This window comes from Microtus pennsylvanicus, chromosome 9 (assembly GCF_037038515.1).
Source record: "Microtus pennsylvanicus isolate mMicPen1 chromosome 9, mMicPen1.hap1, whole genome shotgun sequence".
Lineage (NCBI taxonomy): Eukaryota > Metazoa > Chordata > Mammalia > Rodentia > Cricetidae > Microtus > Microtus pennsylvanicus.
The window spans coordinates 59278959-59420837 of NC_134587.1; the positions used below are offsets into that span (position 1 = coordinate 59278959).

General features: G+C 49.3%; 2 protein-coding genes across 9 annotated transcripts; both read left to right on the plus strand.

Annotated features, from left to right (window-relative positions):
- Window positions 1-2211: 2211 nt before the first annotated feature.
- Arhgef7 (Rho guanine nucleotide exchange factor 7) lies at window positions 2212-102118 on the plus strand. Of its 8 annotated transcripts, XM_075986163.1 has the most exons (22): window positions 2212-2744; window positions 23288-23374; window positions 46115-46199; window positions 47345-47475; window positions 50939-51140; window positions 56492-56580; window positions 64814-64908; window positions 65105-65200; window positions 70554-70676; window positions 74791-74929; window positions 75594-75653; window positions 76561-76707; window positions 78788-78874; window positions 80935-81013; window positions 81154-81293; window positions 84057-84281; window positions 86110-86203; window positions 88916-89005; window positions 91849-92025; window positions 98370-98469; window positions 98717-98771; window positions 99922-102118. In XM_075986163.1, the coding sequence occupies exons 1-22, from the start codon at window positions 2376-2378 to the stop codon at window positions 100042-100044; spliced, it is 2793 nt and encodes a 930-aa protein (XP_075842278.1). In that variant the 5' UTR covers window positions 2212-2375; the 3' UTR covers window positions 100045-102118. The 8 variants fall into 8 exon arrangements, with proteins under 8 accessions (XP_075842278.1, XP_075842276.1, XP_075842274.1 ...); XM_075986161.1 differs by lacking the exon at window positions 84057-84281 and having other exon boundaries at window positions 2292-2744; XM_075986159.1 differs by lacking the exon at window positions 23288-23374 and having other exon boundaries at window positions 2295-2744.
- An 8832-nt stretch (window positions 102119-110950) lies between these two features.
- On the plus strand, window positions 110951-117560 carry Tex29 (testis expressed 29). The gene is made up of 5 exons (XM_075984628.1): window positions 110951-111008; window positions 111211-111321; window positions 115531-115600; window positions 116543-116742; window positions 117520-117560. Exons 1-5 carry the CDS (start codon window positions 110951-110953, stop codon window positions 117558-117560), a joined length of 480 nt encoding a protein of 159 aa, XP_075840743.1.
- The last annotated feature ends 24319 nt before the right edge of the window (window positions 117561-141879 follow it).

The following is a 141879-nucleotide window of genomic DNA, read 5'->3' on the forward strand; positions in this document are numbered from 1 at the left end:
CCCAGTAGAGGCAGGACAGATCCTCCCACGCCTCTAGGAGGGACCAGTACTGCAGACACTCCACCTCAGACCTTATAAACCTCTCAAGTGTGAAAGAACACGTTTCTGCTGTTGTTTGGAGTTACTCCATTTCCTGAAGACCACAACAGTCTCAGGAAATGAACCCAAGCCCAGTAGGGTTACATCGATGCCCAGGGACCACCAGCTCACCACTCCTTTTGACTTGTTGTGACCAATCTCCAGCCTGCATTGAAGCCCTATAAAGCCGAACTGACACAGGTATTTCTGAGGGGACCCTGGAAAGCAGCCACACAGAAAGAAGCCCAAAGGCAGTCCAAAGAAAATGTGTTTCACCAGTCAGAGGCCAAACTGTATCATGTGCTGTGTTAGTGTTCTCCAAAGGAATGGAGCCACAGAATATTCAATAATAATATAGGGTCTTAATCTACCTGTACATCCCTAGATAGCCGTATGTATTATCTACACTTATCAATCCAGCGACTACGATCTATTATCTGTTGATCTCAGTCAACCACCTGCCTGTCTAAGGGGAGATCCATTATGGAGTACTGGCTCAGGCGAGTAGGGAGGCTGGCCAGTCCACTCTCCAGGTGACTGAGGTTGGAGTGACAGATGCTGACAGTCCAGCTGTTTCTTCACCCACACGAGAAGGACATCTCCTCTACTCAGTCTTGTAGCAGGGACTTATAAAATGTCAAAGAAATGTGACCAAGTGCTCACTGTGGATGCCAGAAGTGCTCTGTGAAGCAGCAGAAAACACTCAGTTGTGAGCGACGCTCTTAGTAGGACCTCCTCCAAATGATCGTTTGAAGTTAACACGTACTCAAGTTAAACAGAACGCAATGCAATCCGTAAGGTGAGCTTTTAGCAGCCCAGGGGCTTTTGCCAAAACGACAGGGTGTGTAGTTTATGGCCTGTGAGTCTCCTTTCTGACCAAGAGCTCCCCACTTCTGCAATCTCCTAGGTCTGCCTAGGCCTGGATTCCTTAGGATAGTTGATCTACATAACTATCTTTAGTATTACTGATAAGCCCAGATCTGGTCTAACAGGATTTAAAAATCGTAAGGAATGTGTTCTCCATTCGTTTTCAATTCAGCACTAAGGAAAGCAATTACTTCTGGCTTGAGCAGCGTGGTTGGTGGACTCCTGGGTGTCGGTGGTCACTGCATTGCCCCTTTCTGGACAGACACAGGGCAGCAGGATGGGGAACTGGCTGGGCTGCTGCCTCTCACAGGGAACCAGGAAAACGGGCAAAAAAAGAGGCTTGGGTTTGTTGGTGATAAAGACACCAGAATCGCAGCAGTGGCTGGTTAGTGCTCCTTCAAAGGCAGCTGCCATCACAGGGGAGCTCGCCCTCAACAGATTTCACACTATTCTAATGCTTTGTTTGTGTCTGGAACAGAAATGTAGCCACTTAGCCAGAAGATGCTATTAAATGCAATCGATGGTGGTGATGGAAGCTCCTGGGAGAACATAGGGGAGAGGGTAGAACCTCTAATCGTTTTCTGACAGCGTTGCAAGGCCTCTAGTCTTGAGCCGTTACAGTATGAATGTGCATGCCTGGTCCAGGGGAAGGTCTCCTGGGACACTGCAAGCTCTATTTTAAACTGTCGGGGAGTGCCAGCCAGCAGGGAAAGCATAGGGCCGGGGGCTGGAGTAAGTGGAAATCCAAGTCGGTTGATGGTGAGCACCACCCACCCCCAGGCTCCTGTCACGTCCTTCGCGCTAGAAGAGGACGCCCGAGGTCCGGGCCTGAGCGTGGTCAACACGCTCTCCGGCGGACGCTGTTCCCCCCTTTTCGCGCAAACCCACCCGAGGCTGCGCTGCACTCTTGACGGCTGGGCACGTCACCATCAATTTCACGCGGAGTCACGCAAGGTTTCTGGCTGCTGAGGTGTCCCGCGCCCCTCACCCCCACCCCGTCCCCGCCCCTCGCGGGTGGCCTTGAAGCCAGCCGCTCCGCCCGCGCGCCCGCGTCCCCGAGGCTCGCTTCTGCCAGAGTGAGACCCAGCTGGTCCCAGATTTAACGAGCATGTGCGTGCCGTCACCGCCGGCTGCCGGGGTGGCGAAGGGACGCCCGCGCCCCGCAGTCGGCGGGCAGGCTCGAGAGAGCATTCTGGGAAGCGCTTACTAATCGCGCGCCGCCCTCCCCACAAAGGCGCGCAGCCCCGGGGCGCGCGGGCGGCGCAGGTGAGCGGGGGGCGCGCCAGCTGTCGTGCGCCCGGGCTGGCGCGGGGCGCGCGCGGGCGGCCGCCGCGTCTTTCTTCTCCGGTGATGTCATCGGGCGACGGCGGCCGCGGCCGGGGGGCGGCGGCGGGGGCGGTGCCGGGCGCCCGCAGGTTCCTGCGCCGCTAATGAAAAGGCACTTGACAGCGGGCCAGGGCGCGCGCGAGCCCGCGGAGCCTAGCGGGACCTGCTGGGCCGGCCGGGCCAATCGCCGGCGCGCGGCCGCCCATGGGCGCGGAGGCGGCGGGGGCGCGGGTGGCCGCGGCCCGGGCCGCTCCGAGGTGATCGCGCGCGGCGCCCCCTCCGTGCGCGCAGCCCGAGTCGCCGCAGCGATGAATTCTGCCGAGCAGACCGTTACGTGGCTCATCACCCTGGGTGTGCTGGAGTCGCCCAAGAAAACCATTTCGGACCCCGAGGTCTTCTTGCAAGCCTCTCTCAAGGACGGGGTGGTCCTGTGCCGACTGCTCGAACGTCTGCTGCCCGGGACCATAGAGAAAGTAAGTGGCCCTGGCGCGGTCTCCGGGTGGGTCCCTGGCCCGGGCGGGAGGCGGGCGGCGGGGCGCGCGGGAGCACCTGGCGCGCGCCGGCTCGGGGCCCGCGCGCCCTCCTCCTTTGTGCGCGGACACGGCGGCGCGCCGGGCGCGGGGACCGGCGGCGGGAGTTCGGGGCGCCATTGTGTGCGGGGCGCCGGGCGCGGGGACCGGCGGTGGGAGTTCGGGGCGCCATTGTGTGCGGGGCGCCGGGAAGGGGACCCGCCCTGAAGGCAGGGGCAGCGGAGGGGGCCGCTTCGACGCGCGGGGCGGGGTCGGGGTCACGGGAAGGAGAGTTGAGTGTGCGGGCGCCTGCGGGGTTCTGCTCCACCCTAACGTGAAGTTGAGAGGTCGGCTTCGCCCCTCGCCGTGACCGATCAGAAAACCTCGTCTCAGCGCCGCGCAGCTTTCTGCAATGGCTTTGTCTGAGAGGTTTTCATCGCTGGCTTTGCAGTCTCACCCTGGCGTTGAATGGACCGGTGGCTGGGCATGTTTAACGAATGCAGCTATCAATGCGGAGGGAGGGCTGAGCTGTGAAATGACTTACTGCTTTCCCTACCGAGACACTCCTCACTCATCCAAGCCCACAGAACTGCGCGCACACACGGTCTAGAAGCCCCGGCATTTTGGGGATGGTTCCGAATTTTCATCTTCAGTGCATGCTGGATTCGGAGCAGTCTGCTTGCTGCTGCTGGCTGGTGGCTCCCCGGCGGCGCTGCAGTGTGAACCTTGACCGCAGCTGGGGGTGACCAAAGTTTGTTTTCATCCGCAAGCACACAGAGCAGTTTCAAGGGTTGAGTGCGCTTCTAAGGGCAGTCAGCTCTTATATGTTAAAAAAAATACCAAAGTCCTGTGTTCAAGATTTTGACCAATACACAGTTTACAAAAAAAACCTTAAGATCCTTAGTTACTTAAAAAGTGTTAAATGAGGCAATCAAACTGCCCCGTAATTAGGAAGAAGTAGCACTTCTTAATGGCGTGTACATGCACACACAGAGAGACACTCACACATGAACACATACACTTGTGTACACAGGGCTCCAGGCAGGACAATTTGTTACTCACAAAATGTTGATTAAATGATCAGAAAGCGCAAGCATTCTAATTTTATTCATAAGTTGACATGTTGCAGTGTTAGTCGGAAAACGGTTAACATGAATTCTGCAGGCATACCATAGGTTTTGGGCATTTTCCTGAACATTATTTACGAAAAACGACATGCATTTTAGAACGAACAGCTGGCTCCCTGGTGTGAAAAATGATGCTTATAAATGAGGCGGACCGATAAAGTTATGATTTAAGATGCTACGGACTGAAGAGCAGGGCCTGACTTTCAAGGCACTGAGAGAACTGGATTGTCATCTGGACCTCGGTGCGGAGAATATAAAAGACAGATGTCCCAATGAGACACGCTAAGTTTTCCAAAATAGGCTTTAAAGAAAACCCCTTGAAAAGCTTCCTCTGCTATTCCAGCAGGGACATCAATACCCATATCATGTGACATGTTTGCTGCATTAATATGGATAGGCAAACTTCAGTAACCATATTCTGCTTTAACTTCTCCAAAGATTTTCTTAAGAAACTGTGGCGGCCCTTTCTTCTCTGAAAGAACAAAGGGAGGAATGAATAAGATGTTTAGCTTCTGGCCGCCAGATTGGCCCTAAACATTCTGAAACTACACTCAGAAGAATGTACACTCAAGTCAGATGTCTTGGGTTGATGTTGTTTTGTCTCTCTGAGCCTGGACTGGTTTGTTTTAATCTGACTGTGAAGGCTGATGACACCATCCAGAGAGTTCCTGGCTCTTTGGGTCAAAGGTAGGTGTGGGGAGTAGACCTTCCGCCACTGTCTGAAATACTGAGCTCCACAGTTTGCGTCTGCCGGCATTGGGCAGTGCCGGCATGCCATCACACTTGTCTCAAAGCGCGTGTGTGGAGAAACTTTCGCCTAAGTGGGGTAGAGAAAGAGTGAGGCCGTTTCTCCTTAAAAAGGAAATGCTTGGAAATGGGGCTGAACATTTGTGTGGCACGGAAAGGCTCCGAGCTGGACACATTGCCACGTGGACGTGCTGACACTGGAGAATTGTGAGCAGCATGGGGCTTCCCTTCTGCAAGTTCATGGTTAAAATGAGGCTCAGGCCTGGGAAGGAGCACAGAGCGAAGGCTTCCCATGTGTCTTTTATTAAGAACACATCCTGCTCTGTTTCAAAATGGTGTTGGCTAGCAGGGCAGGGACATTCCTTGGGCTTCAGCTCAGGCAAAGAAAATGGCGGTCAGGGTCCCTCTCCTGGAGCCTCTGTATTTGGTCCTTACAGGTGAGAAGCAGGAGCTCCAGACTGGCATCGAGAGGTGCTACTCTCTGCTGCTGGCCATGGGCTTTCTGCTGCAGAGAAGATGGGAGTTGGGATTGGCAGTTTCCCCAGCTCTGGGAATGCAGGTCTTGCTCTTTGCTTGTCCTAGGGAGAGCCAGGCCCTGAGCTGGGCCCCTGTCCTGTGCCCGCCATCTTCTGATCCCAAACCTTCCATAGCCATCATGTCCCTGAGCCCTGAAGCACCATCTCTGGCAAATTCCCCCTTCAGACATCTCTAGGTTGTTTTGTTAAAGGAGGCACCCTCGGATGCAGCAATGTTAGAGGATAGGAAACTGCCAAGAATAACCTATGCTCAAATGCCGTTTTAATTTGCCTTGTGAATACATGGTACAAAGTTGTTAGTTACTGTGAAAACCTCCAGGAACTTTGTCCCTTCCGTGTGTCCCAGAATCGGATAGGGAAGCTGCTTGCAGTCCACATGGCATTCTATGTGGGAGATCTGGGACTGCCAGGGGTTGGGGGTGAGCAACTGAATCAAAGGTCCCCCCTAGGAGATGCATTTGTCTCATGGTCTGGAGGCCACAAGTTCACGATCAAGGTATGGTGCACACTTCCTGCATGTGCTTGTTCAGGCCTTTCTTCCTGAGTTTGGAAACACAGCCTATATGACGTTCTCACTGTGGCCTCCATTCTGCACAGATCCACTGTAGACGGCATCCCAGTCACATCCAAAGTGACCTCAAAACCAGGCAGAGCCACATCCTGTGGCCCTGGGGGCTGGGACCCCCATGTGTACATTTTGTGGAAGACAGTTTAGCCTGCAGCAGTTGAGCTAAATCAGCTTATTAAAAACTTTATTGCCTACTTGACACTGTGGTAGCTGACTTCTGGCATTTCTTTTTTGGGTTATATTTTTTATTATTTCAAACAATTTTTAAATTTAAATACATTTAGATCATATTCTGTGCTCCCCCCCCCCAAGTCATTCCAGGTCCTCTCCCCAGCCCAACTTTAAGTTTTTTCAAAAAAAAAAATACCAAAACCCCATTACAACAACCCCTCCCAAAACCAATAGAATAAAATAAAACAACATTCCTAAAGGAAGAAAAAAAAAACCCTCCCAAGCTGCAAATAAGTGAAGCCCCCACAGTGACACTGTGGACACCATTATATGCTGACCACTCTTCCCGAACACGAGGCCTGCCCCAGAGTGGAGGATACACCCCGTGTCACTTGGTTGGAGAAAACCAAAAAACTCATCTTCTCTCTCCCAGCAGGAATAAATGACAGTTTGTCATTAACCTGTACCGTAGTGGCTAGGCTTTCATTTATTCATTTATTTTTAAAAAATACAACAAAATAATATATTATAAGATAAAAACTAACACATCGAAGTTGGATAGAAGACAAACCCACAGAAGGAAACGAGCCCGAGAGAAGTCATGTGTCAGAGAGCCACCCATTCCTACATGCAGGAATCCCATACAAATGAAACGGAGGGATGCAGTGTGTACACAGAGGACCTGATGCAGACCTCTGCAGGCCCCATGCGTGTGGCTTCAGTCTCTGTCCGTCCATACGAGCTTTGCTCGTGTCGATTTCCAGGGTCGTGCTTTCTTGGTGTCCTCTATTCCCTCTGCTCTTAGACTTTTTCTGCCCCCTCTTCAGCAGGGGTCCCTTGTCTCCAGGGGAGGGATTGGATGGAGACATCCCATTTAGGGCTGAGTCAGTCAGTCTGTCTGTCTGTCTCTCTCTGCATGTCTGGCTGTGGGTCTCTACATTTGTCCCCACCCACCAGAAAAGGCAACTTCTCCGGTGATGGCTGAGTAAGGCACGGATGTACAAGTATGGCAGAATGCCATTAGGAGTTATTTCATCACTACATTTCCCCCTCTTTTCTGGACCAGTCTTATTTGATTTGACTCTAGGTCCCTGGGCTATGTAGTCTCAGGTTCTTGGTCACCCAAGCAGCGTCGGGTATGGGTTCCATCTGCTGGAGTGGGCCTTAAGTTAATCAAACACTGACTGACCACTCCCCCACGCTTTGTGCCACCATTGCATATCTCGTAGGCACTACACCGTTGCAGATCAAAGAGTTCGTTGCTGGCTTGGCACTTGCTTTCTCTTTGGTAGTATGCTGAAAACCTTCTTCTACCAAAGACGCTGGGATGTAGGGGCGAAGGCTCTACATAGGCACCAGCTTGACATCGTAAATAGCAGGTTCTTAGGGAGTTAGAACAAGAGGAAACCCAACTCTAAATGCCAGAACAGTGTGAGACAGAAAGACCCTGCAGATCTCGGGTGGGACGGAGAAGAGGTCCACCCAGCCTTTGAGGTGAGCCGTCGGGACTGACCTCCCTGACACATGACTCGTTCTGTGCTCATGTTTCTCTGCCATGGGGCACCCTCCAAAGGCCTGCTCTCTCAGTAGACGCAAGCCTCACGTTTGGTTCAGGTTGGGTAGCCGGTGTTGGGATGGGAACAGAAAAGGAGTCTCTATGGCACATGGCAGAAGATAGAAGTGCCCAGTTAAGAGTGGCATTTCCTCTGGTCCTGGGCACCTGGCTGCACACGCTTTGACCTGAATGATCACACAAAAACTGTATTAATTACAACACTGTTTGGCCAGTGGCTCAGGCATATTCCTAGCTAGTTCTTATATCTTAAGTTAACCCATTTCTATTATATTATATTTTACCACGAGGCTCAGGGTTTGTTACCTCACATCTTGCTTCTTGGGCAGCTACATGGCATCTGCCTGACTCCACCTTCTTTCTCCCAGCATTCAGTTTAGCTTTCCCACCTGGCAATATTCTGCCCTGCCACAGACCAAAGCAGCTTCTTTACTAACCAATGATAATAAAACATATTCACAGCATACAGAGGGGACTCCCACATCAGTGCTCAGTGTTGGCAGTGGTGACGGTATTGATGACATAGTCGCTTAGAGTGGGCTGTGTAGGAAGGGTGAGTGTAGTGGCTCTCAGGAAGACACAGCAGTTGAATGACAGTTCATTTGGAGAAAGCTAGAAGACAGGCTCTCTCCAGGCCATCGGTAAGCACAAGGCACACCCTGAGTAGGATCTGGAGTGTTCGTTTTGTTTCCTTTAGCAGCATGGGACTGCAGGGTACTACCTCCACTGGGACCCTGCCAAGTGCAGCAAGTGGTTTTGGGTTTCAGGCCTAAGAAGAGTGAACTGGATCTGCCCCGTTGGCTTGTTCCAAAAACTAAACAACACAGAACAGAACAAAACAAAACCAAAAACCACCTGAATTTAGTTTGATTCAGGAACCCTGAAGAGATTCCTGAGGGCCAGACTGAAAGCACATCTGGGTTTATGTTGGCATCACGCATGCACACATGCACATCTGGGTTTATGTTGGCATCACGCATGCACACATGCACATCTGGGTTTATGTTGGCATCACGCATGCACACATGCACATGTGGGTTTATGTTGGCATCACGCATGCACACATGCACATCTGGGTTTATGTTGGCATCACGCATGCACACATGCACATGTGGGTTTATGTTGGCATCACGCATGCACACATGCACATCTGGGTTTATGTTGGCATCACGCATGCACACATGCACTCCCACCCGCAGATGAACATGAAGCCACACACATACATGTACTCATGCACAAAGGTGTGTGTGCACTTGCTGATGTGCCTGTGTACATCCTCAGGTACACACGCAGATGTCCACATGCAGGTACATGCAGAAACATACAGATTACACGTTTATATGCATAAAGGTGCATGAATGCTGACTAGCATGCATGTAAACTCACATAAATGCATGCAGTAGACACATGTGCACACTCAGTGCACACAGCAGTACACATGCAGTATATATATAAAGGTGTGTACACGCTCACTGGATGTGTGTATGTTCATATAGATGCACACATATATGTGCACACACATGCACAGCCAAGCACACAGCAATATACACACTTGTGCTTATACATAAAGGTGTTGTATGTACATTTACTAGGTCATATACACTCATGTGTATACAATACACACACACACAGGTGCACACAGCCAGCGTGGGACAGGGGAGTAGGAGGCATAGTCACGAGTGTCCCCAGGGTAGCAGCGTGAGAGCTCTGAGCCTGAGCCCAGCATGTGCTGTGCTGGCAGGGTCCTTCCTTCGATCATTAGACATAACTGGCACCTCCCTACAGCCCAGCTTTAAATACACGCAAAGAAAGCTCCCGCCCAGAGTCAGAGTCTTGATTACTCCTCAGCACATCTCACAAGAGGCTCACTGTGTCCCACAGAACACTGGGGCGTGGCAGGCATCTTTCCCCAGGTCACCCAGATGTAGGGGACATGAGAGAGTCTCACCTGGGTCTGAGGGAAGATCAATAGTCACAGCCTTCAGGGACCGCCACCCAGACTGGAACGCTGGAGAGTGGTCTGGGTATGTCCTAAGGATTAGGTCATGTGGTACAGCCCCCATTCAGCTAGGGGTCAGGGAAGGGAAGGACACTGCGCAAGCACACAGAAGGCTATGGCGGCAGTGGCTAGCATACTGGCTTCTCCTGCAGTTTGCATGCTTGCAGCCCTAGCCTGGCTGTGGAAGTACCCTGTCTGAATGCTATCCTCTGGAGGCACCTTCTCCAAGGCTAGCCTGTGCCAGTCCTCCCAGGCTCCCCTTGCCATGGGCATCAGTGGGTGGACACTACCACGGGGCAGAAACCAATCTCTGTCTTGCCTCACTGTGGATCCCGGGACTTGCACACTGTGTTGGTGGCTCCAGAGTTTCTGTACCAAGAAATGTGGCGTGCACACGGATGTGAGTGACAGATCGGGTACTAGAGCAGTGTGAGAGTGGGCAGTTTATTCCTCTGACAACTGGCTCCTGTGCGGGGCCCGGCAGAACTGTGTGTCTTTATGGATGATGTTTTCAGCTTTCAAACTGGAATTCCATGTAAAATGGGGATCGCCCTGTGTCGGCCACTGTACCCGGAAGAACACTCATCTCTTCCTCTGTGTATGCAACTTGGCCATGAAAGCCAGATCTCGTTGCTTCCTGGAGATCTGTCTTCCAGGGTCAGGGACACTCGGCTTCATGGTGCAGGCCTTTGCTGGGTGATTTTGGGTCACCTGCCCACCTTCTCTGAGTCCCAGTTTATGCAGCCCTCACTGGCAGGAGTGGCCTTATGGGGCAGCAGGGTGTCCCCAGGGTTAGTGAGAAGACCTACTGAGCTGAGGAGCCACTGTTCTGACCCTGAAGCTAGAAGCTAGGGTGTGACCCCAGAACCGCCCAAAGCCAGAAACAATGTTTTACTCTTATGTGGGATAGACTCTGATAACCTTTCTTTTTTTTTGGCGGGGGGAGGGGTTGTTGCCTCCCTCCCTTACCCTGGACAGACCACTGTCATTTTGGGGCAGAGCATAAGGCTCAGCTCCAGGGCCCTGTACATCTGCTGGGTGCACAGCTGCAGGCTGTGTGAGGGCTGAGCTGCTGCCGCTCAGCCTTCCCTGGTCCAGTTTCCTGCAGGCTAAAGGCCAAAAGTCACAGATGGGAGGGGAGGCAGGCAGCTCCGACTGTTCTGCAGAGAGAGGCCTCCAGGCTGCTGTGGCCTCCTGCTGTCCAGGCCTTACTCTCTCCTCCCTCACTGTGGTCCGGTTAGGAGACACTGTTTCCAGCCATTGCCCTGAGGTTCTCTTGCTCTCAGCCAGGCCGATGCTGCTCATTCGCTTTGGTCCGGAGGCCAGAGCAGTGGGATGGCCACACAGAGCATGGACAAAGTCCCTCCCAAATGCGCTTCTTTAAATTAATCCAGGGGCTGGAGAAGTGGCTCAGTGGGCGACGTGCTTGCTGTGCTCACAGAATGACCTGAGTTCAGACCTGCAGCAATACAGTAAACACGGTAAAAACAAGGTGGCGCTTGTCTCTAGTCCCAAGGCTGAGTCAAGGTTGGAGACAGGAGGGTCTGTGGAGGGGTCTTAATTGAATCAGCGAGCTCCGAGGTCAGTAAGAGACCCTGTCACAAAAAAATAATGATTGAGGAAGACAGCCAGTGATGACCTCTAGCTGACCTCCCTCCACCACACACACGTTTGTGCATTCGGGATCACACTTCAGGGACAGCATAGTAGACCTGCTCCATTCTTTGGTGTAGAGTGTAGCCCCAATGTGAAGGGTACCGATGTCACCCAGCCCAGCTGTCTTCTTACAGTCAGGTTAACCAAGGGTCATCACAGAGGGTTGGGTATATTGTGAATTTCAGTCTCAGGAAAATTGCTCACACTGGAGTCTTGAGTAAATGGTGCCCACGGGACTATGCTGGGAGGGGCTTCCGTGTAAGAGAGAGGACAGCTTCTCAGGACACAAAGTAAGGACGGATGTGGTTGACTCAGGAAGCGACTTTAATTCCCCAGCCCTCTCTGCAACCACTGTTTACATCAGGATGACTTAGGCCCAGAGGCGGACTTGACTTCTTCATCTGAACCTGGTCTTGATGTGTGGCCAGCAGGATGGCGGTAACATCTGGTGCTGGCGCCGAGCCCGGGCATCAGTAGGTCTGTGCTCATCCACTCTTGTGGTCTCTGACCTACTGTGAAGACGAGTCACATGGAAAAGAACTTAGCAGTTCTCACCGAGGTCGCCCCATCCCTCTAGGGCCAGCGAGATAGATGGTCCATGCAGAGGAGACATCTGGGTGTGATAGAGGCTGTCAAGGCTACCTGTATGATGCAGCCTGGGGATGTGGCCCAGCTGCTAGTGTTTCTCTAGTGTGTCTGAAGCTCTGGGCTCCATCCTCAGCACCACATAAAACTGGGTGTGGTCCTGCACAAGGAATGTGGAGGTGGGATGGTTAGAAATTCAGGGTCATCCTCAGCTACATAGCACGTTTGATGCCAGCCTAAGCTACAAGAGACCCTGTCTTAAAAACACTAACTAAAACCAAACCCTTTGGTTAGGAGTTCAGATTTTCATAGAACATCAATTTCTTTTTGGACACTTGACAGAAGAGTGACCTTGCCAGTCACTTTGAGCAAGAGTGTCACGATAATCGTGACAGAAAAGGAGGAACTTGGGAAGGAGGTTTCAGGTTTTATGGCTTGTGCCGCAGGCTCACAGGAGGAGGGCAAGGCTCAGTCCCAGCTGCCCTGATTTTTCCTGAGCCATCTCCCTGCGGTGTTGAAGAGCTTGCTTTACTTAAGATCTGTGATGTATAATTAATCTCAAGAATGCCGGTGCTGGTCACAGGATTTTCCTGCACAGCACATGCTCTCATTTGAAGACAGGCTTTCTTCATAGCGTGTGGTCAAAGTGACACTTCCAGACTCTGCCACAGAGACCGCATGTTCCATGGACAGGAGAATGGATCAGTGTCTTCCAGGTGCCATCAACAGGTGACAAGTGGAAGGAAGGTGGGAGCTCCTCTTTGTTATGTCCACGGACACAGCCACGCTGGGTCAGCTCTCCATGGACTCGGCCACTCTGGGTCAGCTCTCCACAGACTCGGCCATGCTGGGTCAGCTCTCCAAGGATGGAGCAGAGTTTCCTCCTGGGCTCCTGATTGTGGGTGATGCTTGGGTGGACGCAGTGTGACCGAAAGCACAGGAGGGTCTCCAGGTGTCTGTGATGGAGCAGATGGAGCTTGAAGAGATAGAGTAAGTCTTGACTCACCCCAGAGGAGTGAGGAGGAGCAGAATGGGAATCCATGAAATATCAAAGCCCCACAGAAAACCAGGAAAGCCAGAAGCAGAGTTCACAGGTGGGGGGATATGTCAGCAATGAGCTGCCGGGAGGGGAGCCTCCTCAGTGGATTCTGTTTCCTTGCCAGTAAATTCTACAGCTCAGAGGACGTGGACATGTCCCTTGGGAAGCACAAACTTCCAAAGCTAACTCAAGAGGAAATCAATAACCTAAGTAGTCCTTTATCTAGTGTAGAAATTAGGTTTGGAGGGGAAAACACCTCCCTTAGAGAAAATCCCAGGCCAGGTCATTTCCCAAGAGCACTTGCTAAGTGTTCAGGGGGACAACAATGCCACTTCTGCATGATGTCTTCTAAAACTTAGAAATGAGGAATATTTCCCACGTTATTCCGGGCAGTCAACCTTATCCCGAGGACAAACTTGATGATGGCACTGTAAGGAGAGACATCATCAACCCATGGCCTTCATGAACTTAGGGGTAAAGCTTCAAAAATTAGTCTGTCGAGAACTGGAGAGATAGCTCAGTGGTTAAGAACATTGACTGCTCTTCCAGGGGGCCCCAGGTTTGATTCCCAGTACCTACATAGTAGCTCATAACTGGTTCTACCTGAAGTCCCAGGAGATCTGGTACTCTTCTAGCCTCTGCAGGCACAGTATGCACACAGTACACATACATGCAGACAAAACACCTAGGTGCACTTAAAGGAAAAATTAGTCTATCAGCATTACATGAAAATGGTACCATTCTAGCTGGAGAGATGGTTCAGTGGTTAAGAGCATTGACTGTTCTTCCAGAGGACCTGAATTCAATTCCCAGCAACCACATGGTGGCTCACAAACATCTGTAATGAGATCTGGCGCCCTCTTCTGGCATACATGGAGGCAGAATGTTGTATACATAATAAATAAATAAAATCTTTTAAAAAAAAGAAAGAAAGAAAGAAAATGGTACCATTCTTTACCAAGGGGGACCAGTCTCAAGAATCGTGTTGGTTTCTCAGTTGGAAACCTATCAATATAATCGATTATGTTGACAAACTACAAAAGAAAAACACAGGATTGTCCCAGGCGATGCAGGGAGTCATCAGGACCATGTAGCACCCATCCCCGAGACATCCTGTCACTGACTGAGGTGAGGAAGAAACGTCACCTGGCACGCTGAAGTGGCCGCTGTGGAATCCACAGCCATGGGTGTGCCCGGGAGTGAGATGGGACCTCCTCAAGATTGGGGGCCAGACTGGGATGCAGCTGTCCCCACCTCTGCTCAGCCTTGCCCTGGATGTCTAAGAGGCAAAGAAACTGAAGTGCCGTAAGAAGGTAGGATTTCCTTTCTACACAGCCCACAGCACACAGCTGTCCAGGTAGAGAAGCGAATACATGGCACTGCACGGCAAACGAACATGAGGCCTAAGCAGGATCTCCAGAAAACGCTTGCGTTCCTGTGTATCGGCAAAAAGACTTGAGGCTGAAATAAAAACTACCAGTTGCCACGGCAAAAGGGAAAAGAAAGGAAAACAAAAGAGCAAATGTTGCTGATCAATCTGAGAAAGGAAGATCCGTGTCCTCGCTGACGCTGCCCATGGATGCCTCGGCGAGCTGCACAGGACACTCCGTCTCCTGCTTCTCTGAGGGGAGCGGGACTTGAACTCACCACACTGGCCACTTCCTACTTTTGAGCCTCCCTGTGAATGTCTATGTGTGGAATTTTGAAGTCTGAGGATGACTGATGTACTGAATGTATTCATGGGAGGGGGAGTAACGGCAGAGAGCCTCTCTATTGGTTTGTTTGTTTCTCACCAAACCCTGTCTGAGTGTTTACTGTGTTCCGAGAACCGGGGAGGAGAATAATGTCGAAGAAACGATGTGAGTTGACTGAACTGCGAAGGAGCGACGTGCTCTGACGGCAGGAGACAGATTTCCAAATACGGGCAGCACCAGGACCTGACTGACCCTTGGCAGATGGGACCGAGAATGCTTAGGAAAGGCTATAGTGTCACAGTGATATTTGAGTTGAGCCCTGGCAAATGGCGGCTATATGGAGGAGGGGATGCATGGGCTGGATAGAGGTTCTGCTTGGCCTGGGGCAGGAGTAGTGACCTGGTTCCCTACACTTGTGCATGGATGGTTTAGGACTGAAGCGAAAGTCTCAGAGGGCTAGAATAGGAAGACAGCAGAGGACCTGGTGGGCCAGTTGTTCTCAAGGCTTTGGGCCACGACTGGTGTTTAGAAAACGCTACTTTGCTTAGAGGGTTGAAAACACGGGAGAGCTGTTAGAGCTGGCATGGGGGCTGCCAAGGAGAGGAAGCTGGAGTGGGGCAGAGAGGGTGCCAAGGGAGGATGGTGGCAGGTTCGATGCAGGATAGCTGGGAGCGGCCTTTGCCATCCCTCCTGTTCTCTGGAAGCTCAGCAGGAGAAAGGGTTTTGTCTCTGAGGAAGCCTGGGTGTGAGTCCTGGCTGGTCCGTGGAGGTCACGTGTATGGTATGGAGCATGGTGTAGAGGTGTCTGTGGAGCGCTGGAGGTCTGGGGGACAGTGACCAGCTATTATTGGAGAATCGCAGTTTAGAGAAGGCTTGCAGCTGTAGGCAGGTGACATTGAATTGGCAGTGTGGAGATGATGGTGACTAGACAATGCCTGGGAGACCAGGAGACAAGGGACGTGGCTTGCAAGGCACTTAGGCGAAGGTAGAATGACAGGAAGGTTGATGGAGCCCAGTGATGCTGGGATGTTGGGGTTCGCCACCTACAGACTCATCACCATGAGAGAAGGATCCCCCACTTGTGACCACCCAATGTCAGCAGGACTGGCTAGGGCCACCCAGGTTAAAGTTCCCCCTTATCTTGGTGACTTTAGGTGATAGTGGTAATAGTGGGCTGAAAGGGAGAGAGGAGCCTGCTGGGCTTGAAGAATGGAGGGGGAGTTGCAGAATATGACGGCCTCACTGAGCAGGAGTTCAAAGAGCTGGATGCCTGTGGAAAGGCTGGATGTGGGGTGCAGGAATTTACAGTAGTTTTGGGGGACCCAACTGGAGGTCCCGTCATTATAAACTTTATTGAGAATTTGGTACGAGTGGACCTTCAAGCATGGTTTTTCTTCACATAAGAGCTTTAGCAAACTGTACTCATTTAGGACGTGTTTCTTTGAAACCTCAGCATTTAAAGTCTGTTCTTTTCTTCACAGTGAAAGAATCCCTGGGTTAGGTCCAGCTGAGTTGTGTTGAGTGCCAACAGTTGCATCTTGGGAACACTCAGGATTGCCACCTCCAGCTCATAAGGACATCAACATTGGGTCTTAACTTACTAGGCAATGACATTGTGACTCTGCAGTGTGTGCCTTGTAGCTGATACTTTGAAGTCCAGATCTGGGAGTGGTCAGGCATTTCAGGGATGCCAGTGTAGCGTTTCCACCAAGTTCAGGTTCAAGTTGAGGGTCATTTATTATCATTTCGTCTCCCCATGGATTCTCAAGCATTGTCTCTTTTTCCATGGCACGTTACTGTAGGAGGAAGGCTGCTTGTTGGTTCCCAAAATAATCACATAGAAACTGTATTAATTAAATAACTGTGTGGCCCATTAGCTCTAGCTTCTTATTGGTCAACTCTTAGATATTAATTTAACCCATCTCCATTAATCTGTCTATTACCACATGGCAGTGGCTTACCGGCAAAGTTTCGGTGTCTGTCTCCGGAGGGGCTATGTGTCTTCTCTCTGACTCTGCCTCCTTTCTCCCATCTACCTGTTTAGCTTTCCCCACCTAGCTCTGTTTCCTTATAGCTCTGCTATAGGCCCAAAGCAGTTCTTTTATTAACCAAGGAATCCCACATCCCGTCATATATCATCATGACAGACAGGGAGGGAAATGAGCTGAGGGTTGTTTGTCGAACCAGCACTGCTGAATTCCATGCAATCAATGTAAGCAATTTTCTCAGGGATTATTCTTCCAATTGAAAGCATTAACACCAGTGCAGACTCAGCTCCATCTTCATGGCTGGGGAAACAAACACATTGAGTTTCCCTCCTCACCCCCTTTTCTTTGAGAGACCTCGAGGAGAGTTTTGGGGAGTCACAGTGACATGGAGACATGTCTTGTTACTGAGTTTGGGGCTGAAAATGTCTGGGTTGGTTGGCTCACCCTCTCCTCTCGATAGAGGCGGCACAGCATATTAAAATGCTAGCAGGGTCACCAGAATCAGTTTAGAAGGCACCGGGTTTAGATCCTCTTCAGTCATGATGGGGGTTTCTATTGTCTTTGCTTTTGGTTCAGGTGGTTTGTGGGTAAACGTCACCACGTGGGCTCATGAAATTTTAGACTTGGATTTCATTTACAGAGTTCCTGATATCAAAAGCTTGGGCCAGGCCTGGGAACCTGTGCCATAACAAGGCCAGAGGGAAAGCTGATGCTCTGGGGGCCCTGTTGAGAGCGATGGCCAGCCTACCAAGTGGATCACACGGCACCAGGACTAGATGTGCCTTGGGGATCCTTTGCAGGTGGCTAGGCAGCCTGCTCACCCTGGTGGGTCTCTTTATGCCTGGCGGTTCCTCACCAGTGTCTTCTGTTTAGACAGTGGAGTCTCAGTGTCTGCTTGGGTGGCTCCTGCAGCATTGGAATGGAGGCAGAAGGTGCGTTGGGTTAGAAGGGGTTTTGAACTTGTCCAAGAAGAGGGGTCCTTCTATGCCTGTGCATCAGAAAAAGTCCTCTAGAATGGGAGGTATAGCCTCTTCCAAGAGACTGCTCTCAGGATGCCTGTCCAGGGTCTATGACGTGGCCACTTAGCCTGTAGGAACAAGGGAACAAGAAAGACAGGGCCCTCTAGAAGCTCCCTGAAGAAGCAGCAGGAGCTGTGTAGGTAGATTCTCCTAATGGGGTTTTGGGGGCAGATGAACACACCCTGCGAAGGGTCTACCAGTCAGCTTTGCTCCCTGTGACAAGTTCCTGTTTGTGATGTGTCGCCAGGCTTCTTATCTGTCCTCCACCTCTAGGGACACAAGGCTGGTTGTCCTTGCTCTGGGCCGCCCTGGTGTTCTGCAGGTCCACCAAGCCCGAGACTCTCTGGAGATCACCCCATCTGCTCTGTTGGAAATCCATGAACAAAGACACTAGACAGTGCCTGTCCCATCGTCCCACAGGAGAACACCGTCATGCAGAGGATGATCAGGTGCCGTTTAGCCTTAGCTGTGGTCAGCGTGGACATTCTTTCGGGGGCCTTGTGAAGATCCTGTGGTCAGTTTTGGTCTACTGAGATGATTCTATAGAGCCATGTCTGGGGAATTCCAAGAGAGGCATCATGAGGAGCCTGGCTTTGAGAAACAACAGACGAGAAAGACCATCTCAGCAGAGAAGCCAGACTGCAGAATGAGGAACCAGTGGAGATTACAGATCTGAAGAAAGAAACACCGAAGCAAATCTCCCAGCATGGGCTCAGAGGTGGAGCCAAGGCGACTGAAGGCAGAATTGCCTAACGGAGGCCACATCTGCAGGTATCTCAGTGTGACAGAGAATGTGGCCTGAGGGGGAGATGAAAGAGTAGCCAGGCTGTCCCCTCCTAGAGATGCCATGAGCTGAGTGGGTACTGGGGAGCAGATGCCTAGGGCGGCGTGGGCAGATGTCCTGCCCGCCTCTCCCTCTCTGTCTGTGTCTGCCTCTGGTCCAGCCTGCCTCTGTGGCTCTTCACTGCTGCTGTCTAAATCCACATCTCTCTCCGGCTGTCTTGTATTATTTCTCGTCTCTGAAATGTCAGACTTGAAGTTTACATGGAGATCCCCACCTGGAACTCAGCCCACTGAGATATGCAGCCCTCAGGGGCAGCCACATACAGTGCCAGCGACAGGAGCTGGACCAGGCCAGGTGATGAGGCCAGCTGGCAGGGGACCCTGCGAGGAGCCAGCGATTTTCCGCAGTGATAGAGGGACGAGTGCTGAAACCAAAGCTCCCTTGGTGGCGCAGGCTGCAGCCATGCCTGGATGCACCTGCAGGAAATGGAGCCCCAGACCCAGTGCGGGCATGTATTGTGTGGCAGAACTTTTCCTGGGGAGACACAACATCCACGTGTACAGTCGAAGATAGGAAGCCCGCGACAGACCAGAGTAAGGATACTACCAACGTTTAAGTTGGTGGAACAGGGAGTTTATTGTGGCTACTTACAGGAGTAGAAACGACTCAAAGACAGCTACATCACCAAAGCCCACCCCACATGGGTTCATCCCCCAGTGTGTCACATCTCTGTCTTTTCTGAGTTAGGGTGGGACGGGAGGCTGTGTGTTTCTCTCTGCTATCACTTGCTTCAGTCTAGCCAGTTTTATACAATTGGAAAAGATTTAGTCTTCCTGATGGTGGAGGTAGCATTCCATCTGGGAACTGAGATTTGAAATATATTGAAACAAAAAGCAAAAGAAAAATTACATTATGAAAGCTCACACTTTTCCCAATAAACTTTCTTGCTATGGCACATACTTTTGGGAAGGACTTTATTGGTAGTTAGCCACCAAATCTCGGAGCTTTCCACTCACTGGCTTTGCAGTGGAATTGGGAGAATGGTCTGTAGACTGCCCGGAGCCCTACTCACACGCAGTTCACCCATGCCGTACCGGAGGGAAAGCAGAGAGTGATGGGAGGAGTGGGACCCTGATGCAGCCTAGCTGGGCTAACAGGGAAGCTGTAGGGATGGAGTAGTGAGCTGGAAAGTGTGAAACGGACTCCAGAGGTAAATGCAGGGTTCCCTTCTCAGTCTGGAGTGACAGATCTGCTCCACAAGAATCCTTCCCTGTGTGGGGTGGCTTTGTACTTGAAGGCAGTTTATGACAGGGAAGGCATGCTGACCTGAGGGGAAGGGTAGCAGGTTGGGGTTGTCATTGTCCATTCCCTAGTTTATTTAGTGATGCAAGTGCACAGTCAGAAGAAGGCTCTGCCTTGCACTCCTGGGGGCACTGCTGGGGGCACTGCCTGCAGGTAATGCATGTTTTCCTGGGCACTCACACACAACTCTATCAGAAAACTGAGTGCTGTCCACACTGTACGCTCTGTTTCTTGTTGGTTATATAAAGATGGCTAGGGTTGGGGGGAAAGGCCTTGCTCTGTACCCCAGTCTTACCTTAAACTCAGTCTCCTGCCCCTCCCTCCTGTGCTGCCACCACAGGCTTCAGAGTCACTGCACTGTCTCAGGTGCTGTGTGGTGGCCCATCTTACAGAAGCACCATAGTGTCTACTGATTTTGTTTTCTGGTTATCTGTTTCCAGCGGCCACCGTAAGCTCTTCAGGTTAGGGTCTTTGGAGAAAATGGGCAACACTAGACAAATAAGGCTGGAAGAGCTCGTTTGTGAAGTGAGTACCTAAGAGGCCATTACTCCCCTAGGCCTGTAGGGACAATGGGGAGCAGGGTTCTTGGAATGAGCATGAAATAAACTCCAGAGCTGGCCTTCAAAATATCTGGCATGTGGTGTGAATGCTTAGCAAGAGGCTCTCGGGGGTGGGGACCCTGCGTTATGTTTGTTGATTCCTGGGTACCAATGTGATGTTACCAAGTGCAGAACTTGGGTGAGATGCTCCCAGCTCTGTCACCTAGCACCAGTACATCATGGAGCCAGTGCCACCAGTGTCCATTTCCTGCCAGGACCTCCGCTGGCTGAGCCCCCTCACGGTCAGAGAGCAGGGCCTGAGAGACATATGCTGGCTGATGAAGCCTGCAGCAGAGAGCTTGAGGCAGGGCGTGTCACCTCTGAGTGAAAGAAGAGCTCCTTCCCTCTGCTGTTTTCTCCAGCTTTCCCTCAGGAAGGTTTCTGCACTCACTTCAACCCACACGATTAAGTTAAGTTATTGGGTGCACAGGTGCTCATCGGCTATTTACTGAGAGATGGCAGCGGCTTGGCATTAGGGCTGGATGTCTGGCGGAGCTGAGGTGCGCTCCAGCAGGTCCTGCCCTGTGGTGGAAGGCACAGAGAAACAGGGCTCAGAGAAGTGATCTTCCCCACTGGGTGCAAGATTATTGACGGAGCGGGACCTTTGCTCTGCAGTTGGGAGCTTTAGAGAGCCTCAGTGACTCTCCATGTCGGAGAAAACGGGACATTCCTTCTCTGGCAGCTTAATTCACTCTCTAGGTCCTGGTGTCCTGAGCACCTCGCAGGAACTTCAGGCCTCTGGCAGTTCTTATGGCCAAGTGTTCTGGGCATCAGAGTCAGGTAGGGGCTTTGTGCCGTGAGAACCCCTAGACCGGGAAAGCTGGGTAATGGGTTGTTGCTGTGGCAGCATGGGCAACTTTTTCCTTTGATCTCGGTTGCTCAGGCAGCAAGCCCCCTGGCTGCTCACAGCCCTGCTGACCTGCCTGTACTCCCTTCTCATACAGCTTGCTCACAAACGCCTCAAACACTGTCCAACTGTCTGTCTGAGGCAGCTGCCTTTGCTGGCACTTTGTTGAGACTATGGGGGAGGGGGCTGGCTGCCCCCAGCCAGAAGCAGCTGGTGAATTGTGGAGGAGACTCTGGACAGCTGCGGAGGTTCTGGACTCTGGTTTCAGCATTACTTGGTGGCCAGTTTTCATATCAGACACACTTGAACCAAATATTGAGCGTAAAAGCCATTTCTTTGGAAACCAGAGGTTTCGAGATGATTTCTGATTAGCTCCTGGTATAAAGCTTGCAAGTTATTATCGTGGAGAATCTGGATGTGACCAGGGCAGAGCAAGTGGTTAGGTCTCTTGTTCTGGAGTTCACGCAGAGCCCTTTGCTTGGTGGCCTTGCTTAAGAAACAAACGGCTGTGAACATTCTTACATGGGGCTTTTGGTGGATATGTTTTCTCCTGGGGAAACAACTTTCAGACTCAAAATGTTATCTAATTATTTTTATTGGTCATCATCTCAAGGATCCACATTTTGCTGCTTTTCCTTCTTCTCCACAGCTTCATCAGGCACATTCGATATTGGCTTAGCGCCTTCTGGAATAGCCTGGTCCAGCGACACATCTCTGCTTTCTGTTTGGACATTCTATATTGTTCACTCACAGACAACAGCACTGTAACTCACGCCCAATCTAACTTTTTCTTCTTCTGTAAAACACGTCACTATCCCCGTGACCTTCTGGACTCTGGTAGCACGTTAGCATGTTTGGAGGCATTAAAACAGTGAAGCTGCCAGCTAAAGTACGTAAGCAGACAAACATGGCACTAGACGTGAAAAAATGGCATCTGCTCACAATTTGAGAATTAAAGCAAGCAAGCATGGCTCTGCTCATTTGGAGCAGGGAATGCGCACAGAAAGCAACTTGTCGATGAGAATGTGCTGTGTTTTCCTGGGGTTAAATGTAAAAGTTAACAAATAAATCTGTTATGACTTTATGGATGGGTCTCCTGCAAAAGAAAGCAAACAAACGAAGACAATGTGGAGGGCCTTTTGTTCCTAAGAACATTTCGGCTGAGGGACTCATCACTTGGTATTTCTGAACACCCAAGCACTTTGCAGAGACCACTGTATTCCTGGGAGAAGTGGATGGAGGTTGTGACTTCTTATAAAAAAACCATCTTGAGTATTTTCAGTGCGAAAATTCTGGATGATGATTTAAACACCAACATTTGATTCTTCTAATCCGCTTCAAAAAATCTTACTTTCTAAATCCTGAGATTTAAAAACGTTAAGAATTAAAAACCATTTTGATGGATTTGAGTCTTCCTTCGATTGGTCATAGTCACGGGTTCTGCTCCTGTTTCCCTTGGTGCCAGGCACGGTAGGGTGCATAACGTAACACATGTGGCAAGGGTGGCAGGATGCCGGCCACTGCTCAGGGTGCAGGCTAGGAACACCAGCCTTCTCCGATGCCTCACCCACGCTAGCCTGTTATACCCACACTAGCCTGCTATTCTGGTTCATCATTCACAAATCACACGGCCTGTGCTTAGGAAGAGAAATCATGGCACTTTCGTGCCGACTTGCAGAATTCGTTGCTCGTTATTTTAAGCGATGGCTTTAGAATTAAAAGCACACCTTCCAGGAGCCTAGGTCGGACAGGGCGGACGTCCTCTCGAACCTCCTTGGGGCTGCTCGAGCAGCAGAGGCAGAGTTCTGTACATTGAGGACGAGGTCGGGAGGCGGCACGCAAGGGATGGGAGCCCACCGTGGGGGAGAGGAGGTGGCGCGAGTGGGGCCGGAGCGGGGATCTGGAGGAGGCAGGGCCGGAACAGGGCCAGGAGGTGGCGCGCGTGGTCGAGGAAGCCGGGCCAGGGAGTAGGGGGGCGCGCTTGAGGCGGAAGCCGGGCCTGGAGGGGCTGGAGGGCGCGGGAGGCGGGTGTGTGTGTGTATGTGTGGGGGGGAGTCGGGCGGGAAAGGAGGAGGGCGCGCGTGGGGGCCGGAGCAGGGCTAGGGAAAAAGTAGCGGCGGCGGCAGATTTCCGCACCCGTGGGGGCGCGGTTTGACGGCGTCACTTCCGGCACGGGCGCACTTCCGGGTGCGGGCAGGGGGCGGAGATTGGTGCAGCCCCAGGTAGGGAGCGGATGAGGCGTCCGGCCCGCTCAGCGACGCTGTGTGTTGCAGGTCTACCCGGAGCCGCGGAACGAGAGCGAGTGCCTGAGCAACATCCGCGAGTTCCTGCGCGCCTGCGGGGCGTCCCTGCGCCTGGAGGTGGGTGAGCGCGGGGCCTGGCCGGGCTGGGGTGGGGGAGGCCGGGGTCAGGGCGAGCCGGGGGTCGGGTCGGAGTCTCTGCGGCTGTCGCTGTCTGGGGCGACCGCTCCTCCCCGCCGGCTCCCTGCCCGTGGTCCCGGGAAGCAGCGTCTCGATGTCTCCTCGTGGCCGGCTGGTGGATCCCACCACACCTTGCGATGGTTTCCACGAGAACCAGTGGGTTCTCTGGCTCGTGTGCAGGTGGCACACGTTGGTCATCCCCGCTGGCCGGCGACACCTGTCCAGCCCTGAAAGCTTCCTTTCGGAATTACCCAGCGTCGTATCCAGGTCGGACTCGGCCCTCAGTAGGTAGTCAGGCCAGGTCCAGGCTCAGAGGACGAGGGCCAAACCCCCTCCTGATCTCACGCCCTCGTCTGCTGCTCTGCAGGCCCGAAATTAGGCGGTGTGCCTGGATTCTCGAACCGTAATGCTTACGTTAGAAAACTCATGAGGTTTGAGACTGGGGTTTGTAAAGCCTGCTTCTGGGGGTAACTCCTCGGGGTTGTCTTTTCCGTTCTGCTTGCTGCTTCGTACTGAACACTCTTTGTGGTCGTTGAGTGGCCGCTCTCCAGGGATGTCGCTCTTTCCTTATTTTTCTTCCTGGGCAGTGCGGTAGCTGTAGAAAACTGGCTTTGCTTTGCTTTAGAGCGCTTGCTAGGATCGCTCAGGTGGATGAACTTGCGGCCACGTCTGTGTTAAAATCTTGTTATCTCTGTTTGCAAGCTCACCGTGTGAAAGGGTGGTAATACCACATGGCACCCCGACCCGGTGATGACCCAGTATAGCGTTCCTCTCTTGGTAGGACAGTCTTCTTCTGTTTTTCCTGGGGGGAATTGCAGAAGTCATCCCAATTACTTTTGGGAAGTGTATTTAGTTGAAATTGGACATAACAGCGATTTATGGTGATTAAAGTGTCCTTGTTTTTATTAATTTATCTTTGATGTACTCGAGGAAATTGCTGCAGGTAATTGGGTAGTGGCTGGGATGATTTCAGAAAGCCTCATAGCTCTTTAAAGATGGGATATTGGCGTCCTTCGGGTACCACCCTTGTCATTTTAATGACTTAACTTCCTTATTGGACTGGAGAGTACTTTTTACTTCATCTTGACCTTTGTCACGGGGGAGTTCATTCCCGCCACGCTCCCGGGTACCAGTGTAAATTGTAAAAATTCGCTGTAAAGGAATCGAACGTCACACTCTTGTTTTCAGCTTTCCCAAGGTGGGTTGCTGTGAGGACTTTATGGTTCTGAGTTTGCCCAGAGATGCCTCACAGCCACACCTGGACCTGGCTCAGGCACCTAGAACATCACTTGAGACATAGCAGGTCCTTGCTAAGCCTTAGTTACGGTGGGGATGAGCCTGAAGTTGCACTTGGGATAGCCAGTGAGTTTCCCCTTGATGGGGCGGGGAGGACCAATTATGTCATTCTGTGCTGATTTTGAAGAGTAAATATTTTTTTCCAGTTACTCAATAGTATAGTAGAGGAAAATACAAGATTCTTTCAAGATCAGTTTATCACACTTCAAATTTATAATTACCCCAGGAGATAATAAAAACAAAACAACACATGCAAAAACCCTAATCTTTTTTTTTTTTTAAGGAAGTTTCTGGAGAAAAGAATGGCTTTAACTCAGCTATCTGTTTGTAACTCTGTGTGAGGGCAGAGGCCTCTACAGGTAAAGCCCTAGTGTCCTGCACACAGACACAGGGAGAGACCTAGTGTCCTGCTCACAGACACAGGGAGAGCCCTAGTGTCCTGCACACACACATAGGGAGAGCTCTAGTGTCCTGCACACACACACACATAGGGAGAGACCTAGTGTCCTGCACAAGGACACAGGGAGAGACCTAGTGTCCTGCACACAGACACAGGGAGAGATCCAGGATTGTGCCCTTGAGCAATTCTAGGACTTAAACATTTAATTTCCACCAAATTCTCAAAGAAGGGAGACAGAAAACATTTTAAAATTGCAAATGGTAAACAAAACAGCTTAAATTTCCAAGTTAGCTTTTGTTCTTAATACTAAATATCAAGGTTTTTTTTCTTTCTTTCCTCAAGAGGTTGTTTTAGGCTAAATCGTGTTGGTAAGAAAGACTGTCTAGCTCACTCCAGTTTAAGCTCCTAGTGGTTTCTTTAAGGAAAAGAAATTGAACATTTTGTTACCAGATTGGTTGTTTTTAAGCTTGTATTGCATATATTTATATCTGTGTATTTGCTTACGTCTTCTAGTGTGCCACGGTGCTTGTTTGGAGGTTAGAGGTCAGCTAGTGAGAGTTGGTTCTCTCCTTCCGTCATCTGAGTCCCAGGGATGGAATATCTCAGGCTTAGTGGTCATGCCCTTACCATCTTGTTGGCCTCTATTTTTTTTTTATAACTTCTTTTTCCACCAACCATATACTTTAAAAATTCTGGGGTAGCTGCCAGGGAGATGGTTTACTCAGCACAGCGCTCGGTGTTCAAGCACAAGGAGCCGGGAAAAAGCCAGGAGTGGGGGAGTGCTCGGCATCATAGAGGTACGGTTCTGAGGCAGTGAGATTCCCTGGGGATTTCTGGCTAGATAGTCAAGCCAGTTTGGCAAGCTCCAGGTTCAGGTAGAGACCTTGTCTCAAAAAATAAGGTTGAGACTGATTGACAGAAGATGGTCAGTGTTTATTTCTGGCCTCCACACATGTACATGTGTGTGTGTGAACTTGCATATGTTAACGTGCTCTGACATATGCACATACACACATACATTTTTTCTGATTTGTGCAGAAAACTGGTCACAGCTATGCCAGTTTCTTTCTATTTGTATCAAAAAAAAAGTGATGGTGATGCTGATGATACACTCGGTGTTGTGATAAGAAACATGGCAGTGAATTGGGAGACAAGTCATGACGTCATAGCGCATTTCCCTGCAGTTCCGCAGGAGAGGAAACAACTGCAGAGGTACAGAATTTGTCTCTCTCTCTGTTTTTTTTTTGTTCTGTTCTCAGATTGTGGTCCCAAATGTGCTAGATGTATTTGTTGATGGTCACAGTATATTAGCTGTCAAGATTTTCTTACCCAGTAACGTTACTTAATTAGGCACCCGAAATGTATTGAGACAGATAACCTGCAGCTGTTCAGAGCAGAGGCTGCCTTCCTCAGGAAGAGTGGCTTCCCCATCACCAGAGATGCCTCAGTGGTTAAGAGCACTGGCTGCTCTTCAGAGGATCCGGATTAAATTCCCAGCACCGACATGGTGGCTCACAACCATCTGTAACTCTAGTTCCAAGAAATCTGATGCCTCTTCTGGCCTCTGTAGGCACACATACATGGTGCACAGACATGCATGAAGGCAAAATACCCATGAACATGAAATAGTAACTTTAAAAACCCTAAAGTTAAGGCCATATGAATCCAGTTCTAATGGTATCTTATATAGCTTAGTCCATGTCATAAAGTTACAAAATGCAACAGTGAACTCAGATTTAGTTGTTCATCAGAGAACTAGCTAGTGTTCCCAGTGTTTAATGTGCATTGCTTTTTATTAGGAATTTTGAAAATTGGAATTTAGCACTATTATAAATAAGCATATTTAAGGTCATGTTCTAAAGTCCAAGTTGAAATTAGGAAGTGGGAGCTATGCTTGGCTGTGAGCTTCCCTGGCAGAGTCCTCTGCCCAGATGGCACTGGCCTTTCCAAGGCCAGAGAGAGCTGGGTACAAATGAGGAATTGACAGATAGGGAGAACTGGATTATAAAGAGGAATTGACAGATAGGCAGTGTGTCACCAGGGCGCTCCTGGAGAACTGACACTACCTCCAGTATAGCGCCTGCTCTGGAAAGGAAAATCAGGCTCAGATGCGATTTCTCCTGGTGGCCAAGGAGGATTTCAGGGAGCCTGTCCAGTGAGGCCTGCCACTGCACTTTTTTTCTCCAGCCAGTTTTGGCTCCGCTGTGTGGGACCTGGAAGGGATGATGACCCTGTTAACCTTCTTACTTTTTTCACACATCTGTGAATATAAGATTCCTTTCCTATAGACAGAAACATTCATTAAAATCTTAATGTATCAGTCATTGGAGTCCTACGAGATTCAGAACAGACATGGCTTCCCTCCTCACTCTTGGACATTTTGGTTAGTACTTTTGGTTTTTCAGATCAGTAGAGATTAAAATGTAGACTATCTATTGGCCTATAGTTTGCTTCACTGGCTAGTTCCTTTTGTTTTATTTTCTTTTTTGGGGGGGAGGAAGAAGTTCTGAGACAAGGTTTCTCTGTATAACAGTCCTGGCTGTCGGGGAACTCTCTCTTTAGACCAGGCTGGCCTTGAACTCTCGGAGATCTGCCTACCTCTGCTTCCCGAGTGCTGGGATTAAAGGTGTGCATCATCACCACCTGGCACAAGCTAGTTTCTTGTTACGTGTGTGTGTGTGTGTGTGTGTGGTATACCATGGTGCTTCAGATATGTGACTGTCACGGGGTGATTAAGTCAAACTAATCGCCATTTGTCAGCACCACAGATGTTTTTTGTGATGAGAACATTTTAAATTCTTTTATAGCACCTTCCCGTGTCTGCTGTCAGTAGTTGGTGCCATGCTGTGTAGTGCCCACCAAGACTCTCTGTCCTACTTAGACTTTGTCCCCTCTGACCAACATCCTCCCATTGCTCTGTCCTTCCTCCCGTCCCCTGGTGACTGCCATCTTGTTCTTTTATTAGTTCATATGAGTGAGGCCGTGCTTTGTTGGTCTTTGGTGACTGGCGTGGCTCTCCAGGTTCATGTGATGTGATTTCACTTCTCCTTTTTACACTAATAGTAATAGCAATGTCCCATTGCTCATATGTATCTTGTTTTCGTACATCTGTCCATCTCAGGTGGTTTCCATTTTGTGGCTGTTGTGAACACTTTTGAAGTATATAGGGAATACACATGTTTCTCTAACATTCTCTCAGTGTCTTTGGATATACATCTGGTACTGGGATTGCTGGGCCACAGGCTAACTTTTAGTTTTTCTGGAGGACGTCTCTTATCAATTTCTGTAATGCACTGACTAGCTTACATCCCACCAGCCAGTGTTCAAGGATTCCATCTTTTCACATTTTACCAGCAGTTAGCTTTTATGTTTTTGATAGACATTCTAAAGGTGAGAGGTGATAGTTTATTGTGGTTTTCCTTGGCATTTCTTTGCTGTTAGCGATGTTGAATGTTATAAAAAATAGCTATTGGTTATCCTTATGCTTTTTGAGAAATATCGATAGAAAAAATGTTCTAGGTGGCCGTTTTCACTTCCTGGTGTGTTGTGGACATCAGCTCCTTTCCAGATGCATGGCGTACTGCTCTCTCACTCTGTCCATTGGGAGGTGGGTTTGTTGATGCTAGCCTCTTGTGTGTGCTGCTAGAAACACAGGGGTTAACAGCCAGCACCGTGGAGAGTGCCAGGCAGGCCCGAAGAGCTGAGTAGGAACAGGGATGGTTACAACCACCAGCATTTTCTGTGCTTTAAACCTTGGTAGATATTGTGCTTTAAAATTGCTTAGCAGTCTGTGTGTGTTGCAGAAAGCTCAGGAAATAGAGAAATGCGGAAAAAAAATACATGATGCTGCCATCTAGAGATGGCTTAGTAATCTTTCATTAGTAATTTAGCTGCTTTAGTAATTTTTTCATTGCACACATGCAGATAGCTTTAGAGACCCCTGACACAGCAGTGTATATGTTCTGTAATATACTTTAGCATGATAAGGTGGCAGTGTGTCCATCTCCTCATGCCCCCCGCGTTTGTCTCTTGATTTCAGTGACTGCCTCTTGGAGGCCAGTAATCCTTGTTGAGTGTGGACATGCTTTTCAGTTGTCACTGCTGTGGACAGTGGCTCACGTGAAAAGCTGTTTTTTCCTCTATGCCAGTTCTATTAGCCTTGACTGTCATGGTAGGTGGGAATTCATGCAGGCTTTCAACAGCTGTCGCCACCCCTTCTCTGGTGACTCACAGCACTGACCTGTCAGCAGCCTGTGAGAGTGCCTTCAGGCTGCCCTGCAATTCCTCGTACCTGTTAGAGGCTCTTTCCCTCCAGAGAAGTGGGCCTCCATGGTACAGTGTGGTTTCTCTTGTATGTCTGGCTTGAATCTGGTAAACCGAGGCAAGAATGAGGCACCGTCGGTTCCTGTGGCTGACTTGAGACAGAGACCGTGGAAGAAGAGCAGCCCTGGGAAGTCCAGGTTGAAGCTGGAACTCTGCGGCGCTTTCTTCCAGCCTGGCATGCGTTACCAGTGGGGCACTGCACAGGCAGAGGTCCAGAGCCCCAGCTGAAAGCAGGCTTGCAGCTGCTTCAAGGGTGGAAGGCTGGGCTCCTTCAAGTGAGGTTTTTTTCCTGCCTTCGTGTTGAAAGAGTTCCAAAGGACTTCAGTCTCCAGTGCTGTAATGGGCCAGGCTGACTTAGGAAGTTAAAGTGAGGGTCTTAGAAGGGGATTACTCATCTCTGACTCCTCTTTCCTTAAGAGTGAGCTCATGAGTGGCCTGTGTAAGTCTGTAGATGCAAGGAACTTGCCACGCTGGTGAGTTTTAAGTAGTAGAGCTGACAGAGAGATAATGCTGTCACTTCACCTGTTCTTTGGGAGGGAGAGGGTGCTTGGGATGCTGGACAGAGCCGACAATAATTCTGTTTCTGTGAATTCCCAAAACTAGTTGTGGTGGTTTGTAGCATGAATTCTAATGGTTCTTAATAATAAAAACCCAGAGTCAGATATCAGAGAAGCGGAGCCCAGCCACTAGAGAGTTCTTACCTCTACTAATACTTGGACCATTGGTGACCCTGTCTCTGAATCCTCAGACTGCTGCTGTCTCTACAAAACCTCAGACTGAATCCTCAGACTACATCTGAGCTCCTGTCTCCTCCCTCCTTATAGTCCTCTCTCTGCCCAGCCATATCACTCCTGTCTCTACTTCCCTAGTGCTGGGATCACCTTTTTGTGAGCTCTGTTTCTGTTTTAGGTTGATTCAATTTCCTGTAGCCCAGGGTGACCTTGAATTTACAGAGATCCACCTGCCTCTTTCCTGAGTGCTGGGATTAAAGGTGTGTGCCACCATTGCCTGGCCTCTGTGACTAACTAGTGACTTAGCTCTGCAGCACTCTAGTCTTCAGGTAAGCTTTGTTAGATTATAAACAAAATATCACTACATTTGTTTGAATGAAACTATCACTCATAATCACCAAGCATATGTATGTTCATGGTCCCCAGTTGTTGAAACAGTTTGGAAGGCATTATGAGGCATGGCCTTATTGGAGGAAGTGTGTCACTGGGGGTGGGCTTTGCTGTTTCAAAGACTTGCCTGGTTGGTGGCTCATACCTTCAATCCCAGCACTTAGGTGTAGAGCTCTGAGTTCAAGGTCAGCCTGCTCTACAGAGAGTTCCAGAACTACACAGAGAAACCCTGTCTTGAAACAAACAAAAAACTAGCCCCAAATAAACAAAAACCTTGTATCGTTCCAAGTGTGTTCCCTTTCTCTCTCCTACTTGTGGATCAAGACATGAGGTCTCAGCTCTTCTGCTTCCATGGCTTAGCTCCGATATCATGGACTCTTAACGCTCTGACATTTTAAGTCCATTTGAATTCTGTCTTTTGTAAGTTAGGTTATGGTGTTTTGTTACAGCGATTTAAATGTAACCAAGACACTAATCATGCCTGCTAAGAAGTTTCAAAGTTAAATGCACAAAGTTCAAATATTTTCTTGAAAAGTAATTTTTAATTCTTATTTATCTTTTGATTCTTCCACCTAGTGAGCGGTATGACTGTTAAGTTTGGAATTCCTGGCTAATGGGAATCCACCCCCACTGATGTAATAAGCCAATCAAACTGAATTAATAAATACAGGTTTATTCTGAGCAAAGCATTCTTGGATGGCCCCAGGGGAAGTTGAAGAGACCACAAGGGGAACCCATGAGGTAGGGGCTTTTCATGCCCTCGGGGGTGGAGCCACCAAGGACAGGCTTTCTGGTAGGGGCAGAAAGACAGCTCCAGGGGAGGAGGCTTGGGGTGTAGCCCCCACCGAACAGTAACCTCAGCCAGCATCTGGTTCCCTGTGTCCGGCGGTGTAGGAGAGCTGAAGTAGCCTGGAGCAGTGACAGGCCCAGCACGTCTGCACTTCTGGTGGAATTTAAAGGCCTGTGTGTATTTCTAGAGTCCAGGCATTTCCCTCTTACCGTCTTTCTGTGTGAGCTTTGAATGTCACTAGATTGTGGCTGTGCAGAGTATTTGGGTCATCTGTGGCATGGTGGTTGGTTTGGTTTTAAATGTTAACTTGCCACAACCTAAAAACTCACCTGAGAAGAGCCAGTGAGGAATTATCTACATTAAGCTGACCTGGAATATGTCTGTGGGAATTATATTGATTATTAATTGGGAGAAGCATCCTGAATGAACCCTGGACTCACGACTGAAGAAAGCTAGCTGGGCATAACTAGGGAGTGCAGTTCCCTAGTTATTTTGAAATTTGAAAAATTGAAAATATTTCTCTTGGATTGTGAATGTGATGTGGCTAGCTGCTCGAGTTCCTGCCTTGACTTCCTCCTCAGGGATGACTGTAATTTGTAAGCCAAATAAACCCTTCCTCCTTGTCTTGGTCAGTGTTCTATTGCTGTGAAGAGACACCATAACCATGGCAACTCTTAGAAAAGCATTTAATTGGGGCTGGCCTACATTTCAGAGGTTTAGCTCATCATCGTCATGGAGGGGAGCACGGCAGCATGCGGGCAGACATGGTGCTGGGGAAGGAGCTGGGAGTTCCACATCTGCGTCTGTAGACAGCTGGAAGAGAGAGTCACAGGGCCTGGCTTGGGCTTTTGAAACCTGAAAGCCCACCCCAGTGAGACACTTCCTCCCACAAGGCCACACCTCCTAACAGTGCTGCTCCCTAGTTACCAAGCACTCCAATCTGAGAGCCTGTGGGCCCTTCTTACTCAAACTGCCACACCCCCTAAGTTGCTTTTGCCAGGATATTTTGTCCCAGCAGCAGAAATGAAACTATTATACATGGGCTGCTGTTGACCCCAGCTTCTCAGTTCATAAAATAGCAAGTGGAAAGGGGCTAGCGAATAGATGGCTGTGTTTAGAGCACTTGCCGCTCTTGCAGAGGACCCAGGTCTGTTTGTCAGCACCACATGGCAGCTCCCAGCCACCCCACCACTCCAGTTCCAGGGGATTTGATGTCCTCTTCTGCACTCCTGGGGCACTGTCCAGACACATACTCGGATCAGACTCTTTAAAATAAAGAGGTTGAGTGGAGAGCCACTGTAGAGGTCTGTACTTTGTCATCTGCTTGTTGTGAGTGCCCATTGTCCTGGCTTTACAGAGTCCACACTGATGGGGATATTCACAGTAAACACAGCAGCTCTTGTGTGACAGACTTGTCATGGAGCAATACAACATACACAGGTGTTTATTCACCTCAGATAAGGTTTTCATGTCAGTCAAAAGTCCAGTTTGGTGAACCAGTGAATTTATTGGGGTTACTTACAGGCATATGGGTGAGGAGTTACTTACAGGAGCAGAAATGACTCAAAGAAGAATGTTGTATCACCAAACCCCACTCCTGTATAGAAGTCTAGAGCACACTGTACAGCCTGCACATGGCTCTGCAAGTTGGAGAATATCCTTTCCAGGTAGTTTAGCTGGCCTGAGCCTTGTCCGCTTTGGGTCAGTTTTGCAGCTTGGCTTGTCTGAGAGTGACTCCACCTGCTTTCCTGCTAATATGCTAATATGGGAGGGAGGAGCCTAGTGGATGTGGTCAATTTCAGGGACTTCCTGAAGCTATTCTGAATTGTTTACTTCCTGTCTTAATTGAGCTTTGCTGCAGGATGGTGTGTTAGACCCCTCCTTGGAACATCCTGTTGATGGACCTCTTAGTAAACATTCTGTCCTAAAATACCTTGTTGTTTCACTGTCTCTGTCCCATGCCTTAACAAAATTTCCTCCAGAGAAAACTGCTACATTACATGAACCAATGGGGAGAATCCTGAGGATGGCCTGATTTAGGAGAAGACAGTGGGGATCAAGGGGTGACAGAGCATTCTGGGAGTGGAGAGGTTCCAGGTAAGGCCCAAGGATTGGAGCTTTCCATGATCCTTTGCCTCAGAAAACTCTGTGTGAAGGAAAGGGAGCACCCGCTGCAGGGTGGCTGGTGTAGATGGCCCAGTGGAACTGTTCTGTTGTCTGAAGCCGGCTCAGTGTTGAGTGAGTGTGTGAGTTTGGGAAGGCCTCCCTGCTCTGTTTGCATCCTTCCTGCTGCAGGTGCATTGATCTGGCCTCTCTAGACCTTTCCCTGGCTGTAGACCCCCCATTGCAGCCTTTAGCAGGGAGGGTGCTGTCCCTGTCTGTGGATGAACATGAGGCACACATGCCAAGGCTAGGTAGGGAGTCTGGCCTTGGGTTTGCTTTTCTTTAGGACTCATGCCTCTTCTCTAAGGGCCATGACAGGGGTGAGGTGTGGGTTTATTCTAACTGTGGAGAAACTGGGGTGCTGGAATGTAGTCCACGCTCCTGGCCCTTTAGAGTTGAGCTCCTAGTCTTCTGTGGCTTGCTGCAAGTGTCCGATGAGCTGCTGTAGTCCTGCCTTTGGCTTTGAGGTCTGCAGGACAGTGTCTGTCCCTGGAAAGGTCCGCGTAGTGTACAACCTCCCATTCAGTGGTCTCTTCCCCAGCTCGTCTCCCTGCCTTCTCTCTGTGCTGGCTGTTCTGCTGCTCTGACACCTGTGACTTGGGCCACTTTCCTGCCTGTGACCCAAGAAGTTGTGTCAGGCTGGGCCTATCCAAGAGCTGGCCTGAGTGGACTGGTCTCTGTAAAGACTATCACCTCTTGGCTTCTGTCCTCTTGGACCTTTGAGTTCTAATAGTGTCCTCCTGTTGGAGACATCCATGATGATCAGTGACTCGTGACCTGTGCTAGGAGTCATAGCTTCATAGTGTCAGCTCCTTGACACTCTTGAGAAGTGGCATTAGTGCCTAGAAACTGAGACACGGAGAGGTCAGGGACAGAGCTGTGGCCCCGGCCAGTGATTATTCTGACTTCTTGTACCTGTGCTTGGAGCAGCCTGTCTTCTGTGACGAGTGCAGACTGTCTCCAGTGCCGCTCCTCCCTTCTTTCTGGGTGCTTTAGGCTATCTGTTGTTTCGTGGCTCCTTGAACATGTGTCATTGCTCGTGGATCACTAAGTAGACATTTGTTGAACTGGCAAAAACTCCACAAAGTGTCCTTCCAGCAGTCTTGTGGAACTGTTAGGGACCATGGGGTGTCCAGCTAGGGGACTGGGATCCTTGGGCATTTCTCAGGAACCGTGGGGGCCATCCAGAGGCCTTAGGGTGCTGTCTGAGACAAATGGTGGGGGGCTCAGTTGCATGGTGTCTGTGTTACCTCAGTTTTCCTCCTCTTCCCTCCCCATGCACTCCTTTATTTTGTCCTTAGAACTACAGAAGTTTAGTTTCATTCTCAGAGCCTTGCTGCATAAACAATTGCAGATCAAGGGTGTCTGTCAGATGGTTTGTGTGAACTCTGACTTGTCTCCAGTGGGTGCTGTCAGCCTGGCATATGGGCATCAGTGTGAGAGGACAGATGGCTGGTAGATGGCTCTGTGCTACTTGCTGACTGGTACTGAGTCCTGGTTTTGGTGCTGGCTTCCTTGTGAAAGGATGCCCAGGTCCTAGCGACCTTGAGGTCCTGCAGATTGAGACGTGGTAGAAGTTTCAGAGTTGGAGGGCCCTGGGCATGGTTAGGAACTGTACCCGGCACATTGTGCAGTTCTGGGGAAGATGGACTGAGGAGGTCCCAGGCAGCAGCAGGATGGAGGACTACCCATTGTGCAGCCTTTTCCTTTGGCTGTTGCTTCTTCTCTGAGCTACTAAGGGAATGCCTACAGCCGTTTCAGGTCCTGTGCAGGGCAAGGTGCCCCTTCAGTCCTTACTGTCGGAGGCTTGGGGGAATTCTGGGAAGGTTGACATACAAAAGAGAGAAGTCCACAAAGAGTTCCGAACTGAACTGTCTCCATCTCATAGGGAGCTCAGCTGAGCTCAGTTTGGTGTCCAGTGAACAGGCATGTAGGCAGTTATTGGCACGGTGGTGGGTTGTACCTCTGAGCCTTCAGGTAGGAGTGCAGGTTTCAGGCCAGGCTGTGGCTGTCACAGGTAATGCTGCTGCTGTGCTGGTGGCTTGTCTGGACTGGCTCATTTGACCACGTGGGCCTGGGAACCTTCCTGGGAAAGCTTCTCAGTCTTGGACGGTGCCACTGCACCAGGGTAGGTAAGGACCAGGCATTCATATGTGAAGTATGTTTTATCCTGTATACATTAGATCACATGGGTGGACCAGGTGTTCATATGTGAAGTATGTTTTATCCTGTATATATTAGATCACATGGGTGGACCAGGCGTTTGTATGGGAAACATGCTTTATCCTGCTACATTAGGTCACTTGGGTGTTTTTCAGGGATGCTCAGGGTTGGCTAAACAGTAGGAAAATGCTTCACTGAGAATTGTGCTTTTTTCCTCCTCGGTCCTGTGGCAAATGAAACAGAGATAGCCATGACAGCTGGGTGGCTGTGGGATGAAGCTTTAGATGCACAGGCGTGGCTGAGAGCCCTGAAATAGGGTGACTGCTGTCTCGCTGGGAACCCTGCAGGTACTCACGGTGGCCTTTCACCTCGTCCCTCTGGTTACTTCCTGTCTCTTATCATATCTTATCACCACCCTCCCCCATTAAGGGGATGGAACGCAGAGCTGTGCACAAGCTGGGTAGCTGCTGCTGTCTCACAGAGTTCGATCCTCAGCCCCTCCCACCTTCCCTAAGTCTGGTCAGACGGGTTTCTTTTTGATTGTCCTTTAGTCCTCACGTTGCTGTTTGCCTTTGGAAACAAACCTAGGCGATTGTCTGGTTGGATGGGGAAACCCTCTCTCTCTTTGACAGCTCCTTGTCCTGCATCTTTTTGTCTCTGTGTGTCCTTTGTGCTCTGGGAACCAGCAGAGGACAGGTTCCCACTGAGTAAGTGAGACAAAAGCCAAACCCTCACACTGTGTTTGGATGTGAAATCTAGATGAGTATGTCTTAAAAATAACTACCCAGAACACACGTGTCTGCCCAAATTTTTATCAGTCTGTATTGATGTTTTCTCTTGTAGTTAGGGACCCTCATGGTGTGCCATTGATTCCTGTGGCCTGTACTATTCTCCCCCAGAGAATGGCAGGCTCACTCCTCTGTAGGGGCTTACAGGTGAGGGAGGCTCATAACCTGGTGGGCTTCAGTGTGTGGGGCTTTACAGAGGCCAAAGTCTTGGAAAGCGCTGATGTGTTTGGTGTTTAGAGCTCACCAACTTGTCTCTTAAACCTGAGTGTGCTGAGGGGCATAGATGGCACATGTGACCCAGCTAGGGAGGGACCCACTGACTTCACAGGAGTACCGAAGAGTGGCAAGGCTTGGTGGCCAAGAGCAGGAGTGAGGAACACGCTTCTCTCCAGCTGTGGCTCCACAGAACTGGGTCCACCTGGCTGCACAGCTTGAGTTGTAGGGGAGTGAGCTATGACTCTGCCATTCTGGGCGGGCAGGCTGCTGGACCTTCTGGGATGGCTCCCTGCCTAGGCCAGCGGGAGGATAGGTGCTTTCCTTTCTTACCTCGAGAGGTTAGATGTGGTGAGGGGATGCTAGACGCTTCCTGCCCTGTTCTCCATGGAGAGTTTCTTATGGCAGAAACTTGAGCAGCTGCTGGAACGCCTTGCCACGGCCCTGGGCCTTAGTGCCTGTCCAGTGCTGGTGCTCTGCTTCTTGTCTTCTCCCTGCGCGTTTCTACGTGCTGGTTCATTTTATCTTGCTAAGCTTTCACACTACATTACAGGCCCAGTGATGCTTCTGAGTGCTTGGTGCATGTGCTATACTATGGATGCGGCTTTCATCGTTTCCAGGCCACTTAGTGTGTTCAGATGTGCACCTTGTTCTCAAAGGGACATGCTGTGTTCCTGTTTCGAAGGGTCTGAGTAGAGGGCATGTATCATTTACCCTGTCATGCCTCTTCAGTTTCTTTTAACAAAGAACTGTTCCCTCACCTTTATCATTTATGACATGGAATCTTTGTTTTTTTTTATATGTTCTTTACAATTTTATGCATAAATATAGTATACTTTGACAGTGTTCCCCCATTGTCCTCTCTTATCTCTTTTTCCTCCCACTAAGCCCTTCTTCCCAGCAAGCCCCTTGTCCTCCTCTGATGTCTTTTTCCCTGTGTCTGACTGCATTTAACTAGGGTTGCTTGCATAAGTGTAGGTGGGGAGTTATGTGAGCAAGGGTGGCTTACACTGACCAAACCACAAGGAACTACAGCTCTTCCTCCCCTAGCAACTATTCTGCCTTTACCTCCTCCGGGAGGGCTGGGCCCTTGTGCCCCCTCCTTTCATCCACGACGGAATGCTGAAGTCCCAGTCTTGTACACATAGCTGCCTCTGTGACTTCACGGATGTAGACACTCACGCCATGTTTAGAAGACACTGTGTCAGAGCACTCCTCCCGTTCTCTGGCTCTTAATTCTTCCCTTCTCCTCTTCTGCAGTGTTCCCTGGGCCTTGGAGGTGATGGTATAGATGTTCCGTTTAGGGCTGAGCACTCAGTCGCCATGCATTCTTAGCACTTGACATGAGTCTCCGTATTCGTGGTCGCCTGCTGTAAATAGGCTGAGAACAGCACTAATCTATGGGTACAAACCCAGTATTTATAGGGCAGGTTTTTACCATGCTCATAAAGCAAGGCAGCAGAAGGAGGACCCATATTTCCCTCTCCCCATTTCACCCCTAGCTTTGGATGAGGTTTGCAGTACCAGGCACATATCCCCCTGTGGAAAAGGCCTAAACCTAGGCAGACAAGAGTTGGTTACTGCTCTGTCTGCAGATTGGTACTTTTCTCTGTTAGCTGACTGGAAAGCATCTTCTGTGTAAGCTAGCCAGGAGGAGACACACCTCTGCACAGTTCCACCTTGGTTTCTGTCACTTACTTTTATTTTTTTGACAAGAGTCTTACTGTGTAGCCCATTTTGGCCTTGACTTAAGATGCTTCTGCCTTATCTCTCCTTGCCCCTTGCAGGGGTTCAGATTACAGCTGTGTGTCATTATGTCTGGTTAGATGTGTACCTGGTGTCATTTGATTCTAGTTAAATAATTTTGGCAAGAATTCTGCATGAAGGTGTTCTAATTTCCCACAGCATTTGTGAGAGGACAAATGTCTCTGGGGTGCTGAGTTAGCACTCAGAGTTTTTGTGGTGCGGGAGCCTTTCCCTTGGTACTGGGCACGTCATCTTATTAGCACTCTACCTGTGTTGTTCCCAGGTGTCTGTCTGACCCCTCTGGCCACCAGTGCTTCTGTCGTCTTCCACTTTGGTAGTTGCTATTTGGAATCAGCTGCCCTTAGGATATTAAGTTCTAGTCTGCTCTTGTACAGTACATCAGACGTTGGTGAGTGGAGCTGGTGACATCAGGCTAGAAGGTTGTGTGGAAGAGGAGAAGACATTCCCTTGCTTCCAGAACCAGTTGTCTGTGTATACACTCATCACTTCTGATCTCTGTGTTACTTTTTCCTTTTATGCAGATTTTTTATTGAGCACATCAGTCTGACCTAGACTGGAGCTCTGAACTCATGTGGCCATAGGTATAAAAGGAGAACTGCTGATCCGCAGGAAGGGAAGACAAAGGGCAGGCATATGTTTCACATGGGAGGAGCATCCTGGCAGCTGAGGGCAGGGCACCGCTGCTTCCTCCTTGTGTCTCAGGACCAGGTCTGCTGCGGGACTTGTGTGGCGATGCCGCTACTCTGCCACGTGAGTGTGCTGAAGGGCAGAGATGTGATCTTGTGCCTGTGGATGGTGTATACCCAGCGGTACATTGACGTGTTAGTGCATTTCCAGAGCCGCTGTCTGGAGTTATCTGCTCCCACAGGAGCGGTGGGCATGCTCTCAGCAGCTGGCTTGTGAGGTTCAACTGTGTGCTTGTTTGAGGGAGAGACTCTCCTTCCCTGTACTGGAAGGAATGGTTGAATGTTTGGTTCACAGTTGGTGGAACCACTTGGAAAGAATTTGGTGGTGTGGCTTGTTGGAGGAGGTGTGTCACTGCGGGTGGACTTTGTGTTTCACCAGCTAGCCCATGCAATTCCCAGTTGTTCATGCCCTGTGTGTGTGTCTCCTGCTTGTGGATCAGATGTAAGCTCTCAGTTGCTGCTCCAGGCACGCACCTGCCTGCCTGCTGAAGATGTTGTTGGGCCTGGGAGTTGCTGCATGCTAAGGGTGGCTGCCCAGGCTCTTTGGTTGGCTTGCATAGGAGCAGGACTGCATCGGGTGGCCCCTTCCTGGTGCTTTGGTAATGGGTGTACTTCTGGACTGGTGGCTGCTGTACTTGTGTCATTTAAAGCATAAATGCCAGTGCAAGTGAGGGGGGTTCCAGTAGCCAGTTGGCCTCTATGCCTTCCGGGCCTTGTGCTGCTTTCTCTGGTGTGTCCTGGGCTTTCAGCTGCACTTAGGTGTGTCTTCTCCATCTCTGGTGTGTCCAGGGCTTTCAGCTGTACTTAGGTCATCTTCTCCATCTCTGGTGTGTCCAGGGCTTTCAGCTGTACTTAGGTCATCTTCTCCATCTCTGGTGTGTCCAGGGCTTTCAGCTGTACTTAGGTGTGTCTTCTCCATCTCTGGTGTGTCCAGGGCTTTCAGCTGCACTTAGGTGTGTCTTCTCCATCTTCTCTATTGTTTCTCATAGATGCACCTTGCTCATACTTTATTTTTCATGTGGTACTGGTGATTCGACCTATTGCCCTGGGTTTGACAGACAAGTACTCCACCACTGAGCCACATTCTTAGACCTCCGGTTCATCCTGTGACAGTAGCAAGCATGTATGAGCAGTTATGTGGGTGGGAGGGGCTTACTGTGGTAGTTTGCTGAGTAGCAGGCAGGGAGAGTCTGGAGCTCTCTGTAGAAGCAGTACCTTGGCAAGAGCCTCGTGCTTCTAGTCCTCCTGTGCAGCAGCATAGCTGAGCTCTGGGGGACTGCCCTTGGGGCCAGATTCCTGTCTCTTCCTCTCATGTCAGTGTCTGTCCTGTGAGTCCAGGGACATCTCAAGTTGGTCTGCTGTTTGGATCAGTGTAGAGCGCCTGCTTCTCCTCAGAGAGGGGTCAGGGTGCTGTTCAGCCTCTGTCCAAGGAAAAGGGTTGTGGGTGTAGTTGCTTGTGTCGCTTGGTGTCACGTGGCTTCATGGGGCTGTTCCCAACTCTGGATTTTCAGGGCCCATCTGCTTCCCTACAGCAGTCTTGTAAAATCTGTCCCGACTGCTCCCGGCCTCCGCCCCCACCTACTTCAGGCTTTTTCCTTCTCACTGCCGCCTGCTGTGGGAGGAAGGAGAGGGCTCTTTGCAGTGTCTGGAAACCCTAAGCCTGGGGTTTGTAATTGCTGTTAGTTTTGATGTTAGTGTGATGTTCTCATCGCCTTTTAGAGCTGCGATTGCTGTGACTTCCCTTAGGTTAGCCCAGTCAGGTATCCTGTTGAGGTTCTAGGGACAGGCAGGTAGTGTTTGCCAGGTAGGTAAGGGGCTGGGAGCAGACTGTCTGGGATGCCTGTGTAGAACTGCACCTACTCTCCTGGCTGGCAGTGTGCTGTGAAGGTCGTATTTCTGTCCTTGGAGGCTTCCTTTCCCTGTGTGGAAGGCACAGTTGGCACATGGTCTAAACTGGGAGGTCTGGGCTGTGCCCACATCAGTGTGACACTTATCCTCAGTGTGTTTATTTCCACTCTTCCTGACTGGAGCTCTGTCCACTGTCCCAGCTCTGCTCTCTGAATGTTTCTCCTAGACTAGGGAAGAACGTGTACAGCTGTGTAAATGCCTGTCTTCTGCCTTCCTGTCACTGAGTTCTCGACTGCCTCCCGTTCTCTGTAGGCCTCTTGGAAGTTACCGACAGTCCTTGATTACCTTCTATGGATATGTGTTCTCTGCCATGGTGTTTGCATGTTGTTGATAGAATAGATTCCTAAACCCAGTAAGATTTGAGTCTGATCTGAAAGGGAAGTAGCTTGTTAGGGGCATGTTAGGTGAAAGGACTGTTACTGCTGGAACCTGTTAGGAAACTCTGTTTTTACCCCTGGGAGCAGAAATTAGGTGGAATTGAGTTCAAAATCTGCAGAAGCCGAGAAGATGAGGAGCCAGGACTGGAGTTTACTGTCTCAACAGTATGGAGCATTTGCACTAAACTTAAATAGCACTACTTACTTAAGATTCATTGTCATTCTTGCTCTGAAATCACAGATTCCATTTGACAATATGATAAGACAAAAATATATTTTTAAACTTTGCAAGCAACACTCCAGAAATATCTGCCAAGAGTCCTGATTTTGTGCATGCTCATGTGTTTGTGAAATAAAGCTTCCTCATACACCCTTGGTAGTGGAGCTGGTGCCAGGGTGCTGGGGAGTTGAAGCCTGGGGTCAGTTTCCTGCAGCAGTTGTGGACACGAGATGGGGAAGAGAGACACCTTTCCCAGGTGCTTTCTGGGTGTAGCCACCTAGGGATGTCATGTACGTATGAGTCACTCTGCTTTGCTTTTAGGTCAGTAGGGCCATATCAGTTACTGTGGCCGATGATAGTTGTGTGTGTGGCCAGGCTGCTCTGATTCAGAGCAGACAGTTGGACATGGTGTGGGAGCAGTTGGTGGAGCTCGGATATCAGCAAGTGAAGTGTCTGGATGGGCTCTGTTTGTGTTTAGTGCTGGTGCTGAGTCTAAATTCTAAATTCATGATGTCTAATCATTGGCTCCTTGCATGGCTCACCTTCCCCTGGCGTGGCTTGTGTCTTGATGAAGGAGATGTACTCTCCTGCCTACATGACACACACAGCTTTCAAGAGGAGACCTTGATTCCTGAATCTGTAGACCCTGGCTTCCTTTTGTTTGCACTGGGGAGCTTTATTCTTGCAGTGAGAACACAATCATCCAGGTCTCCTTCCAGCAGCCTTGCAGCGGTGTGTTCTTGTTATCAGGATTTCTAGCCTATTGAGTCCTTTGGGCTGCTAAATGCCTGCAGCTCCAGCCAGCATCTTGATGGCTTTCCACCTGGAGATTGCACCGCATTCACGCAGCAGAGCTGCTTCTGGACGTAGACGAGAGCACTGCAGATGTTCGCAGTTCAGGCTGCTGGGTTTAGAGGATAGAAATGTGTGGTTGCTCAGGTGCCCAGAGACGACAGTGTAGTGGCGTGGTACAGCCAGCGTAAAAGAGTCCTCCTGGGGTGTGTCCTCTTGTGCCTTGGTGTGTCACCTACTGAGGGTCCAGTGGAACCCTCTGGGAAGGAATGTGCTCCCTTACAACCGATGTGCATACATTTCAGCATCTTTTTTCTCTTGAGGTTTTTGTGAAGCCTTAACTGCCAACAGTTTATAATTACTGTGTTTTGGATTTGAGGTGGAACGGGGTCCTTGTTTGCTAGGGAGTGTGGAAGGAAGTGCTTGCTTAGAGTTACCTTTATTCTGAGTCTCCATGTTCTGAGAGGAGGAGCTGCTGGGTTATCAGGATGGCCTGTGCTTCTGCAAGTCTTGTGTTGGAGGAGGAAGATGAGGCTCTTTGCTGAGGGACTTTGTTTTTGCATCACTCTCCCGCCCTTTGCCTCACAGCAGAGGCTTCTCTGGCCAGGCCTGCTAGCTGCAGGTAGCTGTCATCAACAGCGGCTCCTCTTGGGCTTGGCCCTTCCCATTTGAAGAACTGGGTCAGAGGCTTGTTGACACTCCACATGGCTCCTGGAACTTAAGCTCCATGTGATGGGCTACAGCCAGGCAGTAGGATGGCCAGTTTGATGTGCCCTGGATTGCAGGCTTCCCCAGAAAGTACAGTGAGGAAAGGCTATCTGCCATAAGCCTGGGTTAAAGAAACAAAGGAGGTCAGAAACTTGTCCTGATAGGAAAGTTATAAGTGGATCAGCCTCACCAGCTGTGCTCTGTAGGCTTCTGTTGTCCCGCTGTTCTTTTGATTGAGACAGTGTTACAGTTTGGTCAGGTGACCAGGCACGTTCATGCCTGCACAGAGGATCACCGTTTCGGTGTCAGCTTGCCAGGCAGGTACTGTGGACAGTGCACATTCTTCCTGTTTCAGGCATTCATACGAGAACCAAGCCTGACATTGCATTGGCTATTATAAAGAACCCTAAAATAGGGAATATGCACATATTAGAGGTGTGGAAGAGGTTATGGGGGGAAAGGGCATCGAGGCCAGAATGCTAAGTCTTTGAGGATCAGAATTAGCCCATCTGGGAATGTGGCCAGCAGGGTCACTGGCTTCTGTGCCTGGATAGAAGGAGCATCAGGGCGGGAGAGGGGCAGGCTCCCCTGAAGCACATGTATACTTCAGGTCTATGTGGTGGTGGCCTCCTTCTACTTCTGTGTGCTGTGAAGGCCAGCCTTCCTGCCAGCCTATGGTGGTGTCTTCTTGGTGAAGGCCAGTGAGTCCAGCCTGTGCGGTCTGTTTTAGACTCCTCATGGCTCTGGGGAACTGACCTTCCAGGGAAGGCTCCAGGCCTCTTCTCTGGTTCCTTTAGTGCGAATGGCCTCTGAATGAATGCCTTTTGGTTTTGCTTTTTGCTGTCTAGATTGCTGTTTGGGGAAGTTGTATATTCTGCTCCTTGGAAAAACACTCCTGACTGAACGCTCTGGGCCTTACTTAGAATGGGCCTCCTGGTTTGTCTCATCTCCTCCTTGGGTTTCCTGGGGAGGAAGGGAGGCGGCAGTAGGCTCACTGAGTTCTGACATCAGCCGAAGCCCATTGGCAGGCAGCTGCAGCCAGTCAGATGCTCCGTGGTATCCGTGTAGGAAAACTATATAGTCTGGGAATAACAGGAAGCTTTCCCATATTTCACATCCTGTTGTGCTGGGGTTTGTGACTCGCTGCCTTGCCATAATGAAGGTTAGTGGACATTTGTCTGTGTGTCTTGTGGGATTAGACCTTAGAGCTGAAGGACAGACCACCATTGCGACATTTTATAATTAAGGGGACTTCACATTTTGCCTGAGGAAACTAAGGCTTGGGCAGAACAATACCTTTTATTCTTTAAAAAGAAGCAACTTAACCTGTTGTGATCCTCAAAATCTCAGCAGGGGGGTGAGCCTAAAAGGAGCTCCTATTTGGGCTGACTTTCTGTAAGTTACAGGTGGTACAACCCGGGAATCAAATTGCACCCCATGAGAAAGTTCCGAGGGCCCTGCCGGAAGGGGTTGAGGAAGACTGGCTTTCTGAGACCAGTGGAGCTCCAGGCAGTCGTCTTTTGGCTTTTGGGGTTTTGTCCTTTGGTTTGGTTCTCATGAGCTTTCAGCGATGAACTGTTTAGAACCCCAGCCTCTTTCTTAAGGTACATCTGACTCTGGATGGGTGACCCACAAATCCACCGGACCCAAGTCTGAGTGGTGGAGATGGATAGTCATCCTCTTTAAACTCTATGCCCGAGGATTGAGTGCACACAGCGACACTGGTCCAAGTTTTTCATGGGATAAATGTACTTGGGATTTCTGGGAGCTCAGCAAGGCTCAGGCAGGGCTTCAGGAAGTAAGAGGAGTGAGACTCAGCAGGAAGGAGGTGGGGTGTGGGAAGGCAGGAAGGGGTGGAGGAGGGAGTTCCTGACCCTGGCCCGAGAGAGGCTGTAGAAGGAGGAGGAGGGCAGAGGTTCTAGTGGCCAGCCCTCAGGTGCTTATCCCAGGGCCTAGGATCAAGACTATATTAATTTGGTATGCATTTTGGTATTTAACTTTTGGCATTTAGCTTTTCTTTTTATAATTTGCACCTATTATATTTGTCTCACTTTTTCTAGAATAACAGTACTGGATGATTTGGTTATCAAAATTATTTGTAAAAGAGGTTATTTAGTGATCAAAAGTGACACACAGTCTTTAGAGAGTGTTTGGAAAGAGTTGTGCATGTTTTAGCGTATCTGTAAGAGGCATATGTGTGCATACATTCCTCCGAACAAAAGTCAGATGGGTTTAACCAGGCACCTGCCTGTTCTCTCCTAGAGTTAGCTGTGTGGACATCCACATACCACACAAATGCATACACACAGGTACACACACACATTTGGATTCCAGCTGTTTTAACCCAGGCTAGCTCATGTGCCTTCTCTCCTGGCTCAGTCTTGTGGTGTGACTGACTCAGCATCAGAGTAGTTAAGTGGCCCTGGATCAGACTGGATTGCCTACAGTTCAGGTTCTTCAGAGCTCTCTGCCCAGAGGCTGCTACCCTGCCTGTCTCTCTCCTGGGAGCTGCTTTGTCTTCCATCTGTTTCCTGTCGTCTTCTGCTTGTACCTTGTGTGCTGTTGTCTTGGATGGGATGCATTTAATTCACCTTCCTTATGTACTAGAAGAGATCTTTTTTGGCATGTCTTGTCCTGTAGACTGTACAATCTAAGGAGAGAGGACTACAACCCATCATGAGCCTTTACTGGCGGCCCCTGGCTCATACCTTGCTTTTGCCTGACCTGGGTGGAGAAAGGAGCAGAGCTGGTTTGGTCCTCCAAGGACTGGATGGCCTGTGTGGAAATGCCTCACAAGGACATTCCAATGAACTCCTTCCCCAGGGACCCGCTTGGAGATTGCTTTGCCTCTTGAGAGTTTCAGACCGAGGGTGCTGGCCATGTGCAACCACTTGTCATTGGGAGAGTCCATTTATCCTGTGCCTTGACATGGTACTAACTTTCTTGTTTCATTTTCTTCTTTCAGACTTTTGATGCAAATGATTTATATCAGGGGCAGAACTTTAACAAGGTCCTCAGCTCCTTGGTGACACTAAATAAAGTGACAGCAGGTAAGACTCTGCTTGGGTGTCCTCGGGGTGAGGGTGTAAAGGCTCATGTCTGGTTTCCACAGCAAGGCAAAGTGATCATTATGCCTTGAGAAAGAAGCTTCTTGGGCAATGAATATGTAGTTGTTCCTTCTGCTGCTGGTGGTTTGTGAGTCTGAATTGTGAGTGCTGGGGCAGCAATTTCTGGTGCTGGAGCCTTCAGCACAGTGGCTGTCTCCCAGCCACTCCCCAGCACATAGATTGTAGTTTGCAAACTGCCCGTTTCCTGAGCCCTGGGTCTACTAGCTGGAGCTATACAGTAAGAGTAGGGTCTGCTGGTTCAAAGCACTGGGATGTGCCATTGGGGTATGGGCTGTCTTCACTGGTACACGGTGAAGGTTTGAAGGATGTGATAGACTCATTGTTGGTACTCACACTCCTTCTTTAGTATGGCCTTGAGTCCCACAGTAATGATTGGTCAGTAGTGGCCTGCTGTGGTAGCATGTACTGTGTAGTCCAGCTGCACAGTAATAGGCTCTGCCGTTAGTTCTATGTGTTAGAGTGCACCTGACACATTTGTAGTGCAGTCTTCAGAAGTGCTAGCTTAGCATATGTGGCATAGGACTGTGCATCTCTGTCTCCTGGGTGGTGGCGTGGCATGTAGTCTCGGAGTTCCTCGCTGAGCAGTTACATTGTGTTTCTAGATGAAGGGAACATTTTACAAACACTTGTAAAATGGTTTATAAACTGTTGAGAATTGCACTAGAGAAGAACCGATAAGTTAGTCATCCCCAGATTGTTCCTGGAGAGGTAATTGGGGAATAAATAAAGAATCTGCTCTTTGTTACCCTGTAAATGGCCTGATTTGTTGTGGGACTTGGTGTCACTCCATGCTGGCCCAGTTTTAGAGCCAGTATGTGTGGAGGGTACATGGTGACAGGCGTCTTTAGCTCTCTCTCTCCCTCTCCCTCCCTCCCTCCCTCTCTCTCTCTCTCTCTCTCTCTCTCTCTCTCTCTCTCTCTCTCCCTCTCCCTCTCCCTCTCTCCCTCTCCCCCTCCCTCCCTCCCTCCCTCCCTCCCTCCCTCCCTCCCTCCCCCTCTCCCTCTCCCTCTCCTTCCCTCCCTCCCTCTCCCTCTCCCTCTCCCTCTCCCTCTCCCTCTCTCTTTCAGACATTGGACTAGGAAGTGACTCGGTGTGTGCTCGGCCCTCTTCACATCGGATAAAGTCTTTTGATTCCCTGGGATCCCAGTCTTCACATAGTAGAACTTCAAAATTGCTTCAGAGCCAGTACCGAAGCTTGGTAAGTAAGAAGTTTTATTTTGATTCAAAGCCATTTTGGGCATGAGAGTCTGCAGATCCCTTGGGAGATCCAAGTGCCCATGAATGTGGACCATCGTAACCTTCAGGCCTTCCCGGGTGGCTCCTGCAGTGTGTGGTAGCACTGCTCCTCACTGGATTCTCCCAGATACTGACTGAGTGCTTTCAGAAGCTTGTTTATTTGGGCTTCTGGTGAAGGCTGCAGCTGCTCATCTAGAGAGGCGAATGCTTTGACAGTCATCCCTAGGTAAGTGCTCATTGTGCACACGAGTGTGAGAATAAGCCTGGCTACACAGGGATGGTGCAGAAGCCTGCTGCCAGGAGTTGCAGAGTGGGACCCAAGTTGTGGAGCAGGCAGTGCTCAGAGGTGCTCGTGAGTGTGGTCAGCTGTACCCTCCATACCTTTCCGTTCTCTTGATGAAACACAACTCAATCCAGTCAACTCTTTTTTGAGACTCACCTTTAGCAAACCTGACAGTTTCCTTTTTGAATTAGAGCACATGGAAAACCGTGGTCCTGTTAAATCTTTGTAAGAACTTTTCAAGACTCACTGCAGGAGTACTGCCAATCTCACCTCTCCTCTTAGGGAATCGACTCGTCCCACCAGCTCAGCAGAGGGTGGGTGTAGTGTGGGCATGTGTCAGCAGGGTGCAGCTCTCTTAGAGCAGAAGATGGAAGGCAACTCTTCCTTTGCCTAAAGCCCGCCTTCCAAGCCTTCCTAAGTCAGGTTGTTCACAGAGCCGGAACCTTTGCTCTGGGGGGCTGGACCTGAGGATGGGAGCAGCCTTCCTCAGAGAAGAAGAGCCTGTGAATTAAGGCTGGAGTGGGGTAGTGAGAAGGAACAGGACAGCAGGAGAGAGTGACAATGGATGTCTGGGCAGTGCCCCTGCTGGTGGGGGTGGCAGTCCTGATTTCCCACGAGGAGATGTAAAACTCAGAAGAACCAAAATTTCTGGTGAAGAGGACAGCAGGTATTTCTTCATTAAGTGTAGATTTCTAACATACTCCTCTTACTTGTGTATTTATTTACTCATTCGTTTATTCATTCATTCATCCACTGATCCATCCATCCATCCATCCATCCATCCATCCATCCATCCATCCATCCATCATCCATTGTCTTCCGTCCACCCACCCATCCACCCACCTACCCATTCATCAATCCATCCATCCACCCACCCATCCATCCATCCATTCCTATTTTGAGACAGGGTTTCTCTGTGTAGACCTGGCTGTCGTAGAACTTGCTCTGTAAACCAGGATAGCCTCAAATTCACAGAGATCCTCCTGCCTCTGCTTACGGAGTGCTGGGATCAAAGGCGCACCACCACCGCCTGGCCCTCTTAGTTTTAAAAAGCTAATTTAAATACTGCTTTGTGAGGCGCCTCTCAGCAGAGGAGCAGCAGCAAGTTGAACCCCGAGTGTGGGGATGCGCATGTGCTGTGGGCTTTGGATTGGGGTTTTTCTCACGTGTGAGATGTGCTGTCACATTTCGTCATTGGAACTGTACCGATGCCTTTAGAATGTCTGGGTCTGATAGTAAGCATGGCTGTAGGCTCTCAGGGTTGGGCCTCTGTTAGTGTAAGCCTTGCTTCTGTCGTCCCCCTTCTCTGGGAGGAATGACTAGATTGATAGGGTATAGGGCATTTCCTCATTTCTTGGAGCCAGGGACCCCAGACTTCTCTGGTGCTCTCCTGACACTTCTTTGGCACCAGTCTCCGAATTCACAAACTGTGTGGTTGGGAATTTTGCCAGAGCTTACCCATGCAGATTGTATTAGTTCAATAGCTGTGGAGGATGCTTTGCTGCTTCAGTGCATTGTATGCCATCCTCCTGGGTCCATTTTCTAAACCACATGGGGCATCTGAGCGTGAGCTGTGCTTTCTCCCATGTTAGCTTCCTTTTGTCTCAGGTTGCATGCAATGATCACCCTTTTCTGTTAAGAAGTTCCTGATGGAAATAAAGTCTGCTGTGCAGTGGGGACATCTTCTGTTGTGTCTTTGACACTGTGGAGAGGAGTCAGCACTGCAGGGTCCTGCTGGGTCCTGTTGGGTCCTGCGGAGTCCTGTGCCAGACTTCTGTTTCTCTGATGGGTGGAGAGCTAGTATACACCAATATACCCAGGTGGGCCTCCCTGCTGCTGTCCTGTGGGGAGGTGGCCAGGACTGCTGCTGGTCTTTGTGGATGTTAATGGCATGGGCAGGGAAGTGGTGGTCTATGGCCCTGGGTCATTGTGTCAACCTTTGCTCACCCCAAGATGCAGGTGAAATGAGGGCACCCGCTGTGCAGATGGGTGTGTGCTATCTGGTCCCTAGAAACACAGGTGCAGATTTTGCAGATTGACCCTTTTTGCTCCTGTAGCCGTTAGGAGAGGCTTGTCTGTGGGTATTTCTGTTGTTAGGAAGAGGTATCTTGTCGGTAGATTTGTACTTGCCAGCCTCTCCACAGCCTCATCTAAGCTGAATGGAGAAGAGAAAATGCCCAGGTCTTTCCTGCTTCTCAGAGAACTGAAAGCGGGGTCTCTGAGCACCGAGCCTCCAGGATGTGAGGTTGTGTTTTCCCATTACTGTGGCTGCATACTTGTTAGCATCTTCGGAAAGTACAAGTTTGATGAAATCAGGTCTCTTAAATACTGATGGATGTGTTACTTTAGTGTAAATGTGTAGAGCTTTTTGGAAATCACTTTAAGCATATCTATTAAAGTTTAAATGTGTTACACATGTTCCAGGACAGTGAAATGGATGTGTGACTATTTCTAGTGGAGCCCTTGCAAAATAAGAGAAATACTGCATGCAGTACATAGACAAACATTGGGCGTAACCTAAAAATTAGTGGCACAAGTGTCCAGTGTGACATTATGTAGTCAGAAACATGTCCACAGTATAGAGATTAGTTTTTAAAGTAGAGACAGGCACACTGATTGCATCCAGGTGTGTGTGTGTGTGTGTGTCTGTGTGTCTGTGTGTGTCTGTGTGTGTCTGTGTGTGTGTGTGTGTGTGTGTGAGAGAGAGAGAGAGAGAGAGAGAGAGAGAGAGAGAGAGAGAGAGAGAGAGAGAGAGCATGAGAGGGAGCCTGTAGGAGTGGTAGCATAGAGTGTCTTCTTGGCCTGCAATCTGACAGTGGTCAAGGTGCACAGGGAGATGGGAAGCTTTACATTTCTGTATTTAAGACACTTTCCTGATTTTTGTTTATGTTTGAGACAGGGTTTTACTTTGTAGCATTGACTGGCCTGGAACTCACTGTGTAGACAAACAGATCCACCTGCCTCTCTGCCCTCTGCCGGGATTAAGGGTGTGTACCACCATGCCTGGTGCTGTCATGTTTGAATGTGTGGAACATTTATAATAATGTCTTGGCTTTCTTTGTGACAGTGAATTGTAACTGTTTTATAGGAAAGTAGACCGTGCTTCATGGGAATCTCCCCACCCCTCCCTCCTGTCTTCCAGGACATGACTGATAACAGCAGCAGCCAGCTAGTGGTCCGAGCCAAGTTTAACTTCCAGCAGACCAATGAAGATGAGCTCTCCTTCACGAAGGGCGATGTCATCCATGTCACACGAGTGGAGGAAGGTGGCTGGTGGGAGGGCACGCACAGTGGCAGGACCGGCTGGTTCCCCAGCAACTATGTGCGAGAGATCAAGCCAAGTGGTGAGTGGCTAAACTTTTCTGTGGGAGGACGAGGAGCCAAAAAGTGTGAATGTTCTAGAGTCCTGAGTGCCTGTTGTCAGAGAAAGATCCTGGTCTTGGATGGCATCTTCAGTTCAGCTGAATGGACTTTCATCCATTCCTGCACATTGGGGTGCTGGGTAAAGGCCCCATCATTGTAAACTGACTTTGCATTACATCATGACATTTTCCTGAGAAAAACTTCTTAGGTCTGTTAGTTATGATCGCTTGCTTTTGAGACAAAGTCTGTTGGACGTGTTGCCCAGGCGATCATGGAACCCCTGAGCTCAAGTGATCCTCCTGCCTCAACCTTCTGAGTAGCCAGGTCTCTGGGTATGTGTCCCTGTAGCCATTTGTTCATTTCATTGTGACTGCTGTGCTTTATGTTACAAAGCATAACGCTTTTTTATGGCCTATGCTAGGCTGTATTTTTTTTAACTACTGTGTACTTGTTTGTTTGTTTGCTTTCCAGTTAGGCACAGGCAGGTAATTTCTGTCATTGATTCTGGGGAAGTGTGTTGGTTTTCCTGTGGCTGACGCTTTGTTCAGGACCGACCTTTCCAACTCCTGGAAATGCACAGCAGCCTCAGCCCACTTGATGCTGCTTCGCTGTGATTGGTGTCTTGGAGTTGAAGATTCTCTGGGGCTAATGGTTTGATCCATGCAGGGCAAGGCTGTGAAGTCCTGTAGTCTAGCAACTTGGGGCCCAGCAGAGGCTCCTTGTTGATGAGACTTGATGCTGTCCTTCCTGACACAGGTTCTGCTTGGCTATGCTCCAGTAGTGTGTCGCTGCCATGTCACACGCTCGTTTTCAAGGGACTTAGAGTAGGTTGTGTGTGCGCGCCAGAGAGCATGTTTATTCTTGCTTTCCTGTTGAATTTGGTTAAGATGTTCTTGTGAAATATAAAAGAAGTAAAAATATGTTATAAGCAGGCTGTTGGGGGGGGGGCTCCCTCATGCTGTGCAAGGCCCCCTGGAGTAGAGACTGGCTCTGTGAAAGGTTGTTGTTAGGTCTGGTCTTTTTAAGTCATGTGACCATCTCTGTTCTACTTTGATGTGGTGGGGTGTCCCATGAAGCTTACTTCTCAGGTATTTTTCAGTTCACCTAGCTTAGGAAATGCCCCGAGGTGGCCATGACTTCTGGATAGACTTTCAACTACAAATGTTCTTAATGTTGTCTCTTGACAGCATGTGAGTAGAGTTGTACTTGGGCGTGGAGTGTGTTAGGAGAGGAAGCTCTAGGAAGGGCCAGTGCTATGTGTGTAAGTGCCAACTACCCCACTCCACCCTCAGTTTCTGTGTTTGCTCTTTATTTCTGCGTATGTGTCTCTGTGCCAGTTTAAGATTGTGTCCATGGGGCTCAGTGCGGGACCATGTGCCTGACACGCAGGCTCCTGGCTTTAGTCTGCAGCATACCCTCTTCAAGAGTATTCTTTGCTAGGAGGCAAGTTGAATTCATAGTTTTTGTGCCAGAATGAGACCTAGCTTGCTTTGGAAAATTTTCACACTTTTTTTTTTTTAAATAAGAAATACCACAGTTTGCTATTAGTCTTATCCTGAATGTCCTCTGTTTGGCAGTGAGACGGGAGTAGTCTCTTGGGAAAAGCGCCTGCCTACAGTATCCTCTTAATGTGAGCCGACTGTGAGAAGAGTTAAGCCAGTCTAATTCTAATGTTGGCAGCTGAAGCATAAAGGTGCGAAACGTTTAAAAAGAAATTCAGTCTCTTTGTAGCCAGCGTTCAGGATAAAATCCGAGGATGGCAGTATATTTTCTAGTGGTTTATGTGGTATTCTAATTGTGGGATGAGATTCTTCTTTGTAGTTTATAGCATAGTTGGTGCTTAGTTTCCTGAGGACAAAGCTGCCCGTTTGAAAGCACCTCTGAAATCCCTTGAGGGCCATGCCTCACTGAACAGACTCCGGAGTCCATCCCCTTGCCCGAATCTGTTTCTTTTGCATTCCATTTAGGTTTGATTTACAGCTTTTGTGCAAACAAAAAGCGACAGGCTGCTTCTGAAGGGGGCTTTCTCTCCTCCACCCGCTTTGAGTCTCCAGGAAAGGATAGTAGCCTTCGACTGCTTCCCTCTTGTGGTGGGACTTGGAAATGTTCTCACATTTGGTGTTGATGCTTTTGCCCTGTTTCATTGAAGACAAGCTCTATCCTGTTTCGCTTTCTATTACTGTGATGAAGATCAAGACCAAAAGCAACTCAGAGGTAAAGGACTATTGCGTTCACATGCCCTGCACAATCCATCATCCAGGAAACTCAGCAGGAGCTCAAGCAGGGCAGGGACCTGGCGGCAGGACTGAAGCAGAGGCAACTTACTAGGTGGAGGCACTTTTTTCTTTTTAATTCATCTATTTATTTTACATCCCAGTTGCAGCTTCCCCCACTCACGCTCCCCTCCCAGTCACTCTTCCCCATTCCCCTCTTCTGTCTCCATCCAGGAAAGGGCACATCTCTATGAGTATTAATAAAACATGGCATATCAAGTTGCAGTAAGGCTAAACACCTCCCCACGAATTAAGGCTGGGCAAGGTGACACAGTACGAAAAGTAGGGTCCCAAAGCTAGTAAAAGAGTCAGAGACAGCTCCTGTTCCCACTGCTAGGAGTCCCACAAGAGGACCAAGTTCCACAAGTATAACATGCAGAGTTCCTAGGTCATTCCCATGCAGACTCCCTGATTGTTGGTTTAGTCTCTGCGAGCCCCTATGATCCCAGGTTAGTTGATTGTATGGGTCTTCCTGCAGTGTCCTTGACCCTTCTGGCTCCTACACTCCTTTCTCCTACTCTTCAGTATTCCCGAACCCCACCTAACGATTGGCTGAGGATCTCTGCATCTGTGTTCATCAGTTGCTGGATGGCGCCTCTCTGATGACAATTGGGCCAGGCACCAATCTGGTCACAGGAGATGGCCAGTTCAGGCTATTTATCCACTGTTGCTGGGAATGTAAGCTGAGTTCTCCTCCTAAGAGATTCCTCTTCGCCCAGCTTCTGCCCATCCCTGAAATGCCCCCTCCAGCAGTCCCTCTCAGGACTCTTCTTCTCTGTGCCCCCACCTGATCACTCATGGTCCTAGCCCTACCTGCCCTCTGTCCACTCACGACATCTCTTCTATTTCCCCTTCCCAGGGAGATCTGGGTATTCCCCCATAAACCCTCCTTGTTACTGAGTCTCTCTGGGTCTGTGGATGGTAGTAGCATAGCTATCCTTTATTTTACAGCTAGTAGCCACTGATGAGTGTGTACATACCATGTTTGTCTTTATGGGTCTGGGTTAACTATCTTGGGATGATTTTTTTCTACTTCTGTCCTTGTTTTAACAGCTGGTTAATACTCCATTGTGTAAACTTAACCACATTTTCATTGTCCATTCCTCAGTAGAGGGGCATCTAGGTTGTTTCCAGGTTCTGGCTCTTACAAATAAAGCTGCTGTGAACATAGAAGAGCAAGTGTCCTTGTGCAGTGATTGAGCATCCTTTGGGTATATGCCCAAGAGCAGTATAATTGGGTCTGTATATATAGTATAATAGTAGCAGGTTGATTTTCAGTTTTCTTAAAAACCACCACACTGACTTCTAAAGTGGCTATACATGTTTGCACTCCCACCAGCAATGGAGGAGTGTTCTCTTGCTCCACATCTTCTTTATCATGAACTGTCTCTTGTAATTTTGATCTTAGCCATTCTGACAGGTGTAAGTTGGAACCTCAGAGTCGTTTTGATATGCATTTCCTTGATGGGTACGGATGTTGAACATCTCAAGTGTTTTTCAGCCATTGAGAATCTACTGTTGAGACTTCTCTGTTTAGATCTGCACTCTATTTTTTAATTGAATTTTTTGGTTTGTTGATACCTAGTTTCTTGAGCTCTTTATTTATGTTGGATGTTGTGTTGGCAAAGATCTTTCCCCATTCTGTAGGCTGCTGTTTTGTCCTGTTGATAGAGAGGTAGTTTCTTTAATGAGATTCCTTCTTCCAAGATGACCTTAGCTTGCTTCAAGTTGACAAAACAAGCAAACAAACATCAGCAGCAATAACAACAAAACCCAAACTGACTGGCACAGATACCTTCCAGGGGTCTTTGGAAGACTCTTTAATTGGCATAGCATTCTGTCTTTAGTTTCTGATGCGTACAGTGCTACAGAAGGTACAGAGTTGTTATGGAGCTTTTATTTCCTGTGTGCCATTTTGGATGTGTAATATGTACAGATTTTTACTGTGTTTTATCGTATTGATATGTGTGGTTTAACACACACAGGTGTCTAACTCCCTCAGTTCAAGGGATAAGGGAAGAGAGAAACAGGAAGTTCTAGCCTAGTGATGTTGGTATTCCTGTTATTGAATGAATGTGGAGGCCAAAGACGTGTGTGGTCATCATGACTGTGCTAGTGGCCGCAGATGACCATCACAGATGCTGACCTGGGCTACTGGAACACAAGTCTTGGCTCAAGTGCTTACAAGCCCAGTTTTGCTTGGAGTTGCATCCTTGCCAAGCTGCTTTGAGGTGATTGATTACCCACCCCCCCTGCTGTGTGTGCTCAGTCTCCTTGTCATTTCTGGGCTAGTGGAAGCATCAAGGTTGCTTTTCAGCATTGCTTGTCACTAAAAGGTCCTGCTTTTGTTATTGTGCTGAGCCAAGATGAGTCTGCCTCCCACCCCCCTCACAGCCCAGTGGAATCCTCCTACCACACACACCAATAAAAACTGTGGTAGGTAGACCCACCCACCCCCACAGGGGAAGTAACAGACACACCTGTGGAACCACTGCTAGACAGACGGACTGCCCAGAACCACTGCTGCTTACAGGACTTCCCCTTAGAGAGTAGGGATTTGTGGGTACTGTCAGATGTCAGCAGTGCCAGTTTAGATAATTCAGAGGTGTGCTGCAGGCCCAGGCAGAGGTCAGGCCATGAGGTTTATCTTAGCTTTGCTTAGCTCAGCTTTCCTTTCCTCCTTAGCTGTTTAATCTGTCACTAGTCACCATTTGAGCATGTGGAACTCCCTAGAATTGTGGGTATTGGTTCTTTGATGCCCCTATATACCAGCTAGCATTCCCTAATTTCTGCTTGAGTAACATTTTGTATTTATGACTCTGAGTCTGTATGTATGTGCAGTCAAACCCTAACTGTTACTTCTCAGGTGCTCGGGGAGAATGGGTTGGGTGGCGGGTATGCAGTAATGAAGCCCATGACCCTGTGACCTTGGACACCAGCTGAGAGAGAGGTCTGCACTGTTTTGGGCTGGTTTCCAGGTGAGGCTTTGGTGTGAGAAGGCTGTGCGTTCTGTCATCATAACTTTGATCAGTAAAGCTTCCTTCTGTTTTTTATTCCAGAGAAGCCTGTGTCACCCAAATCAGGAACCTTGAAGAGCCCCCCCAAAGGGTTCGACACAACTGCCATCAATAAGAGCTATTACAACGTGGTGAGTAACTGCAGGGCAGTTGTCACAGATGCCCAACTCCGGTTCTAGAGGGAGTAGTGTCTAGCCTGTTGGGATTGCTCCACTTCTTGTCCCTGTGTGATGCTCTGGTGGTAGTACGTCTAAAAGTGAGACCTTCAAAGGGGTGGTGTGCAACTGAAAATCTTCCATTCTTCAGGTGCCGATTGGACTGCTTGGAGTGGATTAGATGGCCTTCAGCTTTACAGCTTTTGGGTTATTTTGTCCCTCACTCTTGCCTTTGTTGAGACAGCTGTGTCTGTATTGACTTACATGGAGTTAGAGGCAGGGCCTAGACCTGTGGCTCTCCACCTTCCTAATGCTTTGACCTTTAATACAGTTCCTCATGTCATTGTGGGTACCCCAACCATAAGATCGATTTTGTTGGTACTTTGTAGCTGTGATTTTGCTACTGTTAGAATCGTACTGTAAATATCTTTGTTTTCTGATGGTCTCAGGGAACCCTTGTGAAAGGGCTCTTCAACTCCCAAAGGAATCATGACCTACAGGTTGAGAACCCCTGCCTTAGACTCTGAACAGGAAAGACAGGTATTATAGTGTAGTGCCCTTGACTCCCCTGCTCCATTTTTGCCAGGCTTCTGCTACCTGAGTGGACTGTGATAAGTGTGTCAGCAGGTCAGCTTCCTATGGAGACAATACAGTTTCTTATGTGATTATTTCGGGGCTAAGCAGCCAGGAGCAAACTAGCAGCCTCCTCCTACAGGGATGGGGATGTTAAGAGAGAAAGGGAGAGAGACAGACATTGACTGGAAATGGCCTGGGCGCTTGAAACCTCAAAGCCCACCCTTGGTGATACCTTCTCCAATGAGGCCACACCTCCTAATCCTTTCTCAACAGCTTCACCCACTGGGGCCTAAGTATCCACACATAAGCCAGTGAAGGACATTCTCATCCTGTGACCTTGGAAGTCTGACAGGTGAGCTTGGGGAGACCTCCAGTTGTTGGTGGAGGCTCCTTGTAGGTTCCCGGCTGCTCAGCCCCGAAATAAATCACATAGAAAGTATATTATTTAAACCACTGCTTGGCCCATTAGTTTTAGCTTCTTATTGGCTAACTCTTACATCTTAATTTAACCCATCTCCATTAATCTGTGCATCACCATGAGATGGTGGCCCACCAGCAAAGTTTCAGCATGTCTGTCTTTGGCAGCGGCTCCATGGCTTCTCCCTGACTACACCTCCTTTCTCCCAGCATTCAGTTTAGTTTTCTCTGCCTACCTAAGTTCTGCCTTATCAGTAGGCCAAGATAGTTTCTTTATTAACCAATGGTATTCACAGCATACAGAGGGGAATCCCACATTATCCAGTATGATTTTTCCCTGGCTTTCTGGGAGTGCCCTACTTCCTTTGCCCTATCTACAGTGTCTGTGGAAGTGGGCTACCTGCTAGCTCCTCAGATTTTCTCCTTGTTCTTACATAACTACTGTTTGATGTAGGCCAGGATGACACAGGTTGTAGTTTGTGGTGGCAGCAGAAGCTCAAGACAGTGAGGAACTAAGTGTCTGGTGGGCGAGTGAGTAGTGAGTTACCTAATCTGGGGATGCAAGACCTCCTGACTAAAAGTCCCTCAAAGATTGGCTCTGATGGTAGTCCTGGTGGTCTGGGTGCAGTGTTAGGTGGGTGGGCTGGCTGGCTGGGTGCAGTGTTAGGTGGGTGGGTTGACTGGGTACAGTGTTGGGTAGGCTGGTGGGCTGGGTGCAGTGTTAGGTGGGTGGGTTGACTGGGTACAGTGTTGGGTGGGCTGACGGGCTGTGCAGTGTTAGGTGGGTGGGCTGACAGGCTTGTGCAGTGTTAGGTGGGTGGGCTGGTGGGCTGGGTGCACTGTTAGGTGGTATGTAGCATTTCCTGCTTCCTAAGTTAGAATTGTCACAGCTCAAGAAGATTCCTTTTTATAAAAGAAGGAAGCAGAGTTGTCTAGTCCCAGACAGTAAGTAGCTGAGAAGGGTAGGTACAGGTGTGCATGAGTACAGAGGGGTGTAGGGTGTGAGTTCCTGCAGACTGATGTTTTGATGAGTGCAGAGGGGTGTAGGGTGTGAGTTCCTGCAGACTGATGTTTTGATGAGTGCAGAGGGGTGTAGGGTGTGAGTTCCTGCAGACTGATGTTTTGATGAGTGCAGAGGGGTGTAGGGTGTGAGTTCCTGCAGACTGATGTTTTGATGAGTGCAGAGGGGTGTAGGGTATGAGTTCCTGCAGACTGATGTTTTGATGAGTGCAGAGGGGTGTAGGGTGTGAGTTCCTGCAGACTGATGTTTTGATGAGTGCAGAGGGGTGTGGGGTGTGAGTTCCTGCAGACTGATGTTTTGGATTGTTTGGACCCACTTTCGTTTGGTGAACTTTTTAATGTTATTTTGCTTTTTAAAAATAATTTGTAGGTGAAGCTTTCCAGTGCCGGCTCTTCTTGAATAACTACTCAGACTTAATATTAATTGCAAATGCTTGGCTAATAGCTCAGGTTTGTTACTAGCTAACTCTTATATTTTCAATTAAGCCATATTTCTTATCTATGCTCTGCCATGTGGCTTGGTTCCTTTTCTCAGTACGGCATGCCCATCTTATATCTGCTTGAGACTCCTGACTCCGCCCTTCTTCCTCCCAGCAGTCTGTTTGGCTCTCCAACTACCTTTATCCTGTTCAACTGTTGACTAGTCAACTCGTTTATTAAACCAATCATAGCAGCATACATTCACACCAGTATAGGAATATTCCACAATGATTCATTTTTATTTTGTATACATTGGTGTTTTGCCTGCATATATGCTTGTGTGAGGGTGTTGGGTCCTCTGGAACCAGAACTTACAGACAATTTATGCCATGTAGGTGCTGGGAATTGAACACAGGTCTTCTGGAAGAGCAGCCAATGCTCTTACCTCTGAGCCATGTCTCCAGCCCCTTATCGGGTATATCTTGAACATCTGGAAGAAATGTTAAGCTTCCAAACCTAGTAGTCCTGAGTTAGGACTATACTGCAGTGAACTATTGGTTTTAAAAGGTATATTATATTATATTATATTATATTATATTATATTATATTATATTATATTATATTATATTATATCATATCACACTTGTCTGCCGGTTAAGTAGGTTCTAGATGTCGGGTTATTAAAGGCAAGCACAAATGAAGACACTGTCCTGGTTTGTGTTTCTGTGGTAACTTGAGGAAGGGTTTATTTTGGCTCTCAGTGTCTGGTCACAGTCCAGTGTGGTGGGGCAGTGAGAAGGCAGGGGCTAGAAACAGCTAGTCATGCGTCCTCACTCAGGACGAGAAGCAAGTGCCTGTGCTCAACTCATTTCCTTACACAGCCTAGCTCAGGGCATGGTGCCACTCACAAGGGCAGTCTTTGCACTTAACCAACCAAGCTCATCTCTCAGGATGGCGATTGAGATGAGCCGTCACACTATTGAATCAGTGACCCGGAGAGTGACTAGCCATAGGAGCTTTGCCCCTGCGTCCTTCACTACCGCCCTTGTGCTCACAGGGCACGCACACTGCTCACCAGGTGCTGTGGACGCAGGAGGGCACCCACGTTAGCAGCCAGGCGAGTGCCAGGGAGGAGGAGACAGGTGATCCCTAGAGTTCACCAAGTGAATCAGTAAAATCCAGGCTCTCCATCTCCAAAACCAAGATGGGAGTAGTTGAAAACTCCTCAGTGCTGACTTCTCACCTCCACATGCACACATGTACACACTTGCACACCTGTATATACATGCACACTTGGGCACACATGCATAGATACCCATACAAAGAAAAAGACTAGAGTCATGGTGCTGTCTGGCAGGTGTGGGTTGGCACTGTTTAATGTATGGTGTTTTATTCTTTTGACTTGGGGGGGGGGCACTCAGCTCCCAAATAAATCAGACAGGGAGGCTTATTCTTAGTTTTAAATGCCTGGCCTTAGCTTGCCTTGTTTCTAGCCAACTTTCCTTATGTTATCCCCACTACTTTTTGCCTCTGGGCTTTTCCTTATTTCTGCATATCTTACTTTCCCACTTAACTCTGAATCTGGCTGGGCCTGGCATCCTACTCTCCTTGTTCTCTTACTGCCCCTCTCTTTCCTTTGTTCTCCCTCTGTTTATACTCTGCCTGCAGCCCTGCCTATCCTCGCTCCTGCCTCGCTATTGGCCGCTCATCTCTTTATTAGACCATCAGGTGTTTTAGACAGGCACAGTAACACAGCTTCACAGAGTTAAACAAATGCAGCGTAAACAAAAGTCACACATCTGAAAATAATGTTCCCGAACAGTTAGGATAGTTATGCTATTTTCCATTCCCTGTTTGCATAAACTAGGGTTGTATTGCCGATATTTGGGGTTAGTTTATGGCGATCTTTGAAAAGGTGACGTAATTCTTCCTGCTTCCCCCGACCCCCTGACAGGGTTTCTCTGTGTTGCTCTGGCTGTTTTGGAACTCAGTCTAGACCAGGCTGACCTTGAACTCACAGAGATCTGTCTGCCTCTGCCTCCCTAGTGCTGAGATTAAAAGTGCACACCACCGCTGCCCGACAAAAGTGACCGAATATTTATGGCTTTTATATGTATGTCAGTTATTTTATATATACCTCTGAACTTTACAGTGCTAAGGATAGAGTCCCAGGCCCCACACGTGCTAGGCAGGCACTCTGCCAGAGTGCCGCTTCTAGCCCTGTAGATTAGTTGTTTTCAATGGATACACAGGGCATCTCAAGGCAGAGATGCCAAGGGCCAGTGTCTGCGTCTGCACAGTGTGGGAGTTGGTTTGTTTGAAGGCGGAAAGCCTTAGGAACATCTGTGTGGCTGCCGAGGGTGCCCGCCCTCCTGTGTGGCACTATTGTATGACTGGACAGTTCTATGTCTCGTGACTCAGAGCGAGCCATGCCGCCTGAGTGTTTTTTTTCTTCAGCCTCTTTAGTACTGTGGGTCACGAAGTCTGCGGCTCCCTGAACACTGCAATGTTCTGGGTTCCCAGTCATGGTGTGATGGAGCCGTGGCGGCTGGGGTGAGGTCCATGGGGTCCTGCAGCAGCCACCGTGTGCCTGAGGCACAAAGAGGAGGAGAGGTGAGGCTAATGACTGGCAGACTCAGGCCAGGTAGGCTGATGAGGCTGCCCAGGTCAAAAAGCACATAAGCCTCCTGAGTGAGGGGTTAGTGGCATTGGTGTAAGCGGGTGAGTGGGTGTGTGCCTGTGTATGCACTTCTGCAGACACCAGTGTGAGCGGGTGAGTAAATAAGTGACTGTCTGTGCTCCTGCAGACACCAGTGCATCTTGCTTGGTTTTCTGGAGAGAGCTACGGAATGGTCTGAAAGTAGTATGTGGTAGTAGGCAGTAGTTGGAGTAGAGCAGTAGAATGAGCTTTGCTTCTGTGGGGCCGCTTTGTGGCGTTCTCTGGGGAAGTCTTGACGTGTGTCTGTGCTCAGGGCTGTGGCTAAGGGAGGCTGGTGTGTCCTGGGTTCTCTGCACCATGACACTGGCTGTGCTTTCCCTTTCCCAGCACCTCAGGAATGTGCTGGGTTTCTGAGGGTGGATCCTGCTAGGGTCTCCAGCTGTCTCTTCTCCCTGTGCCGTGACAGTGACTTAGAGCTCCTCCTCTCACATGCCCTGGGAAGAGCCTTCTCTCTCTTTAGACCCAGGGGCAGTGGTGGCTGCCCTCCTCTTTCGTGGCTTTTTGAGAACCATGTCTGGTGTAAATGACTGTCTCTAGAGCAGTGTCTGGAGTCACAGTGTGCTGCTGCCTTTGACACTTGAGTTCACTGAGTGTTAGGAGGACATTGTCATTGTGGGTGCAGCATCCAGATTTCCCCACAAAGGAATGAACTCTCTGCCTGGTCCCTCCCCTTCCTGGCTGTCTCCCAGCTGTCCCCATGAATAAGTCCATTCATAATGAAGCTGGAGTTGGACATCAGCAGAGACAGAGCCCGTGGTGTTTCTTCTTGGGGTTGAGTGTGTAAGCTGCTCATGGCACTTCATCTCCTCTGAGCTCACAGAGCCAGTGCTGCCCTGAAGAGCAGTCAGATGGTGCCTGTGAAGGCTGAAGTGTTTAAACCTGAGTTGAGATTCCTCAGAGTGGTCAGAAAGACACAGTGCTGCTGTCTTGGCCACCTCGTGCAGTCTGTGTGTTGAGTTGGTAGGTGTGTGTGGGCATTGTGAGGCAGGTAGTACAGAGTATTCAGGAAGTGCTCCGAAGGCCTATACTGTGACCTAGTTCAAACTGCCCCTGCTGTCTAAAGGGCAGGATGGAAAAGGCTGGGGAGGGACCCTGAAGAGTTCCGATATCTCCCCTTTGGGTCTAGAGCTGCCCTGTGGGGCTGGTGACAGTTACTCTTTGGCTCTGCAGTTCACCAGGTGTCTAATATGGAAGGCACTAACAGCTCAGAAAAGGAAACCTCATATGTATGGATGGGGAGGTGGGGGGACTCCTACTCCTGGGTCTTGATCCCAGGTCTTGGGCTGCCAGAGACTAGGTCCCCAGTTCATCCTCTCTTCCTTTCCCTCTTGAATCATTTGGAAACAGTTTATCCGGTTTGCCCATGTTGTCCGGTTTGCCCATGTTGCTTGTGCTCTCCTTGAACTTGCCACATAGGCCAAGCAGATCTTGAATTTGTAATTGCCCTGTCTTGGCTTCCTGAGTAGCCGAGATGACAGGTCTTCATATCAGACTTAAACAAAGGATGTGTTTTTTCAGGGGTTAAAGACTGCTGTTTTCTGATTACTGCTAGGTGCAAGGACAGGTGGCAGTGTGTTGGAGTCAGTGCTTGTAGCCCTGGCCCTGGGGAAGTCCACACCTTCTCTTATGCTTGGTTGGCTGTGTGTGTGTGTGTGTGTGTGTGTGTGGTTTCTGGCGGGAAACATTTGTTTAAGCTCGTCTGTTTGGTACTTTGGTATTAGAAGCTCACTAGTTTTTGCTAAGTTTGGAAAGATTTTATTTTACCTTTAGTTTATAATTACTGCGCTATCTTTAAAAAAATGTCAATTTAAAGGTTCTTTACTTGGGTAGGCCTTTCATCTTCAGTACTGTTGTGTGTGGGTTGATCTGAGACATTGTATTTTCTGATGAAAGTTGCTGTTTCCCACAAGTTTATTTAGACTCACTCAGTCTGAAGCCGAGGTTCTCAACTTTCCTAACACCAAGACTCTTTAATACAGTTCCTCATGTTGTGGTAACATAAGTTAATCTCATTGCTACTTTCTAACTATAATCTTGTTACTGTTATTAATTGTGATGTAAAATATCTGATATGCAAGATATATGACATGCAACCCCTGTGAAAAGGTAGTTTGACCCCAGAGGGTTGCAACCCATTGGTTTAAAAAGTGATGTCCATGTATTTGAGATATGTCCTACAGACAGGTTGTGTCCATTGTCTTTATGCTTGGAACCAGAACTTTTGTCAGATTTTGGAGTCTGGGTTTGGGAATACTTGCATAGACTTTACTGGTTGAACATTCTTTGTTATGTATACAATAGCCTATCTGTGTGTATGCCTGCAGGCCAGAAGAGGGCACCAGACCTTATTACAGATGGTTGTGAGCCACCATGTGGTTGCTGGGAATTGAACTCAGGACCTTTGGAAGAGCAGGCAATGCTCTTAACCACTGACCCATCTCTCCAGCCCCCTGGTTGAACATTCTTAAATGCAAACTCTGCAGTTGTCCAAAGTGTAAAACTTAGAGCATCCTGATAGAACTCAAAAGCTCGAGATTCTTGATGACTTTGGATTTGGGCTGCTTTGCGTAGGGATGTTCAGCTGCATACAATAAAGAACAGATTTTTATCTAGTTCAGGGAGCGTCAGCAAGTGTGTTGATGTGTAACCCTGCACCCCCTGAAACCTGTTACTGTAGTTAGCTTCCTGCTTGTAGACCACATAGGTGGTTTTGTGTGCGATACTTGGTGGTGGCTTTTTTGAGACACGTCAGTTCATCAGTGCTCTGGGACTGTCACAGTTCTTTGTGATTTAAGCAGACCTTGCCTTCCTTGTCCAAGGACTGAATGTGATCTCACTCAACCTAGGCATACCTGTTGTCAGTATGGTGAAGTCAGACATCTGGCAATAATAATTCATTACATAGGGTTAGTAGTAAATGTAATAATTTACTCCACAGAGGAGTAAATGTATTAGTAACAAAATATGACTTGAACAATGGTGATGAACTTGCTAAAGGTTATAAATTATGGCAAATAACTCTTGCAGTGTGAATGATGGTGGTTATTATTGTTGCAGGTGCTACAGAATATCCTAGAAACAGAGCATGACTATTCTAAGGAGCTGCAGTCTATGCTTTCAACCTACCTGCGGCCCCTGCAGACCAGCGAGAAGTAAGTTGACTGCAGAGTGCTGAGTGCCAGCCAGTCCCTCAGTCTGTGCTGCTGTTTGCAGAGGAGGGAGGGGGATGTCACAGTGCCATCTTGCCTTGGACACAGCATTATGGTCACAGTAAGGCTTCATGGTTCAAAACCAGGATGCAAAGTTAGACCAATGACAGAATTCTGCTTTTGTTTTTCTTGGCCTTAGGTTGAGTTCAGCAAACACTTCATATTTAATGGGAAATCTAGAGGAAATATCTTCCTTCCAGCAAGTGCTTGTACAGTCCTTAGAAGAATGTACCAAGTAAGTGACCTGCCAAAAGCTTACAAGTCTGTATGGGCTTGGTTGGTATCAAAAGCATCAAATTTAACATAATTTTAGAATTAACATTTTTGAAGATAGAAGCTAGGTTATTTTTTTTATTTTATTTTGGGTAAAGTTTCAGAGGTTAAGAGCACTGCCTGCTCTTCCAAAGGTCCTGAGTTCAATTCCCAGCAACCACATGGTGGCTCACAACCATCTGTAATGAGATCTGGAGCCCTCTTGAGGAAGAGACCTGGTCAGTCATCCTTGTCAACTTAGATCACAAAACCCAAAATGGACAAGTTCAGCAGAACCGCTATGTACTGGCTACCCATGCATGCTTCAGCATTGCCAAGGCATATTTTTTTGTGTGTGTTAAAGCTGTGAGTTAGACTGGATGGTTTTCATGACAGACTGTTTAGATAGGGAAAGACTTCAGGGGAGGGATGATTTAAGCTGAACTGCTTATGTGCTATGTACTGGGAAGGGTGGCTTTTCCCCCTGTTGTCTTCTAGCTGTGTGTTGCTCTGTCCTGTAAGAGATGATAAAATGTAGATCGTCACATACGGGCAACATGTCATTAGAAATAGCCATGAAGGGTTACTTTTCATTATGCCTTTTGTTTATTAAGTTCCAACTTGTGCCAGGCACTATTCTGAGTATTGAGGTGTGTTAATTCATTAACTCCTTTACATGCCTTATTGAGGGATTAGGGTTTAAGACAACACTGGGACAACAGAGATGGAGTAGTGGACTTTAGTGCAAAACTTGTATCTATAGCAGGCTTTCTCAAACTGCCAGTCCCCAAATCATGGCACAGAGACTTCTTACTAGTTATGAATGCTCGGCCTTATCTTAGTCCATTCCACCAGCCCTTATAACTTAATTTAACCTGTTTCTCTTCCTCTGTTTTTTGCCTCAGGGCTTTTTACCTTTTATTCATTCTTTATGTCCTATTTTTCCTGCTTCTTCTGTGTCTGTCTGTCTGTCTGCTGCCTTGTTGGTCCCAGGAATCTTTCTCTTTTTCTCACTTGAGCCTAGATTCCTCCTCTTGGCCTGCCAGCCCTGCCTCCCCCTCTACTGCTAGCAATTGGCCATCAGCTTTTTATTAGACCAATCAGGTACATTAGGCAGATCATTAAGCAAATGCAGCATAAAGAAATGCAGCAGCTTCTACACAGCACGCATCCTCTCTGCATGATGAAATACTGGTTGGTTCTCAGATGTTCTCCCCACCCCTAGGGTCTCTGGGCTGCCTCCAACTCACGTTTGGTGTTGAGTACTCTTGAATGTGTTTGACATACGGTTTCAGGTGACAGTTTCTTAGATTGACTGTATTCCGACTGGATGGCATTTCTTTCACAGCACCTGTGATGGGAATGTAGGACATGGCTTACCAATTGCTTCTACAGAAAAATGAATTCTGGGGTCAGAGAGGTGGCTTAGTGGGTGCACAGACATACAGGCCAGCAAACACCCGTACACATACAGACATATAAGCCAGCAAAGCACCCATACACATAAAAAGGAAGTTCTTGATAAGGTACCAGGCTGGTGTTGAGTTCTGCTTGTGCTCCTTCTGCCTCAGTTTCTCTGGTGAGTAGCATCATAGATGTGTGGTAGCTTCTGGTTACTTAGCTCCTGGTAAAATAGCTGAAGTTTAGCATGTGTTCTGGTGACATGGACATGGGTTTTTTTAGTCCATCTGATTGAGAAATATTGGTGCCAACTACCTTAGGAAGGCAAGGCAGAGATTGGGGATAAGGTCACAAGACCAGTTTTGAGTTGCTTATGTCTTGAGGCGGGGTGTCAAGTGTACAGTTGGCTAGTCCTGCAGTCTGGCCCAAGGAAGGGTAAAACTAGAGATTGGGAGGTGTGGACTATACCATCTTTCTCAGCCTCTGGAAGTTAGAGTTTTAGGGTCACCATCCCCTGCCTGTTTGCAGCAGCCCTGGACCCTCTCAGACTCTGCAGGTGGCTATGGCTGTGGTTCATGCTCCTGCAGTTTCCTGGTCCTTGTCCCTCTTGTGAGGCCATAGCAAAATACAGCTGACTTTGGAGGGCCAATGAGCCTGCTGGCCTGTGAAGGAAGGTCTGCGCCCTGTGCTGGGGAAGTCCGCTCTGGCCTCTGCCTGCAGGTTTGTCCCCTGGTTCGCCTCTGCTCCTAGATGCCGTCTGCAGGAAACGAGCATTTCACTTGATTTTCCTTTCTCCTTGTCTTTCTCTTGTTGAACACAGTTGACAGGCAATTGTCTAGCCAGTGAGTCAGTTAGGCAGAGACTGAATTAGTGAATTTCTTGAGTGATGTAATAACTTGGGTGTGATACTCAGGTTATTGCTTTAGTGGTTTTGTTTGTTTTGTTTTGTTTTTCCCCATGTGACAGAGTTTCTTTGTGTAACAGTCCTGGCTATCTTGGAATTCACTTTGTTGGCCTTGAACTCACTGAGATCTGCCTGCCTCTGCCTCCCTAAGTGCTGATATTAAAGGCATGCACCACTACCGCCTGGTCCTTAGGTTTTTGTTTTATTTAAAACAATGTAGATTTATTTTTGTGTATGAGTGCTTTGCTTGCATGTATGTATGTAAGTATGTATGTATGTATACTAGGTGTGTACCTGGTATCAGTCGAGGTAAGAGAAGGACATTGGATCCCCTGGAACTGGAATTACAGAGGCTTGTGAGGCTCCATGTGGATGCTGGGAACCAGACCTTCTCAGGCTCATCCTCACAATGGTTGTGAGGTGCAGTGCAACCTCCTCCAAATAACAGATGAATGTCTGACGAAAGGAAGATAAAAACACACCTGTTGCTCTCGCTCTCCACCGTCCATAGTGCCACGGGTGGTCCGAGAGTAGAATGCTGCTTAAAAATACATGATCTCCCCATCCTGTTGTTTTATAGGAAAGATAATTAAGATATCCACACCAAGAAATAAAACCTGGGGCTGGAGAGACAGCTCAGCAGCTGAGAGCATTTTTTGTGCTCTAGGGTTTGGTTCATGAGGGAAAGTAGAGCAGAGATGACACCCTCACTGGTGCAGTCCCAGCCTCTTCCTCAGGTCCCAGGCCTCCTTTGTGGTGGCCCTCTTGTTGTTCTGTGTGGTTGATTCTCTTTCGAACGGGGTGTGTGCTCTGGGCGGGCAGTCAGCACAGACTTGGGTTGCAGTGGATATAGTTGAGCCCATCTTCGTGTTGCTGTGTTGAGTCTGTGTGGTGCTGAGGGACCCTTGAGCTACTCAGCCCTCTGTGAGGTTTGTTTCAGCTTCCAGTGGCTCTTGCTAGGATCTGACGTGAGATTCTGCGCTGCCTGTCTGGGTTAGTGCTTACCCTGGCACATGGGAAGGGGCCACTTCCTATATGTGTAGTAATAAGAGCGACGGGGCTGCGTCCCCAACACCCCAGCCGCCTGCTAGCTTATGCCCGAAATAACAACACACAAACTGTATTCATTTAAACACTGCTTGGCCCTTTAGCTCTAGCCTTTACTGGCTAATTCTGATATCCCTATCAACCCATCTCTAATAATCTGTGAGCACCGGTCTTAGTGAGCACCGGTCTTACCGGGAAGATTCTAGCCTATGTCCATCCTGGGTCGGAGCTTCATTGCGTGTGTCTGCCCAGGGGCCGGGAGCATGGCGTCTCTCTGAGGCATCTGCCCCCGAGAGGAGAGCTGTGGAGTCTCTGCTCACTGCCTCTTCCTCCTAGCGTTCTGTTCTGTTTACTCCTCCCACCTATCTTCTAACCAATGAGGACCAAGCAGTTTCTTTTTATTTAACCAATGACCTTCCTCCATCATATATGGGCACTGGCATCTTGCTCAGGCATTCTGCCCAGTTTCATGGTTATTTCTTTAATTTGCCTGCACTTGTCTCTTCCATTTTGGAACTCTAATGGTGCAGGGCAGCATTCCTCTGCTGTCTAAACTGTTTTCTAGTCTTGGTGGGGCGGGGGGTTAGAACTCTATTCTCTTACTATTTCATTTTTCTTGTCCTCGCTTTGTGCTGTTTCTTGTTTACGTTTATTTGCACTGCAGGGAATTGGTCTCGGAGCCTTACGTTTGTCTAATGCCTGCTCTGTCCATGGCCCATGTGTACCCCAACCCCGTGTCACAAATGTTCATGGAAGCTGTGGTCTTCAGTGTCTTCCTTTTGGCTCTTTCATCTTGTTAGGCAGAAGTTTTTGTCAGTCCTCTGCCTACTGTCTGAGTTAGGGTTTCCACTGCTGTGATGAAACATCGTGCCCAAAAACATCTTGGGGAGGAAAGATTTTGACTTATTTATCCTCTATCCCATGACTGAGGGAGGCCGAGGCAGGAGCTGATGCAGAGGCCGTGGAGGAATGCTGCTTGCTGGCTTGCTCAGCCTGCCTTCTTATAGTCCCAGGGTGGTACGAGCCACCGTGGTCAGCTCGTTAAGAAAACGCTCTGGAGGCTTGCCTGCAGATCTTAGAGGCAGTTACTCAGTAGAGGTTCTCCTCTGTTATTCATGTTTCTAGCCTATGTTCATTTGACATAAAACTGACCAGCACAGCTGCTTACACTTGAGACTAACATAAAAAATGCTTTTGCAGCACTGACTTGGGTCAAGACTTGTTGATTTGGCTTTGGTGAGGAGTTCTGGTATGAATAGCTTTGTTCCTATTTTCTCTGGGTCAGAGTCCCCAGAGAGCAGGAAGTCCTCTTTCCTACCGTGTACTGAGACCCTGGTGGATGTGGACTCCTGGGGGTATCCTCTCAGGCTCCCTGTTAGTAGCATGCTGTCCTGTCCTAGGCCTACAGTCTGGAGAGATGGGTAAAGAAAGCTCCTCAAGCTCCCAGTGACCCCTGAATGTAGCCTACTTGTGTCCTGCTGGTTGATGCCCCGTTCTCACTGCCATCTGCACTCCATTTCCACACGGGGTTCCAGTTGGCTGTTTCTTGTTCTTGACTTTAAACTTTAGAATGCTGTGACCTATTGCCATTGCCTAGAGGTAGGAAGAAGTGGCTCATCTCTAGCCCCTGTCACCTGTGGTGACAGGTGTCTTTAGTACTTGTGATACTTCGTTACTACCTGTGTAAACATCTTAGTTAGGCAGCCATGTGTAGTCACTTCTAACTTTGTATACAGTATTTGAGACTTCAGGATTTACATTTTCCTAACCACACAGAGAACATAGGTTTGGCTAGATTGGTCAGTCATGAGGCACGGCCGACTTGGCCTTCTGGACGCTGTCAAAGGTTGGTTAGTCCCTCAGCCTGTAGGGGAGTGGGCAGGGCCAGAAAGGTATGGAGTCTGGGCAGAGGGGAAGACCTTGGTTTCATTTGCCCCTTGCTGGTTTCTTCCTGTCTGATGGTGTTTCTATGTCACACCTCCAGGTCTCCTGAGGCCCAGCAGAGAGTTGGTGGCTGCTTCCTGAGCCTGATGCCACAGATGAGGACCCTGTACCTTGCTTACTGTGCCAATCACCCGTCTGCTGTGAGCGTCCTCACAGAACATAGGTTTGTTGGCTGGGATATCTGGGCCAGAAGGGAGGCGGGCAGCGCTGGACCCATGTAACAATGTTCAGACTAAACAAGGATAAGTTTATTTTGCCCTCAAAATAAGTGCTTGAACATCTGTTTAAAAATCCGAAAGGCTGGTCGGTGTGTTTGTGAAAGAAAAGGGTTCTAGGGCTGTGTCTTAGGTTTCTATTTCTATAAAGAGACGCCATGACCACAGCAACTCTTATAAAAGAAAATGTTTAATTGGGGCTGGCTTACAGTTCAGAGGATTAGTCTATGATCACCATGGCAGGAAACATGGTAGTGTGTGCAGGTAGACATGGTGCTGGAGAAGGAGCTGAGAATTCTGCATCTGGATTGGCAAACAACAGGAAGAGACTTGAACCACTTATCCTGGCTTAAGCTTCTGAGACTCAGCCCTACATACACACACACACTCTGTCTCTGTCTCTCTCTCTCCCTCTCCCTCCTCCAGCAAGGCCACCCCTACCCCAACAAGGATATACCTCCAATAATGCTGCTCCCTATGTGTCTATGGGGACCATTTTCATCCAGGCCACCACAGGCTGGACAGGTGGTTGGTTCATGGGCAACAGTGCTGCTATACAGCATGAGGGCTTGGGTGTAGACTTCAGCACCCATGTTAAAAATGCTCAACGTGTTTAACTCCTGGAGCCCCATTGCTGTGGGTGGCAGAAACAGGAGGATTGCTAGAGCTTGTTGACTGCCAGATTGGCTGTAGGTTAAATGAGAGACCTTGTGTCCCAGGATTATGGTGGAGGTAATAGAGCAGGGCAACCAGCATCCTTCCCTGGACTGTTGATGTGTGCCTGCCTGTGTGCTCATCTCCAGACACGTATGTACGCACACTCCAAACAACTAAACAGAAAAACAGAACAGAAGAGGGTCCTTCTGAAGTTTCCTTAGCATCGAGGGGAACTGGTAAGTGCTTAGGAAGTTGCTGCCGGCTGCCTAGAGGCTTCAGACATTAGCTTTCTCCTGGGTGGGTGGGAGTGTTGGAGACTGGATTAGGTTGGGCACTTGTGGGAGCAGTGGCTGCTGGAGGTGAGGACTGTCTGCGGGCAGAGCATTTGGTTGCAACCGTGTGCTTGAGCCTTCCAGTCTACACAAAGTTAACGTGTAGGGTTCCCCTCTTTACAGAGTCGGGAGGAAAGACTGCTGGGTATTTCAGGTGTTCTGAGCCGTCTCATGGTGAGTGCTGGTATCATGCCAGGAGACTGAGCAAATGTCTAGCATACTCAGGACTGGCTTCTAATGCTTGAAGAGGCTCTGCATTTCTATGTTATCACGGCAACTTTGTTATTATTGGAAGAAATGATGTGGTTTCTGTTGTGAACAGCAGTTCAGTGTGTTCAGAGCTGTTACTGGAAAGTGTGCATCAGCATCAAGATGTGTGCGCTTTTTATCCCAGCGGCTTTAGTGGTTCCCGTCTGGACTCTGCTTTAAAACTGGAGCACAGCAAGTAATAGCTTGGGTGGACTGACCTGGCCTCCTGGGAATGCAGCGGAGGCCAGCGTGGGTTCCCGACTGGATCTGCTTTAAAATAGTGGAGCACAAGCCACCCTTCGGGTGAACCAGCCTGGCCAGCCTCCTGGGAATGCAGCAGAGCCCTTGTTCGTGGAGTTGTGATAAGTAGTAGAGGACCACGCACGCCTTAGTCAGCCAGAGCACACACTGAGGCTTGTGATTTTGTTGTCTGAACTGGGTAAGAAGACTAAGTGGCCTGGATGTTTTCTGCTCACACACTGAGGCTTGTGATCTTGTGGTCTGAACTGGGTAAGAAGACTAAGTGGCCTGGATGTGTTCTGCTCATTGGTGTGCTCAGGTGTGCAAGGATCACAGTGTTGCTGACCCCATCTGTTTAACACCTGTAGTTCTGAGTGGAAGGGAAGGAGCTGGAGTGCTTCATAGTCAGAGGGAAAGTAGAAGCTTGCCCCATGTTCTCCTTCTTCCTCCCTGGGTGTTCTCTTTAGTGTGAAGCTTATATTCAGTTACTTGCTTCATTGACCCCTTAGAGCTTAGAAATGATAAAATTTTACAAAAGCAAAACCCAGGTATCAAGTTTGTGTCTGTAAATGTTCTGTAAGAATTAATGATGTAGTGAGACAGGAGATGTAGAGCTAGTGAGATGTTCTGTCCCCACCCCCCCACACAGGAGAGTGTCTGGTCTAACGTCCTTCTTGTGGGAGGGAGGTGGTTAAAGTAGCAGAGCTGAGGAGAAATGCAGTGGGCAGTGCTGTTCACCTCCACTCTGCTATTACCCCAGTGACTATTTGGGTCTCGTCTGAAAGGCAAACACAGTATCTCAAAATAGCAGGGGGAAGGACACAGATGAGGTGTTTGGCTGGGGAGTGTCCCAGCTGCTGTTCAACGTGGCATGCTGGCTGTGGAGTGGGGACCTTGGGGTCTGCTCTGAACAGCCTGGAACAACTGGGTGTGGGATCCTGAGCCATAAAGAGGAGAGTCCTTCTGAGCCAGCAGATATAGCAGGATGTGGTGTTTGTGTGCTCTTCTGAGGTACCTGAGCTGTGAGTGGTCCCCCTCAGCCTGCCACAGATCCCATCACCCTCCTGAGGCGTAAGTTGGTGCTTAGAGTCATGCACTCTCGTGTCTGATCACTTGTTTCTGCATCGTTCTCTCTACTGAGTTGCCGGGCCAGCTAGCTAGTCTTTGCTTCCCTGTAGCTCTTATGGCTGTTCAGCTGCCACACCATGGCCAGTAGGTTGTGTTTTGATGCCTGAGCTATCTGAAAGCTTTGCTTTTGTAAGCTGGGGTGTAGTTCACTGGTGGGAATGTGCAAACACTGGGTTTCAGTTCTGTGTTCTTAGCTTTTAGACTTGGCCCTCAGCAAGCAGTCTAGCCTATCCCTAGCCCTGTCTGTATATCTGATGTGTGTGCCCATGGGAACCTTTCCTTTGTTGATGGTAGACACAGGGTCCTAGGGTCCACGTGTTCTGAGGGAAGTTTTTAAGTTATTCTCTAAGAACACATTTTTCACTGGTTTGTTACCATCATTCTGTCAGAATTATATAGTGAATTATTTTCTTAATCATGATGTTAAGAAGCTACAAGGTGAAACTGCCTGGGAAGTTTTGTGTAGTTCTGTTTCCTTTCTTGGCTGTGGATGTCTTTCCTGGCAGCAGCAGAATGCTGTGTGCAGATCACATGGCGTGTTTAAAGTCTGCTTTGTTCTTAAGACTTCTGAGTTGTGTTATGACAACCTCACTAAACCCTGGACCACCTTACTGCCTGGGGCCTGTTTTCCCTTGGAGAAGGGCTCTGAATTTGATGGATTTATGGGCTGTACCTCATCAACTGCTTGTTTCAGAGAAAGCTGGTAAAATGGGCGTCTCTCCTACTCACCGTGGTGCTTTATGGAGAGCAGATAAGGGTGGAGATACTGTTCTTAGCAGGACTCTGAACCTAGAGCAAACCCAGCAGGTGGGCCATGAGAAAACTGACCCCAGTCGAGGCCCAGTGGAAACTGAGGACCCTAGACCCTGCTTGTCGCCAGGGACTCGTCATAGGAAACATTGCTGAGCAGTGAGAAGACTATCAAGGGGGGAGTGTTTAAGACTTGGTTTAATGCACTCTAAATTTTGGGAATGCTGTAAGTCCCCACCTGCTTTCTGCATACTCTGTGGGCGTGAGTTGGGGTGATGCTGTGGCAGTCTCCCCATGCCAGAGCCTTTGCCCGGCCCTGTGCTGTGCTCTGCATACCACTACTGCTCCTAGGGAATGAGGTCAGCTCACTAGGACTCGGGGCACACCTCACATCAGGGTGTGGCCCCCTCCCACAGGTCTCTGAGGCTCAGAGACAGCTTATGGAAGGATGCTGTTACCAGTTTGTACTCTGGACACCTCTGAGGACTGGTAAAAGCTCCATGAAGCCAGCATGCCCAGGGCCCTTTGTCAGTGGGATGGAGGTGAGAGTGCTGTCGGAGACTTTTCACATCGCATGGTAACTGGCGCATCCGTGGGTGTAAAGCTGCAGCCATCGCCATAGGACATTTCTGTCTGTGACACAAGCCCTGGCCCTGTGTCCCTAACTGGAGCCTCTTCTCTTTCCTTCTTTACCCCTGCTGCTCAGTGAGGACCTGGGTGAGTTCATGGAATCAAAAGGTGCCAGCAGTCCTGGGATCCTGGTGCTGACCACTGGCCTCAGCAAGCCCTTCATGCGCCTGGACAAGTACCCAACACTGCTGAAGGAGCTGGAGAGACACATGGAGGTGCTGCTGCTCCCTGACCTGAGACCCTGAACCTTGTCAGGCCTCATGTCCGTGAGGTTACCCCAGAGCTCGTCTAGAGTTTGTAACTGAGTGGTTTTCAGAGGGACTTTGTTAAGCGTGGAGGTTTTCTCCTCATCCAGCTCTAGAAGAAAGTATCGTCTTTTTCTTTCCTCCAACACCCTCATGTACCCATCTGCTCCCCAAGTGCTCCAGAAGCTGCAGAGTGTCATGTTCAAGTAGTGCTGGGTGTTGTGTCAGAGTTGAGCTACAAGCAGTAGGAGCCTGAGTTGCAGGGTGATAATGGGAACGTCTGTTGTTGTCTGGGATAGCAGCTCACAGAGCTGACAGGGACCCTGGGCCTGCTTATCGCTAGGCTTGGAACTGTTGAGCTCAGCTCTGCCCTTAGAGGACAGGGCGGTCAGAGATGGCTGTAAGCAGGCGTGGGCCATGCTCTCATGAGGCTTTATTTACAGAATAGCATTGCCTGCTGACCCCTCTTGGCAGTTTTGTTCCAAATTAATTTTCCTCAAGTCTGTTGGCGCCATGATCCCTTAAAAGATGAGCAGCCCCCAGCCACTGAGAAGCTAATAAGGGCAGAAGTTTTAGGATAGTCTCCAGGATGTTCCCAGTGTGACTGTTTGTCATGTCTGTCTTTTATCCACAGGATTATCATCCTGATAGACAAGATATTCAAAAGTCCATGACTGCCTTCAAAAACCTTTCAGTGAGTGATTTTGCTTATGTTGTAAGATTTTGATTTGTTTAGCCGATGACCTTTAGGGCAGAAAGCCCTAGGGTATGGTCTTGTCTGCCTGTGTGACCCTTAATAAGCTGAGTGGGAAGGGTCACACTCTTGTTTTCTTCCTCGGGTGGTTGGACCTCAGCCCCCCTGATTCACACAGCAGCTGGATCAAGGTGGCATCTACCCTATGTCAGTGAGTGTTTACCCCTTTCATGTAAGCAAATTCTTGAGATCCTTTAACAGACTCTCGTGGGTTCATGTAACATACTTGTTATATTTTCTCTCAGATACTATCACCACAAATGCATGTTGAATTAAAACCCACTGGAAAAGACACAGTAAACAAGTGACTTGTGAAGTGAACGCACTGTGTATTGGGATGAGGTAGAGGCCGTGTGTAGCAACACTCCATGACCAGTGAGCTCTCCTCCTTGAGTGTACTCTGAGACGAATGAAATTTAGAAAGGACATGGCGTAGTTGTTGCTGTAGATGGAGTCATTTAACTCCCTGCCTCCAAGTCCACCCAGGACACAGGTCCTCACTTGTCATACTGCCCAGCTGTGGTTTAGACACATGTTCCATGTATTATATTATAGCACATGCTACTTCCTCCTCTTGGTCTTGTCTGCTCGCAGACACTGATGAAGCCAGAAGGAAATGTTCTTCTAGTCCACTCTGAACATGGCTTCCTGAAACTGACAACTGCCTAGGGAGTGGAAGGTGCCGGAGCACGTGCATGCTTTTGTTGCCTTGATTCCACCAACTCCGTACAGTTAACCCTTCATTATTCGACTGAACAGAACAGTAATCGTAAAAGCACAAGCGGTGTGGTGAAAACAAGATTCTGAGAGTTTGTGTCTGTAAACAGTTGTGTGCTGTGTCCCACAGGCCCAGTGTCAAGAGGTTCGGAAAAGGAAAGAGCTGGAGCTGCAGATTCTGACGGAGCCGATCCGCAGCTGGGAGGGGGATGACATAAAGACGCTGGGTGCTGTCACGTACATGTCCCAAGTCACGATTCAGTGCGCAGGAAGCGAGGTACTGGGCCCCACTTCCCCACCTGTCCCACTCCTAGTTTTGTATTCAGGCCTAGAATAACGGCATGTACTGCGTCAGCGCACAAGAGTCTTACCTGTGTGGCCACTCTCTACCCTTGACAGATGTGGAGCGCTTACGGTGTGGGTGGAAAGCTGAGAGCAGACAGGCTTGTCAGTTCATACCCACCTAGGGTCAGCTTGGTCCAGAGCTCTGAACTGAGAGGGCGTCCACCCAAGACTGTGTCTCACCATATACAGGCGTCTTCTAGGGACACTTACCTGGCCGAGCTCAGGCTTCTCATCAGAGCACACTTTAGGGAGCCTAGTGTTTATGGCACTGGCGTGTATGTATTCTGGTGCCTACTTCTGGGAGTCTGGCTTTGTTGCTGGCTTGTTCAGTGACATCCTTCCACAGTGACAGTTGGCTGTTGATGGGTCATCATGGGAGTAGTCCATTTGATGGTGGAGCAAACTTGAGTCACCCTCCACACATACAGCCATTTGGAGAGAGAGGAAGCAGAACTTGTCTGAGTATCCCCACCACATTATAGTGTGGGTACTGTAAGAAATTGTCACTTTCTTCTTTGACTACACTGACCTGAAACACTCAATCTTTCGAAAATTTGTCACTTAATCAAATGATTTTATATGTGTGGGTATGTTGCCTCCACGCATGTTTTTGTATAATTTTTGCGTAGAATCCACAGAGGCCAGAAGAGGTTGATCCCTGGAAATGGAGTTACAGACAGTTGTGAGCTGTCATGTGAATGCTGGGAATCAAACCTGTCTTCTAGAAGAGCAGCCAATGTTCTTAAACTCAGAGCTCTCCCCAGCCCCTTACCCTTGTGATTTTTAAGTTTTGTTTTAGATAACTTTGCAACATTTCCCAAAGTGCTAAGTCTCCCTAACAGTGGTGGCTACTCCTCCAAAGAGAATCGGTGCTGTCCTGCCCTTGAGGGAAGAGGTCTTCTGCTGGCACTCCCCAGCCTGTGTGCCTCCAGGAGAAGTAGCAGGTTGTTTCTGCACCTTCTTCAGGACACACACTCCTCCCCATCCCTGCTGCCCTGTGGGTGGGTGTGACATTGTGAAGAACATTCTTGGGAAAGCTGTTTGCTGTACTTAGCCACTTCTGAAGGCAGTGCCTCAAATACTGGAGGACTCATGCCTGTTGCTTTGACTTTTGTCTTTTAGATGTGTGTGTTTTCCATGACTTTTGTTACCTTGAAGCAAATGGTATTTAATGTACAAGAAATAAGTTTTCCATATAAACCACAAAAGGTTAATCAGATAGATGATGATAGCAATATTTACTTAATTTTTGCCCTATTTTTCTTGTAGCTTGAAGAATTAACCTGTCCCCATCCCTTTCTAGTTTTTTCCCCTCCGGGCCATGAACAGAAAGTTACAAAATAGTATTCAAAGGTACTCCACACAGGGCTAGAGAGATGGCCCAGTGGTTAAGAACACTTAATGTTCTTCCCAAGGTTTGATTCCAAGCACACATGGCAACTCCCAGCCATCTATAACTCTAGGTCCAGGGGATCCAGCACCCTCTTTAGGCACTGTACTCATATGATACACAGAGACATTCATACATATAAACAGTATAAATAAATAAACCTGTAGTTTTTCTTAGACAGGGTCTCTCAGTTGTGTAGCTCTGACTATCCTAGGACTCAGTATAGGTACCTGGCTGGCTTGGAGCACAGAGATCTTCTTGTCTTTGCCTCAGGAGTGCTGGGATCAAAGGTGCCACCACACCTGGTTAAATAAACCTTAATAAAAGAAAAAAGTCTTACAGGAACTTGCAAGCTCAGGGCTCTTGAATCATTTCATTACTTTCTGCCTTGAAAAATCTAATAGTGTGTGGTTGTTTTCACTGGTTATAGTTCTCTGAGTGCTGAGGTCTGATGTAGACTCAGTGCTTGTGTCTAATGGAGACTTGGTTATACTTGGTCAGCATTCAATACTGCTAGCATAATTTGGTAGAAATGTCAGTTAGGAAACACAGTCTATGGTTTCATAGGGGCTTGTATGAAGATTTGTGTACACATTTGTGAACAGATTCTTTTTGCTATTAGGAAAAGAATGAGCGATACCTCCTGCTCTTCCCAAGTCTTCTGCTCATGTTGTCTGCCAGTCCCAGGATGAGTGGTTTCATCTATCAGGTAAACACAGTAACAATGACACTTTCTGGCTTATAGTGGATGTCAGAATTGCTTCCAGGATGCCTTTAAATTTATGTATTCATATTGGACATGCCTGTATATGCACAGTATGTGATACCATGATGTGATGACTCTGTTCTTACCTGTGACTTTGTTTTTTTATTGATTTTATTGAGCTGTATATTTTCTCCATTCTCCCCCTTCCTTCCCCTCCTCTTCTACCCTCTCCCATGGTCTCAACGCTCCCAATTTACTCAGGGAATCTTGTCGTTTTCTACTTCCCATGTAGATTAGATCCATGTGTGTCTCTCTTAGGTTTCTCTTTGTTGTCTAGGTTCTCTGCGATTGTGAACTGTATTCTAGTTTTTCTTTGTCTAAAAGCCACTTATGAGTGAGTACACATTTGTCTTTCGGGTCTGGGTTAGCTTACTCTGTGTGCTCACCTCTGTTGCACCTTTCAGTGTGCCTGGAGAGAAGTGTGCATTTGTGAGCAGTGCACGTCAGTCTCTCACTGGCTGCTTTGTCCCTGCAAAGCAGTGCTTCTCTGGGCTCTCATGTTCTGTCGTGCACAGCCTAGGCTCAGCGAGGTGTTGTGGGCTGTGATCTGTTTGTTGTAAGGCGTAGAACACCCCAAATAAATACCCTGGGGGTGTCACTGATCGTTTGACCTTTTGTAACCTATCATTTAATGTGTTACTTTTTAATCATTTCCCAGAGAAAGTTTGAGAGCTGACTGTGGGAGAAAGCTTGAGGGGCTCTTTTCTGTTGCCATAGGGACTAGTGGTGGAGACATTTAGGTAGGATCTAGGAGCCCTGGAGTCCAGCCTCCACACTGACCTAAGAGAGACACTCATTCATTTGTTCAATTCATTCATTCAATTCATTCATTCATTCAGTTGCTGTTCGCTTTCAAGCGGCTTTTCTCTGATGTGAGTGTTGTGTTTTATGTTGTTCTGACAAGGAGTGTAGAGTCCTGAGTGGAAGGATGTGGCTTGGTCTGCCCCTGGGAGGGCTTCTCACTGTTGTTCCGAAGGACCCTTTCTAGATGGCCGAGCAGATAGGCATGGCAAGACTCAGAAAAGACTCTCCTCTCCATTGGTGGGGCATCCTGAGGAGAGGCTGGGTATAGGAGGTGCCTATACCCCAGATCCTGAGCCTAGATTGTCCTTGTACTGGGATCATCTCTTGCTGTGGCATGTCCCTGGAGATGGCATCTCAGCGGCAGGATGCTGTCTTTGTACTCTAGATGGTTCCTGGATCAGCCCTGGTGATGGGCATCACATCCAGTCATCTCTGTGGGTGGAGCACTGACTGCTGCTACACACTACAGGACCACCTGCCCAAGGATAGTGCTTCCCATAGCGGGCTGGGCTCCTACATCCGTCAGTAATCAAGAAAACTGCCAAACTGGCTTGCCAGGGGCCACTGGCAGGTTGGCAGTTCTCCTAGGTTTTCCTCTTCCCAGGTGTCTGTAGCTGTGTCCAATTGACACAGGTGCTGTCCTGCCTGCTGATAAAGTCCTGCCTTCAGCTAACAGTTGTTTCCTGGGGCCCAAAGCCATAGACTATATAGACTTGGTCTTTGACCACTGGCTGTCGCTGTTTGTGTGGCCCGAAGGAAGCTGTTGGGTGCTGTTGGGTGTTGTGTTTAAATGAGCTTTATCCCCATCCACTTCTCAGCTGACATTTCCTTTTTCTTGTGAATCCTCCCATTTTTACAGACAGCATGTCTGCCACTGTGTGCACCCTGTGGCAGCTATCTGTCCTACTGTGTAATTCCCGTTTGACAGAGTATAGCGCAAAGCCTCTCAGTGTATGCTCTTGTCTCCCTGTCCATCACTTGGGCCTCTGGAAGGCAGTGTGCGCTCTCCCACGGAGCTGGATGAAAGTCCTGCTTTGCCTCATACTCTGCCATTGCCAATTTGGGTTCTTCATAATGGTTTGGTCATTATTTAAGACGGTAGTTCTTTGGAACGTGTGGTTCTGCAATGTGTAAACTCTTTTAATGTTTAATGGCACATTTATTAGAAAAGCATTAATTTTTGGGGGGCTCTCTTTTAGGGAAAGCTACCAACGACAGGAATGACAATCACAAAACTTGAGGACAGCGAGACCCATAGGAATGCGTTTGAGATATCAGGTAATGTGCCCCAGCTTGTGCAGCCTCTCTGTCACAGTGAGGAGCAGCCAATTTCAAAGGCTGTGTGAAGCTGGCCTCAGGCTCTGGGCGTCTGTGGTGCTCGTGTGCATTTACTTGTAATTCCACCTCCTCCTCTCCAGGAAGCATGATCGAGCGGATTCTGGTGTCTTGCAACAACCAGCAGGACCTGCATGAATGGGTGGACCATCTACAGAAGCAGACGAAGGTTACGTCTGTGAGCAACCCCACCATCAAGCCCCACTCTGTGCCATCACACACAGTAAGAGCCAGCCACATGCTTTTCTCGGCTCTCACCAGTGGGTGCAGGAGTTTTAAACCCTGCCTTGTAGCACGAGTTTTAATTGTGCAGTTGTCATCACAGAGCAAAGCACCTCGCAGACTTTCTGTACATGCGCGAGCTCAGTGATGCTCAGTGCTGCCTCAGTTCCCACTGCACCCAGGAGCCACGGGCCCTGTTGTAAGTGGCTTTTTCTGAGAAGTTAAAACTTCATATATGTTACTCACAAACAGACAAAGCAAAAGAGAAGTGATAGCTGTGTTAGTCAGGCATTGGGCACCACTTCTGACGTACTCTAGAGAGTGGCAGTGTTGGGCCTGGGCTCCCTTGTGGAGGTCTTCCTTAGTGCAAAGTTCAGTTCCTTGCATTATCTGGGTATGGTGGCACATGACTGTATTCCTAGCACTTGGGAGGTGGGGGCGGGAGGATCTGAAGTTCCTTGGCTGAATGTTAAGGCCAGCCTGGGCTACTTGAGACCCTGACTCCAAACAGAAATAAAATAAAACAATGAAAACAACAACCAAAAAAAAAAAAAAAAAACAAAACCATTTTATTTACTTAATAAAAAAACTCAGCAGTACTTTGTGGTTTTTTTAGAGATAAAAATTTCAAAACATGTTGACATTGGTGTTTAAACTTTGTTTTTCGCTTGAGAAGTTGGTGTTATTTTAAAACATAACCATTTTTACTGAACACCTGAGCAAACCTTTCAAAAATGACCTTGGCTAACACAATTTATGATGACAGTTTCTGCCAGGTAGCTCATTTTTACATCAGTGCCTTCACGTAGAGGTCACCATGGTTACCTGCTCAGCTCTACCACTCGTGGTCTCACATCAGGGTCCAGTTTTCTGAGCTTGCTTTGTTGTCTCAGAAGTTGGAGTGTTGGATGACTTGCTGTGGTAGCTAGCACCTCACTCTCCATGGCTGAACTCTACCGTAATTTCTCCTTACTTCAGAAAGGTCCTGGAGAGTCAGGCGGTGGTGGCGCACGCCTTTAATCCCAGCATTCAGGAGGCAGAGGCAGGCAGATCTTTTGTGAGTTCGAGGCCAACCTGGTTTACAGAGTGAGTTCCAGGACAGGCACCAAAGCTACACAGAGAAACCTTGTCTCAAAAAATATAAAAAATAAACAAAAAACTAAGAAGGTCCTCAAGAGAAGGCTGGGAATTGGGAGTGTAGCTCAGTGGTAGAACATTTCCCTGATGTTGCAAGGTGCCGGGATCATTTCCCCATGCCACCAACATAATAAAAAAAATTAAAACCACTTACTTTTTGTGGGTTATGTATATCTCAGGGATATAGGTTGTTTGAATGAGTATGTACAGAACAGCAAAGTGAAGCCAGGCTCCCCACACCTGACACATAGTCTTTGCTGTGTATGTGCCTGGCGCCTCAGCATTTGGTGACGTGTAGTGGAAGCCGTAAAATCCCCTGCTGTGGGCCGCTGTGCAGCCCTGGTGGGAAGAAGGTGCCGTGGCTGGTGTGCTGTGTATGGAGTACTGCGTTCCCCTGGGGTCCGGCACCACGTGATCTCTCATTTTAGCATCGGGCACCACTCCGCTTTTCCAAGTAGAGAGAAACAAGCCAGTGTTTCTGCTACAAGGGGCTGGGTGCAGCTTTCTCCTCTGTGGGCTGCTTGTTTGTAGTGGTACAGTGTTGATAAAGTGCCGTGAGCCAGCAACTGGTGGCTGACCTGGCGCTTAGGGTGCTGTTTTCCGCTCTGTGGTGCCACAGCCAGCACAGCTCCAGCATTCAGTTCAGAGCTTCGCAGCCGGCTCCTGTTAGCTATGCATTAACTACATCATCTGCGTGAGATCCAGGGGCTCATTTGAGTCACGCTTACCTTATTAACATTTTCATTTCATTGTTGGTGTGGTTGATTTGGGGTTTTATAAGAATATAAATCTTATTAATAACATACCCCACTGAAAAATCAGATTTCAAATTATTTTTATTCAAACAAGCTTGAGATTTTTAAGAGAAAAATAACCTTTATTATGGAAATTAACATCCTTTTTATGAAGGCCAAGTGGTCCATATTCCTGCCTTCACACAGCTCTGTGGCAACTGAGTGTGCCCAAACAGAAAAGCCCTAGATGGGAGGGGCCTGGCTGCTGTGCTCCAAGAGAATTGTGCCCTGCTTTCCCCTCTCTGCACAGGGAACAGGCTTTGGTTTTGCCCTGCTCCTGTGTTACCAGGTGATAGTGTATTTCTGGGGAGGATGTCCCACCATCAGCCACCATTTCTGTACAGGAATACTTGTTTGTTTCGAAGTCATGATGCTTACACTAGTTTCTCACATGCTGTGACATTGCAGCTGTAACCTATGTACAGTGTGGGTCTCTCAGCCCCTTGTCCTGCCCAGAATCCCTTGGGAGCGTCGTACAGCCAGGGGTTAAAGCCGTGTGGTTAGGGCATTCTCCCATGGTACAGCCAGGGGTTAAAGCCGTGTGGTTAGGGCATTCTCCCATGGTACAGCCAGGGGTTAAAGCCATGTGGTTAGGGCATTCTCCCATGGTACAGCCAGGGGTTAAAGCCATGTGGTTAGGGCATTCTCCCATGGTACAGCCAGGGGTTAAAGCCATGTGGTTAGGGCATTCTCCCGTGGTACAGCCAGGGGTTAAAGCCTTGTGGTTAGGGCATTCTCCCGTGGTACAGCCAGGGCTTAAGCCGTGTGGTTAGGATATTCTCCCGTGGCCTCACCCATCTCATGCTCTCTGCTCTTGCTTTTGTGCCTGGCAGCTTCCCTCCCATCCTATCACTCCATCCAGCAAGCACGCGGACAGCAAGCCTGTGGCACTGACGCCTGCATACCACACGCTCCCCCACCCCTCTCACCATGGCACCCCACACACCACCATCAGCTGGGGACCCCTGGAGCCTCCGAAGACCCCCAAGCCTTGGAGCCTGAGCTGCCTGCGGCCTGCACCTCCCCTCCGGCCCTCAGCTGCTCTCTGCTACAAGGAGGTGAGGTCCTGCAGCCACTCAGACTGCCAGCTGCAGTGAGCATGTCTTGACATCCGGGTGTGTGAGGGTCTGCACTTAGTTACATGTGTCATTTCGATGAGTTTAGAAACGAAAGTCTTATGGTTTTGTTTATGGCATAAAGGACCCCCAGTGAATCCTTAGAACTGAGAAGAGGGTCTGTCCTTACTCTCTGTCATCCCCTTCTGCTGCAAGGGCCAGGAGGCACCTTTAAACTTAATAGGACAGGCATGCAGCTCCTTCAGATCTGAATGTATTGTGTCATACCTGAGGGGATGGTGCCATGAGGCACCAAGCCTGGTGTGCTCATGAACGCTTGGCTGCTAGGGCCTCGCCCTATGGGTGCCATTCTGCTGTGCCCAAGGTCTGTCCCAGAGTACTGAGGCTGTTGGAGGTAAAGAGTAGGTTCCCCAGTGAAAATGATGCGGTCTTGAAGGCAGTGCCTTCTTGGCCTCCGAGGAGTTGCAGCAACCTTCCTCAATCCACTCCTGCTCTTGCCCGCATGCCAAGTGTAGCCCTAGTGCACTTGCGTCCTCACTAAGTGTCTGCAGTCTCATGTGCTCCACCTAACCTGCTTTCACCTGTGGAGGCTCAGCTTTGGCGAGCGTGAGAAAGAAGCCAGGTGGCGCATAGGTGCAAGCCTGGGCTTGGTGGTTTGTGTGATAAAGAGTGATTGGAGCATGCACAGGGCTTTCTGGTAGTTGCTCCTGTATTTCAGGGGTGCTCTGTTGAGTCCCCAGTATGGTTCTTTTGGAACTGATTTCTGCCTAAGGTCATTCTCTGTTACATAGGAAGTTTGAGGTCAGCATGGATCTCAGGAGAGAGGTTTCAAAAATGAAGTCAAGCAGGGTGTGATAGCACATGCCTTTAATTCTAGCACCCCAGATGCAGACAGGAGGGTCTGTGAGTTGGAGGCCAGCCTGATTATACAGTGAGCTTCAGGCCAGCTAAGGCTACATAGATCATCTCAAAAGAGCAGCAGCAGCAGCTCAGGAAAACAGAAGTATCTCTAAGAGCCTGCTGTGCCCCAGAAGTGCTTCACCACTCTGTAATGGCGGCAGCTGGGACAGATTGTATGCCTACTGTGCTCCTGGATGGGCCCTCTTCTAGCCTGCTGTGTGCACACTCCGTTTGTACCTTCAATAGAGGTGCTCAGGTGGTTGCTGGACACCGCCTCTACTTTGCTCAGAGAAGCCAGCAAGTCCTGTCCCCACTGGTCTGTGCTTAGCCATTGGTTCCCTGCCTACCCCCTTTGCTTTTATTTTTGGAATTTTGTGTATTTTCTCAAAAGTATCTTTACTTTCCAAAATTCTTTTTAAGTAACCTTATTTTAGCCGGGCGGTGGTGGTGCACGCCTTTAATCCCAGCACTTGGGAGACAGAGGCAGGCGGATCTCTGTGAGTTCGAGACCAGCCTGGTCTACAGAGCTAGTTCCAGGACAGGCTCCAAAGCCACAGAGAAACCCTGTCTTGAAAAACCAAAACAAACAAACAAACAAAAAAGTAACCTTATTTTCCTCTCATATCCCAGAATGGACAGCCCTGCCCTAGCTATGGGGAGTGTGCGTGTGGGCCACCTGTCCTTTCTCTTTCTCTTACTCTTTTGGAGTTTGTGGGGTCTGGTCCTGTTGGTGGGGTTTTCATCAGAGCTCAGGAGTGTTACAGAGGGAGGGATGGTGATGCTTGGTTTGGGTTCGTGTTGACTCTGGCAGAGACAAGTGGAAGAGCTGGGGTAGGGGTGGAGGTGCTTGTTGGTGGCCGGCTGGCTGCACACAGAATCTGTCAGCGTGTGTTGTCGATGGTGTTCCTAGGATCTTAGTAAGAGCCCCAAGACCATGAAGAAGCTGCTGCCGAAGCGGAAGCCTGAGCGGAAGCCTTCAGACGAAGAGTTCGCTGTGCGCAAGAGTAAGTGCCCACTTGTGTGAGCATGGCCACTCATGGGCCTAGTGCCGCATGTGGGAGAGGTCACCTTCACAGAGTGCTACATGTGTATATGGATGGAGTGCAGGGGAGAGCAGGTCTCACCAGCCCCCTGTCCTTTGTTAGACTTCTGTTCCCACCTTAGTTCTGCTCCTGCATCTCCTGGTCTTCAGCCCCACCCCTGACTCATAGAGTACCAGTCCACATCGGGATTCCGGTCACCTTTGCTTCACCAGGTCAGATCCACTCTCCCTTTCACTCATCCATGGCACGTCTGGGCTCAGGTCTGCCTGCTGACCCTTCCTGAACAAGTATTTGCCATGTATCTTTTGTGTGATTGGCACCACGGGGTGCTGGGACACGCATGTCGGTCAGATCTTGAGTCACTAGCACACGTTTAATGCTGCTTAGCATCCAGCTGTGAGACAAGCTGTGAAGACCAAGTCCACAGCACTGGTCCTCAGGTGGGTGGATTTGCCCCAGGAGACGTGGGTCGGTGCCTAAACAGCATTTTACTTGTCGCAATCAGATGCCTGTGTTATTGGTGTCTATTGATGGAGGCTGAGGATGCTGTGGAACATCCTTCATCCGGATGCCTGTGTTATATGTGTATATTGATGGAGGCCGAGGATTCTGCATCCTGCATCCGGATGCCTGTGTTATTTGTGTATATTGATAGAGGCCGAGGATTCTGCATCCTGCATCCGGATGCCTGTGTTATTGGTGTATATTGATGGAGGCTGAGGATTCTGCATCCTGCATCCGGATACCTGTGTTATTGGTGTATATTGATGGAGGCCGCGGATTCTGCATCCTGCATCCTGATGCCTCTGTTATTGGTGTATATTGATGGAGGCTGAGGATTCTGCATCCTGCATCCTGATGCCTGTGTTATTGGTGTATATTGATGGAGGCCGAGGATTCTGCATCCTGCATCCGGATGCCTGTGTTATTGGTGTATATTGATGGAGGCTAAGGATTCTGCATCCTGCTCAAGAGTTGACACAGATAGCAGCAGTGCCCAACTTGTAGGTGCAACACCCCTTGTGGGTAGGAGGTGGGGAGGCTGAGGGGGTCTCAGCTGTGTGACTGGTGCACAGGTACGAGTGCAGTTGGCAGGGTGGACTGTGTTAGGAGACACAGCTAGGAGGCAGGATACAGTGGATAGTAGGCCTGATGACAAGAAAGGTCTGGGCTAGCTAACTGAAAGTCGTCTGTGCTCAGAGCTCAGAGGAGAGGCAGAAGTCCCCACGTGTTAGGGATGACATGCCAGACCGAGGACAAGGGTTGAAGAAGTGTTATGTTAATGATCCCCGGGGCCTGACTGGTGTCCAGCAAACCTCAGTACTCTAAAGCTTCTGTAATTGGATATGCCATGTTAGCGTGGAGGACCAGGAGATTACAGTCTGAGAATCCACACTGAATGGCAGCAGAATATGGCTGCTGTGAGGGGAGCGACTGAATGGCTGAGGACATAGTGAGCCTGCCCTGTGCTCCTGACTTCAGGATGCTCTCTCTACCTTAGTCGGTGTACATGTTTTTGCCCAGTGTGAACAGAGCAGTGGTCACAGCAGCCAGACAGCACGCCTGACTGAAGGTGGCTTCTGCTGCCCAGACAGAGGGAACAAAGCTTTTATTGCAGCCTCCTGTGTTCTTAAGTATTTAGGCGTTTTCAAGGACTTTCAACTCTTAGGACTGCAATCAACTCTTAGGACTGCAACTCACTGTCTGGAAGTAAATGTTTGGTTTGCGTTATATACAATTTACACCCTTACAGTGTTGCTGAGACTGGACATGGTGGTGCATGCACACTTCTAATTCCAGTGCTCAGGAGACAGAGGCAGACACATCTCTGTAAGTTACATAGCAAGTTCTAGACCAGTCAAGGCTACATAGTGAGACCTTGTCTCAAATAAATACATACGTAAAAGTTACTGAGGCACAGTTATTTATAGCTATGAGAATATCAGCCTTCTATTTTGTGTTTTTATTAGAGTAGATGAACTTAAAAACAAACAAACAAAAGAAAACATAACTAAGGACCTTAGGGCAGAGCCTGAAGAAGAGAAAACCTAGCGAGAACAAACAGCTTTCTTCCGTGTGTCCCCCTCTCTGAGCACAGAGGTGATGCAGCTGTGGCTGCTCCCACTGCCTCCCTCCCATGTTCTTCTGGCCTCTGCCTGGAGAGGAAGCTGGCTCCAGAGCACATTGAAGGCAGAACTCTGAGGCACCTCTGTTCAGCATGGTGACTTTCCTACCATGTTAGTGTCTGCCTGGGAATTCCTGGGTCAGAAGGAATGTCCCTTTGAAGGCCTCTGAACTGGTGCCTTTCTAGAAGTTTCCTGTCTTCACTCCTCACAGCTTTCCTTCTGCCCACACTGTATCAAGGCCCAGTCTATGAAACTTGGGGTGTTTGGCTCTGAGTCTCACTTCCTGTCTTCACGAGATTTGATGTCTTTCCAGTCTCGTGCTGTTTCCAGAGTATGGGTGGGGACTGCTTTTCTGAGGGGTCTAGAGCTCTGCAGAGCTGTGATGCCAACCCTTTGCAGTGGGCTAGTTTCCAGACCGTCAAAGCTCTGTGTTGCACCTATTTGTAACTACTTGAAGAGTAGCCAGTGAGACAGTGAGGCTGGCATCTGCCCTGCCCAGCAGAGCTCTGGGGTGTGGAGTGGTGATGGCTCGCGTGTCTCTGAACAGGCACTGCTGCTCTGGAAGAAGATGCGCAGATCTTGAAAGTCATCGAAGCCTACTGCACCAGCGCGAAGACACGGCAGACCCTGAACTCAAGTGAGTGTCACTCTTCACCCTGGTGGGCACAGTCTACAGCAGCTGCTCCACAGACCTAGCTGCTCTTTGGAGGGAGGTTTCGGGGGCTTAGCAAGTGGCAGATCAGTATACCCAGGTGCTGTGTTTAGGTAGCATCCACTGTGGGCCTCCATCCTTTGTGAAGCTTTAATTAAACAGCTGCATGCAGAAGAAGTGAAGTTCCTTTGTTTCTTTTCTTTCCTTTTTTCTTTTCTTTTTTTGTTTGTTTGTTTTGATTTTAGAGACAGGGTTTCTCTATAGCGTTTGTAGCCTGTCTTGGAATTTGCTCTGTAGACCAGGCTGGCTTTGAACTCTCAGAGATCGGCCTGTCTCTGCCCCCTGAGTACTGAGATTGAAGGCCGTGTCCCACCACTGCCTGCCTGGCTATGTTTTTGCTTTTTGATGGTGTTGCTGGGCTTTTTTTTTTTTTAAAAAAAAGCTTTTAAAAATAATCTAAAATTCAAATCTAGAGCGATATTTCTATCATCTTTTAAATTTTTATTTTGTTCTTATTTTTTTATTTTTTTGATGTTTTTCAAGACAGGGTTTTTCTGTGTAGCTTTGGTGCCTGTCCTGGAACTAGCTCTTGTAAACCAGGATGGCCTCGAACTCAAAGAGATACACTTGCTTTTGCCGCCTGGGGGCTGGGATTAAAGGCATGTGCCACCACTGCCCAGCTGTGTTTAATTTCTTTAGCAGATTCCAGGTAGTTTCTCTTAACTCCCCACAGGTGGGATCTGCAGTGTGGCAGCATCCAGGGGCACTGCCGGACTTAGAGGCCACTGTCCTTTGAGGCAGGTGAAGCCTAGCAGTCACCTTTTCTCTTCGTCTTGGAACTGACTGCTTGGCATAGAAACCAGTGGCTGTGGATCTCCTGTCTTGCCCCTTCTCCATCTCAGGTTTTGGAGAGACCCCTTTCCAGCTCTCTGAAAACACCTGCAGGGTGGCTCAGATTCATATCTTGCCAGCCTTAAAAAGACAGAAGGTGGGGAAGGGACTTTTCAGGCACTTGAGTTTTTGTTGAGTAGCCTGCTGCTGTGCCAGCCCATGTGGCAGGCTGAGCATTCCAGGTGCCGCACTGCACTGTCCTCTGCAGCTTATGGCATTATGGTCTTGCTAAGGGTCAGTGAGGTCTTTTTTTGTCCCTGCCATCTCTGGGAAAGAACCTGTTGTAACTGATCAGTAGAGGAGAGCCATGGGAAGTTTGGGTACCCTAGCAAGCCGTGGGCTGTGTATTGGGATGGTTGAGTGGTAATTCACAAATAGAATTTTGTTGATTAAAGTGTTACATCTTCATAATTTGCAGTGATTGTGTTGTGATAGGCTAAAAACAAAGCCAGCAGTTTCATAGATTTCGGATTTGAGGTTTTACATTAGTCACCTCACTTTCAAATGCTTAAACTGAAATGGAAATTCCCAAGCTTATATGAACTTATGTATCCCAAGCTCAGATGTAAACGGCAGGTCTGTGAACTCCTGAATGTGACACAGGCCATATTCCCTCTGGGCAAAAGGCAGTGCCCTGAGATGAGCTGTGGCTTCCCGCCTCAGCTGCCTTAGTAGGGCAACCTGTAGTTTGTGCAGAGCCTTTCTTTCCTGCCTGGCCGACGCTCTGTACGTCCATTCTTTCCATGCAAGAAAAGCAGTAGTCACTGTGCTGAGTTTGCTTTCTTTGATGTGCTATGTCCCAGCCTGCATCCTGGAGCCTCAGAAGTTACCGTCACACATGGCTACCGCCTGGCATCTAAGACACAGGATAGGTGTACTGGTTGTGCTGGACAGGTGACGTGTTTGATGAGAGCATTGGAAATGGGTTCATAGTGAACACACTTCCACACTAAATGCCTAGCAAAACATATTGAGAAGGCTAATTAATATATTGTTACCTAAAGCTCTGATCTGTTCAGCACATGTTTGGATGCCAAGAGGATGTTGCAAACAAAACACAGTTGGCATTGTTTCCCGTCTCAAGGAATGGAAATGACCTTCACAGACTTGGGACGCAGCCTGCTTTGGCTGCTGAGGCTTACCTGTGCATTCTCCCCACAGGAGCCCCATATAGCCTTGCATGCCCACCTAGCTGCTGACTAGCTCATGCTCACATTGCTAACCATGCATGGAATTCTGCCCCGTTCTCTTGCTCCTGCCTCTTGTCACCTCCCTTTCCACATGGTGGCATTGCCAGTTTGTTTCATCTTCCTGATGGTAAAGAACCACATCAGGGCAGGTGACAGGGACCTACTCTGTCCCTCTCTGCACTCAGGCTTCAGTGCTGGGGCAGGTTGTAGACCGACACGGTAAGTTTAGGCTCCTGCTGCTAATGTATGTTGTCTCGGCAAAGACATAACAAAAGAAATGACTCAAAAATCTGACGAAAGTTATTTCTATTTAGTGTAACATTTTCAGAATAGGGAATAATGCTTAGTTAAGCATACAATTAGTATATTTTTATAAATTATGTCCTAAATAAGACTGTTGATAGAATTGGTTAATTGACAATTGTTACAGAATCACATTTAGGACATGAATGTACTGGAGTTTTTAGCCAAGATATATAGGTATCTTTAAATGAAGCCTTTGAAGGAGGACTATGATGGGGCTTACTGAAGTGAGTGGTTGGGTTTGTTCTGAGGGTTGTGCTAAGTTCATTGTAAAAATCCAGCAGTTAATAAGGAGAAACGAACATGTTGCCATTTTTTAACAATATTTTCTCTTTCCCTTCTCTTCCCATCACCTTTTGCTTTTGTTCCATGTTTGGTTGTGGCTCTTCCTGTCCGTCCTCCTCACCCCTCTGCCTGTCGCACCTGTCACTTCATCCGTCTTAGCATGGCAAGGCACTGACCTGATGCATAATCACGTCTTGGCTGATGACGACCAATCAAGTCTAGACTCCTTGGGTCGTCGCAGTAGCCTTTCTCGTTTGGAGCCCTCAGACCTCTCGGAAGACTCTGAGTATGACAGTATATGGACAGCCCATAGTTACAGAATGGGTTCTGCATCCCGTAAGAGCTGCTGCTCATATATCTCTCACCAGAACTAACGCACTGAGCCTTTCTTAACAATGCTTGTACCGCAGCCTGCTTTTCTTAGACGTTTCTTGCTGTTCCTTGTCTCTCTTATGTGATATTTTAACAACTCTGGAGAGTGTCTTGGTATTTCCCATTGTACCTAGTGGAGGCTCAACTGCTGCCTGTTGGAGGGAGGTGGTGGGTCCAATGAGTCTGTACCTGAGGGCCTTTTCCCATTAGGGAGTGTTTTATACAAGTCCCAGAAGTTTTGGTTTTTTAATTCTCCATGTAACAACTGTTTGGCTTCCTTTTGGATACAGCCGTATGGACACTTTCCTAGTTTATGCAGCCGCATAGGTTTGCGTCCAAGTGCCACAGCGGAGGAGTCTCTAGCCTTATACATAGGAGTCTAATTAGTTTTTTTGTATAATGCACTTGACCAAGTGGCTGTGGAGAGATTGAGAGGAGTGTCTGTAACCAAAGCACCGAGTCCGCTGATAGCTGCCTTGGTGATGGTGCAGAACGCTGCATGGACTCTGTGCCTGGCAGATGCACACCAGGGCTGGCACCATTGGGTGTTGAGAGCAGAGTCTGGGATCTGTCTCCACCCACTGCTCTGTGCCTTTCCTGTGTGCATGGCTGTGAGGTGAGAGCTCTCCTTGTAAAGGTGAGTTCACCACCACGGCTGAGACATCCGCTTACCATCACACACCACCATTCCCTCAACTGCAGTGGTTGCTAGTACGAGGCACTGTCCAGTCTGCACTCGGAGGCAGAAGCTGTCATCTCAGCCGGTGCAGCTCAGCTGCATTCAGAGGGTTCTTGGTTGAGTGCTTGGCTTGGCCACAGCCTGACTGCCCCACGTCCGGACTTGTGCTGTCTGTGAGAGCCATGAGCACCTTGTTACTCTGAACACCAGCTGCAGTGAAGCTCCGTTTCTAGCAGCCTCATAAGTCACCTTGTACTTGATTACAATGCAGTCTCGAGGACTGAGTAGGTCCCCCACACGCTGGCCTGGGAGGCACCCCATAGTCCCCTGGGGTTTGTTGTAAGGAGTTTTCACAGGCACTGAGAAAGACTGAATGACATCGCGTTCAGTTGTAGCAGCAGACCAAACCTGGCCATTGCTTAAGGGGCAGCACTGTCTTCACAGTGCTCCTTGACATCTGCTTCAAAAACAGCGCCCCATCTTCATGGGGTGGAGCTCTAGTGGTCATGACCTGATTCCCTAGCCCTCCTTGCCACATCCGTGTATACAGTATTGTGTGCCCTTTGCTCCCTTTCCTGGGAGCTGGGTCCTGCTGCTGCTAATGGAGGAGCATGTGCATGGCAGGAGGGGCAGCCTGGAGCTGCTGGGGCAGCACAGCTCCCCACACCAAGTCTGTCTGTTCAGTGGCCACAAAGCTGCTTATGCTCCGTGAGAGTTGGGACTTTTACAAGAAAGTCCAGGAGCGAGCTTTTTAAAACTTAAACCCAGTGTTAATTTCCAGTAGAAAGGAGGTTTGCATAGATCCAGATAGCAAATGGGATTTTTGAAAAACAAAATATGAAACGTCAGTATTTATTCGATTTCACACAGTGACAGAAACAGCTTTGCTGTCATAGCCACTCTGTGGCTGTCTTTGCTGATCTGCCTCAGGCTGCCTGCCCCTGCCTTACCTTAGCATGGTTTGCCTGTCATAAGGTGTGTGATACAACTGGGGGGCACAGCTGCACTTGAGGTTTTCTCTTGTCACCAAGTGAAGTGACACTGGCTGTCACTGTCGGGATTGATGAACAAAGTTCTCATGGTTTGCCCTCCATCTTTTCTTACCAGTCAGCCATTTGGGCGGGGTTGGTTTTTTGTTTTGTTTTTTGCTAGGCCAATGCTGTGGAACTACAGCCTGAACTATTCTTTGCATTTGTTTTTGAGTGTCTGACCCTGGTTTTGTGCCCTGGTTAGAAGTTTGTTAGTGCCACAGGCACACGAGATGGTCCTCATGTGGCAGAGGGACACAGCGTTGGAGGGGCCATCGTTTCCTCGTTTGTGGGACTGTAGTCATGCTGATAGTATTTAACGTTTCTGCAGCTCTGTAAAGCCGTGTACAGTGAGTGTGCTCACGGAAGAATGCAGACTGAGCGAGAAGGTAGGTCTAAGCCATCCCGGGCCTTCTGCAGGTGGCCCAGCAGTGTTCCTGTCTCACTGATCCTCGCCACAAGTCTTTACTAAACTACATCAATTCTGTGTTTGGCCTAACATTGCCGAAACACAATAATGTGTATATAGTGGTATAAGATTCTGGGGAAGTCCGTATGTTGTGCTCTTTACCTGTGAACGGGAAAAGCCATTTTAGTACAAGACTCCCATTTGAAAACTCACTTGGATGTATATCTGAATGTTACATTGTATTGTACAGTATGCTTATTGTCTGTGGTTGCTTATGGCAATGAAGTGTCTGTTTTATATTAAAAAAAGACATCTGTTCTGTACAGTTGAAATAAATTTTGCATTTGCTAGCCCTTGGCTTTTATATTTGTTACATGGGGGAGGGGAATAGTTTAGTTTGAAGCTGAGTGTGCAATGGCCCATTCTCCCAAGCTGGCATCTTCCATAGGCATGCCTTCTGTCTGCTGTGGTAGAGGACTGGAGCTTTCTTAGGTGGGATGTGTTCTCAATAGCACAAGGTAGGGTCTCTCTATGCAGCCCAGGCTGGCCAGGATCTCACACAGCTCCACCCACTTCTTCCTCCCTAGAAGGGAGGAGCCAAAGGGTACGCTTCCAGGCCCAGCTGTTTTCTTCCTGTGTCCCTGTTCTGGCAAAGCTTGTCCTCAGAAGCAGCATGCCCTTTTCACAGGAGAAACGCAGCTCAGCTTTGAAGTCCTTCATTTTGTGAAGTGCATGCCTAGTTCAGAAGAGAAAGTCATTCCTGGCGACAGCCCTTCCTTTCCTAGCATGGAAAAAGATAATCCAAATCTCAGACCCGTAGAGTGCAGCCCATGTGATTTAAATGCCACTGAAGAGACCTCTAAGAACAATGCTTTGTTTCATCCTCAGGGAGGGCCAGTTGAGTATAAATGATGCAGGAGCATGCCACAGTGTGTCAGGCACTGGCCAGATGGCTGATGCTCTTTGGAGACAGACAGACTTATTGCTTTGAGTGCAGGCAAACACACAGTGTGCGTGTCCACATACTTACCTCACACGGCATGAGTCACACAACTGTAGTTCCGCATGGTCCCTGGCATAAGGAGTGCCCTGGAGTGATCCTTGGCTATGCATCCTAGGCACCGTCTACTCTGAGTTGGATTCCTTGGTTAGATCTGTGTTTCTCAATCGAGGCCCATAGCATGGTGGTCTTCAGCAATGCACGGCGGGATTCAGAGACCACTAGCATTTGACTCCTGTGTTTCTTTTTGTTGCTGCGAGCATGTTCCCAGTCTTGAGTCACATCAGTGAGTGAGTGAGTGTTGCCATAGGGCCGAGAGCCTGCTGGCATCCCCAGCATGCCAGGGTCCTCAAAGAGTGACCTTGTAGAACCCTTCCTCAGAGGACTTGAGGTTTGTTCTGGAGGTTGGGGCTGACTGTAAGTTGTTCTCTGTTATCCGTGTGGTTTACTCCACTTGCACATGGAAAGCCTAACAGTAAGGGCAGAGTGGTAGTCCTTGCAGGGGCTTCTCACATTGTTAGCCATAAACCTCACAAAGGTCTGCCGCTTGGATGAGGCGCTTTGGGTGGCCTGACTGAGTGAATCCGGCCTCCCCCAAACCCGCAGTGTTCTAGAAGTGCACCGTGAGCCTCCTTTCAGGGAATGGTGATGGCAGATCCTGACTCCCATCTCCCCAGAGACCGCAGTTTACAAAACACAGCTCTCAGCTGTGCAGGGCCCTCAACGTGCACTGATGGCTTGACGTTCCTCTGATGGGATTTTAGGTGCTAGACTGTTCTCTGGTTCTGTGGTTACAGGATTTTCTGAGTTAGGTATTCGAGAAGAAGTATGCTGTGATGCCACTAAGAATGTTTCAGATATAATGTGTTAAGTAATGTATTTTAGGAAACTTAAAATTCTTAGAATAATCACTAACATATAAACGTGGCTGTGCTGTCTTCCTTGTTTTTGTTGAGAGGCCACGTGGTGGGCTGGCAGAGGTCTGTCTGACACAGGCAGATTAACAGCCCCCTGCCTGTGTCAAAGCTGGGGCGGCTGGTACCTCCTACCAGGAACACGGCAGCAGACTTAGACTTGGAGCGAATTCTTGGGTGCCTGTGCACAGCAGTTGTACATCCTAGACCTCAAGTCCATTGTTACGTAGTGGCACTCGGGGCTTGTACTTAGGACTTTGTGGGTAGGAGCTGCCTGTCAGACCTCGTGCCTTTAAGAGCAGCTCTGTAGAGAAGGCTGCCCTTCCGTGATCTGTTGTGGGTGTCATGGTTTCTCCTTGCTTTGTAGAGACATCTTTGTATCACTTAGGCAGTCTGGACGCTTTAACGCTAGAAACAGATTGTCCAGTGAGAAAAGACTAAAGAACTGAAGGCAGGTGTGTTCTAAAGCCTCAGTTCTCACCTGCTGTTCCTTTTCAGGCCTCTTGAATTTAATGTGACAGAGTAGTCACCAAGGCTTCTTAATTTGGTGCTAACTCAGTCACCGGCTATCAGCAAGTATACTTGGCCGCTGATACCAGAGGGGAACCTGCGGAGCTAACCCAAGTACTGCTCCTGGCTGCCACTCTTCACTAAGTACTCAAACACCTGAATTGTTGGGATCCTTGTTTTTCTTGGCACAGTGAGCATGATGTACTTGTCACCTGCCTTCCTGTGGTAGGCACAGGTGCACACATGCCTGGCGCCTTCTCTCATATTTCCCCAAGTGATCTATGGTTCTCTCTGCTCAACAGGAAAGGAGCCTGAGTGGGCTTCTGCTGTATCAAGGAGGCGTCCAGAAGGGACGTCTGCCCGTCAGTGGACCCCTCTAAGAGTGGGATGGCCATCTCTGGGGTAATCTTTTACACAGTGGCCTGTGAGTGTACTCAGAGCACACTAGGATGTTGACAGCCTTCCAGCTACTCACATGGGACCCCAGGCTGGGCTGCCTCACCATACTCTGGCCGCTTCTCTCCTGGAGAATTGTGCTGCGTGACAGAGCTGGCTGCATTGCCGCCCCTGAGCGCCCTGTCATCCTGCACTTGACCCAGCACCTTCCAGTGCAACAGACTTGGAGAAACACAGAAGATGGCCTTTCCCCGTAGTTGCCCTGGTGGATGGCTGGCTCGACTTGTAAATCGCAGCTTAGACAGCAGTGGTTCAACTTGATTTGTTGAGAGAAGCACAGGCTTGGGTTAAATTGCCCGCAAAGCTGCTCTTCACAGTGCGGCCTCTCAAACACTGTTCTAGGGTTTCCATGCGCAAGAGTGCTCCTTGAAATCTGATGTGCTTTCAGGAAGACACACAAAGGGCACCCCGGAAACACAAAAGCAAATTAACCCCATTTCCACAGTCAGCCATCTTGCCTCACGCCAAGCATGATCAGACAAGCCCAGCCGTGAGCAGGTGCACCTGTTGGACAGCAGAACCCATCCGTCCTCCAGTTGCATCTGGTGGTGTTGCTCCAAAGCCAATGATTATAACCACGTTGTGTAATCCTCCTTCCTGGTACCTACCCTTTGAAGGCCAGTGTCTGTTGCACAGTACGTGTCACATGAGGTAGCCACCGGTCAGCGTGTGTGCCAGGACCATGTGCCTCTGGTGCTGTGGGCAGTGCATTCCTTCGCACTCAAAGCTGTGTGTGTCTAAAGGGCTGATAGAACTCTCACTGTGACCAGACAATAAATGCCACTTTTTCTAAACTATGTATTACAGTGTTACAGTTTTATAAACATTACTGTTTATGTAGTCTTTTCTTGATGTTTGGGTTGTTAATTTTTAGCCCTTAACACTGAGCTACCTCTCCAGACCTTAAACTTTTTGTAATTTCTAGAGTTTTTTATTTATAAGCCAAGAATTACGCATTCTTTCCTGGTCTGGTCTTTCCCAGTGGTGCTGGAATGATAGCGAGGTTTAAATTTTGGTTGTGTATTGAGTGTGGTGTGGTCAGATCTTTAGTGTACTTGCTGTTAGAGATTTCCTTAGTTAAAAGAGTTTAATAAGTTGCAAAAGAGTATTTTTACATTTTTTTTTTTTTGGTTGCTGTTTTCTTTCCTCTGTAATGCTTTGGTTGGCCACACCCAACAGACAGCTGGAGAAAACCAGTAAAGATTTTAATGTGTAGCCACTGGCCTTGGGTGTCTAAGTGGTAGGGGTAAAGTAGATGCCCTTCCTTGGTCCTGCAACGGCACTCACATGGGGCTTTCCTTTTTAATGACAGGTTCACGTAAGGAATCTGCACCACAAGTGTTGCTTCCAGAAGAAGAAAAAATTATAGTCGAAGAAATCAAAAGCAACGGGCAGACCGTGATAGAGGAAAAGTAAGATGTTTTCCTTTCTGTATGACTGGCTCCCCCTGCTCCCCTTGGTGGTGCAGCCTCAACTCTGCTTCAGGCTGGCTGCGCTCTCACTGATGGGGGATGGCCGGGCGGGCTGTTCTGAGGTTAGGAATTAAGCTCTCTCAGTAGGCAGAGCTCGGCTCGCTGCTGCTCAGGGTAGCCCCTGGGGTCCTGCCATCCTGTGCAACCTTGACAGACCACTTTCCTGTGCTTACTCTATCCTGTCCAGGAGCCTTGTGGACACGGTGTATGCACTGAAGGACGAAGTCCAAGAGTTAAGACAGGTATGCCAACCAGGTTTTAGTTTTAGTCAGGTTTGTTTTTGTTTTGTTTTAATGGGAGAAAAAGGAAAATATTGTTTTAAAAATAAAGTCCATTGAAGAGTAAAAGGAAACAACAAAGCCACCAGCGTCACTTCAGAGTGGCAGGCAGGGGCTCGAGATGACTCGGGTTAAGAGCACTTATTCTTCCTGAGGCTCTCCAAGTTCAATTACCAGAATCCGCATGGCAGCTCAACCCTCGGTTAACTCCAGTCCTACGATATCTGATGCCTTCTTCTGGCCTCTTTGGGTATTGCATCCACACGATGCACAGACATACATTCAGGAAGAGACACCCATGCACATAGAGTAAAACAAATCTAAAAGCTGGAAGAATTCTCTAAGTCGTCATGTAAAAATGCAAGAGTGACAGGCCAGGGGATACTTGTTTCTGTGGTACTCTTTGGATGTGAGCCACCTCAGCGTGTGCTGGAGTAATCTATGGCATTGTCCATCACACTGCCCTGATGGTTGCCTCTGGCTACTTGGCTTCTAAAATCCAGGACAGCAGGACAGTAGTGCCTAGCCCGCTGTGTGTGCGACCCTATGGTGTTTGTTTTGTTTTTCTTTCAAGTTGTATTTTATTATTTATTGTGTGTGGGGAGGGGTGGGGCACATGCCGTGGCATATGTGTGGAGGTCAGAGAGCAGCTGTGTGGAGAGGGTTCTCTTCTTCCTCCTGTATAGAGGTTCTGGGGATCAGACTTAGATTGTCCATCTTGGATTGCAAGCGCTGACACCTGTTGAACCGTTGTGTGATGTATCTGAGCAGCTGGTGGGCAGGTTTGAAGGAGGGGGTGCAACACAGGCTCTTTAGAGGGACAGGGCAGGACTGTCCTGAGGGTGCTGGAGGTGGCACACTTTCCTTCCTTCCTGACTTGGTCCGTTGGGTGCCCTTGTTGCCCTTTGCAGTTGACTGGGTAAGGGACTTAGCACGTTTTACCAAGTTGTCTTGTTGAGGAGTGTAAGTGGAGACTGCCCAGCCTACCTTGGTGTACGTTCATGGCTCAGCTCTGTTGGCCCGTCCCTTCCAACCTGGCTACCTGGGGATGCAGCTTATGAAGGTACTTTCGGTGCCGAGGCAGTGAACCTGCTGTCGTCTGCTCACCTTGCAGGATAACAAGAAGATGAAGAAATCCTTAGAGGAGGAGCAGAGGGCCCGCAAGGACCTGGAGAAGCTGGTGAGGAAGGTTCTAAAGAACATGAACGACCCTGCTTGGGACGAGACCAATCTCTAGGCCGACCTCACTCTCACAGGCTGAAGACCAGCAGTTCCCAGACAAGGCTGGGGTCTTTGGCCCAAGCACAGTGACATTCAGGACTAAGGCAGGTGGTCTTCACCAGGCTTTGGCTGATGTGAGTTACAGACACTAAGGCCTGGGCTGAGCATATGTCTGCTGACTTCTCCATGCAGTGACTGACCAGAGTCCTCGGACTTTTAGACTTCAGTTGAATCTGTAATAGCATACCTGTGTACTTGTTGTAAATACTGATCTTTGAACGCATACCTGCGATGTGACCGGGCTAACCCTCTTGCTAGGATTTCCTTCTCAGCCTTTCTGGCAACAGGGATTTGAAGTTGTGTTCACGAAGTGTTGGGAGCAAGGTGAAGCAATAGATACCTGGGTGACTGACTTGTTCCACGCGGTGCAGGCTCCGTGGTGCCATCAGGAGCACCCCCTTGGGCACAGTGACTTTTGTCACCGTCCTCTTCTTAACTGCAGTATTCCAGTCTCAGGCATGTGTCTGTGCCCAAGGAGTCATGGATTCTAGGAAGGTGACGTTGCTATCTGCCTGTGACGCTCGTTCCTGCTGCCCTGTCCTAGCTGGGCTCTCAGTCACAGGAATGTGTCACAAGTGTGGAGAAGTGGCCCTCCACCGAGAGAACTAGACCATGTATATAGATGTGTTATTTATTCCATGTTCTCCAGCCGGTGCTGCCGGGCAGGTTTGACTGCAGGCTGTCGTCAGCCATGAGCTCTGCTTTGGCTGCAGTCGGCACTGTCCAGGCCACTGAAAGCCCCCCTTTCCCCTTGAATAAGAATAAAGCAATACATAGCCGCAGTTGAGCTGCACAGTGAAAGCCCCATAGGACTGTGCCCTGCTGTGCCCATGCCCTACTCTGCTGCCTCCCTGGGCCCAGGCAGGCCCTGGAAGGCAGGTGGTCTGGACTAGAAGCCCTATTTTCTGTGTGACCAGGGTTTGGCAATAGTGACAGTGATCTCTGGAGCTTAGCTGTCTGCTGCTTTCCTCCAAAGAGGTTGTTTGGAAGCCAGTGGAACTTTGCTGTAGAAAGGTGTTGGGTAGCAGTGTAGCTGCAGGTGCTTCAGCACCGTCTCCCCCCACTCCCATCCCGCGTGGACCCTGCCCCTCGCCCCTCCTGTGTGGCAGTTTCTGAGCAGGCGCTGAGAGGCCCTTTGTGTCTCTTCTCCCTCCACACTCTGACTGGGTCCACCCAGCCTCACTCAGACCATTTTATCGTCTAGGCTGAGTGAGAAAGCTGAGGTGCTCTCGTTCTTTTTGGTAAGCCCTGTTTCCCGAGCACTCTGCTGACGCAAAAGACACTGCAGCAAAAGACAGTGTTGCTGTCACAGGAGATCTTAACTCAGGAACCACGCTCCTTGCATCTCTCACTGCTGGGGACAGGTGTCCGGGGTTGCAGTGCAGCTCCTCCAACAAGAGTAAGCGAAGACCATATCTGCCACTGGCCTCACCACCACTGAGGTCGCCGTCCATGCCCCAGGACAGTTTCTTACAGACCTGCCTTAATGATGCGCTTGGAGTATTCCATGAGTATTCATGTCCCTAACATCCCTACCCCAGACAGGGTGGCTGCACGTTTTCTTTCTGTGGATCCAGCGTCTTCCAGGCTCTCCAGGGAGCGAGAATCTGTATCCAAGAGCAGTTCTTTTTAAAATCTGACCCTGTTGTAAACACCCATTTCTCTCTCCTCGAGTCTCTTCGGGTGGGACTTTGGTACCAGCAACCCAGGGCACCATTCACAACTGTTACTCCTCCGTGTCTCTAAGGGGTGCGGGGGATGAAGCCATTTTCTACCCTGTAGATGTGAAGCACTTTCCGTTCTGAACCATGTTGCAATGTAGCAGCCTCTGAAGCTCCACTGTTCCCTCCATCAGCTGTCCTCACCCGCCCGTGTGCTCCTCATGCCAATCCCCTACTTCCCTGGGGTGTCCAGGGCATCCAGACACTACAGGAAACCCGGTGTTGCAGACAGCTCCGGCGTTGACTGCTGCAGTGTGTGTGCTATCCCCTTGGAATTATTAAACTCATTATTTTTCTTATCTCATAAAACGTGTCACTTTATCTTCTTTGACATATTGTGTGTGTGTGTGTGCTCGCGCGTGTGCGCGCGTGTCTTGATTGTTCAGGTTTGAAAATCCTGACGTGTTTTGTTTGAAGCAGGAAAACAATATGTCCTTTTGAATTGATGCTGGGAACATTTGTGGATGGGAAGAGTAGGAAGAAGAGAGTTCTAGGAAAAGAAGTTGTAGTGTTAGCGCTCCCCCCCCATCCAGCATTGGAATAATAACTGGTGTTAGCACGTGGGCCGCTGGGTGGATCTGAACAGAAGGCAGTGGGGCCTCTATAAGAATTGCCATAGGACAGAAGGAAGTGACTGTCCCATTCTGTCAGAGCCTGCCTGACTCTTCAGACACCTCACCAGGAGGGTACCTGGTGAAGGTGCCCCTCTCTCTCTAGTCCAGGGGGTCGGAAGACACATTGAAGGCTCAGGGGGAGCTGCCAGATAGAATTAGAAAGCTGCATGGTCACTTTTCTTTCAGAAGCCTAGTTCTCTCCGGTGGGAGCTGAGCTCACCAGTGTGTCAGGTACATTTCTTTTGCTGGTGAAACATCAGAACCAAGGAAATTCACAGAGCAAAGTGCTTAACTGGGCAGAACGGAGCAGTGCTAATGGACCAGCTGAGAGCTCGTGTCTAACCGCAAGCTGAAGGCAGAGAGCTCCCTAGAAACTGCCCGCCTTTGGAAACTTTGGAAAGCAAACAGCCTCTTCCACCAAGACACACCGCCTCACCCTTCTAAAACAGTTTCACCAGCTGGGGGCCACATACTCAAACCTTTGAGCCTGTGGACCGTTCTCATTCAGACCCACATACCTGGTCATCCCTGGAACTCTGACCGAAGGAATTCCTGCAGACAGTGGGTACAGTTGTGGGCCAGACACCCACCCCATGAGACAGACCTCAGTCCCAGCCCAGTCATGAGCTGGGCTGCGGGGAAGGGGAATGCAAGTCCTCAAGTGAGGGTACCCTGATGGGACATGGTGATGACCTGTCTAGAAGGGTGCTATGTCATTGCAGGACCCAGATGGACAGTACTGTCTAAGGGAGCCTTGCAGAAATAGCTAGCCATCATTCAGATGAGAAAAATCCAGAGGAAGTCAGAAGCTAAAATCTCAAGGTTTCCATTACTTCAGGCAAAAATGACTGGAGTCTTGTGTTGTAATTGGCTGAGCGCTCTGGACACTTGGAGTTTGAATTGGTCCGGTTTGAAGTGGATTAAACCTTTGGTCTTTTTTGTGGTGGTTTTACATTCTAGAAATCCTACTTGTGGAGGAAGTATAAGCAGTGTGCCAGAACCCGAGTCACAAGTGCCTACTCCGGTCACTCTGGGCAAAGGCTGGGGTGTGCATTGGGCCATCTCTCCCCCTCCCAGATAAGATCCCACTGCCTTGATGGCTTGTGAACACCCCTGAGGGATGCCCTGTGGCTTTACAGGGTAAAGTATGCCAGGAAACGGCTTTGGTTCTTGGAGACGTGGAAGAGAAGGGTGCTGGAGCCAGTCACTCTCCTGCTTCCCAGTCTGACTCCTGCGCCCAGCATCTGCCCCTGTGGCGGCGATGTGGGGAGTCCCTGTTCCTGGGAAGTCCTTAACTGCCCAGCCAGTCCTCATTTCCTTCCCTCTCTTGCCTCTGCTCTCACCCCTCCTGACCTCTCCCCACCCCTGTTAGTTACAGTGGGACTGTGGGTGAGGGCAGGCCAGCTGGTCCATCATTCCCTTGCAAGAGCGTTTGCATTCCTAGCCTTGCTAGGACGCTATTGGAAGGTTTGTATTGACCCATTGAGGCTCCTGTTCTCTCTACCTTGTGGTTAACAACAGGCCAACCCAGGCTTCAAGATGCCTTTGCCAGAGTTCACCCCATTAACACACTCCTTAGATGGGCACAGGTCTGTCCTGTAAGTGACTTTCCAATGAAGCTGATGAAGACAGTTGTCCCCAAGACTCCCTCACTGCTGTTTCGGGAGTCCTGAGGGCAGGAGACTGTAAGGGAGGCCCCGTGATGGCCAGGCAAGCCCGTTCTGCTTAACGTCTCATGTTTGGTCTGGATGCTCCCCATCTTCCAGTAACTGTGTCAGGTCACAGGGTCTCCACCCCTGTCCCCAGGGTGGCAGTCCAGTGGTGACCATGGCTCAGGGCAGGGATGGGAAGAGAGAAATCAGGGTGAGTGCAATCTGGTTTTCCACAGGACTCGATAAAAGTACAGATCAGGACAGGAGCACAAGGCGCAGATGAAAAGACAAGGACCCTGTCAGATGAAGAGTGAGATCATGCAGTGCTCAAGGTGGCAAGCGTGGCCCCAGGGTCCCCTGCCTGTCTCTGTAGCAGCGAGCTTGCACTTAAAGGTGAAATAATGTGTTTCTAGAAGACAGTCTGAAAATAGAATACTCATCAAAGACGTTGACCTTGCCCTCTGAAGATGACCCCCACACACGTGGGCCTGGGTATGAGCGAGTGATTGATCATGCCGTCTGAAGATGCCCCCTCCTCCGTGTCTGCTCTTCCCGGGTATGAGTGAGGGCAAGGGTGACGTTCAAGACAAATCCAGAGGACAGGAAGGAGCCAGCACTGGGCACATTTTTGTTCCCACGCCAGTCTGACCTTGACGGTAACAGTGAAGAGCATGAATAAAAACAGATGTAGAAAATGCTAAAGGAAGTATTGGGTCGCTGTGTGCTAACCCAGCTGCATTTATTTCAAGGTCCAGCTCTGGCGTCAAAGTAAAACGGTTCTGCATGACATTTACAGAAGGCAAAGCCTTAACTCGCTGGACTGGGTTTCGAGAATGCCAGTGTTGGAAACTACTGCTCTGTGGTGTGGCAGAGATGGATGGAGCAAATGAGAACATGAACAAAATCAGCCAATGCACGTGTGTGTGCATGTGTGTGTGCATGTGTGTGTGTGTGTGTGTGTGCATGCGTGCGCACGTGTGTGTGTGGCTTCCAGGGATTTGGACTTACTATCAACACATACCACATTAGTGACACTGGATAGGCGAGCTTCTCTATGGGAAATAAAGGGAGCCACATTCATCTACTGTCCCAGTACCCACCTGGCAGGTGAAGGCTCAGGGATGCAGAGGTCATAGAAAACCCACCGAAACGCCCTCTGCTCTCGACACCGTTTGTGTAACAGAATGTGAAAGTGTCTACGTTACAAGTCATGCTGTGAGATACAAACCCATTTCCCATAGGCCGGGAACAAAATACTCTATTTTTATTAATAGTAATAACGGTATTAAGTAGAAATAGAGTGAAACATGAACACCTGGAAACCGAAGGCTGTGGAGGGAGTCGGCTGTGGAAGCAGACGCCCGTAGTGTTGGCGTACACGCGACTCTAAGGCTGCAGCTCTCCTGTACCTGCCTTGTTGATTTCATGCCAGGCCTTGAAAACCCTGCGTTTTTGTTATTGTTTCTGTTCTACGCCTCAAATGTTCTGCAGATTTTGAGGGAATGGAAATGACCAAGGATGGGTTCGAACCTTGTGAAATGGGGACATGAAGAGGACTGGTTCATCTTGGTATAGAGGACAGACATGGAGGAAGCACACAAACCTGGTCTCAGAGTGTGGAATGACTCAGAGTGCCCCATGGGCTCAGTTTCCCTGCTGTGCCCGTGGCATTGTGGACTGACAACATGCATATACCTTCCCTCTGAACACACCCAGCCAGGGGCATGAGCCCTGGGTTCTCTCGGGTCCCTACTACAGAGCTCAGATGCTTCTGGAACCCCAGCTCTGCCTGTGGCAGAGTTCTGCTCTTGGTCAATTTGAGAGACTGAAAGAAAAGGAGCCCTAGTTTCCCACCCTCCACACTCAAGACAGCCAGCCAGTTCCTGTGCACCTGGCTGCACTTCTTACTTAAGTGACAGCTGATCACCAACCTCACCCTGGGGAGCACTAGCTCCCAGGGTAATTAATTTCCCTCATATTGTGCAGCCACCGGCTTTTAATTTTGTAAAGTTGCCGTTTTTGCAAGAGCTACACATCCTCTCGGTTATTAAATGCCAACCACATTTGTTTACAAATAAAACCGAGTTAATTAAATACTGCATCTACGCTAGCAAGTAATGAGGGCAACATGGCCTCTGCAGGCAGAGCTGTGTTAGCCTCCAGTTCTGTGCTGCAGAGAAGGTCCTTGAAGAACATTGCAGTCGGCGGGGGGGGGGGGGGGGGGGCACGCTCAGCAACTCACTCCCTAGCCCTGACCCAGCCCTGACACAGTGTTGAAATTCATGCCACACCTGGAAAACACTGAAACATGGTCCTTTCCAGCAGGGAGGCTAAAGGAAGTTGTCCACTGTTGCAGCTCCTTCCAAGGACACACCTGGCTGGTGGCAAGCAGAAGGGACACTCTGGGGGTGCAGGCATAGAGTCACAGCACCTTGATCCCTCTCCTCCACAGACAGGTGGGATCTTGGTTTTGTTCACAGTACATCCTCATAGTGTCTGCAAAAGCAGGTGCTCCCAGGGGGATCACACGGCGAGATTGAGAAGTCTGATCCTGCAGCCAAGGTCAGGATGATGCACAGACAGCCCACGGGAAGGAGGAACTTGGCCTCTTCTGAGCAGGACCTCACGCCCGGCATCCTTCCCCATCCTGTTAGTGTGCATGGCTCGCTCTCTCCACACCCATGCCATAGAATGAAGGGCTGTGACACCTTGGTAACCTGAGCTTCCAGATGATGTCACAACAGGCAGGGACTGGTTTTCTTCTGTCTACCCCTCCCCCCCCCAGCTGGCTGTGTGCTGTGGACAGAGTGGAAGAGGTAGCCAGTTCCTGGTTCAACCCAAAACGTTGTTCCTACCTTGAGGGTCCTAGAGGGACAGTGTAGAGAATGCAGCTCTGGAAATGATGGACAGGTTGGTGGTCACACCTGCTTCCTTGGGGCCAGGAAGAGGCCTCAAAGCATGACACAACATGTCCAGCAGATGGCTACAGAACCACCCTGAGCTGAGGTGTCCTGTCCTGTCTTCAGGTGTGAACACTCCTAGGCCCCTGTGTGTTGAAGTGTCCTGTCTTTCAGGTGTGAACACTCCGAGGCCCCTGTGTGTTGAGGTGTCCTGTCCTGTCTTCAGGTGTGAACGCTCCGAGGCCCCTGTGTGCTGAGGTGTCCTGTCTTTTGGGCATAATTGATCCCCGCACCACTGTCAGCAGCTACCATGAAATACTCCCCAGAAATCAAGAAGTCCCCATCGCACCTCCTGAAGAAGTTTGCAGGTGAACATGGAAGAGGCTGCTGGGGCTGTTTATATGGAGGATTTATCTGACTAGCTTGTCTGGTCACGGGAGGCACAGATGTGTTTCTCAATGACCCAAGGAGCCACTGCCAATCTCTTAGGACTTCAGTTTCATTACAGCGCAACTCACCAGGGGTCTCTCACATTGGTTTAAGGAACAACGGAATTACAGGGTTCTCTGCCAGCCATACTCGTCAGTTACTTTAAAATTCTTGTTTCAGAAGCTGCTTTTTATTTACTCAAACGTATTTTTCAACAAGGAAGCGCACCTTGCCTCCCTATTAGGTCTGTAAGCTGGCATTAGACTCTTCACCCTTGGGGATGGAAGCCGCGCAAAAAAATGAGATTTTCTTGACGGCACACTGAATATACGTGGTAGAATTTCATTTGCTTTAAGTCAGGAGGAGGAGCTTCTAGAATTGCAGGCTTCCCAGAGGAACCTCAGACTGCTGGGGCCTGGTGAGATGAAACCGCTGCCTTTCTGGCCCGTCTCCACTCAGTTGTGCATGTGTGTACGCATTGCTGTTATGCTAAATGACGTGGGGTAGCAGAGAAGAAACGTGTCCATCTTTCGTTCGTCTCCCTTGGAAGGCAGGCTGGGCGCTTTCCTAGGGAATCCTTGCAGGGAAGCCAGCGTCTACCCAGGACTGAGCTCGCCCCATAGGCCTGGAGTTTTGGGGGAGGCTCAGCCACGGTGGGGTTGGGGAGGTACTCTGTCACGCTGGAGCCGGGCACCTCTGCAGGCAGAGGACTCCTAAGAGGACTATTCGTGATTTCTGACTCAGAACAAACAAGATAAGGTGATATAGGCAGACTGGGGCCACAGAAAGCAGAAACAGCTGGGCCAACTCTTGTATGCTCAGCTAGGATTGAGTGTCCTCCCTGCACATGTGCCCAGTCCGGTGGGAAAGGAGAGAACCTTGTCCTTAAGGTCCTCATGAGCAGCCCTGCTAATGGCCCTGAGACTCGGGGAGCTATCTGAATGGGGTGGGATCAGGACCCATCCACTTCTTCAAGGGTTTTCTGGAACCCTTGGGTATTTATCCTGAATACATAAGCTTGGGGCTGGGACGCCCCACTCCAGGTGTGTGGGGTCAGGTGAGAAGTGGTTTCAGGTACAGGGAAGCTGTGCTCTGGGGGAGCAGGCTGTCTTAGGGGTGCAGGCTGGTCTATCTACGAACTGTTGAGCTGCACCCTGGGCAGGGAATGATCCCACTTGGCGTCTTGCTTTCCTGCTGTTTCCAAGCTGTGGATCTAAGCAGTCCTTTACCAGATACCAGCTTTCCTGGGCCACCCGGCTGAGGTGGACACAGGTTCATTATACCCCTCGTGCCACACATCCCTCAGGAAATGATCGCTGTAGCTCTACATGTTATATACATGTGGATTGCCTCACAGATAGCAAGGGTTAAAGAGGCCATGGCAGAGTTTCCAGAAGGTTCTGGAGCAGCTGATAGAAATGTAAATAGGGTGTGTATGGCTAACAAACCCGAATCAGCTTCAGGAAGCCAGCCTGCCCTGGGTCACAAGCTCGAGAGCTTAGCAGTGGAGTTGTCTGGCTGCACAGGAGGAAGGGGAGGACCAGATTCCGGTGAGAGTCTGGGCACAGAAGACACCAAACCCACAGGACACCAACTGAGTCCACCACATCAACAGCAGGGAGAGAAGCTGGCAGGTGGGGTTTCTCTGCCTGTCAGTCCTCGACACACACACTGATGTCAGTTGACAGGTCAGTGGGCCACGGTCACTGTAGTGTCCTCTTCATCATGGGGTGCAGGAGACGAAGTTATACCCTTTCCTGGGTCTGGTGTGTCCTGTAAGCTCACAGGCCTAGTTCCCTTGATAAAATTTAGATACGTCTATTCCCTGCTGTCTCAAGTTCACCCCAGTGAGTTTTTGGAGTGACACTCTCTCTATTCTGAGTCCTTTATCAGTCTACACTGCGTGGGTGGAGCTAGACGGATTGGTGGTGTTCACGTCTCTACCCAGGGACAGAGCCATCTTTCACTCTCAGAATGGAGTCAAAGTTTCCTGTAAAATGGAGTCTCTCGGGGCAAGGTAGTCTGAGAAAACGGTTATACAATATGAAGTAACTTACAACAGACCACAGATTGCTCACCTCACCCTCAGCTCTGGGGGCTCTGTGTACCTTCCAGCTGCCCTTCTGGGTGTGAGTCCCCCCTCCCCTTCCCCAGGCACACAGGTGGGAGGCGGCCCACAGCCATCTTCTTGGCTATCCCAAGGCATCGTGAACCTTGTGGTTACTCAGTGCACTCCAGGCTCTCTGCATGCTTGGCAGCAGAGTACTGTCCTGTCCAGCAAGGTTCCATAGGTTTTGTGCATGGTTGTCCAAAGGGGTAGAATCAGAGAGTGGAGATCAGCTTTCCTGAGACAGGCCAGACTGAGGCTGCCTCCAGAGCTCCCAGTCACATGGGGCAGGGAAGGGGCATTGAGCCCTGGCCAGAGGCAAGGGTGCTGGATCAGGCTTAGCTTTTGTCTGCCTGTTAAGCCTGACCTCCTGTTGCCTGGGAGTTGATCTACATATTCAATTAGTGTTGCTTCCTTCCATGTTGCCATGACGATGAAATTGTTTCTGTAAATGGCAAAACACTGTGTCTGCACCATCTACGTTCCTTCTTGGAGGCCTGCAGCAAGTCTCGTGTACCCAAATGACATGTGCTGCCGCTTTCCAAGTGGCTGACCCAGGGACACCGTGTCCACAGAGAGAACAAGATGACCTTCCATGTCCCCAGTCCCCTGAGAGTTCAGCTCTGGGTACAGGAAGTGGACTCTGGCATCTGTGCCTGTAACTTCTAACCAAGGAGACACCATGGTGATAGCATTTTGCATGTGTTCATGTATGTACATGCAAACACATGTGTGCACAGACACTATGAGACAACCTGTGCTTGGGTCTCACCAGGTTAGCTGGACTAGCTGGCTAGTTAGCCCCAGGATCCTCCTGTCCTGTGTCCCCAGTGTGGGGCTAGTCCCTCCAGCCTTGGTTTGGTGATGTACTCCTGCCCTCTGTCTGGACAGAATCTTCTGTGTGGCTTGTTTTCCATTTGGTCCAGTCAGCTGCCTCCGCCACTGAAGCGCCACATTTCCCAAGTCAAAATAAGTTTGTGATGGAAAAGTCGCTCTGACTTCTTCCTTCAATCTCCTTACAGTACAGGGTCACTGTTTTCCCTTTCAGGGGGAAGGGGCCCAGAATTCTCACTCAGCTTTTGCTCTTTTATTGTTTTCTTTAAGGTTTAGTTTAATTCTGCTTGTGTGTTTGTGTCTGTGTGGTGTGAGCGCTGTGTCCCCAGAGGCCAGAGGTGTCAGATCCTCTGGAGCTGGACTTAGAGGTGGTATGAGCTGTCCCCGCCCTGAGTGCTGGGAACCTAACTTGAGGAGTGGGAACACCTTTAACATCTGAGGGACCCTCCTCCAGTCCCTAAATGTGTCCCTTTAGATTCATCTTCTAAATTCGGGCACAATCGTCAACCCACACTGCTAGGTAAGGCCATGCTGTGGCTCAGTGTGCATATGGAACATGGCAACCTGGCTCCCCCAGTGGTCTCGTGTTAGCCCGTGTGCCTGGCATGGCCCTGCTGAGATGTCTTATCGTCCTCATCACCAGAGGCCCCTGCACTGTGCTCGGTAATTAACTTTATATTATTTTGCCCAGAAATTTTAATTTGCATCCTCGTTTCAAAGAGAGATTTGCATGATGAACAACAGGAGTAAGGAAACATCAGTTAATCTGGCAGACTCTCCCCCACCTCCGCCGCTGCCCCCCCCCCCCCCCGTCCCCCTCCATCGTGTTTCCTGCCAAGTCAGCGCTGTTGTCTGTGCCTTGCAGTGTGTGACATCCCTCTCTATGACATCTGTGACTACAACATCAGCAGGGACCGGTGCAAAGAGCTCGGGTGCTGTTTCTACAAGGGTGTCTGCTACGAGAAAGCTGTTCCCGGTGAGTATGAGGGGACCACACACCTGACGCAATCCTAGCCACTGCCCATTGTCTGTGTCACGTCCCACCCATCACCGTCCAACTGACTGCTGGCTGCTCTGCTCCGTGCTGAGTGTGAGGGGGCCTCTCACACTCTCTTTCCTGGAAAAGAGTGGGCTTGGGAAGGCAGGGTACAGGACCGTATGTAACTTGGTTTTTATTTTGTAGGTGCTCATAGCGAAGAGATTGCCTTGAGTCCCAAATGAGCTGTGGACTGTAGACTTTAAGCTGTTACAGTTTTTAGATGGTGGGGCCTTTTGAAGTTGGGTTGTGTTTTGCTTTCTGAGATGAACCCCGAGACTTCGGGGAAAAGACGTGGAAGGTTATGATTTAAGTGCTGGGTGTGGGTATCGAGTTGACAAGTGGAATTGTGACAGTCTGTCTTAACTTTCAACTTGATGAGCCCTTGAGTCATCTGGGCATGCTTGTGGGGGTAGTCTCGACTATGTTAGTGAGGATGGAGAGACACGCACACTGTGGGCAGCACTGTTCCCTGGGGCGGGATGCGGGGCTGTGTAAAGAAACAAGGGTGAGCTGGGCGATGGTGGCGCACGCCTTTAATCCCAGCACTCGGGAGGCAGAGGCAGGCGGATCTCTGTGAGTTCGAGACCAGCCTGGTCTACAGAGCTAGTTCCAGAACAGGCTCCAAAGCCACAGAGAAACCCTGTCTCGAAAAAGCAAAAAAAAAAAAAAAAAAAAAAAAAAGAAAAGAAACAAGGGTGAGCTGAGCACAGCGTTCATCACCTTCTGCTTCCTGGTGTGGATGCAGCACAGCCAGCCTCTGCCTCCTGGACTTCCTGCCATGGCTGACCGAAGCCTAGAGCTGTGAGCTGGAAGAAATCCTTGCTCCCTTAAGTTGCCCTCGTCAGGGTGTTTGTCAGAGAGCAACAGGAAGGCGACTAAGAGCACTTCTGCAAATGAGCGTGTCTGGAAAGTTCTACGTTCAGAGCTCCTCAGAAGCCTGAGAAGCGAGCATCCACTTGACATTTAAGAAGTGTGTTCAGTTGTTTCCATGTGAGCATATGGGGCACACTCAATTTCTAGTCTGAGCCAAGAGCTGGAGTGGTGATCTCAGTTGCTGCAGACCCCAGTGAAATGGAAACTCAGCAGTGTGACATGGGGAGCGGATCCTTCAAGGCAGATCACTGCTTTATCTGCAGTATTCTCTGGACAGTTTCCCAGCAGATTTTTATGACGATACTGGCGCTTTTGTGAATATGACTGTGTGCCGTGTGTGCCACCCACACACTCCCTTAAACTGGAGCCAGCACCAGCCAGTCACGCGAGAACAAGCCGTGGTCCCTGGAGTATCTTAGTTGTGGGTCTCCTTTATGAACCCAGAAAACAGCACGGGCTCTCAGGGGCTTCTGTGGGTCAGAGCCACAACGTTGTCTCGTGGCAACAGATACGGACCCTCTGTCCATCTTTTCCATGATAGCAAGTGAGTGTGTGGGCTCTGCTTTTCCTCAGTTTCTGACTTCTTCCAAGTTGAGAGGTGGGGCCATCTGTAGGAAGATTCTGGGCAGTGAGCCCTACATTTGGGTTCTCACTGTGCCCTCAAATTATTTTTCATTTCTCTGACATCTTTCTCATTCAAGGCAGCACATGAACCTTTGTGCTATGTAAGTTGTGGGATTCAGTGACAGGGTATTATGAGTTCTTTGTGCGTATAATTCCCTGTTATGAAAACCTTTCACCAACTTCTTCAATAGGCTGGCTTGAAGTGCACATTGTGTTATGGCATAATCTGTATTATTAAGAATATGAACTTGGGGAATTAGCATTAGATCTTTCAAAACGAACAGGGAGCGAGAAGGGAAGACTTGCCTTCCTTCTTCAGTCTTGATTTAGGGCACATTATTTAATATGTCATTTATCCTAAGTATTTGACTTCCAGTTTCTTCATGGGACTTGCTGAGCTGATTTCAAAACTTTTGTTAAATGTACTTGGGAGACGTGACTAAGTTGTCCCCTCAGGAAAACAACCCTTTCTTCTGCTCTTGCTGTCTGGGGAGAGCTGTCACAATATATGGCTATGACAAGCCACCCATGTGGTGTCTGCTGTGCGGAGGGACTCACAGAGTCCTGCCTCTGGCTTTTGCTAGCTTGACAGCGGGGACAAGCGATTGCCACTGCACGTGGGAGGTGCTGGTACTGAAACACGAAAACATGTGCAATACTCACATGTGGTTTTGAATTTGTCACTCTCAAAGACGCTAGGATTCAAGAATTTGTGGGCATAACCAAGATCAAGATTTTACAGTTCGGTGTTTGGTATCTACCAAGAGCTTGCTGGTGATATTTTGGCACCAGAGGCTATGGGCAGCAGCCATACCTCCCCAGCTTTGCCATCTCCAGAACACACCATCTGCTGTGTGTGTTTAGGCTAGCTACACTCGTCAGTTGTTCTTGGTGGACTTCAGATGGTCCTGGGGTCTCCACTGCCAACTGAGGCACCTTCAGCAATGGCCTCTCTTGGCTTCTCTTCAGCGACTCTGACCCTGTCACTTGGTACCAGACCTCAGCTGTTTTCCATCGCTCCCTTAATCTTGCATCTTTCATGCCTTCAAAAAGTAACATGCAGGTAACTTTTCCACCCTGTCCAGTTCAGCTTCTAGCTTGAGATGTAGCCTTGGTCTTCTTAGATGTTAACTTCTAAGTGTCTATTCAGAGGAAATGCTTTCCATGGCCCCAAAGACAATGCCTCCGTGGTGCTGATCTCTTTTTATGAACCACAGCTGATTTTCCATCCTTAGCCTGACCAGCAACCACAGATGGTGCCTATAGAGTGTCTGAATCCTCACAAGCCAGGCCTCCAATGTCCGAGTTTCTCTCAGCCAGGCCTCTGTTGTTGCTGCTACACCCAGCATTATTTTCCAAGGCCCCACAACAACAGCTCTTTAATCTCTGAATACTCATTGGGTTTTGTAGCACAAAGTTCCAAAACCTTCCACAATCCTCTAACCAAATAGTCCAAAGGCATAAAAAGCCGCACGGTCAGGTCCATCACAGCAACATACCACTTACGGCCTGGTACCAGTTTCTGTTCTAATGTCTTTTCTATTAATGCGATAAAACACGTTTTCCAAAAGCAACTTAGAGAAGGAAAGGGTTCCTTTGACTTCCACTTCCAGGCCACAATCCATCATTTGGGGAAATTTAAGGCAGGAACCTAGAGGCTGGAACCGTGGAGGAATACTGCTTTGTTGGCTCATTCAGGCTTATACACAACTGTATTTACATAGCCCAAGACTGCTTTCCCAGTGACTAGAACCCACCACGGTTGCCTGGGCCCCTCGCAGACATGCCCACAGACCACCTTGATAAAGACGATTGCTAAGTTAAGGCTCCTGAGGTGTTTCTAGGCTGTGCCAAGTTGACAGCTGATGCTGACTAGGACAAGAGTCTTTGTAGATGTGATTAGTAAGAGGCTGTCACACTAGGGCAAGACGACCCCTAATTCAACAGGCCCGATGTCCTCAGAAGAGTGGGGGCAGACAAACACAGAGGGGCTGGAGATCACCAGAAACCATCAAAAGCCACAGTGAAGTGGACTGAGGACTCCCAGAGCCTTCAGTGAGGATCAGGCCTGGTGGTGCCTTTGTTTTCGCTTGTGACTCTAAACCTGTATAGAAACAAACACCCATTGGTCTAGGACCCCTGTTGCGGAAATGATTGTCTTTGAAGGATGCCACATCTAGCAGAGTTCTTTCTGGCTGGTTAGGGACACCTAAAACTCATTTACAAGGAGGCAAAGGTAGGGGCTTGAAGCAAGTCTTATCCCTTGCTTTGGGTGTGGCCAGCAGGACTGTTTCTTTCCCCTGATTTAATGGAAAACAGAATAGAGAAGAGAAGGACGTAATCACTAAAGTATCAACAATAGTGGGACCTCTGTGACACACGTGTGCTGAGAACTTTACTCTCTCGTGACCCCACAAAGGGGGTGTGTATGATTCAGGAGCAAGGGGGGGGCTCTTCCTGACTGAGACTTCATGGCTTTGGCAACCACTGTGGGGACAGGTCAGGCTGAAGAGCTCAGGGACTGTCATCTACCAGCTGCAGCACCCTGAGGCAATGGGCTAATGGGCTGGTGGGGTGACGGTGACCCTCCCTCCTCCCCTCCCTCGCCACCCTTCCCCTGCCGACTGCCTCACAGGGCTTGTCTCACAGTTTATGTGCAGATCTTCACCGCCCTGATCATGCTCATTGCAGTCATCTTCACCATCACCATCACCTACAGGTGCGTCCTCTCAGTTCTTCTGTGGGGGAGGAGTGGTCTGGGGCAGGCGTGTGATTCCTGATGCCACCCCCTCTCTCAGCCTGATTCCCTCCCCCACCTGCTGCTCTGGTACATCTCCTCTTAGTGAGAAAACTGACTCCCCAGCATTCAGGGGTGTTTGAGACCCCAGGAGCAGTACTGAGCTCACTGGCTTTGTCAGCCCCTGCAGCCAAAGACCCTGGGAACATCTCCTGCTGGAGTGTGCAGGGACAGCAAGCACCCAGGAGGTCCCAGGGCTCAGGCTAAGGGCTAACTGGGCTCGGCATTGTCCTTAAGCACTGTTGAGACCAAGCAGCTAACACTGTCAACCTAAAGGAGAAAGGGCTTGTCTGGGCTCACAGCTTGAGGGCCGGCGCTGCCAACAGGTGAGGTAGTTCTTACCTCCTTGATGAATCTAATCTTGAAGTTCTATCAGATATGCTCTGCCGCTTATCTTTTTAGTGATTCAAGATTCTGTCAAGTAGATAATATTAACCACTGTAAGTCCCTGCCGTGATGCTTTAAACCCTGGGCCGAGTAAGTCTGTGTACTGTGACAGTGTTTGGGTGTCGGAGGGACATCGTTTCTGTCATCGTCCCGGAGACTGTGACACCCTAAACCACACAGCTGGTCTCTGTCTGCAGGGCAGGGCCGGTGTTCAATTCAGCATGCACCTCTGGTGCGCCTGCTGCTATTGAGGCTCTGCCCTGTGATTGGCACAGAGCCGTGGAGAGGATGTGCATGCCTCACCCAGCAACTGCTCCAGCCTTTCCTGTGGCCGGCACAGCCTGCCTTGCAGCAAGCACAGTGTGTACTTCCTTCCCGGGCTTTGCTTTAGAGAGACTGAACGGAGACCATGGAGCAAAGCCTGCAGGCCTTGTCGTAGAGCCTCAGTCCTGGGTGGGTGGAGCTTTCTGTCTCTAGCTGCTTGACTGTGAGCAAGGCTTTCTTCTCCAGGATCATACATGAGAGTAGAACAAAGACAGGGGTCTTCGAGGAAATTCTACCATCAGTTAACATCTCCAGGAAGGAGTCTGAGCAGCTTTCTACTCAAGAACTGGCGCCGCTCAAACTTTCCCTTCCAAGTGGCTCCTCCAAGAAGGGCACTGAGAGCCAAATGGAAGGTATGCTCCTGCGGACTGAGTCTGTCTCTGTCCTTGTGGTCTTCCTTTTGCATGTGCTCAGTGTCTCTGATGGCCCCCAACAATAACAGCAAACACTGTTTTAGCCTGGGCAGGATTCCAACATACCCAACTGTAGAAGGCCAGGGTTCCTCTTCCCTCCCCCACTGCGGTTGGCAAGTATCAGGGCATGCCCTAAGGACAGTCCAGTAATACTTGCAGGTTTATCAAGGTCGCCCTCGGGGCCAGCGCAGGGTGAGCGTGGCCGCTGGTGGCGAGGCAGAGGCTGAAGCGGGATAGTAGTTTGCTGCCTGCTCTGGTTCACGGGAGGCAGAGTCATGGGCTTGCCAGAGACTCTCAGGAGGCTGTGCAGACCTTTTGCTGCTTTTCCCAGGTCAGGTTAGAGAAAAGGATGCCCCAAACATGGCATCTTTTGGCATGTGGGACAAAAAGGGCTGTCTCACCTGACCTTTAGCCTCATGGGTTTGGCTTCGTGGAAGTCCCCAGGGAAAGTGGGACCAGAGGACCTCGATGCTAGTCTGTGTACCCAAGACTGCCTGCAGGGCACAGGTTCATCTTTTCCTTGGTGCCTTCTGCGTTGAGACAGTGGATATGAAGACTTCTTACTGAGGCTTCAATCCCCATGATGTCTGGGGAACAAGGGCAGTACAGGCTGGGACAATGCCTGCCGTATGTTTACTCCAAGCCCTTTGATAAAATCTCCTAAGGGTGCTGAGAGCCCCATCAGAGAATCACTCCCATCTCCCCCTTGTCATCTAGCGGTGCTGACACTGACAGAACACGAGGAGACGGAGGAGTAAAGAACACAAGGAGGCAGTGTTGGGAGAATGTCGGCTCTATCCCCCAGTGGACACCTTTAGTGCGTGACCGAGTGACTGCCTGTAAGGAAAAGAATAAAGGTATTTTGAGCGTTGTTTCTTGCTCTCTGCTGCCACATTCCTAGCCATGCTTCCTCTTAGGAGAAAGAGCATGCCTTTGGGCACAGGCAGGACCTAGAGTTTGGTTTCCAACACCCTGCCTGTCACTAACATCGAGACTCCTAGACAAGGACACTGTGCTAGCACAGATGGGCCACATAGTCCCCTTTGCAGAAGACAGATTCAGGGCATCCATGATAGCCCAGTGAAGCTTTCTGAGGATCAGAGAAGTCTTCAGGGGAGGAGACAGTCTTGTCGCTGATGCTCCAGCTCAAAGTATCCTTTGAATGCTCTTGTGGGGTAGCTGGCTGGAAAGCCCTCCATCTTGGGCAGTGGGCTCTTCCCCTTGGAAATGAGCAGCATCTATGGAGCTAGGGATATGGGCTTTGAAGAGATGCACACAGGACAGACAGACAGACAGACCAGACCCAGGGTTCCTGGAGGGTCACTTTGCTGAAAAGTCAGGATGAAAGCCCCTGGAGGCCCTTAGGCGTCTCTTGACTGTGAGTGTGGAGGCTGCCTCCCTTTCCGTAGAGGCTTCTGAGGCAGAGGGGTTTCTGCTGGCCCTTAGTTCTCACTGTAGTACCTAGTTGGTCTTGTCCCTTGGGTGTCCAGCATACTTTTGGAAAGGGGCACATATTCTAGGCTTTGCTGATTGCAAGGTCTTTGTCATCCAAGACTCTGCTACAGCACAAGGATGAACGCAAACAAGTGCACCAAGGATATGTCACGATCCAGGGACTCTGTCGGGAATGCAGGCTATAGGTTGGACTTGGGAGCAAACCACAGGCCTTGCCTAGATATTAACGTGCATTTGAAGGCCTGTGATGTGGGAAGCTGAGGTCCCCTTTGATCAAGGAACAGTGTGGTCTGTAGGGTGTCACCTTCCCTGGTATAGTATTTGTTGGAAGAAGTTTCCAACTCTTTCTGTATTGTTGCCACAGAAGTGACACTTTGGCTTAGGATAAACCTACATAATATTTAGCAGCTGCTCCACCATTATGAGGGGCCAATCCCAAGTCCTCTTCGTGGTGACCCCTCTCTGCTAGAGCACCGCCTATGCCCAGATCACTTGTGTAGTTCTTAGTTGGAATCACGGACTTACACAGATGAGCAGGCAAAGATGTGCCTGTCAGTCAGCTGGGGCCACCTCACCTGGGAGGTGTCTCTGGTATGTGTTGAATGTTGAAAGGGTTTTCCCACTTTAGGTCCCAGAAGACCCACTGCCCCTTCCATAGCACACTGGGGACCAGTGTAGTGAGGATGGAGGGATGGGGTTGAGGGGCCAGGGACCCTGGGGGTGGGGGTGGGCCTAGTTTAGCTCCCATGGGAAGGTAGTCCGTGGGTGGCCCTGTGAAGAATGGCCTGCTGTGGTCTGATGAATGACGTGTGCTCTGCCAGTGGGAGGGGGTGGATTCCACCTTCTCCGGAGTGTCTGGATGGAGTGTGGTAAGTGCGGCCTCCACCCGAGGTAGATGGAGGAGGCCACAGTGAGCGTCAATTAGAACTTCTGAGATGGCTGAGGCCCTGGGCAGGAGTCAGGGTGCTGGTTCTCACCGCCAGCTAGCAGGGTGTGAAAGCTAATATTGTCAATCTGATGGGGTCTGGAATCCCTGAAGAGCTAAGGCTCGGGACACACCTGTGAAGAATTCTCTAGATGATGCCAACTAAGCAAGACCATCTACCCTGGATGGGGGAGCACCAGCATCCCACTGGCTGGGGACGGGTCTACTGAATAAGGAGGAGAAAGCTTCCTGACTGTGGATGCAGTGGAACCAGCTACCTCAAACCCCTGCCGCTGGGACCTCCCACCGTGATGGACAGCTCCCTCAAAACGTGAGCCAAAGTAAGCCCCTTTGTCTTTAGTCTGTCTTTCTAGGGTGTTTGGTCTTCGTGGCAAGGTAAGGAATCATACACATAGGATCTGTTTGACCACCTGAAGGGAGGACAGTGAGGAGGGATTTAAGTCTTTGCTATTTCGGGTGGGGTGAAGCAGATACGGGTGTTGGGTCCATTCTGTCAGCTAAAAGTCTGAGCAGACTGCAATACTGGGTTAGCACCCTGCTATGTCTGCACTGTGGCCTGGGACTTGGGTTTGACTGGACCTGAACAGGCTGTCCGGGGTATCAGACTGGAAGTCAACCTTTAGAACTCCCAGTCCCCATTTTACCACAGCTGACCTTGGGGATGTTTAGCCCCTATCACCGTGGCTCTGCAGATGGGATATACATTCTTGGTTTGAGGGCAGACCTCAAAGATGTCCAGTGTGACTTACCTTGTCCTGTGTGGGTGACTCATCAGACCTGCCGAAGGGGCTCCTGGGAACTGTGATGAGGGCAACTGCTGCCTCTACCGAGGGTGTACTAGGATGTTGGGTCCCACTGAGAGTTCCTGTGGTTCCTCCCACCAGTGTCCGTTATCAGGCTTCCTGGGCAGAGCCCATAAGCCCTAGCTGGGTGGGTCCGCTCAGGCAAGGAAACAGAGGGGCTCTGCCCAAAGGAGGGGCCCTGTATGAGTCTGCTACTCTGGCACCAGGCAAGAGAAGCTGGGTGCGGCATACTGGTGAACCTTCAAGGGTGACCTAGTGGCCACAGCCTAAGACAAACCACAGGGGAGTGTGATTGTCCTGTTCAACCCAGTGTATCTAACCATCAGCCGCTAACTGTGTGGTCAGCTCCACTGCTGATGTGCTATGCAGCTTCCTGGGATTGCAGTGTTCATTTTGCGGTGTGGAATTCCTCAGCTCAGACTGGCCACTCTCATCACCTGAAGAGCAGGTGTGCCCCTCCCTGCTCACAGTGCTTGGGCCAATGGTGTGACTTTCTCAGGTGGTCCATGGGTGGTGGTGGTGGTTGTTCATGGCCCTTCTCTGTGGGGAGCACACCTCACCCTTATTTCTCCTATCTGTGTGGAAAGGGTAATTTGAACTCAATTTTGTTGAAACGAAGCATCAACTGTCCACACCGGGTGGGATATGCTTGTTATAGATGCCACATGGTTTCTTAAGTATCTATTCCGTCAGAGAAATAGATTTGTGAATACAAAGACTTCAGAAAAGAGAATGATAAGTCATCTGTTCATATCCCTGTCATCCTAATGACCCGTGTCTGTGTTGTGTACCAGAAAAAGTAGAGATCAGTGATTTCTGAGGAAATTTATTTCTTCGGTTGTAGATAAGGCTCAGTGGTTGAGAGCACCGGCTTTTCTTCCAGAGGACCTGAGTTCACTGCCCAGAACCCACATGGTGGCTCCTAACCATCTGTAACTCCAGCTCCAGGGAGTCTGATGTCCTCTTCTGGCCTCTGCAGATACCAAGCATTCATGAGATGCACAAAGCACCCATAAACATGCAGTGAAATATTTATTTCTTGCAGTTCTGGGAGCTGAGACTTCCCGTGTCTGGTGAGGAGGTATCCAGAGGAGCACACGTGTCCTCATTACTTTTCCATTGCTGTGAGACCAAAAAGCAACTTGGAGTGGGGTATATTTGGCTTATACTGCCTACCCTGACCGTCCATCCTTAAGGGGCGGTCAGGGTAGGAACTGAAGCAGAAACCGTGGAGGAAGGCTGCTTGCTGGCTCGCTCGCTGACTTACAGGCTCATGCTCAGACCACCTACTTAGCAGTGCTGACACATGCAGTGAGCTGTTCTGTCTGACATCAACAGTCAATCAAGAAAGTCTCTCACAGACGTAGCTTCAGGCCGATCCGGTCTGGGCAGTCTCTCCATTGCGACTTTCTCAGATGACCGTAGGTTGTGCCAAATTGACTGCAAAAAGCTAATGATGACGGACACTTTTGTAGCAATCACCATGTGGGTCTGGCACTGACCCCTTGTGAAGGCCGGGTCCTACGACTTGATCAGTGTTCTCTCAATGGTGTGTTGATTTTGCACATGTGTGATATGTATTTCTGTGTGCATACATGTGGAGAACAGACATCTTTGATTGTATCCCACCTTATTTTTTGAGACAGGGACTCTCACTGACCCTGGGCTTTCTGATTCGGCTGGCCAGAGAGGTCCAGGGCTCCACCTGTGTCTGCCTCCCTAGTGAGGGATTACAAACACGTGCCAGCATGCCTGGGGATTGTATGTGGCCGCTGGGAAGCCACACTCAGGCCTTCATGCTTGCACACCAAGCTGTCTGCCTGCCAAGTCGTCTCCCCAGATCTTGGCCATGAGGTTTTGGGGGGACATGCCAACCCTTGCAACCACAGGTTGAATTTTTTTCCTCATGGTATTTAAGCCTGTCTGACAGTAGATACTTACGTTTTGCTGCAAAACAAAGAACTTGGCCTTAAAACAGATGCTAATGGGTGCAGCGTTTCTCTCTATGAAGTGCTTTGAAATCAGTGTTGACAGGCAGAGCAAGTTGAATGTAAGAACCCTGCGTAAGGATACTTTTATGCTGTGTGAATTGTAGTTGGATTTCCTTCATCCCCCAGAAAGAACATTACTCCAGGCCATAGGAAGACCTGGCCTCTGACCCAGCTCCTGGGAAGTGACCTCTAAATTCCCCAAAGTTTTCCCTATGACAGGAGTGTTTTCGGTGGCCCTGAACAATTGTGCTAACAAAGGACACTGACCAACCCAGAAGAGCACACATGGGACCTAAGTGTGGGAACGTGAAACCAGACAACGCTCTTGACCTCAGGGAGGGCAGACTGTGCCACAGCGCCATGGGTCCATCCGTGGAGCAAAGGCGGTGACGACCCAACAAGAGCGTGGTGATCCCTGTGGACAGTGCACTCGAGAGTCCTGGGAGGGTGGGCCTGAGGAGGACGGGATAACTGGGCTGATGGCAGAGGGCCAGGAACCCTGTCTACTCCGAAAGCAGCCCCCTGCTCCTGAGTGGGCAGCACAAGTGCCTGCAGAAAACCTCACACTGTGGTTCGGTTTTGTTCCATGCTGCAGTGTCTGCTGAGCCTTCACAATAGAGAAAGTTCTGGAAAACCCTCAGGGCAAGGAAACAATACTTCTGGCTACACAGTACCTGACAGATTATGTAATGAACCCATTGTCCTCACCTGTCTGGGAATGAAAACATTTATTCTGGTGGTAAGGTGGCGCACACTATAATCCCATCTTTTGATGAAGTGAAGAAAAGTTGGGTTATTTTTAGATAATGAACTTGCTTATCAGTCTGGATTTGGAGCAAGGATGTGGAGCCTGCCTCAGTATGGTGCAAAAAGCTCCAGATTCTTGGTCTAGGGCTATCAACATCTGAGGACCTATGCTTCCACGGATGGGTTTTCAGGATTGCAAACGGATGAATTACCAAGAGGAATCTCTGTCTCTGGCCTTTGGAGTGGTCTTAGAGTTATATGTGCACATTTGCATGAAGGTCACTATGCCTGATGGCTGTATAGGATGGAGGTCCTGTCAGTCTGCCAGGGAAGTTTCTGTGATTGGAGGGAGGTCTAAGTGAGTGGGCAAAGTGTGGAACTGTGCTACATGGTCCAGGCATGTACAGTACACATCAGCGTGATGGAAGGAACTGGTACTTTGGGTGCCATGGACAAGGTCATGTGGCCTCCTGGGGTCTGGATGTGGGAACAGAGACTTGCTCTGGCCTGGTCATCAAGGGGAGTTTGGGGCAGCACCTGGTCAGCCCTTTTGGATGAAGGAAGGAAACCAGTGTTTCCAGTGTCAGCTACATGCGAGGTAGCCTATGAAGTCTAGGCTGGAAACACAATGTCGACGGATGGTGGGAAGGTCAGACCAGAATGCCAACAGAGATGTGGCAGTAGACACTGTACACACGAGGTTTCAGATGGACTAGGACAGGGGCATTTGTGTTGCCTTCTGGTAAAGAATTTGATTTGTCTATGTTTTGCCTATGTCCTTAAAACTGAGAGAGGCTGTGTTGAAAAGGAAGGAATTACAGACCATCAGAGCATCAGGCTGTGGTATGGGCATCACTGGTTGCATTTAACCAGGTTTGCAGTGAGAATCGGGAGCTCAAAGCAAAGCAGGAAAATGTGCAAACTGGCTGGTAATGGAGAACGTTTAAGTTCATGGGCAGAAAGACCAGCGCCGTTAACAAGAAGCTGAGCAATGTACTCAAGGAAAGTGGGAAAGGAATTGGAAAGACTCCGCCTCCCTCAGGCTCTAGGGCATAAAACTGGATTTATCTGAAAGGTTTTCCTTCAAAAAGAAAAACTCCAGAGCTCCTTGTTCACACGAGGCCACATAAGGAAGTATTTCTCTGGATTTAGTCATCCAGGTATCTAAAGGCCACTGCATCTGTGCTCCAAGGTCTCAGCCACTGCTGGGTGCTGCCCAAGCACTACATGGTGCTGACTTTTGTAGTCATGGAGAATGAAAAAAATTACAGGGCTGGGATAGTGTCCATGCAATTATCATGAAGGACATGTGAATTAAAACTTGGTGAAACACGTCATAACCAATGGTGTAGCCACACTGAATAATAGTAGCAAATGTTGGCAAAAACGTGGAAGATCAAGGTAAATGGACATTTTTCTTCCACCTGCCAATTTCCAAATAAGCACTCTGGATCTTATATAATTATAAATGCTTGACCAATAGCTCAGACTTATTACTAGCTAACTCTTACACTTAAATTAACCCATATTTCTATCTATGCTTTGCCATGTGACTTGGTACCTTTTTCCAGTACAGCACACCCCTTTTACTGTCTCTGCATCTGGCTGGCGACTCCTGACTCCACCCTTCTACTTCCCATCATTCTTAGTTTGGTTGCCCCACCTATACCTCCTGCCTAGCTACTGGCCTGTCAGTGTTTTATTAAACTGATTTGAGTGACAAATCTTTACAGTGTACATAAATAGTAGAGTTGCTTTGAAAAATCATTTGACAGTCTTTAGAATGTTAACCACAGTTCATGTGTCTTAGTCTGCCCAACTGGCTACAAGAATGGTGGCCTCTAAACAGAGGAAATGTATTCTCATGGTTTTGGAGTCTGAAGTTCATGATCATGACACCAGTGAATTTAGTGTTGGTGGGATTCTGATTCCCAGTTCACAGACTGTTCTCAACCTCCTAATCATAAGGGGTGGGGAACCCTGAAAAGCCTGGATCTCACCACTACACCCCACCTTTGTGACCTAGCCACTTCTCAGCTCCTGAATCTCAGCACACTGAGATTCGGGTTTCAGTATACATATTACAAGGATAATAGACATGATGGATGCTACTGAATGACAGCATTTCCACTGCTCAGCACTGAGCAGTGTTGGAAATACACAGCATGCAAAGCCTAGGTGTATCGCTCTGGCTGATATTCACCCCAGAGGCAGATGTGAGAGTGGGGAGCCATCAGGTGACCTGGCTGTCAAGTGGGCAAGCTGAGTGTGGGAAATGGGTATGAGGCGTGTACCTGGAGCTCTGAGATGGCAAGTTTAGAAGCAGAATTAATATCCTGGTTGTATTATCAACAACTACTGAAAACCGATATCTGTTCTCAGCCTTTCAAGCTAACCTTGATCATACCATCCTTGTCCACGGCACTGCTTGCTTTTCCTCTAGCTGCTTTACTACTTTATTTCCAGAGTTGGCTCTGGCTCATGTCACCAGTATCCTTCTGTCCCTTCCTGCCTCTCTCCTTTCTTCCCTCCTTCCCTCCATTTCTTCCTTTGTTTCTTTCCTTCTTTCTTTATCCTTTTCTTCCTCATCATGTTCTCACTTGTCATCCTCATCACCATCATCATCAGTCATTGTCACATTATCATCATCATCATCATCCTCACATCACCATCACATCATCATTGTCATCATCATCATCATCCTCACATCACCATCACATCATCATTGTCATCATCATCACCATCATCATCAGTCATTGTCACATTATCATCATCATCATCCTCACATCACCATCACCATCACCATCACCATCACATCATCATTGTCATCATCATCATCATCCTCACATCACCATCACCATCACATCATCATCATCATCATCATCATCATCCTCACATCACCATCACCATCACATCATCATTGTCATCATCATCATCATCATCATCACCATCCTCACATCACCATCACATCATCATTGTCATTATAACATCATCATCATCATCATCATCATCATCATCATCATCATCATCATCATCATCATCATCATCATCCTCACATCACCATCACCATCACATCATCATTGTCATCATCATCATCATCATCATCACCATCCTCACATCACCATCACATCATCATTGTCATTATAACATCATCATCGTCATTGTCATCATGACATCATCATTGCATCATCACATCATCATCATCATCCTCATCACATCACCATCATCACACCATCATTGTATCACCATTACATCATCATCATATCACTATCATCACATCATTATCACGTTATCATTACATCATCATCATATCACTATCATCACATCATTATCACATTATCATTACATCATCATCATATTGCTATCATCACATCATTATCACATTATCATTACATCATCATCATATCACTATCATCATTACATCATCACATCATCTTCACATCATCATCACATTATTGTGAACACTCATGCCATGGCGACCATGTGTCACAGGAGGGCTATGTGGCGCTGGTGCTATCTCTCTATGGGTTCTAGACATTGCACTCATATCGCCAGGTTTGCGTGGCAAGCACCTTTATTCATGCAGCCATCTTGCCAACTGCCCTACTCCTGTCGTTCTTAGGTTGGAGCCTGGCTTCAGCAGTCTGGGAATGTAGAGGATGTCCCCTCCTTACTCCTCGGCACTGGTACTGTTGTCATGGTTTGCCATAACTGTGCTGACCAGCCTGCTGCCCCTGAGGAAGGCCCCTGCCCATTGCCGCAGCCCTGCTCTTCAGCTCTGAGGGTCTTCCCCGCCCTCCGCCGTTGGCTTTCTAAATCAGTCATTTATCTCTCCTGTTTCAAATGAATCCCCAATGTTGCTTTATCAAGCTGTGTGCTGCTTGCTTTGATGGCAGATGTGCACTGCTTCTAGCCTGGCCTTCTTAAAGGGCCAATCACCATGGTAACCACATTACCGAGAATTGCTTTGTCTCCCTCAAATACCCTTCAGAGAAAGGTCATTCTGTATTAACGTCTTCAGCAAAGTCAGCCGAGCTCTCAGCTCCGGGCCTCTCATCCCTGTGTGCTGTTCTGGGCCTGTGTTTTCTGTCATGTCATTTCAGGGAACTCGAAACAGGGTGGAATATTGCAAACGGAAAGATCTGATGCTCAAAGGGGCACATGAGCAGCCGGGTGAAAAGGAAAGGCCTCTTTGGCTGTGATCCTTACAGGGAAAGCTTTTTTGGCTCCTAGTTCTGCTGGCTGTTGCCCTGTCCCCCGTGTGAAGTGAGACGGGAACACCCAGCTGTCATCGAGGTCAGAGGCTGACCTCAAAGGGCAAGGAGGTCGCAGAGGCCCCAGCTCACAGCACTGCTCCAAGTATGACTGACCGTGGGTATCGGGACCTCTGGCCCTGTGGGGTCAACAGTGGGGTGTTACTTTGTTTCCTTTGAACCTCTATGGCTCTGATGGAGCCTTTCCTTGGCCACGGGGTTCTGTCCTTCAGAATGAGAAACACTGGGCTGCTTGGCCCTTTGCTTCTTTCTCTGGCAGGAAAGAGGCAGAGGCCTTCAGGCTTGGCAGATTTTTCTAACTATGTGAGCCCAGGAGCCTCCTGTCCTGTCCAGAACTGCCCTGTTACCCCTGCCCTCTGCCCTCTGTGAGAGCACAGTGGGACAGCACACAGTCCCATCCCCACCCTGCCCTCTGCCCTCTGTGTGAGCACAGTGGGACAGCACACAGTCCCATCCCCACCCCTGCCCTCTGCCCTCTGCCCTCTGTGAGAGCACAGTGGGACAGCACACAGTCCATCCCCACCCTGCCCTCTGCCCTCTGTGAGAGCACAGTGGGACAGCACACAGTCCATCCCCACCCTGCCCTCTGCCCTCTGTGTGAGCACAGTGGGACAGCACACAGTCCCATCCCCACCCTGCCCTCTGCTCTCTGTGTGAGCACAGTGGGACAGCACATAGTCCCATCCCCACCCTGCCCTCTGCTCTCTGTGTGAGCACAGTGGGACAGCACACAGTCCCACCCCCACCCTGCCCTCTGCCCTCTGTGAGAGCACAGTAGGACAGCACATAGTCCATCCCCACCCTGCCCTCTGTCCTCTGTGAGAGCACAGTGGGACAGCACACAGTCCATCCCCACCCTGCCCTTTGCCCTCTGTGTGAGCACAGTGGGACAGCACACAGTCCCATCCCCACCCCTGCTCTCTGCCCTCTGCCCTCTGTGTGAGCACAGTAGGACAGCACATAGTCCATCCCCACCCTGCCCTCTGCCCTCTGTGTGTTCACAGTGGGACAGCACACAGTCCCATCCCCACCCCTGCCCTCTGCCCTCTGCCCTCTGCCCTCTGCCCTCTGTGTGAGCACAGTGGGACAGCACACAGTCCCATCCCCACCCCTGCCCTCTGCCCTCTGCCCTTTGTGTGAGCACAGTGGGACAGCACACAGTCCCATCCCCACCCCTGCCCCCTGTCCTTTGTGTAGGCACAGTGTGACCACAGGCAATCCTGTTCCCCACCTCTGCTTCTGACCCTTCCACAGGAGATGAGTGTGACCACATGCATTTTCTATAGTTCTCTGTCACAGTCCAGGCCTGTCCCACCCTGTCCCCAACCTGTCCATCACCTGGGAGTTAGCTCCTCACTCCTGAGCTGTCCTCAAGTAGCCACTTAGTGCCTGTTGTCCCCAAATGTCTTCCTCATATGCTATTCCGTGTGGGACTAGTTGAAGGCCACGTGTTGCATTCTGTATGACGTGTCTCTCTATTTCCTGTGATCCAATAGGGTGCCTCAGCAGCATGGGGCTCCCTAGGTCTGGACTGTGTCACTTGCTCTGGCTGTTAGATTTGGGTTGAGGGTCCTGTAGGATGCCTCGTGGGTGGAGTCCTGCGCCTCTGTCTCACTGTGATGAGGACATGGGACCACTTCCTAAATGTGATCATTCAGGTGGACGGGTGCCAGAGTTCTGCTGGAAAAATTCTTTGTTTCCTTTTGAAGTAACAAGGGTTCTATGGGCTGCTGGGGTGAGCCATGTAAACAGCCCGACCAGAGATTTCAACCCCAGCCTTCGAGTCTACAGAATAGAGCTGTTCTTTTCCTCTGGCCGTTTCTATAAAGAACGACATTTCCACTGGGCGTAGTGGCACAGATCCACAATCCCAGCACTTGGGAGGCTGAGGCAGGGGGATGATGGGCTTGAGGCCAGCTTGGGGCATACAGCAAGTTCCTCATCAGACTAAGGTCATAAGGTCATAGCTAAGGTCCTCTCACACAAAAAGAAAAGAGAAAGGAAGAACACCCACCACCACCAGACTGAAAACAAAGCAAAACAAAAGGGTTCATTACGGATTCAAGGGCTTCCCACCCAGTGCTCATGCCCCACTTCCCACATTGTTCTTTCTGATGATGGAATTGTCTCGAGTGCCCACAGAGCCTCTTCAATCAGCATGCCAAGTGCGATGCCCTCAGTCCTAGATGAAGCTCCCCTTTCTCTTAGGAAGCCCATTTAAGCTGCTCCGTCGGCCCCACAGACACCAGGAAGGAGCCGACTTGCTAAGCAGCCTTGAAGCCTTTAGTGGAAATGTGCTTACAAGAAGCCAGGACCCTGGGGTGCTGGTTTCTGCTGGGGGATGCTGCTTCTGTGGATGGAGTGTCAGAACAGGAAGTGTTGTGTCCTTACTGACTGTGCCCTGGAGGCCCAGCCCCATCCACTTACGGCCCCTTTTCTTCTTTACTGTTGGTGTCTGGTGTTAGTGAATTTCACCTGTTCTCAGCACAGGCGGATTCTGGGAATCGAACCCAGCTCCTCTGTAAAAGTAGCACGTGTTCTCTGCTGACCCCTCTCTCTACTTTCTAAAGTATGTGCATTTCTTACTTAACTCTGTTTGTACGGAAGGGCACTAACATGTGGATATATAAAAATATATTTAAATTTGTATTTTGCTTTAACGTAAAAATGCATTCTGGAATTACTGTTGACTCAATATCGTCTTATGGACGTATTCCCTTGTTATGACTGCAGTCCCCTGTCTATGGCCAGTCTGTTGTTTTATCAGGCTGACTAAGGGTACTATCTACCTACATCTGTGGAGATGTTTTTCAGGACTGTGTCTTAGAAGCTGGTCCCTGGGCCAAAGGGAATGTTACTTCTCTAGAGTTTTCAGTCTATGGGGGCCTTTGGTGACAGATAGGAACCAGGGGCCAGGCTAAAAGTTTTCAAAGCTGCTGGCCGTGACGGCTGAGCCCCACTGCTTAGAGGCTCAGGGCCTCCAACATGAACCCCTGAGCCCACGGGAGGCATTTCCCATCTGAACAGGTTTAGTACATATATTCCTTGGCAACTATGAAAACCTTTCGTGAGATATTAAATCATCATTTCCCTCCTCATCCATAACAACATACGAGGCTTTGACCAGGGGGCTTGCCCGCAGATCTGTGGTCAGATTTTTCATTTTTTTCCCCCAAGCTGGTGAGGGAGATGTGCATGCTATGTATCTATGAGAGACGCTAAACATCTTTTTCACACAGCAGGTCCCTTTTCTATGCCGATTCATGAGCCCTGTCTGTGTGTGCCTGTTTCCTGTTGGCACTTCTGTTTTAAACAGTAGTTTGTATGTTAACTTTCATATGTGAGAGACAACGCAGGTGTTTTCTGCCCATCTCCCTTCTTGTCTGACTTGTTGACAGTGTTTTTCTGAAATTAGAGGTATCTTAAGTTCCCCCTCCAGGACGGTAGAGTCGAGGAATCGTGGGACCGGTGTAGGAGCTAGCCCAAGGGCGAGGTGGCTACTCCCTCCTGAAAGTGAGCACTCTGATCTTAGCATTGTCCTGTCTCTGCTGTGGCCACCTGGCGTGCAGGGCTGGTTTCCTGTTTCCGTGTGTTTTCTCTCTGTGTTAGTTGGTGTCTTTATGTTGGGATTCATCTAGTCTCCAATACTTGTTTATTCACTTACGAATCGATGTCAGTATGGACTCTTAGATATGTACTGTATTGTATTGACGGTTGTGCCAGTGTTATCGGCACAGGCATTCTGGTTGCTCAGCTCTGGAGTTCTTTCCTGAGGGTTCTCGGGAGCATCCTGCATCTTCGTCTGCCTCCTCCTATCTGTGTCCTTCCTTCTGGTTCTACAAGATGTCCATATTCTTCATTCTTGATCATAATATGGAAACTGCTGTGTCTTAAGGAACCCTTGTTTTGGAGGGTAGTGTTAAAATCCATCTGGTCTTGGTGTGCCCATGGGGGCTGCGGTGACCTCTAAACCCCCAGAACCTCCAAAGTTGCCTCCTTTCCTTCAGGGCATAGTTTTTTTTTCTTACTTCCCCTTTCCCATTACGTATGCATTAAGACAGCCTGTAGTGGAAGACTCCAGGAATTTAGAAAGAAACAGACATCAATCTACACCACATATCAGTGAATCATTATAATCATAACTTATACTTATATAATCAATCAATCTATCTATCTATATCTATCTATCTATCCATCTATCCTATCAATAATCCCTTGTTCGTCTTGCTTTCCTCCCTCAAGCAATGCTGAACAAAAGGCATCAACAGAGAAACTGGAAGTCTCTGGGCTTGGAAGTCTACTGTATTCTGGTCTTCTCAGTAGCATGGTGAACAGGATGAGGATGGCAAGGTCGTCCTCTGAAGAAACTCTCTGGGGACTTCCACCATTGAGGACAGTTGCTCATCTTTCCTCACCCCATCCGACCATGCTTCTTGATTGACAGATGGAGAGAACTGTGTCCTCATGGCCGTCTATCTCCTTGAACTCAGGAAATGATCAGTCTAAAGCCAAAGGAAGCTGGTCTGACAAAGTGATGTGCAGAGGCTGAGGGTAACGAGGATGCGCGCTGGAGTTACCGATGCATTCAGGTTTTGTACCTGTCAGTTCCGGGAGGACACACATCTTATTTGAACTCTGGCTGGCCTGGGCCAATTTCTGTTCCTCTGAGAATGCTGGATCCTGGTCACCAAGAGAGATGACTCTTCCTAGAGAAGGTTCTTCAGTGCCCCCTCTGTTTTCTCCTTGCTTCCCTAGGAAGTCTTTGCTCATGGCCAAGGTCAGCTTCTGGCTTGGCCACAAAAATCAGGAAGCCATGTGGTACCCAGGGTCCTAGCTTAGGGTACAGGGTGGCCTGCTGCAAATGGAGCTGTACTTGGTTTGGGATGGGAGGTCAGGGCAGGGTGCTCAGGGGGAGAGGCAGTACCTTCTCAAAATGGATGGCAAACTTCTTAGGTTTGTTCCACGATACTCTCTATGGTTTTCTATCTTTGTTACTCATTTTCCTGGTGACTTTGATCATCGCTAGCCTCCTCATGGAATGTATTTTTTCCCCACACTTTCTTTTTCTGTTTTCCCAATGTGAGCCAAAGTTCCCAGAAGTCACACCCTCTGTTGCAGATTCTACAGGGCTGATGGATCAGAACCTCATGATCACAGAGAGCTGGGCTGCTTCAGGTTTAGAGACAGATCGTCTCACGCCATTGTTAGTCCTCTTCATAATCACCCATTCCCTGTCGTAATCCACCTTCAGAGCGACTTCTGCTGCCTCCTAGCCACTACAGCTTTGTACATTCCAGGGTAGGGGGTGTGTGGATTAGGAGCATTAGGTAGGAGGAACGGAGATATGAAAGGAACACAGAGACACAGATTGTACCAGGAGGGCGACTCAGTGAATTCTGAGTACTGAATTCGCTGGAGTTTAATTTGTAATGCTTTTATACCCCAATACAAAAGGGAGGAAGAAGCCAAAAGACTGCTTTAACATGACACAAAGGACAACCAGAACAGTTACTTGCTTTAATACTGAGACATCAAGTCATTATTTCCTGAGTAAAGCGTTTGATATCTTGGGCAGGAATGTGCAGTGAACACACCCTAGACCAAGTATCCTGTGTCAAACCTCTGATTTTAAATGAAGGAGCAGGAGTAGGCTTGACTTCTCTGACCTTTGGTCAGAGTGGAGCGGATCTACCCCCGTGGGCCTTCTTAAAGTCCAAAACACCAAGTAACCACACCCCTAGGTCAGGGTGTGTAGCCACACCCCTAGGTCAGGATCTCCTGCTTGTAGCCACACCTGCTGTCAACAACTTTGAAAGAGCAAAAATAAGCTCAAATTCTCTGGCGTCCAGTCAAGGTGGAGCAGGCTCACAGTTGTGGGCCCTCACAATTGCTCACCTCTGGGACTGACCTAGCATCCATGTGGCTCTCAGCGAAAACCTTTGTAATGCATTCTTAGCTTGGAATAGACCCCATCACATCTACCAACCCAAAAGCTGAGAATGTCCTCATGGCATCTGAGTCCCCTAGCAGAGATGTCCCTGCCTACTGTAGCCCACACACGACGTCCCCACCAGTGGCAAATATTTGGATTTGTGATTGCCTTTTGTTTTATGTCTGTAATTGATTCTGTGATGGAACATATCCCAAGATGCAAAGCTTGCTGTTGGTTCTTCCTCCTCAACTGCAATTCCTCGGTGCAGAGGGAACATGACAAGCACCACCCCCGTCTTGGGACCAGGCAAAAGCTGCTTGTGCACTGCCACCCTTGGCCCCTGCTCACATTTATGTCCCATGGGCATCCTTGCCTTGTCCCTTCAGCTTGGATCCCAGAGGGGTCATCAGCTGACACAAATCTCCCTTTCTGGGACATTTATTTGTTTCTCTCCCAGGGGAAGCAAATTGAATCCACGAACTCATTTTCCAAAGCGAGGGTGCTCATGGGTCTGTGTGCACACTTGTCAACTGGCACAAGGGAGGTGCTGTAGAGGAGACCTGGGGGAGCGTGGTGGGGAAACGCTGGGCAGCCAGGCCCTGCCGTGGGTGCCAACTCACCGCGACGGGTGCCTGCCACTGATAGCAGGCCATGTGATGACATCCTGACACTGTCTCTCAAAGAGGAGAGGGTGGCGCGGAGGAGCAGAGGATGCTCATTTAATTGGGAAGCCAGCTGAGATCCGAGGCGCCAGGCTTGGGAGCTGCGCTTCCAGGCACAATGGCACTGGCTGAAGGTTGTATATAAGGTGGCCTTATTAAAGTGACAAGGCAATTTAATTCCTTTGTGTGCAATGATTCTACTTCATTGATTTACAATAGGAAGGGTATAATTTTGCTAGTGTTGGCAAAAAGCTCAAATGTCAGCCTTTTCAAATTGCCACACTCGCCTTGTTCAGGATGAATAATGAGTGAGCCACCTTTTGTCTACAGTTAAATATTCTTGAATAAATACAAAGAACATAAAAGACATAAATGATTGCCTGATTTATATTTAAAATAAAGATCAACATTGTGATAAATGGTTGAAAACGCTGTGTGTGCAGTAATATACCTCTCCTGGTAGTTACGTTATCAATTAGGGGGCAGCCGGGTGGAGACGACAGTGGGGCATACACCCGCTCCCTTGGTACCCATGGCTCTGAGGCAGGCTTAGGGACTCTGGAGAAAGGAGCTGGGGCCAGGGCAGCATCCTGCTTGCCTCAACCCTCCATAGCCCACAGACTCTGACTGGGTTCCTTAAAGAGACAGGAGCTGAGGCATACTCGCAATGGCTGTCACAGAGGGGTGGGTTCTGTTGGGCAGGGGACCACCATCTGCCTCTCTTTTTCAGAAGGGAAATGATAAGAAACACAAAGACAGGACAGAGGGTTCTCCATCAGGACAAAAAAACCAAATAGCAAACCCCCTCATCACTGGAGAAGTAACTTGGGGAAGAAAGGATGGTAGGTGAAGAGCAGGCAGTGGCTCCCATGCCACCTCCCAGCATGAGGCTGCTTATAGCTCAGAGTGATGACACCTTTTAAAATAAGGATGTGTAGTGTGTCTTAGATAGTGTTCGTCAGTGACCTGGAATATATGCAGAAAGACATAGGAGAGAAACACACACACACACACACACACACACACACACACACACACACACACACACAGAGAGAGAGACAGACAGACAGACAGACACACAGACATGGAGACAGAGAGATAGAGATAGAGAGAGAACAGGCAAGAGAGAGGGAGCCAAGGGTATTGTGTTGTGGTCTCTATACTGTATGTGATTGGAAGCAAATTTGTTCTTCCTCAGGAGAGTGAGCTTGAAGGCCTTCAGTTGCCTGTCTGTGGCCCACCCAGGTCACAGGGCATCACCCCTGTATCAGAAGTTAACTGATGTCATGTGGGCCTCATCTAAAAATGTGTTCACAGCAATATTCAGACTGGGCACCCAGCTGTTGTCACGTGGATACAGAGAAAACTGTCACGTCCATGGCGTCTGTTATGGTTCTTGTTTACCCATGGGCGGCAGGCACCCGCTCCTGCATCCTGAGGGTATCTAAAGCCATGGGCAGCACCAATCCTTACTGTTGTATATATTTCCTTGTGCGTGACACACGTATTGCAGTTTCATTTGTGAGTCAGACAAAGTCAGAGATCAGCAACAATAGTAATAAACACTAAACCATGGACTGGGATAAAAGTTGGCGACAATGGTCTCTGAAAATATCTCATGTGACCGGCTGTATTTTCGAACCACGATGAACTGGAGCCAAGGGGACAGCTCTGTGCTGGGGTCACTTCGTGAAAGACTGAGAATGCGCACCAGATACTTGCTGACGTCACAGCCATGTCTCTGTTTGCATGTTCTCATCGGGTTTGCTTTTTCATGTTTATGTTAAACATGTAGTCTGTGTTGAAGGATTCAGTGAAGAGCCCTGCCACTCCAAGTGTGTCCCAGGGTGATGTCATCATGGGTCGTCTTGGAAGGGTGAAATCTATGTTCTCAGCAAGGCGATTGGGTGGGCGACCTCCCTGGGCAGGACACTTGCTTCTCCGGTGCCCTTAACTTCATATATCAATGTGCCTGAGTCCTATCAGCAGCTCTTAGAATCTGGGGGTGCTTATCTGAGCCCCAGTACCCACGCTGGACTTTACACACACATCTAGAAATACTAATTTATTTTTGTCACAGTGGGGATGGAACCCAGGGCCTCACACACGCTAGGCAAGTTCTTGCCAAGTGGGCTGCACCCTCAGTCCTAAGCCTTCCAGGGTTCAGTGATTACAAAAGATTGAACTGCTGTATCGTGTACATTTTGGTATTTTAAAATAAAAGTTATATTTCTCTTTTAAAGCTGTCCATATTGATAGTAACATCAAAGTAGTTTGTTACCAGTAGCTGCCCTTTTAAGAACATAAGCTAGGTGTGGTGGCATATCTGCAATCCTGCACTTGAAAAGCTGAGGCAGGAGGATTGTGAGTTAGAGGCCAGCCTGGGCTACATAGTGAGACCCTCCCTCAACCCCTCTTCAAGTAAAACAAAGAAACCTTCTCCAAACCCAAATGAAACCCAAAACATCTAACTAAGCAAGCACTTTCTTAGGAGACTGTGACAATGTCCCTTCTGCTCTCCTTGGAGTTTGTTCTCCATGAAACAGTTCCTCTAGGCTTCAAACTGGTTATTGTCACATACGGACACTAATAAGATTAGCTAATTATTATCCTTAGGGTCTTAGCATCCTAGTGTACTGGTCTGCCACTGGCCCAGATGTTGCTCAATGTAAGAGTATAATGCTCTTAGAAATGGACTTGGAGTCAGTGAGGGGGTGATGTTGGTAACCATGGTGACCCAACTAAGAGTCCATCAGAGGTACCAGGATTTGAGCTTCTCCTCTGGAGTCTTGCCTGCCTCTTGAAAGCTAGCGAGGGGCAAGTGAGAGAAAAGAGATTGTGACTTGGGAGGAAACAGAAAGGAAGTTGGAGAGGCTGTGAGCCACCCTGAGTGATCATTCTCAGGCAGGTCAGTTTTGGGAAAAAGTAAATATCTAAATTAGATTCTTTTCCAAAAGTTTTCTGTGCTTGTGTGTCCCTGCTGCTCTCCCAAGAGCATCCAGACAGCACCATGCTGGGCTGGGGTGAAAGAAATGAGCCCTGAGCCCCGAGTAGTCTGTGGGAGGTATACATGCATTGAGGCCTGGGAGGAGGATCCCAGCCATGCCTCAGTGTGGAGAAGATGGAGCTACCGAGATGGCAAAAAATGCCAGTGTCACCTGGTTTGGGAGATGGCCGGTGGGATGAGCAGGTGGAACATGAAGGTTTTTCAGTCAGTGAAAAAATTCCATGTAGGGGTGCAGTGGTGACCGAGGAACATTTGTCAGACACACGAGAGTGCAGCTCTGAGCAGCCTTGGTGAGCTGTGGCTCTGGTATCACAGTGTACCAGGCATGGTCACAGACACCTCTCCGTTGGAGGAGGCATGCATGTGGGGTGGGAAGATGAGGGTGTCCCCGACTTTTTCTTGCTTTGGTTGCGAACCTACAGCTAGGCTTCTCTCAAGCTTTGCTGGGCTTGAGCTCACGCCCAGAGTCGCTGCCTCATGAGCTGTCAGTGACAGCTGTCACTCACACCCCAGTTGCTCTGCTCATGTGCCCCTCAGCCATTTCTAAATGGTTCTTGGGTCATTGCCTTCCCATGCCCCGAACTCCTGCTCCTCTCAGTAGTGAGCATTTGTCATGTAAACTTTGGGTCATGGTCCATGAAGTCTTCTGTAAAAAAATTGGGGACTTGTAGGATGGTTGCTAACGGTAAAAAACATATGGGAACATACAGAATGACCAGAACTGCTTAAAAACCAATCACCTGATGAAGCCCAGGTGTCTCTGGCAACATTCGCCTGTGTTGTACAGTGCAACTTCACTGCAGCCTTGGTTCTGAGCACATGCGTCCACTTTGCACGGGAACAACTCTTTGCTGGAGCTCAGACTCAGGAGGACTGTGAGCTACACATACGACGTTCCCTGCTCTTACACAAACACAGTGGCTAAATTACAGTAAACAAGGACCTTTAACATTCCCCATCCTCATTGCTCGGTGTGTGGAAATCAAACCTCTGTGACTTGGAGCTGGGCCGTGTTAGGCAGACAACACTTCATTTCATCAGTGTGCAAGCCTGCTTTCTGCTTAATAAATGGCTGGATTATATTTACATCAAGGAGCTATTTTAAAACAAAATTTATTTATGGTTTATTAAACAAATGTTTAATTTATAGATCTATTTTATATACCCAAGGTCGTATGGAAAATTTCTTGAAAAAGGGTCAAGAGTTTATGAAGTCGTGGCCGGATGAGTCTGTAGGAAATGCAGGGGTGAGGCCATGCTTGTGACTTTCCTCCATGTTTTGTCTCAACTCTGATTCACCAGTTTTGCTCAGTGGGTCTGTGGTAGATGGGTCACTTCCCCCAGGTATTTCACATGAGATCAACCCCAAAAAGAAACTCGAGTCCTTGGGTGTGACTCTCAGGACCTCAGAATGCTCAGAGGGCAGAAAGGTAAGTAAGATATAAGGTACAGGGCTGGCGAGCTTGCTTGGCTGCCAAGAGAGCTTGCTGAATGAGCCTGATTGAGTTTGAACCCGGGGAGCCTCTGTTTAAAACACAAGCCAACCAAACAAAGCTGGATGCTGTGCATGTGTCTGTGATCGTAGACTCTTATGGAGGGATGGGAGTGGAGGCCGGAGAAGCACCTGAAAACTCATTCAGGAATCTAGACTAGAGTACACAGCATGACAGAGGCTACAAGAGAGAGCCTATCCAGTTCTCTAACCTCTAAAGGTCACACGCATGCCTATGCTCATACACATACACATCATACATATCACACACATCATACACACTTTGCACATAACATACATACATAACATACACAATACACACAGTTAACACAACATAAACACATCACCACAGACACACACACACACACACACACACACACCCTGAATTGCGGAATGACGACTCCCAAACTTCTGGGCTCACCCAACACCTCTTCCCAGCCAAATGTGAGGCTCCTCCCTGGGGTCCTCCTGTCCCTTGGAGATCTGAACAAGATCCTCAACAGAATTTGTACGGAGTGTATATCAGACATGACAAGAGATTTTGGAGTTTGTGAATGGCTGAAGCAGCTCTTTCTGTGCAAGAGGGGCTTCACGTGGCTCTGAATGCAACTGTACTGTAGTGATAAGTGTAGATGGCACAGGATACCATGGAGAGGGAGCATTTAGCCTCTGTCCTGGCATTATCTCTCTCCCTGGGCCAGCACCGAACCAAACCTGAGCCATAGGAGGAGATCATAGAGGAAAGGCTGCACTCTGGCTGGGTGCCCTGCTGGGACGTGAGAGTATGGTCATTGCTTCCACAGCTCTCACCCACCCTAGAACAGAAATGAGGCCCAAGCCCACCAAGGACCTGAAACACCTTCTGATTTTGCGACACCTTTCATTCCCAAACATCCAGCTGCTTGGTCCGCCATGGCAGGCAGGGGTTTGGCAGTGTTTTTCTTCCACAGATGACAATTTGGAACATAAAGTTGCAAGGATGCGTTTAGTTCATCTCCATCCAAGGAGACAGGGGAGTGTCCAGAGTTCATCGACAGCACCACCAGCAGCCCCCTGGGAGACACTGAGCAGAGCAGGATGAGCTCTGGGAGATGCAGAGATGAGATCCAGGAGAAAGTGGTAGGGTGTGCTGCATGAGCTCCAGTGGAGGCTCAGTACTGTGATGGTGAGTCCAAGCTTGGACTGCTCTTCCCCCATGCAGGCACCTTCCTGTTGACAAGCGTGCATTCTCGACTGCCACCCGCTGATTCTGGTCAGAACCATAGCGCAACTGCACCCAGTCCCACACCTGCTGCAGATGTGAAGAGGGGTGATGCAGGAGGACAGATGATCTCAAGGCCTTTGGGAAACCTTGGATCATCCTACTGTTGATTCACTGTAACCTCACAAATGGTAGGGCACTGGACAAGATGTCTCCACAAGTCCTTTGGACTCTAGGACCGGGGTGAACTTTTGGAACTCTAGGATTAGTCAGTAAACCTAGATTTTAGCCATATGATCAGGACTGCTGCGGACTCTCCTTAGGAAAAACCCAAGCTCAAGCCCCAGGTCCCGACTGTCTCTCCTCAGTCAGAAGATGAAAGCCAGATGCAACTCTGCTTCCCCAGGTTGAGCTTGTGATGGGCAACCCCAAATAACTGTACCTTGAACCTGATGAAAGCTTATCTCAGGTCAGAGTCCCTTCTGGGAGGCCCCACAGCCCCAGCAGCAATCTGGGCTGGTTTCATGCACTAGGAACCCCTTAATGCCATGCTGACATGGCCAGCTCATGGAGGATTTTCATTGTCATCACCGTATTGAAGAAATTTGAATGAGTGGGTGTGTCTCAGGGTTGCTCTCCTAAGCAGCCTGCTAGTGTCTGGGATCACAGCCCAGAGGCAGTCCAGGGCAGTGACTTAGGACAGAGGGTTGCATGTAGACTGAGCCTGACTCCTAATCAGGCTCTCCCTAAGCCGGGCTGCGTTTTGGTTTCCAGGCAACACTTGCTGCAAGAGCCTTCTCTTTCCAAATCTAAACTATTGGGAAGTAGGAAGGCCTTCAAAGAAAGCCTGGCCCCTGCCCTTTTCCTGGTCCCACAGGAGGGGAGGTCTCACAAAGGCCCTGGTGTCTCTGCACAGCATCTGGACAGATGCAGAATGGCCTTGGCTCCTGCTCGGACCCATCTGGACTCAGTAGTGAAAGTTGGGTCTGTATCTCCAGTGTCTTCCTCACTCACCATGGGGTGGTTTCTGGGCAGTGGGTGGCGTGGCTGTTGTGGCTGTCTTCCTCACTGGTCCTAGCGTGGAGTTAAAGGTGCAGCAGTGTTGGAGTGTCCAAACGCCTGGCCTGATGCATAGCCACCTCCTGGAGCCACCAATTTCACAGTCTTCTGCTGCCACACCACCTGGGACCACAGGATTAGCTGCTACAGGGGTGGAAGCTAGCACATCTGGACTCTCGGAAACCCCATCTGGCACAGCTGTCTGTCTCTGGTTAAGTGGCACTCATGCTAAGAGAATGCTAATACAATACTTTACCCATTTCTAGTGTTAGTTATCTTGACTTCAGTGATTGAAGGGTGGCCAGGAGGTCATGCTGGGATTCTTGGGGACTCCTGGTATGCAGTCCCCCCCTCTCTGATACACACACACACACACCCACACACCACACACACACACACACACCCCACACCACACCCATCCTTCACTCTGCATAGCCACACTCACTCAGAAGACAACGGAAATGAGCCAAGTGCAGAGGCCTTCTGGGGAGGATTTGTGTAGCTGAGTTACTTGCAGTTAGGGTTCCCAAGTCCCCATGATAGCCCCCATGTTCCTAGCCATGTCTATTTTCAGGGTCCTACTATGCACCAGCCTGGAGGTGGAAGGTATGGCCACTGTAGCACCCGAATCCCCAGTTTGTCAGAAAGCAGCATGCTACACAGGAGGACCTCTGCCTGGGATCTGGAGTGGGTCCTGTGCAGTCGAGTTTCAGGGAGAGCCTAGAGTGCCTTCCTGAGAAAGAGAGGCACGGGTCCTGTGCAGTTGAGCTTCAGAGAGAGCCTAGAGTGCCTTCCCGAGAAGGAGAGGCACGGGTCCTGTGCAGTCGAGCTTCAGAGAGAGCCTAGAGTGCCTCCCCGAGAAGGAGAGGCACGGGTCCTGTGCAGCTGAGGTTCAGGGAGAGCCTAAAGTGCCTCCCTGAGGAGAGGCATGGGTCCTGTGCAGTCGAGCTTCAGAGAGAGCCTAGAGTGCCTTCCCGAGAAGGAGAGGCATGGGCCCTGTGCAGTCGAGCTTCAGAGAGAGCCTAGAGTGCCTCCCCGAGAAGGAGAGGCATGGGTCCTGTGCAGCTGAGGTTCAGGGAGAGCCTAGAGTGCCTCCCTGAGAAGGAGAGGCACGGGTCCATGAATGGGGTGAGACTCCAGGTGGAGGTATCCACACTCTAAGAGGTAGAGGGAGTTAACGGAGGTCCTTCCCTGTGCTGGGACCCAGCCTGTAGTGACAGCATCTTTCTGATGGCAGGAGGACCTGTGGCCCTCTCTGAACCTACGCTGAGCTCTCCTGGCAGGATACCTCTTTTCCTTGTGCCATCTTCGGATGTCTTCTGTCTCAGTCACTGTTCTGTTGTGAGGAACTTCCATGACCAAGGCCACCTACAGAAGGAAGCAGTTAATTGGGAATTCGCTGACAGTCTCAGAGGGCGAGTCCATGACCCTCAAGGTGGTGAACATGGCAGCAGGCAGGCAGGGTGCTTTAGCAGGGGCTGAGAACTTACATCTGATCCATAAATTTC

What these genes read in the sequence shown, in the direction of transcription:
- Arhgef7 (XM_075986163.1), top strand. Translation starts at nt 2,376, where the DNA reads ATGAAAAGGCACTTGACAGCGGGCCAGGGCGCGCGCGAGCCCGCGGAG. An exon ending in ACTCTGTGCCATCACACACA is followed by an intron (nt 81,294 to 84,056) that starts GTAAGAGCCAGC and finishes TGTGCCTGGCAG; the next exon opens with CTTCCCTCCCATCCTATCAC. An exon ending in ACGGCAGACCCTGAACTCAA is followed by an intron (nt 89,006 to 91,848) that starts GTGAGTGTCACT and finishes CATCCGTCTTAG; the next exon opens with CATGGCAAGGCACTGACCTG.
- Tex29 (XM_075984628.1), top strand. Translation starts at nt 110,951, where the DNA reads ATGGCCCTGCTGAGATGTCTTATCGTCCTCATCACCAGAGGCCCCTGC. An exon ending in AGGCCCCTGCACTGTGCTCG is followed by an intron (nt 111,009 to 111,210) that starts GTAATTAACTTT and finishes TGTGCCTTGCAG; the next exon opens with TGTGTGACATCCCTCTCTAT. An exon ending in ACCATCACCATCACCTACAG is followed by an intron (nt 115,601 to 116,542) that starts GTGCGTCCTCTC and finishes TTCTGTCTCTAG; the next exon opens with CTGCTTGACTGTGAGCAAGG.